Genomic DNA, 144,179 nt, shown 5'->3' with positions numbered 1-144,179 from the left:
TCAGTTTAAGAAGAACATTATCTTTAATGTGGAATAGAAAATTTAAATTATTTTTCTTGTACTGTATGTATTTGGTCCTTGGATGTATATTCTATCCTAGTAATTTGGTTTCTTTTCCTAATATCACAATCCATTTAATTAGCATTATTGTAAAGGCATTAAAACACCGTGCCTCAGAGCATGAACTCAGGAACAAGAATGCTAGAGTTTGAAACTTGCCTTTGTCACTTAGAGCTATGAACTTCAATGTGACAATTTTTGTCATTTGTAAGACAAAAATAATAATAGAACATATTATATAGGATTGTTATAAGAATTAACTTAGATGGTATCAGTAAAGTACTTGAAACAGCACTTAACACATAGTAACTCCAATCTATGTGTCAGCTGCTTATGCAGTTAAGGAGTTGAGAGGCAAATATCCTGGTTTGATATTCGAACACTAGAAGAGCCTGGACCCTTAAATCAGGACAGAGTTTCCCTGCATTTGACTCAAGTGTTCTTATCCTTGAGATTCTTTTTTTAAAATTGAGCAAAAATTTAAATATGCACAGTTAAAGAAAGAACTGTCACTTTTACATTAAAAATTATTTTCTTTTTAATTTATTTTTTATTAGCAACTAATAATTATACCTATTTATGGGGTATTATGTGATGTTTGGATACATGTATACATTGTGGGATGATTAAATCAGGGTTCTTTAATAAATCTACCCTTTTTAATCTAAGGAGTCTATAGCCTTTGAATTCTCTTTTATGATTCTACGACGCTTGTTCTGTATGTTTCTGGAATTGTGAAGGGACCCAAGTGTAAAACCTGGGTCACAAGGTTATGACGTATCTGTCTATGAAACAAAATAGATTGATGATCACTAGGGATAGGGGTGGAGCAGGAAGACTTAGGTTAAGTCTTCTCTCTATTGAAGAAAGGAGAGGAAATAATGTGAACACACCTTGAATCTCTTGCAAATAAAATAGCCAGAAAGTGCTAAATGGAAAGAGAAGAGACTATCTCAGGAACTTCCCATTATTTTATAGTCTAGGTTATTCCTCCTCCCAGAGCCCTAATCATTTTTACTTTCAGAATCAGCTTCAGAGATTCAGGAGAAACCAGATGTAATATTTGCACAACTCAACATTTCCCAACTTGTTGGCTGCTTTAATGGTTATAAGATGTTAGGAGTTCTTTGACATGACACACTTGGGTTTGTTCATCGTTCATCATCTCTGTTGTGGTTCATTTGCTTAGGTAGTTCCACACACCTGCTACAACAGCTTTTTCCTTTGTTTCAGACCTTGCAGAAAATAAGATGCTTTCATGTAAGCTACTTCATTTTGACTCTAACATCCTGGTAGATAGCAAAAGTGTCTGTCTCTATCTCACAGGTAAGGCGAGTGTACTAAGTGCCCTCTCCTGGGCAGAGTAACCCGTGAACATCCTCGTCCTTGCATTTAACATGTTGCATTGAACATACCTTTTTATATATTTGGCACTCTTTATAGATTATAAGCTTCTCACATGCAGGAATAACTTTTTTAAATTAAAAAACGAGTCCCTAGAATATAACATAGTTTGTGATTTATCATGTGCTCAAAGATTTTGACTTGATTAAAATGTCAAAAATTAAATAATATGCTCAAGTGGTAGATCCAGTATCAGAATTCAAGTCTTCTAACTTCAAATCCATTTTCTACTTACGACATTTTATGGCACCCATTCTTCACCTTGTGAGAAGATGATCTGCTCATATACTTTTTCCAAGGGACTAAAGCATAGTTCCACACTGCTTGTTCAAGTAAAACTTATTTGAACATTTCTGACTTTTCTGGAATAATCCAATTTTAATTATCCAAGTTTTTGATTTATCAAATTTTACAATATGAGCTTTATTCTCTTTAATCCTAATATTAGGGAGATAAGAAAAAAAGGAAAAAGGGGTAGGAAAGTAGGCAAATCAACGATATGATTGATGAAAACCCTCAAAGGCAAGGAAGGTCAAGAGGATGTTGCTTAATTTCAATCACTGTTTTATGAACCAAACAAATTTCAATGTCTCCCTAAATCATTAGCTTCTTTTTCTGTGACTTACATGAGAATTTGGTTATATAAAAAATATCCTCTAATCTTGTCCACAACACTAGTACTGTTTTTACATCTTTTTTCAGGTTGCTTCATATACTTGTTTTGCCCATTGTTTTTCATATTCAAATCTCTGTCATGTCCCATGTTCTCCAATAAACCTTCCCTGCCTACTAGAGTCCATACAGATGCTCATTCTCTTCATAGCCCTTAGGGACTTTAAAATCATGCATGTGTGGGAACAGGTTAGGTAATATCTTGTATTACTTTATAACCAATTTGCCTATGTGGATGCCTCATAACCCTACTTACATTCTTTCTTTGAGGCAGAGGGCATAGCAATGTATTCTAAACAATCCACAGCAGCTGCAAACAATACTGGGCACATAACAGACACTAATTAAATACTTAATAAGTTATGGCATGGTTTATTTAATTCTTTTGTTTATGACTTTTTTCATATGCTATTTTTTTCTGGAATATATTCTCTATTCTACTATAATCCTTATTATTTTTAAATTTTTATTTTTTTCAAAATCATTTTTTACTTTAAAAGGAGAAATCTACACTGCTGAGTTTTCCTGCATTTCTAGTTACTTCTGTTGCTTGGCATCTCAGCATTTAAATTTGATATATTAAGACGGGGTGGGTGTATATGTATGTGTGTGTGTGTATGTGTCTGTATCTGTGTGTGTGCACTCTATCAGAGTGGAAGCTTTTTCATTTCAAGAAAAGAGCAAATAAAGTTTTACTTTGGCTCAGAATCCTTTTTATAACAATAAAAACTGCAAATGAATTCACATCTGAATTTTTGGTAGAAAATATTTCTTTCTTTAGATAGTAACTGACAAAGAAAATAGACTTACCTACTTATGTTCAAAAGATCAAGGAAGCTGCCATGTGACTTTGTTGACTTATACTCTGGTAGGTCTTTTAAATATTGAAAGAGGCAGCAGAAAGTCAGTTGTAAAATCAATGACATCTGTCCCAGAAGATTAAATAATTGGAAGAAAATGCACTGAAGCATTTCATAAAGGGCTTATGTGGAGACTTAGTTGTCCAAACGTTTATAAATCTTAAATAAGAGCTGAAAATAGTCTGGTTTATATTAATATGTCAATTCAGATTCTATATAATTGTATTTGAGAGTATTTATAGCCTTCTGGGATTCTAAGGAGTAAGGCCTTCTGAGACTTAGTAAGAGCTAAAACAAGAGAGAAAATAAATGACTAACCTTGAACAAGGACATGTTATTTAATACCAGAAGAAAAAAATTCAAATGGCAATAAAACATTCCATCTCTGCAAAGAAGTACAAATGTAGATAAGTATTCTAGTGATTTTCTGACATGAAGACTACAAAATGTTGAAATGCCAGGAGAAATCAAATTCCCCAACCAGGAGATATACAATAAAACTGCCTTGATAAGGCCTAAGAGATGAAGGCAGAGGTTGGTGAATGCAGGTTGCTTGGCACTTTTGGGAATTACCTAAGTAGTCTCTGTTCTCCTAAATCAAAACCTGGAAAAAATTAAAATAACTGAATTTCTTAATTATCTCCTAGGAATTATTGTAAGGAAATGACTTTCTTCCAGCAACCATTCATTGAGTACCATGATTTAGAGAGCAGTATATGAGACATTATAGTGATACAAAGATAAAATATATGAATCGATCTGCTCTAGTAGAGAAGACAGATGTAAGCAGAGCCATGTGTAATAAGAGGTAAAATGATGCTCAGTGTTATTGTGACATTAACAACAGGGGAGCTACAAGGATGAGCACCCCCAGCAGGGATTGCCTTGACCACAGCCAGGGCTGAGATTCAGCAAATGACTTTATGAATAAAAACATTCTGGAATAATAAGCCAAGTAGAAATATAAGAATTAGGAATAAAAAGTCAATACTGAATGTTTTGTGCCTAGGACACTCAAAGGAAAAAGGAGTGAGGAGGAAGACTGAGAACTATTTCTTGTAGTGGCTTGGCTGGTCACATGAGAAAACTTTCTGAAAACAAAATTGCTGGGAAAAATTTTAAAAAATTTTAGAAACCTATTGACAAGTTGAAGGTATAGTAGGAATTTTTAGGCCAAAATCTGAAGAAAATAAAATCCACAGAGGAACACTGGAAATTGCTTCTGTTCTGAGGACATTTATCTGCATGAGATTGCAAACTCAAGCAGTTGATTTGAGAGAATAACAGGATGAGGCTGACAGAAATTAAAGACCAGAATTTAACAAACGGGGGAGTCAAAAATTAGATATTAAAGATGTTTTCTAGTTTCCATATTTGATGCTTTGACATCTGGGCCTTCCTGACCAGGAAAAAAGCAGCCCTCCTAGGGTTAGCAGATTCATAGAGATAGCAAATGAGTTTAATTTCATGTGCAATCGAACATATCCAGAAGTCATACCCACAATTGCCTATTTTTGCATGTTCTTGGACTGAGGGACACTATTTCCTTTTCCTAATCCCCCCAGGGCCAGCTGTCAGACAACTAAGGATAGTCCTGGAACCCAGTGAAACTGTTTAAACTAGCCAATTCTAAACCTGCTCAAAACCACTTACCCTGCTTTGCCTCAAAACCACTATGAAGGCTCTCCAAAACTTCCCTTTGCTTTCTGCCTACAACTGAACTGTGTGCTCTGGTGTTCTGTCCATGGTGCTTCATGTGTGGCGTGATATGCCACCTTCCCACTCAGGCACTCAGGAACTCTAAGTAATCAACTATCTTTCAATGGCAGTCATCTCTTGATCTGCTGGTCTTACCCTATCTGAATAAAAGTAAAATCAACATTTTAAAACATATTGAAGGAGAGGAACAAAGTTGAAGAACTGACGCTATCTGACCTCAAGTCTTACTGCAAAGCTACAGTAATCAAGACAGTGTGGTATTGGTGAAAGAACAGATAAATAGAAAAATAAATGGGCTATCAAGCCATGAAAAGTCATTGAGGAACCTTAAGTGTGTATTGCTAAGTGGAAAAAAAGCTGTCTGAAAAGGCTATATACTATGTGATCTCAACTACATGACATTCTGGAAAAAGCAACATTATTGAAGTAATAAAATGACCACTGGTGGTTTCCAGGAATTCAGAGAAGGAGGGGAGGGAAAAGTAAGTGGGGCCCAAGGCATTTTTAGGACAGTGAAACTATTCTGTATAATACTATAATTGTGACATATTACACTATGCAGTTCTGAAAATATGTAGCATGAACCCAAATGTAAAATATATGGACTTAGGTTAATAATAATGTGTCAACATTGGTTTAACAAATAAAAAATGTATGGCAATAATTCAGAATGTTAATAATAAGAAAAACTGTGCAGGAGAGGGAGGCCACAAGGGAATTTGATATTTTCTGTGCATTTTTTCTTTGAACCTAAATATGCTCTAAAAATAAAGTCTACTGAAGAAAAAAAGAAAATAAGATTCTCATAGACATGATATGTAGAGATACAGGCCAAGCACAGTATGATTCCATTTATATAATGATCAAGGAAAGGTCACAATAATGGTGGTGGAAGTCAGGATAGAAGTTATATTTACAAATGCAATACCTGAGAGGCAGTACAATGGAGCCCTACAGTGTTCTCGTTATATTTAATTTATTTATTAGATATATTCAATTTGTAACACTTTCATCAAGGTAAACCCTTATGATTTATGTCCCATTTAGTGTATATATTATGTTTTAAGATATTTACTTTAGTTAAAATATACAAATTAGAGTTTCTCTTTGGGGTATAGTGAGCTAGAAATTTTTAGTAAGCCCACAGACTAGTAATAACTAGAACAACTACAAAAATTTTGGAAAAAAATCAGATCGAAGGCATTAGACTTTAACAAAGAATTAGTATTCAGGAAAAGCAAGTAACCTGTGATGTTGTCCTGGTATTTGGGAGTAATTACCTCCCAAGGAGAATCTGACAATTCTGGACGATATTACCAAAAAGTCAGGAAGTTGAGACACATAGAGGTAAAGGGCAAATATATAGATCATGAACCACTGAAGAGTGATGGGGCTGGTGAACTTCCCAAGCTTTGAATTGACATTTAAAAGGGAATATAATAGGAACAAGATTAAACAAGAAAAAAATCAACTTTCACAGGAGCCAAACTCAGTTTCAAACAGCCTTAAACCCTGGTAAACTTGAGCAAAGACTCCATTTAATACTCTATCTCCATAAGTCCCTACTCTGAAAAGTAGATCATAGCAGCATTTTGGGTCTCTTGGGATCTGAATAGGTTAATAGACAGTGTATCTTATGATCCCTAGAAGGCCTAGGTATTTTTCTTTATCCAGTACACAGATACCTTAGTAGATGGCAAAGCTCTCTAGGGAAATATTGGAACAAGATTCTCAGGATATAATTGTGGCCATGCTGTTGTGTCTTTCCTCAAAATTCCCCATCTACCCTCACAATCAAGGGGTTTTGGGTTTGGGAATTGGTGTTGAATTGGCAATTGGGTGGGAAGACGTGAATTAAAACACTACTAACTTACTTTTGTCTGTTTGTCAGACATGAAATAAATGTCAAACATCACTTTAGTTGTCTGCTCATCTGCTTCATTGCTAGAAATCCCTTAACCATTAGCCATACAGATCTCTGCAGGACAAAACTCCTCTCATTACTCTGAACTTCGGGTTTATATTGATTATTTTCCATATCTTCTCCCTGACAGCTTCATGTAACCTCCTGCCTTCCATCCTCTGGAATACTATTATTCTTATTGATAGCAGTGAGCTCAATTTCTCTGTAGCATCATCACCGTCATCTCCAGTTTACTAATGACAATTTCTTTAGAACACTTCAAAGATGTTTATATTCTCATCACCAATGCATTTATTGATGCATTTATTAATGCATTAGTGGGTGATTATTTCCCAGGTCCCCTGTATAACAGTGGTTAGGGATTAGCCAAGGAGGCAGTCCAAATAATTCATTCCAACACATCCATTTCTCTGAACCTTTGAATTAATTCCTTTACAATGAGTTAAAAGATGTGATATTTCCAACTTATTAACCATAGATCAATGTTTAGTTTAGGTTTTGTTTAGTCTATTAGCTAGCAAAATATTAACTCCACTTTTGGATGCATGAGCCAATATATTAAATTCTGAAGCCCAAGGGAATACTCCCATAGCAATGAGTTTGACTGAATTCCAATTTACGTTTCTTCTCCCTTGGCTAAAATCTTTACAATTCTTTCCTAAATATACTCTCCTAACTCCCACAGATACAAATTGGAAGGCATTTTATTATTATTATTATTTATTATTATTTTTGCAGTTTATCTGTTCTCAGAGCCAACCTTGTACCTCTTTATCTGATTATACTGTGATCTAGTTCCTGTTGTAGGTCTAGAAACAAAGTTAAGTGATGGGGCAATTATTTCAGGTGCAACCCCTGAGTCTTTTATGTAGAGGACGGTTGATTACCTTAGATGTGGTGTGTGTGCCTGTGTGTGTGGTGGGGGGGAGGGGGCGGTAAGGGTAATTTAAAGGAAATGGGTCATCAAGATCTCAGCCTCACATGGATCTGCTGAAAAATGTCCACTTCATGTATCAAAGTCTTACTTCTTATTGAGTAGAAGAGGGCTGGTCAGGCTGATATTTGAAAGCTAAATGTATAATCAGTTTGTGTGCTTCATCCTTAGCCATGGCTGCCCTAAACCCCCGGATGATCCTTCAAATCTGTCATAAAAACATTTTGATTTTTTCATACATCTTTTAAAATGCTTATTACTTATAATTTCCCTTTCATCTGTGCTTACCCTCTATGATAGTAAAGAAAAGCCAGAAGCTTAATAAATCTCTGAAATCTCTGTTATTGCCAACAACCACATGATCACCCAATGTCTTGCCCTCCCTCTGTAATTCATCCTATGCTATTACTGGTGCTTATTTGTCAATTAAAATGGTATTAGGTCAGGAGATTGAGACCAGCCTGGCCAACATGACGAAACCTCATCTCTACTAAAAATACAAAAAAATTAGCCGGGTGTGGTGCTGTGTGCTTGTAGTCCGAGCTACTCGGGAGGCTGAGGCAGGAGAATTGCTTGAACCTGGGAAATGGAAGTTGCAGTGAGGGGAGATCGTGCCACTGCACTCCAGCCTGGGTGACAGAGCGAGACTCCGCCTCAAAAAAAAAGAAAAAAAGGTATTAAATGCTGGGATGAACTCATCAGTTTTTACCCCAACAAGGAAGTTGTCTGTGTACTCATTAGATATGCAAGCAACCCAATCCAAGAATCTCATTTTCAGGAATTTTTTTCTTAAATTACTCTTGCTCCTAATCACTGTTTCAGCCAAGGTCCACTAGAAAATAAATAGCACATCAAAATAAAGGAAATTCAAGAGATAGGAAAATACCATAGACAATGGAATAATCTGGGATTAGCAGCATCCCAGTTTTTGTATCTTCTGTATTTATACCCTGTTACTGTGACCCATATAGATCAGACTTCTGAGGAAGAAAGCTGGGTGAAGAATGGTAGAGAGTAGATCTGGAGTGAATATGTACATACTGAACATCAGCATAATATTGACTAAAAATTCTGACAAAAGTAGTACAATAAAAGAAAATTTCAAGCCAATCTCTTGACCATGGGTGCTGTGAAAATTAAGCAGAAGCTTTAAGAACCATGGCACAGCTCTACCATCCCGTTTTTTCTCCCTTAATGAGAACAGCATGCTATTCTCTTAAGGGCTGTTTCTTCAGTCTTAATCACAGAATAAAAAAAAGAAGAACTGTTTGAAGGTTGATACCCACACACAGCTTGTTTAAGAAACAGAGCTTTGTGGTTCTAAGCCATTTAGGGTTTAGCATTATTTTCTATTGGAGAATAACCTAACAAAGGCTAATAGAGATGTAAAAATTAAATAACTAAAGGCTTACAAAACCCAAAGGAATGTAATATAGATGTATTAAAATATGATATACTAGGTTTTATAACAAAATTACCAATGATAGAGGGGTTCGGTTTATAATGCATGAATTTTAATTCATTAGGAAGCCACCAGTATATATATATATACACACACACACTGACACACACTCAGAACTAAAGAAAGAAATGCAAAAATCTAGAATCATTTGGGAGGTTTAACAAATCTTTTAAAATAATACCATTATCTATACATACATAATACATTTATGGCTGTATATTTCCTTCTAAGTACTATTTTAGTTAAATATCACAAGTTTTCATGTACAGTATTTAAAAATATTTTCGTGAAAATATTTCTTTTTAAACTATTATTTACAAGTGTGCTTTCTAAGTTTTAAACATATGGGGATTTTCTTTTTTTTCTTTTCTTTTTTGATTATACTTTAAGTTCTGGGGTACATGTGCAGAACGTGCAGCTTTGTTACATAGCTATACATGTGCCATGGTGGTTTGCTGCACCCATCAACCCGTCACCTACATTAGGTATTTCTCCTAATGCTATCCCTCTCCTAGCCCCCCACCCCCCGACAGGCCCCAGTGTGTGATGTTCCCCTCTCTGTGTTCATGTGTTCTCATTGTGCAACTCCTGCTTATGAGTGAGAACATGCAGTGTTTGGTTTTCTGTTCTTGTGTTAGTTTGCTGAGCATGATGGTTTCCAGCTTCATCCATGTCCCTGCAAAGGACATAAACTCATCTTTTCTTATGGCTGCATAGTATTCCATGGTTTATACAAACATATGGGGATTTTCTAGTAATATATTCTACTTATTTTGTATGCAATAAATATTTATTGCCTGTTATGTACCATGCACCCTTCCAGCTCTAGGCATGCATCAGTGAGCAAAATGAATAAATATCCTCATAAATATATTTATGGCTACATATTTCTAAGTACTTCCTTTTCAACATAGAAAGGAAGAAAGACCAAAAGCTGCATGTAGAGGCTTAAAGTTATATAGGACTTGAATAGTTAAAATAGAAAACAAACTTACCATACAGATACCGACAAAACCAAAAATTTGTTCTTTTTAAAAAACTGATAAAATTGACAAATCTCTAGTGAGACTGATTAGTGAAAGAAAAGCCCAATATACATTATCAGAAATGATAAAAGAGCTGTAACTACCGATGCTGCAGAGAATAACAAGGTAATAAGGACACATTGTAAAGGATATTATATATAGCTATGTATAATTTAGATGAAAATAAATGAATTGTTAATAAAATAAACCATAGCATGATTTATTCTGGAAGAAATTGGGGACTTATACAAACATTTAACAACTGAATTATTTGTAAACTTTTCAGTAAAGAAATATCCAGTCCCCAATGGCTTCAACAAAGATAATAAAATTTCAGTGATTCAGAAATTCTTCAGAGAATATAAAAGAAAAATCCCAAGCCATTTTATGAGGCCAGAAAAACCTTGATTTAAAACCTTAATGAGAATTGTTAAGAGAGATGAAAATTTCATACCAATATTCATTCGTAAGTATATACAACATACACACACACACACACAAATGTGGCATATCTAAATTGTCTCAGTCTGAGTAAGTGTGGGTGTGTGTGAGTGCACCTTGTGATGGAATGGTGTTCTGCTCAGGCTTGGCTCCTGCTTTGTGCTTCGGCCTTCCAGAACCCTGAACTGAAATAAATGAGTTGGAAAATGAATGAAAAATACAAATTATTTCAAGATAAAAATTTGTAAATTATACAATAATGATACAAATGCATGACAATAAACGATGTGATCTTAAAGTGTTCAGCAAGCCTGCCATATTTGTGATTGTTTTGAACTGCCTGGTGGTAGGAGGTGCTGCTTACAATGTTCTCTTTGCAAGCATTTATTCCTTAATTTAACCTCCACTACTATGATCACCATTACTTACGGATTCGCCGAAAATTGGGTAAATAATTATCATGGTTTTATTAATCTTTTGCAAATGTATGGATAGCTCAAATTTATTACAATATTTATTGTAATATTATTATTATGGTAAGTGAGGACTTACTGCACAAAGGTGATTTGGGAGGGTTCATTAATTTCACCATTATGGTGTTCTGTCTTTTTTACTCCCTCTTCCACTTTAGCTATCTTTCTTTTGTTCTTAAGTAGCAAGCCCCCCTTGGACACTCTAGGGTTGGGGAGGCATTGTGAATAACACTGGCCATCACTTGTTGACCTAATATGTGTAAGGAAATTACTTAAAACTTTACACAAATTGTCTTATTCAATCTTCATGATCAGAAAATAAAAGAAAAATATTATGTCAATTGTGAGGTAATAAATGGTATGTGTGAAAGTCAGGATAGAAGTCCTGGGTTCCCCCTTACAGTGTCAATGGGAGCAATGGAATTCTTGATCTAGACAGCCCTCACATCAGGACCTATAAGACTTCCCGCTGGGCAAGGTTTGCAATACTTGCCCAGATCATGGGTTGAATGAGATATCAGGGAAGTTTATAAGTTTTGTCTGGGCATAGAACCAAGTGGCCTAAGTACTAATCTTGTCTGCCACCAAGCAGCTGTGTGGGACATTGGACAAGCTATATTACTGCTCTAGCCTTGGTTTTCTTCTCTGTGAAATAGAGATTACATAAAGACATTTGATATCTTTGAGATTCTAAAACATTCCTGGATAAGATATCTGACTAGATAGTCTATGCTTGGGGAGAAATAGAAGAAAAGGTTGAATCCAAGGAACGGCTACAGGGAAAGGCCAAGTGGATTTACCTAGGTAGGGAGTTGAGAGATGATATAAAATTATCCTGCCTCCTGCATACTTTGTCTGGATCTGGGCGCTAGCATACGACCAATTTCTATCCGACAGACCCTGAGACCTTCTGGGCTGTAAAAAGCCTTATAACCATCTGATGCTACTTTTGCTAGCCTTTAGAGGTTTGTCCATCAGAATCTGCCAATTTCTGCACAGGAGAACACAGGGAAAATAGAAATAGAGTGGCTAACTTGTTATGCAGAACTAGTGTCCTATATTTGATCAGCACTAATATTATTGGCTTTTTAATTTCTTTATTTTATATGTGGGCATATTCTTAACTTTTGGGAATATCCAAGATAGTGAAGATTGCTGAGAAAGTAACGTTTTTGATTTTTCTCTTTCAGTTCCTTCAAGTTCAATGCACCATAGCAATTAGGAAGTATTAGCATTGGTTTCTAGTAAGGGTTAAGATACATTACTGCAGGTTAGAGATGTTCTGTAAGCAAAACACACTGAGCCAATAGGGAGAAAGAATTAACCCAAGGTCAGCACGAAACAGGGACAGAGAAAGGTTTAACAATCTGGACCAAGGTCCAAACAAGTAAATAAAAAATGCAGTAAATCTTGACACAGGTATCAAAACAAAGAAACAGCCAAGCCAGAGGCAAATGCATCATTTTGTTATGCAGAATGAAGTGAAATGCATGAGTAAGAATATAGCTTTAACATTTGTATTATACTTAATGTAAGAACCAAAGAAATGAGACCAGAAAAAGTCCTTTGCTGTAGGAAAAGGGCATTGGCATTCATTCACTGCAGATTTAGCTTCAGAAACTATAAAATGGGAGACAGAAGATCAAACACCCACGTAGGAGGAGGAGTCAGTGCCCAGTCAGTGCCAAGTGAAGTGTGCCTGGGAACAACATGGCCATAAACAGCACCACGCAGTTTAAACTGTGTTATCAAGAAAAGCATCAGGTTTCCCAGCTGGTGACAGACTCTGAAATCCATTTACTTTACTCTTAGGGTGCATAATGCAGTCCCCATTAATGACTACAAAAATAAAACACTTAAAATAAATAAATAAATATAATATATTCAGACGACAATAAACTTTATCTGTACTCTTACCACCCAGATATCAATCACTTCTATTAACATGTTCACATATGTTTCTGACCTTTCTATGTGCACACTGTGGAGAAAAGAGTTTTATGGCAGGCCTGAACTGCTATCCTTAGGAAAGCCTGCTTGCAAGATTGGCCTTTGGCTAGCATCTGAAAACTCGGCTGGCAAACAGTTCCTTACACAAAACTTTCCCTAATTGATAAGGTGGCTCACTGTCCCTCTCTGTTTGTACAAAGAATGCAGAATTTTGGTACCTGCTAGGCAGAGGTTGCCAATGTGGCCAATTCTGAATGAAGTCCTCGGACGCTGCATTTCTAGTGGGTTTTCCTGGGTAGAAACATAACCTAGATGTTGCTGCATTTTTGTTGCTGGGGAAGGATGCACTATGACTCTTACGGGGAGAGGTAGCATGAGAAGTCTGCACATAGATTCCTGCAGACACTGCCTGTGTCTTATGATTTGACTGTGTGGTGAATCCTCATTAAACTCCTGTAATCAATATTAGCTGTGAAGACAACCCTATTGTGAGTCTTGAGTCCTGGTAGTAAAGCTTTGAATGTGCGGTTGCTCTTGGGAACTCCCCAACAAAACAAACACATGTAATATTTTTAAAAGAAGAGATTGTATTATCTGCACCCTTTTCTACCTTTTTATGTAGAATACATAGAAAATATCTTTCTACATCAATAAATATAGACCTATAATAATATCATAAATTATTGCATAGCATTATAGTTAGCCTTGGACTTTTAAGTTTTGCACATTTTACCACACTGTGACTTAAAAAAACACCTTGAGATATAGCAACACTTAATCCTCATTCATTATTACTTATGAGGAAATTTAAAAAATAGTGATTCTGGGTGTACGTACATTTTTATGATTTTTGATACATATTGTAAACTGGCCTTTAGAAAGCATGTGCCAGTGTCCACGTAAAGGTAATGTGTAATCAAGTCCCATTTCCCATTTCCAGAACAATAAAATCATTAATTTAAAAAAATTTGATTGATGCAGCAGAGTGATAATTCTTTGTTTTAAATTGCATTACTTCAATTGTTTACACAATTGGACATTTTTCAAAATTCTTCTAAAAATTGACTATGATTTCTTCTTCTAGAAATGCTTATTTATTTATATTTTTCATTTAAAAATTATTTGGCTTTACTTTTATGATATTTACATTTCTTTCTATAACTAAAGAAGTAATTATCTTTCATAAGTGTTTAAAATATTTTTTACCCATTTTTAAGTTTTATTTAATAGCCACTTCATACTGTTATATAAATAATTTACACATTCAAATCTTTTCTTTCATGCTTACAACTTCTATTTTCATGTTTGTAGAGCTCGTCTATGTTTAGAGAACTCTCCAACATTAGATGCATTTACCTAAATTTGCTTTTTAACTCACTATAATTTTGAAAATATAGTAATATCTGATCTATTTTATTTTAGATTATATTGTGAACATAATCTAATTGGCATCCTTTAGTATTAAACAATGTGCATACTTCTATTTCTTTAAAAAATAACCTTTCCTTACTAATTGAATATTACTTTTGAATATTCCATTCTGTGCTTTGATTTGTGTGTCTAGTTTGTTCTAATATCACACTGGTTGAGCAGTTATTTTATAGTACATTTTACTTTCTGACAGAGCAAATCTTATCACTATTCTTTAGAAGCTCTTTGAATATTAATTCATGACCAATCTTGTACTTGAAATTCAAGGATATTTATCATATTATCAAAAATAGGTATTTGATTGGAATTCATTTAAACTTTGAAGTGAAATAAGGATTAATTGGCATCTCTAAAATTGAGAAATCCTATCCTTGTATAATGCGTGCCTGTATTCATTCATTTTTCATTCTGTATTCCTATGAAAACTTTTTAATGGCTTCACTTTAATAGGCCTTCACTAGAAATTGTTAAATGTGTTTCTGGAAGTTTTGTGAGCTGACTAATTTAAATTTCCTATTTTTCAACCACTTTTCATCTACCTCACACAGGTGTGTTGAGCTCCCTAAAGGATCTCATATATCTCACACCTTACACTGTCCTCTTGCTTTCCTCATTTGTAGGCTGTTCAGGGATTTGCTCCTAAACTATCAGAGTTCTGTGGTCTCTAGCACATTCCCCTACTTTGTTGAATCACTGCTCTGTGGAGTTTGTCTCTTCTACAGGGTCCTTCTGAGCTGTTTCCCCACTAATGACCAGTGATGTCCCTTTTGGTCTCTTGCCAACCACAGATACAACATCTGCTTTGTAGCGGTGCTATCATATCCTTTGGGAATGATTACTGCATTATGTTTTAACACCAGTTCTTTCTACCTTGCTAATAAAGATTAATCAAGGGAAATGAACAGCTTTCCTAAGACATGAAAGTGAAGAAGCAAAAAAAGTGAGCTCGATTTTTTCTTTGAGTATATCTACCCAATCAACCTAATTAACACTTGATCTTTGTGACCGTTAAGACTGTTATATATTAATGCATAGGAAAATAAACTGTATTTTTAAATAACTTCTCACTAACTTGTGTGGAAGATATATCCTTGATATAGAAGACTCTTTATTGCTAAACACAAACCTACTCATCTTCCTCGGTATAAATGCCTCTATGACAGTTATTTACCTGTTGCCCCTCAGCAATACCCCATTCTTCTATATTTTGCAAATTGCCTTTTCTTTAACTCTCTTGTCTTCTGGCTTTTGATACTTGTTAAGCGCTGAAAAAAAGGATGTAAGAGAAGGTGCTTCCTTTCTGCTTCCATCTCCTGTTGGCATTTCCTAACAGCAGTAGATAGCTGTGGATCCAGCCTCCAGTTTCCTTTAACACTCTTAGTGTCAATCTTGCTGTGTTCCCTCAGAGGTACCAGCCACATCCATGCCAGTCCTCTGTGAAATCATGATACCACTGCATGCTCCCACATCCACTGGGTATACCCAATAGATCACTTAATCAACTGTCTGGCCACTCCCACTCCTGGAAGGTTCTAGCATTGGACCTCCAAGGTTTCTTCTCTGAACTCCTGGTTTCTATTAACACCACATTTTCTCCATCCATTGCAGGTCTAAGCAGAGTAGCCATTTGCCTTAATTATACAAATATGTTCCCCTAGCATCCCTTTTTGCTTTTACAAATTTTCACACTTATGTAAGCAATTCCCTATATTAAACCAGTTCTGTTTGAAATAATTGCCATTACTTTTGCTTTATTGGCTTCCCCTTGAGAGTTAGATCCTCGGACATACAAGAATATAACATTGAATATTGAGTGTGGGTAAGCACTTTAGACTTCCATGATATGTGGGAGAAACAGAATGCTCAGCATAAGATGGAGTGAGTAACGGAAGTGGTACTCTGGTAGAGATTCAGGATTGGCACATGTTCTCACAAGTGGGAGCTAAACAGTGGGTACACATGGACATAAAGATGGAAATGACAGACACTGAGGACCCCAAATGAGGGAGGATGAGAGGGAGGTTAGTGTTGAAAAATTATCTATTGGGTACAATGTTCACTGTTTGGGTGATGAGTACACTAGAAGCCCAAACCTCAGCATCACAAAATGTATCTATATAACAAACCTGCACATGTACCTGTTGAATCTATTTTAAAAAAAGCTTTTGGTGCGAAGAAGAGAAAGTAGGATCAATTGAAGGAGTAGGAGGCTGGCAGTCTAGGGGAGAGATTTGGGAAGAGATATCTAAAGGTGATAGTTGGAGTGGAATGTGATTCTTCGCTAAATGTTTTTTTGAAAATAAAAATTTATCTGAGGGGTTGGATATTGGTTTACATGGGGCACTGAAAACAGCTATTATGTGGGTTGCCTTCTGTTAGTGTAAATGTGTACTTGTCCTGGCACTTGGTGAGAGCTGTCTTATGACTTCGATTGTCATCGATCTGTTCAATGTTAAAGGATGTCTTAGAAAATCAGTCCAAAGCCAGCCTCATAGTCTACAAATCTAGTTTTAGTGCTATTATAATTTTTTGTGGCCAAGGTAACAGAAATTCCATAATCCTAACTTGGTATAACTTTTTCTCTTCCCTATAATGTATTCAAAAACATTTATACATAATAGACTATGATGAATGGGAATTCAAAACATCAATTTATTATTATTGGTTGAGTTTATGCTTAAAACTCAAGTGCAGATTTCTCTGTAAACTAAACAGGCATATGTGGCCTAGTTAGAAGGCCTAAGGGACTTTACTCTGTTGCTAAAGCCAACTAAAAATCTAAACATCTTACCCCTCTCCTGCAAATTACATATGACTGGACAATAGAGATATGTGTGTATGTGCATGTGTGAAAAGAGGAACAGAGAGAGCAAGATGTTCAGTTTTAACACATGGGAGTGCAGGCCCAATGTCAACTTAATTTTTCATTCACATGGAAAAAATAAGAGGAAGGATGAAGTGCCAGGAGAGTCATTTTTTATATTCATGACCTTTTAACACAAAGTGATCCTGCCCACTTGTCAGTGTTGTGGTGTCAGACCCCAAAATAATAGTATCCACAGCTCTTGGAAAGAAACAAGGTTTAAAAGACTATTTATTTAACATCAAGAGTATATCTTCCCACAGATGACCCATGACTTAATCTTCTATTGTTAAAGGTGAATACTTATACATTCTACTCCATTAATTAAAAAAATCACAGTCTTTTCAAGAGGTCATGTGAGAGCATTATAAAAGCATTAATAAAGAAAATAGATCATGTGGACTCAGTATTAATTCTTTTATTCATTAGTATGCAAGTCATTTTATTTGTCTGAGTGTCATTTTTCTCATCTACAAAATGTCGATTATAATATATACTTCCCAGGGGTGCTCCAAAGTTTAGATGAAGTAACATTGTTAAACTGTAGCACACAATGCAGCTATAAATAATTAACACATTAAACTTAGCTCATTTACTTTTCATGAATCAACTTGATATGCTGGAGGCCTGGGGTGGGCAATATGGCCAAGGAAAAGACAACTTGGGGGCCACTGAAATTAATTTTGCATCAATCTGTGATTTTCAACCCCCATCAGCAGCAAGTTTCAAGCTTCAAAGAAATGGAAGAAATGCAATTGACTTACATTCTTGGCAGACGTCCTGAAATAAACAGGGCCTGTGAACAAAACATTCCACTTCCTTCCCTCCTGCTTCAACCCCTAAAAGGTATATGTCATTGATGAAGAGACTGGTGGAAGACAAGGAAAAAACTTAGAAACAAAATAAATCAATCAGGAGACTTTTATTGACAGGTGGATCTTGAAAAGAGTTATAATGTGAGAAAACATCACTATTGTGAAACTTCCTTTTTGCTATCACTCCTGCAGAAAGGATAGAGAATGAAAATATCAAATTGAAGTTCTGGTCTCAAATGTACATGCAAACTCTTGAGTTGCATGGAGAACAGATTGATTGTTCCATATGCAAAGCTTTCCACTTGGTGAATATTTAGTGAAATTGACTTAAGCTTTAACTTGCCTTGCCTGGTCATTTTGGGTGATTTTAGGTCTTGTCATTAATCCAGTCCCCTGTGAATATCTTCAGGGTACGCTGACGAAATTTAGATGTATGCCACTGCATACAAAATTAGAAATGATCATATTTCATTAATACACTAGAAGCATGGAAATGGATAACTTTTCATAATTTTCTAACTTGAACATTATTTGGATATATCTTATGCATCAAACATTGCAATGGCGCTTAACAAGTATCTCATTTAACAATTGTGATCTGATGATTTTGGAAGACTGAGATTCAGAAAACATCTAGAAAAATCCTAGAGATAGAAGCTTCCTGAGTCCCTAGAACAGAGAGTTAGGGTTGTGCCACATTTTGCAGGGTTAGTTTTCAGCCTGGCTGAGATTGGGTGACAGTATTTACTAGAGCCTAAAATTCTGAATATACATATGCTTTCCTATAATAGCCATCTGTTATTTTTCACTCAATTGAAAAAAAAACCTTCAGTAGGCAATAATTCATGTGAGTATGGCAAGCAGTTGTGTTTTTCTAAATTTTATATTTGGAGATGAAGGGAGATGATCTCTGTTCCTGAACATAATTCTCAATTGCTTGATCATTTGTGTTCTGGGAATTTTTTCCTGTATAACTTGTGGTTTACGGTTTGGAAAGAGTAGAATCAAGATTTTTTTCTTTTTTTTTTTTTTGAGAGAGTCTTACTCTGTCGCCCAGGCTGGAGTGCAGTGACACAATCTCACTGCAACCTTCTGCCTCCTGGGTTCAAGTGATTCTCCTGTCTCAGGCTCCTGAGTAGCTGAGATTACAGGAGCCCACCACGGCATCTGGTTAATTTGTGTATTTTTTGGTAGAGACAGGATTTCACTACATTGGCCAGGCTGGTCTTGAAGTCCTGACCTCAGGTGATCCACCTGTCTCAGCCTTCCAAAATGCTGGGATTATAGTCATGAGAAACTGCGCCTGGCCAGAATCAAGATTAATTTTATGACAGGAAAATTGTTCTTCTCACAATTTTACAAAGAGCTGATTTGAACTCTTTATTTCTCAAGCTATAAATCATTGGGTTGAACAATGGAGTTATAATAGTGTAAGATACTGATATTAGAGCATCCTGGCTTGAGGAGTAGTTGGACTGAGGCCTTAAGTAGACAAAGGAGGCACAGCCATAGTGGACAGTGACAATAATGAGGTGAGATACACAGGTGGAAAAAGCTTTGCACCTACCCAGTGTGGAAGGAAACTGAAGTATGGCAGAGAGGATGTGAACATAGGACACCAAGATCAACAATAAGGGGATAGCCAGGACCAATGTACAGAGCATGAAGATGACAATCTGACTAAAGTGGTTATGGTGAGATGCCAGCTTGAGGACAGGAGCAATGTCACAGAAGAAGTGATGTAGTTGATTGGAGGAATAAAACGGCAGGTGAAATACCAAGGATGTGATGATCTGTGCAACAGTGAAGCCACAGGCACAGGCAGCAGCCACTAGTCCCATACACGCCCCATGTCCCATGAGCACTGAGTAGCGCAGTGGGTTACAGATGGCTATGTAACGATCATAACCCATGACTGCCAGCAGGAAGGAGTGAGAGCAGCCAAGGAAGAGGAAGGAAAACATTTGGATGGCACAGCCCAGGAAAGAAATGGTCTTCTTCTGGGACAGCAGGTCAATCAGCATCTTGGGTACAGTGACGAAGGTGTAGCAAATCTCAGAGCAGGAGAGGATGGCAAGGAAGAAGTACATGGGGATATGAAGGGCTCTGTCCAGGACAATGGTGGAAATGATGATTGCATTGGTGCCCAGAGTGAACAGGTAGAGGAGCAGGAAGATAACAAAGAGCAGCTGCTGCAGCCTGGCCAGGGATGAGAAGCCGAGGAAGATGAACTCTCTCACCACAGTCTCATTGACCCGCTCCATGGAGCATACATCATCAGGAGACAATTAGGGAGAGAAGAGGAGTCAGCACAAAAAGAAATCCCTGAAAATAAATAGATTCACAGAAAATTGATCATCAGCACGTGTTCTCAGATTTTGAGTTCTGAACTCATCTTTTCTCCTCCCTCTTGTTTTTCCAAGACATGATGTTGCTAAAATCAGGCAAGCGTTCATCAAACTTTGAGTCTCCATAGTAGTTCTAACACCATAGCCAAAAAGTTCTTGATATTTTTCAGATTCAAACAACCCTTCACCTCCATTCCCATGATGAGGCTGTTACACAGATTCTTAGCCTTTCACTCTTAGATTATCTTGCAGAGCTTGTCTTTTTGGCTTTCTTGTATCCATATTCTCTCTCAAAAAAAATCTTTCCTACAGTTGCAAAGTAAACCATCGGAATATACCATAGTTATCTATAACTCAATGGTTCTTAATTGTCATTCTCGTTACACCTAAATCCCCACTCTTAGTTTTAATCTCTCCATAACTTAGATGCAAATTCTCTTCAACACTGTTTTCCTTACCTCCTGGCAGGAATTGTCAGTTATACTTTTATTATGCTGGCTCTTGTTTCTGTAGCTTTATCCTGGTCCCAAAGTGGAAAAAAATTCTCTTCTTCTTTCTATTCATTAATTTCAAGATGTAATATGTCTATACCTTCTCCAATACCTATATCAGAGTCTTTCCTCTGGCAGGGAGGACCACAGTCTTTCTTCAGGATTCTGCCCATTTTCATCACTTCCCCTTAACTCCTTCTGAAGTCACATTATGGCTCCTTTCCCATGGCCACTCTTATATCTCTGCAACCCATCTTTCTCCTGATGACAGCCTAATCTTTTAAAATATAAATTGTATTATGTTGCTTCACTCTTCAAAAATTTTACTTATGGCTATAGTATAGAGTTCAAACTCTCCATTGTTTCCAAAAGTCTTTCCTTTGGGGAAATAAACTATGTTTCTATGCTCATTTTCAGACCTTTATGGGATATACCACTATTGCCCAAATATGTTCTGTACTTCCTTGCCTCTATTCCTTGCTCGTATTAGTTTGTTATTCACTTTTATTTACAGATATTTTACAGTCCTTCTGAAGCCTCCATTAAAATCTACCTTTTTGAAAGCTTCTTCCTACCTCCTGGTGAAAGGAGTTGTTTCTTCCTCAGAACTCGCATAAGACATTGATTGCCAAAATTATGTGATATTTACTTAATTTTGAAATATTCTAATGAATTGTTCTTATATCTATTTTCTCTACCAGATTGTGTACCTTTGAGGAAAAGATGTGAATTGTATGTATCTTTGCCTGAGCTCTCCTCAGCATCTAGAACCATATTAAGTACCTAACACCTTCTCAATAAATAATTGTTATATAAATAAGAGAGTTAATTTGCCACATTATCTATTTTATGCATGGGCAGCACAGACTTCTTAGAACTCACAGAGTAAGAGAATTCTCAGTGTTATTTCATTCTAGGCACAAGAATTGCTCAGTGTCAAGAATGCTAAGAATGTCTGCACCACATAAAACTAAGTCTGGCCCATTTAATCTGAAAGAGAAATCTCTGTTTACAATAGAAAACTGTCACTGAAGAGAGCATCTGGTCATCAGAATTCGGTGTACCTAAGATGATTCCCAGTTCCTAGTATATTTGCTACTCTTTAGAGCATATTAGAATTCAAATAAGTGAGAGAAAAATCATAACGATAACCTTACAATTATCCCATTAAAAAGTATATTATTAAAATCACCTTTACTAATATTAATAACAAAATTAATAACAATGCATTTTTATGTTACCTAAGAACCACCGAATCAAGAATATCAGATAGTACACATGTATTAAGCAGTGTGATTATAACAATGTGTCAGCTACTAGGCCTGCAATGAAGATACACATTTAAATAAGACCCAGTCCCGAGCCTCTAGTTCATGTTTCAAGGGTGAGACACATTCAGAAGAAGATAGTATTAAAAATGTGGTGATTGAGATAATAGATATGCATTTGAAATTATAGGAGCACTCAGGAGACAAATCTTGTATACATCCTTGAAAAATGGTATGTATTTTTTGTTTATTTCTGGGTTTCTTTATATATGTTATGAAAAGCCTGAACTAAGTGTACTTGGAGAAATATCACAACACAGGCACTATTTAGTTTCTGAAACTTTTAATCTAAATATATAAATAGGGCAAGTAAGTACATTTGCTTCTCCTTGCTCCTGGAAGAGTTGCAAGGATGTTTTCTGCTTGCATATTCTACTTTATATCACTCTCTTCCTCAACCCTATGAAAGGGACAAATAGTCTCCTCCTCCTCTATCTTATTCCTCTGGTTCTTCGCCCAGTATCTAGCACAAGGTTTTTTTTTTTTTTTTATTGCCTAGGTCATTGGCATATTTATTACTAATATACTATTAACTTTCAAATTCTATAATCTATAGTTTTTATTACTACTAATAAATTTCTACATATAGAATCTGAAATTTTACTTTCACAAGTACATGCAAAGTTGAGAAATGTAGGAATGAAATAGGCTTTAAATTTAGACAGATGTAGGCTTTAATCCTGACTCTGGCAAGTTCTAGTGGCAAAACCTTAATAAATTCTCTAAGGCCTATTTTCTCATTTGTACAGTAAGAATAATTCCTGCCTCTTGGGCTATCATGAGAATTAATTCAGGTAATATATATGAAAGAGATTTGTCCCATAAATAAGGAGTGCTTAGTAAGTCCTTCTGTTTTATTACTTCATTGTTGTTCTATAGGTATTGGTATCAGAAATGTTTTCATCAGTGAGGTAATAAGCATTTAACTCATGGCAAGTTATTGAAACTGATTTTTCTGTATTTTCCCAGGAAGAGAAAATTTAAGAGAAATTATTCTTCCCTTGAGGCTCTCCGAACCTGACTGAAAGTAACTTGGTTTTCCATGGAGTTCTGTTTTGCTCTTGGAGGGAGGCCATACATATTTAGGCATCAATCTCAACAATGCTCCTAAAGACTGGAGCAGATTGTCTAACAATTCTCATGTTTTATGATTTCATGATTTCTGTTACTGTCTAAGCACTATAGATACAATTATGAATAAAATCATTGCCCTTTTCTCAGAGAAGAAAGAATCAAACACCTATTCATATTATAAAACAGCCTATAAACATTATAAAATAAGTATAAACAAAATGTCCTGAAAATCTGGAGGAAAAACCCAATAATTTTAGGGAAGGCTTTGAAGAACAAGTAGTATTTGAATTTCACCTGTAAGAATTTTAATAAAAGTACTGGCTGAGTCTAAATGACATTACTTTTCTAGATATTTTGATTGAACTAACTAATCTTTTCTTTAATGTTGATTGGCCTTTCAGAATTAAAATGTAAGTTTACAAAGGCCCATGAAACAAGAGACACTAATTGTTTTCTCTTTTCTCTTCTTCTGTTTCCTTACAATAAACTTCATGTTTCATGTTGAGGTCACACACTCAAAAAACTAGCAAACAAGTAGACAAAAACAAAGAAGAAAAAAACTCAGTTATGTTTTTTGGGGAGCATTATTCCATTGTATCAGTCTCTCAATATTGCTTTTGATGTTTCCAGGAAGAAAAAATAGAACACAATTTTGGTATCAGTTTATTAATCAAAATTTAGAATCATCTTGTAATAATATGAGGCAAGTTGACATTTATTACATGCTCTGTTTGTTCTAGATTTGGTGAAAATACTGTTACATATATTCTCTCATTTGGTCCTCACAACAACCTTATGAAGTATTTATTACTTTTAATATCTTTATTATAAAGATAAGAAATTTGAGAATCAGAGTTTGGGGACTCCTCTTAAGTTCACACAGCTGGTGGAACCAACACTAGACTACAGTACAATCCGTGTGTGTGTGTGTGTGTGTGTGTGTGTGTGTGGTGAGAAAGGGAAAGCAGTATTCAACACTTTCCTTCCAAATAAAGCCATTTCAAGGAAAAGACTTCTGCTACAATTTTGTTATGGGCTCAGTTTTCAACTTTGCTATGTATTAGCTACAGGACTTTGATGTGTCTGAATCAATTTTCTCATCTTTGTAATGGGGTTCATTCATTCTGATGTCAGCTAACCTAACTTTAAGATTTCTTTAAAATGGATGAGACAATGCGTTTGTAACAGTTGAGTGGTTTCACAGATATTATTTATGTAAGTATAACTTGGAATTGAAAACAGGCAGAGAGTGCTGCTAGTTTTGAGAAGAACATACCTTTCACACTGCTTCCCGTACCTTTGTTGGTTTTGGGAGGGATTTAATAAAATAAAGATCATTTCACTTTTCAGGACGGGGAAAGGTATGTTGCAGTAGTTCTTGTCTCTTACTCAAGAGGTCTCCAGAAAGACAGAGTCACAGTTACAGTTGCATATGGTCTTAAAGATCTAGGTTAGTAGTTTCATCGGACAGATGAAGAAATTGAGCTTCAGAGAGTGCTATGAAGTTTCTAAGACTAGAAAACAACTGAGTGGATGTGTTAGCAACGGAACAGAGGTCTTTTTCAGAAGAATGTGATTTCCACAGTATTAGCCTGCCTTCTGAAGATATTTATTTCACCGATAATTACTTTCTCTTTTTTGGCAGCAGTTACTTATGGTGTTCTTTTCCTAAGTCTATGTCCTTGTGCTAGTGTTTTTGCCTGTTTCTGTTTTTTGGTTCCCAGAGGGCAGGGTTTCTTAGTCTTTATATCTGTCAATTATAACTATTTTCAGAGCATTTATTAAGTTCTCAGCCATGTATTAGGTATTATATCTTTGTGTAGGTCCTATCCGATACAGTCCTTTCTACAAAAACGTCATTATTTAAAATTTTTAATTAAAATATTGTTGAGTGCCCTGTCAAATTAAATCAGAACCAAGAGAGTGCATATATAAATTTAGAAAGAAAAATGAATCAGTTTATTTAAAAAAATATAAAATTTATATGCACAATTTTGCAGAAAAACACTTTAAAACTTAAATAATCCTGATTAACATTATTTGATGTACTTTTAATTGTGAGTCTCTCTTTCTGTTACTGGTAGTACATTTGCATGGGCTCATCACCCTTCTTCTCTTACCTCAAATGTGAAAACATAAGTCCTGCCGGAAGATAGATGTTTACGTTCATTTCCTGTCCATTGCCCAGTTTCTCAATGTTGTAAATGCTTAGTCCAAGCAAGATGGATGTCTGTTATTCATAGAGTGCTTCCATTTTCCTCTGCCTTTCCCTAAGAGAAGCCAAGGACACAGAGGCTACAAGAGACAGAATTCAAGTTGACGTGTAGAATGGAAAAAGGTCAAAATGGGTCACAGGCTACTGAGCTTTACTCAGAGGTAGAGATGTGATGATGGTCTAGGGTCTTAGACCCAGACCAAAGTCAAATGTAACCAGTCTCCTGCCATTTTATGTCAATTGACCAAAGATCACAAGCCACAGCTGACAGTGACCATAAAGCAGTAGGAATTTTCATTATATTTGTTGGCAGCAGGTGGTTCTTCTGTGGGTCTCCTGATGCCAAAGCCATTGCCATGGAGACATTGCACTGGGTTTAATTAACTACTGAGTTGATTGTGGGAAATAGAGGCAAGTCACTAAATGCCCAATTGCTCAAAACGGGGCCCAGACATTAGGGCTTAGGGAGCAGAAGTCTCTAAGCCATCCTCAGATGCAGCAATTTTAGAAAATGTGACTAATTTTAAGCTTATTTCTCATTTTGTTATGTTATTGAACAGATAAAAGAATTTTTATGCAGACATTTTATAATAATAGATGCATTGTAAAACATGTTGGTTTAACTGAAAATCTGATTTTGTACTCATAATTGAAAGATAGTTCTTTGTTAGGCTGAGAAGGTAAACTGGGCAATGGCTTTTTAGAGTGAAGATTGTGCTCAGAATAAGCTGACGGAAGATTCATTTCACTGTCTTAACCCCTGAGTTGATTTTTTCCATCTTTCTACTCCATCATCCATAAATGAATATAGTGTGCTGTTATATGTATGAGACACTAAATAAACATGTGCTGAATGTTGAGTGAATAAATGGTCGTATTCAACAATACCCGAACTACATAAATACCTCAGCTAAATAAAAATACCATCATTCATTTTCTAATCTCCAATATTTCTGGTTTCCACTTTCCTCATGGTTCAACTGGCAATTAATATAATTTCTTTTTTTATTATACTTTGAGTTCCGGGATACTTGTGCAGAACGTGCAGGTTTGATATATAGGTATACGTGTGCCATGGTGGTTTGCTTTACCCATCAACCCATCATCTATATTAGGTATTTCTCATAATGCTATCCCTCCCCTAGCCCCCAACCCCTGACAGGCCCCAATGTGTGATGTTCCCCTCCCTGTGTACATGTGTTCTCATTGTTCAACTACCACTTACGAGTGAGAACATGCAGTTTTTGGTTTTCTGTTCCTGTGTTAGTTTACTGAGAATGGTGGTTTCCAGTTTCATCCATGTCCCTACAAAGGACATAAACTCATCTTTTTTATGGCTGCATAGTATTCCATGGTGTATATGTGCCACATTTTCTTTATCCAGTCTATCATTGATTAGCATTTGGGTTGGTTCCAAGTCTTTGCTATTGTGAATAGTGCTGCAATAAACATACATGTGCATGAGTCTTTATAGTAGAATGATTCTTAATCCTTTGGACATATACCCAGCAATAGGATTGCTGGGTTAAATGGTATTTCTGGTTCTAGATCCCTGAGGAATCGCCATACCGTCTTCCACAATGGTTGAACTAATTTACACTCCTACCAGCAATGTAAATGTGTTCCTATTTCTCCACATCATCTCCAGCATATGTTGTTTCCTGACTTTTTAATGATTGGCATTCTAACTGGCATGAGATGGTATCTCATTGTGGTTTTGATTTGCATTTCTCTAATGACCAGCGATGATGGGCTCTTTTCCATATGTTTGTTGGCCGCATAAATGTCTTCGTTTGAGAAGTGTCTGTTTATAACCTTTGGCCACTTTTTGACGGGATTGTTTGTTTTTTTTTCTTGTAAATCTGTTTAAGTTCTTTGTAGATTCTGGATATTAGCCCTTTGTCAGATGGATAGATTGCAAAAATTTTCTCACATTCTGTAGGTTGCCTGTTCACTCTGATGATAGTTTCATTTGCTGTGCAGAAGCTCTTTAGTTTAATTAGATCCCATTTGTCAAATTTGGCTCTTGTTTCCATTGCATTTGGTGTTTTAGTCATGAAGTCTTTGCATATGTCTATGTCCTGAATGGTATTGCCTAGGTTTTCTTCTAGGTTTTAATGGTTTTAGGTCTTACATTTAAGTCTTTAATCCACCTTGAGTTAATTTTTGTATAAGGTGTAAGGAAGGGGTCCAGTTTCAGTTTTCTGCATATGGCTAGCCAGTTTTCCCAACACCATTTATTAAATAGGGAATGCTTTCCCCATTGTGTGTTCTTGTCAGTTTTGTTAAAGATCAGATGGTTGTAGATGTGTGGCGTTATTTCTGAGGCCACTGTTCTGTTCCATTGGTCTATATATCTGTTTTGGTACCAGTACCATGCTGTTTTGGTTACTGTAGCCTTGTAATATAGTTTGAAGTCAGATAGTGTGATTCCTCTAGCTTTGTTCTTTTTGCTTAGGATTGTCTTGGCTATACGGGCTCTTTTTCAGTTCCATATGAAAGATCAAGTAGTTTTTTTCTAATTCTGTAAGAAAGTCAATGGTAGCTTGATGGGGATAGCATTGAATCTATAAATTTTGGGCAGTATGGCCATATTCACAATATTGATTCTTCCTATTCATGAACATGGAATGCTTTTTCATTTTTTTGTGTCCTCTCTTATTTCCTTGAGCAGTGGTTTGTAGTTCTCCTTGAAGAGGTCCTTCACATCCCTTGTAAGTTGTATTCCTAGGTATTTTATTCTCTTTGCAGCAATTGTGAATGGGAGCTCATTTATGATTTGACTCTCTGTCTATTATTGGTGTATAGGAATGCTTGTGGTTTTTGCACACTGATTTTGTATCCTGAGACTTTGCTGAAGTTTCTCATCAGTTTAACGAGATTTTGGGCTGAGACAATTGGGTTTTCTAAATATAAAGTCATGTCACCTGTAAACAGAGACAATTTGACTCCCTCTCTTTCTATTTGAATATCCTTTATTTCTTTCTCTTGCCTGATTGCCGTGGCCAGAACTTCCAATACTATGTTGAATAGCAGTGGTGAGAGAGGGAATCCTTGTCTTGTGCTGGTTTTCAAAGGGAATGATTCCAGTTTTGCCTATTCAGTATGATATTGTCTGTGGGTTTGTCATAAATAGCTCTTATTATTTTGAGATACGTTCCATCAATACCTAGTTTATTGAGAGTTTTTAGCATGAAGCAGTGTTGAATTTTATCAAAGTCCTTTTCTGCATCTATTGAGATAATCATATGGTTTTTGTCATTGGTTGTGTTTATGTGATGAATTACGTTTGCATTTGTTGAACCAGCCTTGTATACCAGGGATGAAGCCGACTTGATTGTGGTGGATAAGCTTTTCTATGTGCTGCTGGATTTGGTTTTCCAATATTTTATTGAGGATTTTTGCATCGATGTTCATCAGGGATATTGGCCTGAAATTTTCTTTTTTTGTTGTGTCTCTGCCAGGTTTTGGTAACAGAATGATGTTGGCCTTATAAAATGAGTTAGGGAGAGTCCCTCTTTTTTCTGTTGTTTGGAATAGTGTCAGAAGGAATGGTACCAGTTCCTCTTTGTACCTCTGGTAGAATTTTGCTATGAGTCTGTCTGGTCCTGGGCTTTTTTTTGGTTGGTGGGCTATTAATGACTGCCTCAATTTCAGAACTTGTTATTGGTCTATTCAGGGATTCGACTTCTTCCTGGTTTAGTCTTGGGAGGGTGTATGTTTCCAGGAATTTATCCATTTTTTCTAGATTTTTTATTTTATTTGCATAGAAGTGTTTATAGTATTCTCTGATGGTAGTTTGAATTTCTGTGGGATTAGTGGTGATACTCCCTTCATCATTTGTATTGCGTCTATTTGATTCTTCTTTCTTTTCTTCTTTAATAGTCTTGCTAGCGGTCTATCAATTTTGTTGATCTTTTCAAAAATCCACCTCCTTGATTCATTGATTTTTTGAAGGATTTTTCATGTATCTATCTCCTTCAGTTCTGCTTTGATCTTAGTTATTTCTTGCCTTCTGCTAGCTTTTGAATTTGTTTGCTCTTGCTTCTCTAGTTCTTTTAATTGTGATGTTAGGTGTTGATTTTAGATCTTTCCTGCTTTCTCCTGTAGACATTTAGTGCTATAAATTTTCCTTTAAACACTGCTTTAGCTGTGTCCCAGAGATTCTGGTACACTGTGTCTTTGTTCTCATTGGTTACAAATAACGTATTTATTTCTGCCTTAATTTTGTTATTTACCCAGTAGTCATTCAGGAACAGGTTGTTTAGTTTCCTTGTAGTTGTGTGGTTTTGTGTGAGTTTCTTAATCCTGAGTTCTCTTTTGATTGCCCTGTGGTCTGAGAGACCATTTGTTATGAAATCTGTTCTCTTGCACTTGCTGAGGAATATTTTACTTCCAATTATGTGGTCAATTTTAGAATAAGGGCGACATGGTGCTGAGAAGAATGTATATTCTGTTGATTTGGGGTGGAGAGTTCTGTGGATGTCTATTAGTTCTGCTTGGTCTAGAGCTGAGTTCAAGTCCTGAATATCCTTGTTTATTTTCTGTCTCGTTGATCTGTCTAATATTGACCATGGGGTGTTAAAGTCTCCCAGTATTATTGTGTTGGAGTCTAAGTCTTTTTGTAGGTCTCTAAGAACTTGCTTTATGAATCTGGGTGCTCCTGTATTTTGGATGCATATATATTTAGGATAGTTAGCTCTTGCTGTTGCATTGATTCCTTTACCATTATGTAATGCCCTTCTTTGTCTTTTTTGTTCTTTCTTGGTTTAAAGTCTGTTTTATCAGAGACTACAATTGTAATCTCTGCTTTTTTGCTTTCCATTTGCTTGGTAAATATTCTTCAATCCTTTTATTTTGAGCCTATGTGTGTCTTTACACATGAGATGGGTCTTCTGAATACAGTACACCAATGATTCTTGACTCTTTATCCAATTTGCCAGTCTGTGTCTTTTAAGTGAGGGTACTTAGCCCATTTACATTTAAGGTAAATATTGTTTTATGTGAATTTGATTCTGTCATTATGATGCTAGCTGTTTTTTTTCTTTCTTTCTTTCTTTTTTTTTTTTTGCTCCTTAATTGATGCAGTTTCTTCATAGTGCCGATGGACTTTACAATTTGGTATGTTTTTGCAGTGGCTGTTACCAGTTTTTCCTTTGCATATATATTGCTTCCTTCAGGTGCTCTTGTAAGGCAGACTGGGTGGTGACAATATCTCTCAGCATTTGTTTGTCTGTAAAGGCTTTTACTTCTCCTTTGCTTATGAAGCTTAGTTTGGTTGGATATAAAATTCTGGGTTGAAAATTCTTTTCTTTAAGAATGTTGAATATTGGCCCCCACTCTCTTCTGGCTTGTAGGGTTTCTGCTGAGATGTCTGCTCCTTGTCTGATGGGACTCCCTTTGTGGGTAACCCGACTTTTCTCTCTGGCTGCCCTTTACATTTTTTCCTTCATTTCAACCTTAGTGAATCTGATAATTATGTGTCTTGGGGTTGCTCTTCTCGAGGAGTATCTTTGTGGTGTTCTCTGTATTTCCTGAATTTGAATGTTGGCCTGTCTTGCTAGGTTGGGGAAGTTCTCCTGGATAATATCCTCAAGAATGTTTTCCAACTTGGTTCCCTTCGCCCTGTCACTTTCAGGTACACCAGTCAAATGTAGATTTGGTCTTTTCACATAGTCCCAGATTTTTTGGAGACTTTGTTCGTTACTTTTCATTCTTTTTTCTCTAATCTTGTCTTCACGCTTTATTTCATTAAGTTGATCTTCAATCTCTGATATCCTTTCTTCCAGTTGATCAATTCATCTATTGATATTTGTGTATGCTTCACAAAGTTCTCCTGCTGTGTTTTTCAGCTCCATCAGGTCATTTATGTTCTTCTCAAAACTGGTTATTCTAGTTAGCAATTACTCTAACCTTCTTTCAAGCTTCTTAGCTTCCTTGCATTGGGTTAGAACATGCTCCTTTAGCTCGGAGGAGTTTGTTGTTACCCACCTTCTAAAGCCTACTTCTGTCAATTTGTCAAAGTCATTCTCTGTCCGGTTTTTTTCCCTTGCTGGCAGGGAGTTGTGATCCTTTAGAGGAGAAGAAGCATTTGGGTTTCTGGAATTTTCAGCCTTTTTGCACTGGTTTTTCCACATCTTCGCAGGTTTAGCTACCTTTGGTCTTTGATGTTGGTGTCCTTTGGATGGGGTTTCTGTGTGGATGTCATTTTTGTTGATGTTGATGCTATTCCTTTCTGTTTGTTAGTTTTCCTTCTAACAGTCAGGCCCCTCTGTTGCAGGTCTGCTGGAGTTTGCTGGAGGTTCATTCCAGACCCTGTTTGCCTGGGTATCACCAGCAGAGTCTGCAAAACAGCAAAGATTGTTGCTTGTTCCTTCCTCTGGAAGCTTCATCCCAGAGGGGCACCAGATACCAGCCAGGGCTGTCCTGTATGACGTGTCTGTCAACCCCTGCTGTGAGATGTCTTCTAGTCAGGAGCTATGGGGGACAGGGACCCACTTGAGGAGGCAGTCTGACCCTTAGCAGAGCTCAAGAGCTCTGCTGGGAGATCTGCTGCTCTCTTCAGAGCTGGCAGGCAGGAAAGTTTCCGTCTGCTGAAGCTGCACCCACAGCTGCCCCTTCTCCCAGGTGCTCTGTCCCAGGGAGATAGGAGTTTTGTCTATAACCCTTGAATGGGGCTGCTGACTTTCTTTCAGAGATGCCCTGCCCAGAGATGAGGAATCTAGAGAGGCAACCTGGCTACAGTGGCTTTGCCGAGCTGTAGTGGGCTCCACCCAGTTAGAACTTGCCAGTGGCTTTGCTTACACTGTGAGGGGAAAACCACCTACTCAAACCTCAGTAATGGTGGACAACCCTCCCCCCACCAAGCTCGAGTGTCCCAGGTCGACTTCAGACTGCTGTGCGGGCAGTGAGAATTTCAAGCCAGTGGATCTTAGCTTGCTGGACTCTGTGGAGGTGGGATCCGCTGAGCTAGACCACTTGGCTCGCTGGCTTCAGCTCTCTTTCCACGGAGGGAACAGTTATGTCTCACTGGTGTTCCCGGCACCACTGGGGTATGGAAAAAAAAAAAAAAAAACTCCTGCAGCTAGCTAGGTGTCTGCCCAAACAGCTGCCCAGTTTTGTGCTTGAAACCCAGGGCCCTGGTGGTGTAGGCACCTGAGGGAATCTCCTGGTCTGTGGGTTGTGAAGACTGTGGGAAAAGCATAGTATCTGGGTGGGAATGCACCATCCCACATGACACGGCCCCTCAGGGCTTCCCTTGCCTAGGGGAGGGAGCTCCCCAACCCCTTGCCCTTCCCAGGTGAGGCAATGCCCCACCCTGCTTTGGCTCACCCTCTGTGGGCTTCACTCACTGTCTAACCCATCCCATTGAGATGAGCCAGGTACCTCAGTTGGAAATGCAGAAATCACCCACCTTCTGTGCTGATCTCGCTGGGAGCTGTAGATTGGAGCTGTTCCTATTCAGCCATCTTGCCAGCCACCTAATTAATGTAATTTCAACATCACTTTCCATCCCTATGTCAGTGGGTGTTAAAGACCCCTAACAATACTTCGGTGCATAGTGAGAGCTCACCAATAATCTGGTTGATGAAGAAATAATGATACCAAAAACAAAAATGTTACAGAGAGTAACAAATGATGCCCATAGAAGTAAGAAGCAAGAAGAGTGGGATTTAATATACCAAAATGCTGGACATTTGGTTTTTGTTATTTATTCTCAAGGTTCACTCCCACTACTTATCATAATAGTGGCCCAAATTTATTTTGGTTTGTTTTGTCTCCAGTCTCATCTGATTGCTTCATCCTAAAGTTTCAGACAGCAATAGGTGCCATGCACTAACTCAGGTGGTCAGGACATTGGAGTTTCTTTGCTAAAATATCAGGTTCAGGATAGGCATATGCTCCAACTCTGGACAATCAGGAACAAAAAAATTCCATCTCATGATGCTTGTTTTAACATCTGATGAAACAAATTCTCTCTTCTTCTTGACTAGATTTTATAAGCTGAAAGTGTCGAGACTACTGTGTTTAGCCTAAAAATAGAACCAAGTCACAAGAAGCAGAGCTATGAGATGCATCCAGATAATAGTATGAACTTTGAATCAAGCTGTACCTGAAACCATTATACCACTAGATTTCTTAGCTTATGTGGGACAATAGATTTATTGCTCGCTAGTGCCAGTTTGAATTGGATTATCTGTTATTTACAACCCAAAAATTCCTAAATAATAAGAACATATCTCATTTCAGAAAGGATTTGAGATGATTTAAAATAGGTACTATTAAGGCAAGAATAAATATATTACAAAGATATGTTAACAAATTAGGGCAAAGGTAAAGTAATGATGTACTAATAAGGTGAATTTTGGAGGAATCATGACATAGAAATATATTCCATGAGGCCCAATTTATTTATTAATTTTTAGACCAAAAATTAAACAGCAAATTTCACACTAGCTAATTCAATAGACAATATAAATATGTAAAAGTCATGTTGTTCACAGGTATAAAACATGCGAGGAATGTGATTTCTAATAGGGAAGTATTGGCCATATTAATGAAACCCTAAGTAATTATTGGATATCTGAGTGGAACAGAAGAAGTACTATGAAACAATGTGGATGTACCACACCTCAAATATCAGATTTATAGCCTAAGTGAAAAGCATAGGTTTATTTATCTTGCCTCAGCCCACCCAGTTCTCTGGTTTATGTGAATCATTACTCTGGATGAAGATTGTCCAGACCTTCCCCAGTACAATTCCTACTCTCCAACCTCTTCAGGGCCTCAGGAGTTCGAGATGACAAATGACAAGACATGAGGACTTACTGTGACTTATTTCCAAACATCCCAGCCCATTAACCCATATTTCCTCTCCCTTCCATAAAACAGACACAAGAGTGTGGTTCTGCAGCCCTTGAACTGAATAACCTCAACTTCTGTTATTTCGCTCCAAAGAGCATTTCAAAATAACCTGACATTTCCATACCACCCACCTTATTTTTCTCTTCTCTTCTCAATAGTTCCTTCTTTTAAAATTATGCCTGGCATTCCTTCACATCTTTGCTTGTTCTTCTTTCTTGTGGTCTGAATTCCAGAGACCTATCTCACTTCCTTGCTCTACAGGCATCTCTCCAAGAAGAACTAAAAGGATGAAAGCCAAATATCCCTCTTTTGCTCAGTTTTTCTCCTTCCACATCCTCTATATTCGTCCTCCTGCACAGTCAGGATAATAGGTCTCAGCCTGAAATAAGAATAGTTGAAAAGGAGAGGAGGGGAGGAAATAAGTGATTCATTCTAAGTGTCAGATCTCTGAAGTTCAATTTTGTCTCTGGGCTGTGGACCAGATGGCTCACAGCCAGGCCCCCAGTGTGTTTTTAGGTTGAGGGTAGGTTGTGAAAAATAACAGAGAGAAATGCATAATGCCAGCATACAAATGGATATTGGTATAAGTTCATTTTTCAAAATAAGAAGTAACTGACACATGATCATCGATTATAAAAATAATCAAAATCATTGTAGAAATGTATTTATTCATTTATTTGTTAGATACTTTTGCTATAAACAGAAGGTTAAAAATTTTATTAAATATGTATTTACTGAATAACTACTCTATGACTTAGACAATTCTGATAGTTCTGGGGATGTAAAGATAAATGAGATACAGTTCTTGTCCTCATGGAGTTTTAATATATTTATGGAGTATGAAACAATTAGAAAACAATAGTATTCTGTATATTAAACTAACAATTTATATCCATAAACTAGAAATTGTCCATTATTCCTTTGCCCTTGTATTTTCAACTTAGCCTTTCAATCTGATTCTTTCCTAAATTTTAAGAAACTTTTATTATAGTGTAACATACACAAAAGTACACAAATCAAAGTCTATACCTGGATTCACAAAGTGACACACACCAATCCATAATGAAATTTAGAAGTAGAACATTACCCACTTTCTTGCCTGAGAAACCATTATTCTGAACTTCTATGATCATATGTTGGTTTTTCCAGTTTTTGAAATTTATCATGGTGGAATTACAGAGTATATAAGATTTTTGTTTAGTTTTCTTTCACTTAAATAATGTTTGTGAGATTTACCCATGTTAGTAAATATAATAGTAAAATTTCACTGTTGTACAAAAATAAATTATATGAGTGTACTTCAATTTATTTGTTCTACCATTGATGGATATTTAGGTTATTTCCAGGTTTGGGCTATAGTGGAAAGCAGTGCTGGGAACATACTTGTATGCTTTAAGTAACATATGACTCAATTTATTTGGTATCCACTAACAGGGAAACCACTGAGTCATAGCATATTGCTGTAGATTAAATTTTTAGCCACAATTCTTTATTCCTTTCTATGTCGTTTGCTATATGACTTTGCAGTTTCTCTTATGAGAGGCAGAGTGTAACTTTCTACCGCTAAACTTTGGGCTTTTATGGGATTTATATTAACCAATGAAATGTGGGCAGAAGTCATAGCCAGTTTCAAACCTTGGACAAAAGAAACATTGCAAGTTTTCTGCCATCACCATGAAAAGAGCTTTTTTCCCAAGTAGCTTCTGTTCTTTTAACCTGAGCTCTAGGATTAATATATCTGATGCAAATCTAACCCCAATCTACCAAAAGGAGTCAAACCCAAGAGACATGCAGCTTGAAGGAGAGCCACTATTCTAAGCCCAGCTTAGATCTCTAAATTGACTTGCAGACACAAAAGCAAATAAAAAAATTTAAAAATGTGGTTAAAAACCAAATAATGTAAAATTTACCAACTCAGCCATTTTAAATGTAAAGTTCAGTAGTGTCAAGTATATTCCTATTACTGTAAAATAGATCTCCAGAACTTGTTCATCTTGCAAATCAGAAACTCTGCACCTATTAAACAACTTCTCTTTTCCTAAGTGAAATAGAACAGCCACAAAAAGACAAGCAAGGACTTTAACTTGTTGTGTTTGGAAGTGGTTTGTTACACAGCAAAAGGTAAATAAAAGTATATACGTGTTCTAGTATACTATTCTCTGCCAAATTGTTTTTCAAAGTGGCTGTATAAATTTACACTCATGCCAGCATTGTATGGAAATTCCAGTTGCTTCTCATCTGTAACATTTGCTATTGTAACTCATTTTTATTTGAGAAATTCTGATGAGTATGTGTAATTAGACTTTTCTTTTCATGATATTAATGACATTGAGCACATTTTCATGTTTACCAGCCACCTGAATTTCCTCTTTCTTGAAAGTCTTGTTTGATATTTTGTGCACTATAGGGATATTCATTTTTATTATTGATTCAAAATATTTTATATAATATCAATACTTTATTGATTACATGTACTTCAAATGTTTTATGTGACTTTGCAAATTTCATTTTCACTCTATTGAAGATGTCTTTTGATGAACATGTTTACCTATTGTTTAGCTGTCACTTATAAGTAAGAACACGTGGTATTTGACTTAGACTTTTGTTCTCTGACTTTTTAAACAAAAGATTACTTCTGTACTCTTTGACTTCTTGTGTTTTCATATTTCATATTCCTAGGCATAGTAATTCTTTCTGCTGACATACAGAAATGAATTTATTTTTGTATTACCAACTTTGTATAAGGCAATCATGTAAATACATTTCATTTTTAATTCTTATATTTATCTGTGTATTCTCATGTAATTTTGTTTTTGTATCTCTGTATTGTTTATGTATTTATTAAGGTATAATTGACAGAAATTATATATATATATATATTTCATATCCAATGTGAAGTTTTGGTATACAAATACATTGTTCAATAATTGGTACAATCAAACTAATTAATATACCTGTCACCTCACATAGTTACCTTTTTTTCATGTGTGTGTGGTAAGAATACTTACTCTGTCAACAACTTTTCAAGTTTAAAATACATTATTGACCATAGTCAACATTCTATACATTAAAGTATCTAAAGCTTATTTATCTTATAACTGAAAGTTTGTAACTTTTGACCAAAATGTTCTCATTTCCCCCACCTCCTTGCCTCTAGCAACCACCCTTCTACTCTGTTCTTATAAGTTTGAATATTTTAGATTCCACATAAGTTAGATCATGCAGTATTTATCTTTCTGTGCCTGATTTATTGTATTTAGCAAAATGTCCTCTAGGTTCATCCATGTTGTTGTAAATGGCAGAATTTCCTTCTTTTTAAAGGCTGAATGGTATTCCATTGTATAAAAGTATATACCACATTTACTTTAGCCCTTTGTCTGTTGAAAGACATTTCATTATTTCGTATCTTAACTATTGTAAATAATGTTGCAATGAACATGGGAATTCAGATCTCTCTTTGAGACAGTGATTTTATTTTCATTGGATATATACTCAGAAGGGGGACTGCTACATCATATGGTGATTTTATTTTTAATTTTTTGAGGACATTCTATATGATTTTCTTTAATGGCTATACCAATTTACTTTGCCACTAACAATGTACAGGGGTTCCCTTTTTTTTGCATTCTTTCCAACACTTGTTTTCTTTTGATTTTTTGACAATAGCCATTCTAGCAGGCGTGAGGTAACATATCATTGTGGTCATCTGCATTTCCCTGATTAGTCATGTTGAACACCATTCATATATCTTTTGGCCATTTGTTTGTCTTCTTTGGAAAAATATGTCTACTCAGATCCTTTAGCCATTTTAAAATGATGTTGTTTATTTATATTTCTATAGGGCAATATGAGTTCCTTATGTATTTTGGATATTAACCCTTTATCAGATGTATGGACTACAAATATTTTTTCTCCTTCTGTAGGTTGCCTTTTCATCTTGTTGAGCATTTCTTTTTCTGTGTCCTTAACAAATTAAGGATAGAAGAAATGTACCTTAGTACAATATAGGTCATATATGGCAAGCTCACAGCTAACATTACACTCCATAATAAAAAGCTTTTCTTCTAAGATCTGGAACAAGGCAAGGATGTCCACTCTCATCAGTTCTACTCAACATAGTGCTGAAAGTCTTAGCCAGAGCAATTAGGGAAGGAAAAGAAATAAAAGTCATCCAAATCAAAAATAAAGAAGTAAAATTATTTCTGTTTGAAAATTACATGGTATTATATCTAGAAAATAAAAACTTCACCAGAAAACTATTAACATCAAAAAATGAATTCAGTAAAGTTGCAAGGTACAAAATGGACATATATAAGTCATTCTACCAAAAAGACACATGAACTTGTATGTTCATTGCCATGCTATTCACAATAGCAAAGACATGGACTAAACCTAGATGTCTATCAGTGTTGAAATGGATAAAGAAAATGTGGTACATATACACCAAAGAATGCTATGCAGCCACAAATAGAAGGAAATAATATCCTTTGCATGATAGATGTCCTTTGCAACAACATAGATGCAGCTAGAGGTCATAATCCTAAGCAAATTAATTTAGGAACAGAAAACCAAATACTGCATGTTCTCACTTATAAGTGGGAGCTAAAATATTGAACACACATGGACATAACATGGAGCAATATTCACTGAAAACTACATATCCAAACATGGGAACAATATTCACTGTAAACTACTAGAGGAGGAAGTGAAAAAGGGGGTCATGAGCTTAAAAACTTCCTGTTGATTACTATGCTCACTAGCTGGGTGATGGGATCTGTACTCCAAAGCTCAGCATCACATAGTATGCTCGTATAACAAACCTGCACATGTACTACCTTTGTCTAAAATTAAGAAAAAAGAAATGTTAAAAATCAGTTGCATTTCTATATATTAACAGCAAACTATCTGAGAAAAAAATTAAAAATGCCATAAGAAGAATACAATATTTAAAAATAAATTTAAGGAGATTAAAAATCTATAAACTGAAATCTATAAAACACTGATGGAAAAAATTGAGGAAGAAAAAACAAATGGAAAGACATCCTATGCTCATGGACTGGAAGAATTAATATTGTCAAAATGTCCATATTACCTAAAGTGATCCACAGATTCAGTGAAACTGTTATCAAAATTCCAATGGCATTTTTCACAGAAATAGAAAAAGAATTCTAAAATTTATATGGAACCAGAAAAAGATTCTAAATAGCTAAAGAAACATTGAGCAAAAAGAACAAAGCTGGAAGAATCACTCTTCCTGATTTCCATTTATATTATAAAGCTATAGTAGTCAAAACTGTGTGGTACTGTCATAAAAGCAGACGCATTTATCACTGAAACACAATAGAAAGCCCAGAAATAAATCCAGGCATCTGTGGTTAATTGATCTTTGTCAAGGGTGTGAAGAATACACAATGGGGAAAGGGCAGTCTCTTCAACAAATGGTGCTAGGAATATGAGATCTCCACATGCAAAATAATGAAAACTGACTTTTATACTATACATAAAACATCAACTCAAAATTGATTAAAGGCTTAAATGTCAGACTTCATTAAGGGCATAAACTGTAAAACTTCTAGAAGAAAAGATAGGGAAATGTTCCATGACATTGGCTATGGCAGTGGTATTTTGGATACGATACCAAAAGTAAAGACAATGAAAGCAAAAATAAGAAACTGGGACTACATCAAACTAAATGGTTTCTGAACAGCAAAGAAAACAATCAGCGGTGGGGTGTGGTGGCTCACACCGGTAATCCCAGCACTTTGGGAGGCCGAGGTGGGTGGATCACCTGAGGTCAGGATTTCGAGACCATCCAGGCCAACATGGTGAAACCTGGTCTCTACTAAAAATAAAAAAAATTAGCTTAGTGTGGTGTCAGGCACCTGTAATCCCAGTTACTTGGGAGGCTGAGGCAGGAGAATCACTTGAACCTAGGAGGGGGAAGTTGCTGTGAACTGAGATTGTGCCATTGCACTCCAGTCTGGGCATCAAGAGTGAAACTCCGTCTTCAAACAAAAAAAAAAAAAAGAAGAAGAAGAAAACAATCAGAATATTATTAGGTAATTTCTATGTTACAAACAAACTACTACTCTTTTGTGTGTTTTCATTATATTAAGAAATAACTCTAATAAAATATTGAATAGAAGCAGAGATAATGGGCACTATTGTCTCATTGCTGATATTAATGGAAAAATTTTCCTCTATTTCATCAAGTTTATTTATTATAGATTTTCAAAGATACTCTCAAATGAAGACAGTTTCTACTATTTTCAGTTTTATGTTTTCTCAATTATATTTGCATGATTAAATTAGAGATTTTTTTCTGCATCTATTGATACAATAATATTCTATATATTTACATATAGAATTTATAATCTGTACCTATCCACTGTATGGCCTATCATCCATCTATCTATTCATGCATCTAGCAGTCATCAAAAAGTCTATCAATCTATTTTTCTTTTTTTTGTTTTATATATATGGTAACTTTAACGTGTAAAATATATTAAGCCAAGCCACAGTTGGATAAAACCTACTTTTTCATGTCAATGAATTCAATCTGACCTGTTTTGTTTTGTTTTGTTTTTGAGACAGTGTCTCTATCACGCAGTCTGGAATGCAGTGGTGCCTTCTCAGCTCACTGCCATCTCCACCTCCTGGAACCACGTGATCCTTCCTCCTCATTGCCCCCCAGTAGCTGGGATTACATGCATGTGCCACCACATTCTTTCTACAGACAGGGTTTCACCATGTTGCCCAACCTGGTCTCAAACTCCTGGGCTCAAGGGATCCACCCACCTCCGCCTTCCAACATGCTGAGATTTCAGGCGTGAGCCATGGCACCTGGCCCAATCTGACCTCTTTAACTTAACCTACAAAAGCCCTTCCCAATAGGTTTACATTTTCTGCCTTAACTTTATTAACTTCTGTCATTCCAGAGGTCTATTTTCAGGCGCATAAGACACTTAAATTTACTCATCTAGGGGATGAGCTCTTTCTTTGCATCTGTGTACACAATGCAAAGTGCCTGAAACACTCTTTAACTTCTTAGTTTTTACTTGTTTTTCAAGTTTAAATTTAAGTGTCACTTATTCTGAGAAGTCTTTCTCGATTCTCCACAATTCAGTTAGGTCCTTATACTATATTCAGCCTCTGCATCACAGTTAATTATTTATTACACTGCACTGTAATTGTCTCTTTATTTGTCTGCAATATTTTTCCTTTCTTTGTCTTATTTACTCTCACCGTGCCTAGTGAGTGATACATGCCAAGTAGGTAATTGTTAGATAAATAAATGAAGAAGAATATAGACTATATTAGAACATAGAATAAGTATTTTCTGTCTTTCTTTTTTAGAGATGGATCGTACTGTGTTGCCCAGGCTGGCCTTGAACTTCTGGGCTCAAGCAACCTTTCCTGTTTGAGCCTCTGGAGTAACTGGGAGAACAGGCAAAGGACAACCTACCTGCTTTAGAATAAGTCTTCAATCACTATTAAATTAAATAAATATTAAAAGAACCATTAAAGATGCAGAAAAAAAGTCCATTCAGTTTTGTGATAATTTTTATCTACAGATAGGGAACCTTGGATTACCCAACATTTATTTTCATTAATTAATTTAAAAATGATTTTGAAAGCCTAATATATGCCAGGTGTAGCTCTTCATTAATATCACCATCACCATCATGGTCATCCTCAAATGCCAATTCAGTACCAGTTGTGTTATTCTCTGAAAAAAATGGCAAGCCATCTAAGGATTGAGTGTTTAAAACGAACTTATGAACACTCTCACATCTGTAGCAAAGAAGTATATATATCATGTGCAAATTAGAGGGAAGTACATTTTACAGATGTGTGTTTGTTTGGGTGTGTGTTGAGTAGGTGGAGTTGAGGAAAAGTGGTGTTCTGGGAATTCTGAGGTCACAGGGAATGAAGCTGAAAGTTGCCTCTCAGCTTAATCTTTCCTATAGTAGAAGCAATCACAGAAACCCCAAACTACTCTCACCAATGGGTAGTGTCAACTTTATCTCAACAAACAAAGCTCAAATCCTTGAATAAAAAATATGTAAAATAAATGATCATGTTCTAATTTAGCTGTCTTAATCAAAGAAATGTCCTAAGGAGGTTTTAATAATCATATTCCGATAAACTAGGAATACATTAGCAACTCAGTTTTATCCTTGGGACACTCATTGCCAAACTGTTGGGTGTGGCACGTAAAAAATGCTACAGGTAGCATTTTTTTCCAGGTAGTAAAAAAAAAATCATGTTAGCATTTAGTAAATTCAACTAAGGCTTCTATCACTCTTTTATTTATTTGTTTTCTTTTTCTCCCTTCTTTCAATCCTAGCTTTTTTTCTTCTTCTTCCTTCTCCTTATATTCTGCATTCTAATGTCTTTCCTTATCTCTCAACATTACATATAACATACAAATAATAATTAAAATATATCAAATACATATGTTTCAAACCATGTGCTAAATACTCTAAGGAATTTCCCCATTTAATTCTTACAGCAACCCTATTTTGATCATTTTCAATGTATAGTGTTTAAATTATTGTTTCATACTTATGAGTATGTGAAGAAACCTCCTTCTAAATCCACATAATCTATTTCCCAAGCAAGAGTTATTAAACTGCATGTTGCTCAAGTGAAAAGCTAAGAAATGAAATTGTTTGATATTAACATAATTCCATTGTTTTATTGAAACACACCTTTAGCAAAAGCCACAGTAAACTCATTCAAATGTATATGGTGCACCTATATTGGGTGACTAAAATTTGACCCTTTCTTTCAGTGAGGCATGAGGAAGAGAAGGGACTGTGCTTTACTCTTCATTGTACTTGCTACAGTGCTTGCTTCAATGCCTTGCATATGGTAGCAGATGCATAAACAGTGCAGGGCTCTTGAATGGTCAACTTACTTTTACACTTTATCTGACATAGAGCCTAACCCTAGATTATAGAATAAAGAAAGGAAAATGAAACAGAAGTAAAAATAGAAGTAATTTTTCAATACCTTCTATCAGGCAAGCATGGAATTGTTTTACATCTACTAATTTAACTAGATTTTGCAATGGCCCACTGAGGAGGTATTAAAGGTCCTTTGTTACATAATAAATAACTAACAATAAAAGAAGTTAAACCTGGCACAAGGCGCTTAGCTGAAAAATAATCCAAATAAAGATTAAAATCCAGGTCTTTGTGACTCCAAAGTCTGTGTTTTCTATTCTATCATCGACCTCTTAGAACTTTAATCACCACCCCCCTCATTATTCCAGAAGCAAATTTATGCTTATTATTTAGAAATAATTTACTGCATATATTTCTTTTTAAACATATATATAATATATGTGTGTATATATATATATACATATGTAGATCAGGGGATAGAGAAGAATCAGGAGACATGAATAGTGACATACCCCAATTTAAAGATATCTGAAGTAATTTATCTTTATTTTTGCAAGTTATTTCTATTCTTTGTATTACTATGTTCATAGAAGGTTTGTACAGAAAAGTCAAACTATGATGTGAGCACATCTCATTGAATATTGTCATTTTATGGAAGAAGAAAATGAGGCTCAAAAAGATTAAACCATTTGCTTTAACCCATTTCCTGTTTGCCCCGAGAATTCCACAATGGCACAGAACTGCACTTTTTTTTTTTTCCTAAATGGGAAATGGGTTAAACTTTATATAAATATACACACACATGTATATATATATATACATTCATATATACATACACACACATATGTAGGTATGTGTATGTATATATAAGTTTAATAAAGAATAACTGCAGTAAATTATTTCTAGAAAATATTGTTTTTTTCACGGTAAAAGGATTATCAGCAATCCAGGAATTCTCAAAAAGATAATGCAGCATTTGTAGTTTTTATCTGACAAAGCAAACACTTGTTTTGCATAAAAACAACGTAGCTTGTGTTATTGAAAGTTTCAATGTTCAAATAATTTTCTGGAGACAAATTGGTATAACTTTTGCACTGGATACAGGCTAACATGAAAAAAATTTTTTGATATAAACAATCAAGGTCACCTAAAGTCCTTAGTTCTTTTCTTTTCTCTCTCTCTCTCTTTTTTTTGTCAAGGAGTCTTAAGAAAAGTACAAATCTGTTTATAGATCTGAAGTGCTATCTAGGAAACTTTCATGAATGTAATTTACTGCTGTATCGGCCCACTCATACAGTTTTGGAATATGAGCATCTACTCAGAACCTTTCTCAGAGCCATCTTTACTTCTTTATTTCTCAGTGTATAGACAAGGGGGTTGAGTAGTGGGGTAATCACAGTATAAGTCACTGCCACAAGCCGGTCCTTATCTGAAAAGTACAGGGATTTGGGTCTCAAGTAGACAAAGGAAGCACAGCCATAGTGGATGATGACCACTGTGAGGTGGGAAGCACAGGTGGTGAAGGCTTTGCACTGTCCTTCCACCGAGGAGATCTTGAGGATGGTGGAAACTATGAAGACGTAGGAGATGAATATCAACACAAGGGGAACCAGCAATACCAGAATGCTGAGGAAAAAGATGACCATCTGCTTCAGGTTGGTGTCCGTGCAGCCCAGTTTTATGACAGGGGAAATATCACAGAAAAAGTGGTTGATCCGATTGGAGGCACAGAAGGGCACACTGAACACCAGGATATTGACAATCACAGAGATCAGGAAGCCACAAAAGCTGGAGGCTAGAACCAGCTGCATGAAGGTGGCTCGGCTGACAATGAGTGTGTAGTTAAGAGGGTTGCAGATGGCAACACAGCGATCATAGCCCATCACAGCAATGAGAAAACAGTTGGTACAAGCCAAGCCCACAAATAAATAGAGCTGGATCACACACCCAGAGAAAGAAATAGTTGGAATTGTAGATAGCAGGTTGGTAAGCATTTTGGGTACAATGACTAAGGTGTAGCAGGTTTCACAACATGAAAGGACAAAGAGGAAGAAGTACATAGGAGTGTGCAAAGCCCTGTCCAGGCGAATGACCATCATGATGGTGGCGTTGGCCATCAGAGTAGTCAGGTAGACTAACAGGAAGATAAAGAAGAGAAGGATCTGCAGATCCCCCAGATTTGAGAAGCCTATAAGGATGAACTCAGTGATCACGCTCTGGTTCTGTCTTTTCATTGGTCAGTGTAACTAGACTTAAGTAACCTGAAATTGAGAAGAGAGAGAATTTGATAAAAGCAAAATTACCCTAGAGATACTCAGTTCACATTTCTGTAAAAAGCTGATAATACTGGTCTGAAAAAATACATAACACACATCAAGTACATAGATCAGAGTATAGGGAAGGATCAAGGGACATGAATAGTGACATACCCCAATTCAAAGATATCTGAAATTATTTATTTTTATTTTTGTAAGTTATTTCCATTCTCTGTATTCCTATGTGCCTAGAAAGTTCATACTGTAAAATCAAAATGTGATTTAGACCTCATCTCATTAAATACTCTCATTTTATGGAAGAAGAAAATGAGGCTCAATAAGATTAAACCATTTGCTTACCCACATGACAGTAACAGTCCTTAAAAATCACCTATCTTTGCTAACACCTGATAAAAATCTGATTCAGAAAAACAAACAAAACAAGTAAAAAGTAATGTACCCAGTCTCTCATACACATAACTCAAATAATGCTTGTTCAGATGTAGGGAACTATTTTAGTGTACTTAAAAGTATTCAGATTCTATTTACCCATGATCAATTGTGAAGACTTTGGGATGGCTCACATATTGGGGTTTCCCTTGTCATCAGTGCATGGGAATCTGAGATTAAGAACTTAATTAAAGCTCAATTAACCTCAGAGCATTACGAGGCTTGTGCTGAGATCTCCACTCTTCTGGCCTATGCCTCAATCTCCATTGCCTCCATAATGTTCTAAGAACTTTCATCATTATCTGTGAGAAGATCTGTGGTTTCACTGGGAGATCAAATAAATGCTAAAACCTTCATATCAGACTTAGACAATCAGATTATTTTTATTTTGGAAAAAAGATCAGAAATCTTCTAACTCAACCTGCGTACAATTCTGTGAACCTCTTTATAGCAATGTAGGAAGTATTGTCCAACCTCCATAGTCAAGCACAAATTTTAAGAAGTCACTCACTTCCAAAACAGGCTGTTGTTCCCTTGCTAGATAGTTTATTTGGCTACTTCTGAGCTGAACTATGCCTCCTTGAAATAGTCACCCATTGTTCTTGATTTATCCTCTGCAGATACTCACAATAATGTTAAATTATTTCTATGAATGACGGCTAGCCTTTAGTTATTGAAATAAAATGATCATATATCTTTATGGGTCTTATTTTCCTTCTAGCTAATTATTTAATACATAGCTTATGGCAATGTTTCTGGAATTTTCTCTGTCCTCATCACCATCTTAGGTGTGTTTGTCCTCAGCATTAGGTCATGCATCTGCCCCTCAGCTGTAGACAAGCTGGTTGGCTGCAGCCATCAAACATAACTAACTTTGTCTTTCTGCTTCTACACATAACATTACATTTTCTTTCCTATTTTTGTTATCTTTCAGAATTAATATTTATCTTTCCTACAAAACCTCAACTCATTATTCATCTCCTGAGAGGCTTCCCTATGTAGCTCTCAATGACTGATTCCTGTTTGAATTCATTTCCCTGTCAGTTTGCTCTGAGATCATTGGTTAGAATGGCAACATAGTGAGGCTGGATGGACACAGGCTCTGGAGTCAGACTGCCTAGGTTGAGACCATGGCTCTGCCAATGTACAATGTTGGGGAAATCACTTTGGGTCTCATGATTTAATCTCTAAAATGGCAACAATAATAGCATAAGCCAAAAAGTTTGTGTGAGCACCAAATGCCCACAATGAATTTCCTGATGCATAAGTGGTCAATACAGGCAGGCTGTTAAATATCTAGTCAAGCCCCCTCATGTTACAAATGGAGAAACAGAGGCCCAGAGAAGTAAAATATCAAGATGTAGGTTGCATAAGCTATGAGGCAGGAACTGTATCCCAAATACCTTAAGTCTCCCATCTAAGGTTTTGTCTTTTGAATTATCTGGGTTCTAGTTTTAATATTTCCTTTGCAGTGCGTGCTTATACACCAGTGACTTAGGAAATAGATCAATGTCTTCTTTACTCTGTATGATCCCCACAAGGCTTTCTGTTCCACTCTTCCATTCACTCCTATCTCTTATTCTTCCGCCTTAACCCATCATATATTTTTCCTTATGCTAAGGTACATATTAGGCAGTTTCTCCCTATTTCCTAGTTTAGGTCTATTTTAGGAATATTTTGCTGTTTACACTCTTAGTTATTCTCTTCATTTACTATATCTCCCATGCTCACATGGTCAGGGTTTGTTCAGCTGCATCTTTACCCTCTCCATATGGTCTCTGTCCTGTCTCTCACTCTAGATTCTGATGCTATGGCCCACACTTCACCAGTGCATGGTTTCCATGAGTTCTTCTGCCTCTGAATCTTTCTTTGGTATTCAAAGTATTTTTAGAGAAAATTGACAGATATTACTCATAAGAAAGAGTGGTCCTACAACTCTAGTACAAAGGAGACACTTACATCCACAGGCAGTTTTAGCACAATCCCATGTTCCTTTTTTTCTCATATCCCATCAAAGTCTAAAAAGGAGAGAGAAATAAACAAACATTAAAAAAATATAATGTAGCATATTTCTCCCAGATCTTACTGGGGAAAGTCCAGGGGCCACTCGCTTTTAAAGATGAAAGACAGCTCTGCCTGGTGTCTGAGCTAAAAGTAACTGTACAGCCCCAATCTTAGCAGCTTTGTGGCCTTGACAGCACATACTCCAGCAAAATCCCTGGGTCTTATACATTTGGGGTGCCTCAGGGGATTGAGGCTTTGGAGGGAGGTTCTTCCTTGGACTCTAGGCATTAAAAATGTAATATTCAACCTTAAAGAAAGAAAAAAAATGGTAGATAAATTATGTGGTTTACTTGATCTGTGTAAAAGATGAATAGCTTTAAATACTATAATTTTTTACATTGATCATTCATTTTGGAGAAAGGTTACATTTGCTGAATAAAGTGATGACTGTTCCTTTCTTAGTCATTAGCTTTTTGGATGCTAAACATAGATGGACTGTTTTAAGGGATAAAATAAATGACTTTCTTGACAAATTTTTTCTTCCTTCTTAAAGTTGCTAATTGAATTACGAGATTATTTTTTTCTATAACTCTCTTGATTTATGAATAAGTTATACTGGCATCATAAGAGGGCACACAGTCTAACCTTTTCTACATTCCTCTACCTGCTCGATTTATCTCTTCAAATATATTAATCAATGTAGAATTTGTCAGGGCATTCATTAGTTCATTAATTTAATCAATATGCATTGAGTACTCCAAGCACTCTGGTGAGTATTTTAGTGGGGAAGGTGGCACAATGGTGGCTTAGTCTGTGCCAGTGGTGACGTATGGACCCATATACACTTGAGCTTCCTGAGGTGCATGTGAAGATGCATATTTTGGGGCTTTACCCTAGGATCTCCTAAATAAGAAATATTTTAGGTGCAGCTTGCAATAGTTTGCAATCAGTTTATGTAATTTATTTGATTTTCAGAAAGTTTAGAGCTACTGACTTCTTTCTGATAAAAGCTTGATGTTTAGAAGATGAGATAAAGAAATAAGTGAATAAGTACAACAAGCATAGAGGGTTAAGCTAGGGACAAGCGCAGGGCACGACAGCATTACTGAGAGGAAGTACAGTTCTCACATTTAGTACCAAAATGAGTGGGTCTCAAACTCCTCTTATACCTTTTCAATCCAACAATATTTCTTTTATAAGTTTATAAGTAGAATACATGACAAAACTAGGACAAAACTCAGTGGGGAGAAATGAAAGCATACTATAAGAAAATCACAACATAAATAAAGTGCTACAATATTATTTGAAGGTTGACTGTGATGAGTTAAAAATGCATATTTTATATCTCACAAAACACAAAAATTAAACAAATGTATTGCTAATAAAACAATAGAGGAGATACAACAGAATATTAATAATTACTCGATTAATCCAATGGAAGTCAAGAAAATAGAAAAACAGTAACAAGAAATAAATGAAACAAAGAGACATCACATAGAACAATAGTAGACTTAAACACACTCAAAATGAAACTTACATTGACTGTAAATTATTTACACTTCAATAAAAAGAGATTGCCCGATTTGTATAAACAAAGCAATTATATATTTTCTGCAAAAGACTCACTATAAATCTTAAGTCTCAGATAACAGTAATGTTCTAGAAAAAAAGCACAAAACTCTAACTATTAGAAAGGCAGAAAGAATATGTTAACATGAGACAAGTGGACTTCAGCACAATAAATATTAACAGAACAAAAGATGGACATTTGCTAATAATAAAAAATTTAATACAAAATTCTAATTGTCAAATATAAATATGCATTTCATAAAAAGTCAAAAAAACAGGAAGCCCAAAGTGACAAGACAGAAAAGGAAGAAACCAAATCCAAACTATAAATATTTCTACATATTTTCTTATGTAATTGATAAAATAAGTAGAAAAAAAATCATAAGAATGATAAGATGCAAACAATAACAGGCTTGACATAATTACTATTTATAAAAAGATGCACATAAAAAAAGCAGAAAATTATTTTTTATCAAGTGCACATAGGCTGTTTATAAAGTTATAGCACTTCCTGGGTAATCAAATATATAGGTTAAGTAATTTCTATACCCAGAGCAAAACAAGAACATCTGGTTTCATTACTTCAATTCAATGCTGTATGAGAATTCCTAGCCAATGTAATAAGCAAAAAAAGAAAGAATAATTTATATTAAAAAGATGCAAATTTGTATTTATTCACAGAAAATGTGAATGTTTACATACAAAATCATAAATAAACAAAGAAAAATATTATAAAGACTAGTAAATGAATTTAGCAGGTCCAGCAATATAAAAATAATACAAGTAGTAGTAGACCTAAGAAAACAGTTTGACAGAAATACAATTATAATGAGGGACTTCAACATTTTACTGACAATATCAGACAGATCATTGAGGCAGAATATCAATAAAGAAACTCTGGATTTAAACTTGACTCTAGACCATACGGACCTAACAGATATTTACAGAACATTCTATCCAACAACTGCAGAATATACATTTTTCTCATGTGTGCATGGATCATTCTCCAAAATTGACCATATGCTTGACCATAAAGAAAGTTTTAATAAATTCAAAAATATCAAAATAATATCACATATATTCTTGGACCTCAGTGGAATAAAATTAAATGTCAATGCCAAAAGGAACTCTCAAAAGTACAGAAGTACATGGAAACTAAACAATTTGCTCCTGAATGACTTTTTGGTAAATAATTAAATTAAGGCAGAAGTCAAAAAAATTTCAAGGAATAAAAATAGGGACCCAACAAAACAAAAGCTCTGAGAGGCAGCAAAAACAGTGCTGAGACAAATTTAAAGCATTAAACACCTACATAAAAATACAGAAATATCTCAAATTGGCAACCCGATGTTGCACATCAAGGAAGTAGAAAAATGAGAACACATCAAGCCCAAAGCTAGCAGAAGAAAAGAAATAACAAAGATCAGAGGAGAACCAAATGAGATTTAGATGAAAAGGACAACAGCAACAACAAAACAAAAATAATACTTAGTATTGACAACATGAAAAGTTGATTTTTTTGAAAGAATAAATAAAATTGATAGGCCAATAGCTAGATTAACCAGGAAAAAAGAAGATTAAAATGAACACAATAAAAATGGTATTGGTGACATTACATCTGATATTACAGAAATAAAAAAGATCATCAGAGACTACTTTGACTATCTCTTTGTGCACAAACTAGAATTCCTGAAAACATACAAACTCCCAAGATTGAACCAAGAAGAAACAGAAATCCTGAACAGACTAATAACGAGCAATGAAATAGATCAGTAATAAAAAAAATCTTCCAACAGAAAAAAGCCCAGGACCAGATGGATTAACAGTCAAATTGTACCAGATATACAAAAAAGAGCTGGTGCCAATTTTACTGAAACTATTCCAAAAAATCAAGGAGAAGGTATTCCTTCCTAATTCATTCTATGAAAACAATATTACCTTGATGCCAAAATCAGTCAAGGACAGAAAAACAAAGAAGATAACTACAAGCAAATATCCCTGATGAATATAGATGCAAAAATTCTTAACAAAATACTAGCAAACAAAATCCAACATCACAAGAAATGATAATTCATCACAAGGAATTGAGTTTTATTCCAGGAATGCAAGGATGGCTGAACATACGCAAATCAATAAATGTAATTCACCACTTAAGCAGAATTAAGAAAAAAAATGATCATCTTAATAAATCCAGATAAAGCATTTGATAAAATCTGACATTCCTTTATGATAAAAACTCTCAACAAACTAGGCATTGAAGTAACATATCTCAAAATAGTAAGAGCCATATATGACAAACCCACTGCTGAAGTCCTACTGAATAGGAAAAAAATAAAGCTAGTGAAGTTGAAATATTGTAACCTGGAAAACCCTAAAGACACCTAGATTTGTTAAATGACTTCAGTAAAGTTTCAGGATACAAAATCAATGTACAAAAATCAGTGGCATTTCTGATTTTTGCATGCAAGCTGATAAGCAAATCAACAACTCAAATTCATTATAAAAGCTACAAAAATAAAATAGCTGGTAATACATTTTAAAAAGGAGGTAAAAAATCTACAAGAAGTATGAAACACTGATAAAAGTAATTATAGATGATACAAACTAATTAAAAAAATCCCAAGGTTATAGATTAAAATAATCAATATTGTTAAAATGATCATCATGCTAAAAGCAGTCTATAGATTCAAGCAATTCCTGTTAAATTACCAAAGTCTTCTTTCCAAGAATTAGAAAAACATTCTGAAGTTCAAGTGAAACCATAAAGAGCCTGAACAGCCAAAGCAATCCTACAAAAAGAACAAATAATGTGATGCCTCTGTATTTGCTCCGTTTTTAGAAATTTTTTAAAAAAGAACAAATCCAGAGGCATCACATTATCTGACTTCAAATTACCCTACTAGGCCATAGTAAATAAAATGACATGATACTGGTACAAAAATAGACACGTCAAGCAATGGAACAGAATAGAGAACCCAGAAATAAAGCCAAATACATACAACCAACTGATGTCCAACAAAGTCAACAAACATAAACATAAACAACAAACATAGAAAGTACATTCTATTCAATAAATGGTGCTGGAAGATTAGCCAGTCATATGCAGAATAATGAAAGTAGATTCCTAGCTTTCACCATATAAAAAAATTAAACGAAGATAAATTAAAGACTTAAATGTAAAACATGAAACTATAAAAATCCTAGAAGAAAACCCAGAAAAACTCTTCTAGACATTGGCCTAGGGAAATAATTTATGACTATGCTGGAGAGGGTGGCTCATGCCTATAATCTGGGCACTTTGAGAGGTGGAGACAGGCAGATCGCTTGAGTCCAGGAGTTCAAGACCAGCCCAGGCAACATGGTGAATCTCTTCTCTACCTAAAAACAAACAAACAACAACAAAAACAAAAACACAGAAAAACCCCCAAACCAAAAATTTATGACTAAGATCCCAAAAGCAAATATGACAAAACCAAAAATAGACATATAGGACTTAATTTAACTAAAAAGCTTCTGCACAACAAAATAAATAATCAACAGAGTAAACAAAAAACCTACAGAATGAAATGAAATATTTTTAAAAGACTAATATGCAGAATCTATAAGAAACTCAAACAATTCAACAATGAAACAAAAAACAACCCCAATAAAAACTGGGCAAAAGACACGAACTGACATCTCCCAAGAGAAGACATGCAAATATACGACAAACATAAAAAAAAAATCAACAGTACTAATCATCAGAGGAATACAAATTAAAACCTCAATGAGATATCATCTTGCACCAGTCAAAATGATTATTATTAAAAAGTCAGAAAACAACAGATATTGGCATGAATGCAAAAAGGAAATGCTTATACACTACTGGTGGGAATGTAAATTAGTTCAACCTGTGTGGTAAAGAGTATGGAGATTTCTCAAAGAACTAAAAATAGAACCATCCTTTAACCCAGCAATCCCGCTTCCAGGAATCTACCTAAGAGGGAAAAAAAAAGCTATTTTATAAAAAAGAAAAGACACCTCCATTTGAATGTTTATCACAACACTATTCACAATAGGAAAGTCATGGAATTAACCAAAGTGTCCATCACTGGTGGATTGAACTAAGAAAATGTGAGCACCCTGGTGGAGCGAGCCTGTGGTTGGCGACCGGCTGGGCCGGAGCCTTCATGGCGGAGCTGCGGGTCCTTCATGATGAGAGATTTGGAGACACTTCTCTCTCCTCTGTGTAGTTGATAGTTTGCTGGTGAAGAGATGGCTGACAGTGTCAAAACCTTTCTTCAGGACCTTGCCAGAGGAATCAAAGACTCCATCTGGGGTATTTGTACCATCTCAAAGCTAGATGCTCAAATCCAGGAAAAGAGAGAGGAGCAGCCTTGAAGAAGGGCAAGTAGTGTCTTGGCCCAAAGAAGAGCCCAGCGTATAGAGTGGAGGCAAGAGAATGAGCCATGTGTTGTTAGTAGAATTTTCCAGTGTTGTGCTTGGAATGGTGGAGTGTTCTTGTTCAGTCTCCTTTTGTATTATCAAATATTTATTCCTGTGCTTCAGTCAGTAACAGCCCAAATTATAGGTGATCCATCACTACACGGAGATGTTTGGTAGTGGCTGGAATTCTTCCTCAGGTCAATTTTCAATGCTCTTTGGGTGCTCCCCTTGTTTGTGCTTAGCAAAGTAGTGAATGCCATTTGGTTTCAGGATATAGCTGACCTGACAATTGAGGTATCAGGGAGGAAGCTTCACCCATTCCCTAGTGTCAGCAAAATAATTGCTGACATGCTCTTCAACCTTTTGCTGCAGGAATGTTTGTGATTCTCTTTCTCATCCATCTTGTCTGTCAGCTGGTTAGTCTCCTGCATATGTCCCTTCTCTACTCACTGTACTGCTTTGAATATTGTTGGCTCAATAAAGGAATTGAAATACACCAGCAGTTGTCTAACATAGAGAGCAACTGGCCTTACTACTTTGGGTTTGGTTTGCCCTTGGCTTTTCTCATAGCAATGCAGTCCTCATATACTATCAGCGGCTGCCTTTTCTCTATCCTCTTTCGTTTATTCATTATCAGCGCCAATGAAGCAAAGACCCCTGGAAAAGTGTATCTCTTCCAGTTGTGCCTCTCCTCCTTGGTGGTCTTCTTAAGCAACAGACTCTTCCACAAGACAGTCTACCTGCAGTCTGCCCTGAGCAGCTCCACTTCTGCAGAGAAGTTCCCTTCACCTCATCCATCTCTTGCCAAACTGAAGGCTGCTGCAGGCCACTGAGTTGCCTGCCATCCAAAGGGAATGGGCGGGATTGGAAGGAGGCTGTCGCAGCTCTTTTTCCTGTTCACCTCTCCCTGCCAAGGAAGACAGGACCCACTCTGCCAAGGGCCCTCTGCGTGTTCCCTTCTCTCTGAGGAATTGGAATTTTTGTCTCTGGTGCACGTGAGGCATAATGTTCCCTGACACTAGTGTGTGGATTTTTAACGTCACCATGAGTCTAAAAGGACCACAGGTTTCACTGCAGCTATTTTCTAGCATTTGCCAGTCCCTGTGCCTGGACTGATTTGAATACTTTGTTTTTCTCTCTGTGCCATCTACCCTCCCACCTTTCCATCCTGCCTTCTACCACCCTTAGATAAATGGATTTTGTAATTCCAACTGTTGTATTTTGTGGATTTGTTATTTTTGTTGGTTTTCTGCTAAGCATATACATTGGGTATGGGAGGTAAAGGAGTGTCGCAGTTGCTTCTGGTCACTCCCTTTATAGCCATTACTGTCTTGTTTCTTGTAACTCAGGTTAGGTTTTGGTCTGTCCTGCTCCACTGCAAAAAAAAAAAAAAAAAAAAAAAAATGCCTGACGAGATGAGATAGGAGGAAAGATCTCACAGCCAGATCTGCTGGGTTTTGAGGAGTGATATTTTTTCTTCCCCTTGAAGGGGGAAAAGCTATTTCTACTTGTACATTTAAAGTCCTCCAACTATGGAGAGGTACCAATTCTGGACAAGTGCCACTGCTACAACACTAAACCTGAACTTTTCAACTCCGTTGGGGGTGGGAGGCGGTGAGCAGAAATAGGCTGTTGGCCACTGCCAGGTCTGTTTCATATTTCAAAGGAATATTGGATGGTGAAAATAGGAACTGAAGGGGTAAATGTATTAAACATGTGATTGATTAATGTTTTCCTGTCATTTTAAGAGACTAAATGTGGGGGGCAGTTGTCAAAATACTTGTACAATTTTTAAATGCCACAATTAAACGTGAGCTGGTTTTCCACACACACACACACACACAATGTATATATACACTGTGGAATACTATGCAGCCATAACAAGAATAAAATTGTGTCCTATTTAGCAGCATGAAGGGAGCTGGAGGCCACTATCCTAAGTAAAATAACTCAGAAACAGAAAACCAAATCTCACATATCTTCACTTATAAGTGAGAGCTAAACATTGGGTACACATGGACATAAAGATGGAAATGATAGACATCAGAGACTCCAACAAAAGGGAGGGTGGAAAGGACATGAAGTTTGAAAAGTTATCTATTGGGTACAATGTTCACTATTTGGGTGATGGTTACATTGGAAGTCCAAATCACATCAGTACACAATCTATCCATGCAACAATCCTGCATATGTACACCTTGAAACTGCAATAAAATGAAATAAATACAAGAATAAAAGGTCATAAGTTTATAACAGTACAAAACTCAATTGTATTTGTTTAGAATAGCACCAAAAAGTAAAAATCAAAATTAGAAAAGCTCTATAAAATGCTCTCAAAACCATGAAATAGTTAAGTGAACTGAAAACCAAAATAAAAGTTGTTGAGAAAAATTAAAGGAGACCTGAATAAATGTAAAGGTATACAATTTTCATAGATTGAAAAACCCAAAATAGTCAGGATGGCAATTACCTCCAAGTTTGATCTATAGTTAAACACAATTACAATATAAATCCTGGTGTGAGTTTCTCTAGAAATTGACACATTGATTACAAAATGTATATGAAAATGCAAAGAATGTAAAATAATCAAAGCAATTTAGAAATATAGAAAAACATTTAAAATATATTAGCAAACGATTTCAAGACATACTATATAATGACATCGACTAAGTGATATTATCATAAAAATAGACATACAAATCAATGGAACAGAATGTATATTATAGAAATAGTCTTATGCATATATGCTTAATTGATTTTCAATAAAGTTGTCAAGGTAGTTTGATAAGGAGAGAATAGTTTTTCAACATACTGTTCTGGAAATATTGGATACCTATCCAAAAAAAAATTAAACTTGATCCTTACACCACCACATACATAATTACACCTCATACAGACATTGCAACTTAAAAATGTCAAAACTGTACACATTTTAAAGAAAGCACAGGGGAAAATTTATTCAACTTGGAGTAGACAAAGACTTATTAGACAGGAGACAGAAAACATGAATCATAAAAAGAAAAAAATGAGAAATTGAACTATGCCAAAATTAAAAACTTCTGCATTTAAAAAGTTAGGCAATTTGATGGGTGTAGAACTCTGTGAAAATACTAAAAATCACTGAACTACATAAATAAAAAGTATAGCTTTTATGATATAAAATTATAGCTCAAAAATTTATATAAAAACGAATGATTAATGAAATGGAAAGGTAATTCACATGCTAGGCTAACATATTTACGAAATACATACCTAATAAAGAGCTTGTATCCAGAATAAATATATATCTCTTATATAAAAAAGGAAGACACATAATTAAAAGATGGTCAAAGGTTTGAACACACACTTCAAAAAACAAGATATACAAATAGCCACAGAGCACATACAAATGCTCAATATAATTATTCTTCAAAAGAATGCCTAATAAAACTAAAAGGATAGATAACTATACATGTCATAAATTAAAAAACTGACAATGCCTAGAGGTGAATAAGATAAGAAACCATTGGGATTTTTACAATATTGTTGGTAAGATTGAATTATGATACAACTTCTTTGAAAAACAGCTTGGAGGCTTATAAATAGCTAAATTTATATCTATGATGTGGCAGAGTCACTCCACTCCTAGGTATGTACCAAAGATAAATGAACATATATGTCTATACAATGACTGGGAAACTTATGTTCATAACAGTTTTATTCCTATTAGCCTCCAACTAGAAACAATCCAAATATCTTTCAACAGTTCAATTTATCCTTCACTGAATAAATTGCAGTGTATTCATAAAATGGAATACTGTTAAGCAATAAAAAGAATGAACTGACAAATGACACAACATGAGTGAATCTCAGAAATATGCTAAGTGAAAGAAACTAGATACAAAAATTATTATACTGTATGATTCAATTTACATGAAATTCTGGAAAAGGCCAAACCATATTAACAGAAAACAGATTACTGTTTTTCTGGGACGAAGACTGAGTAGAATTGACCACAAGTGGGGAGGGGGAGAGTTCTGGCATTGTAGAAATGCTCTGTAATTTGATTGGAGTGTTTCTGAGACCAAGGCTGGGTAGAACTGACCACAGGGTTGGAGGGGGAGATTTCTGGCATTGTAGAAATGCTTCGTAATTTGATTGGAGTGTTGTTGCTTAGTATTGCTTAAATGTACCAAACTGTACATTTAAGTTGGGGACATTTTATGTGATGTAAGTTAATCCTCAATAAGGTTAATTGTTAGTATTAAAAGTTTTCTAATAAAAATAAAAGACTTTTTAATGATTGCCATTCTAACTGGTGTGAGATGGTATCTCATTGTGGTTTTGATTTGCATTTCTCTGATGGCCAGTGATGGTGAACATTTTTTCATGTGTTTTTTGGCTGCATAAATGTCTTCTTTTGAGAAGTGTCTGTTCATGTCCTTCGCCCACTTTTTGATGGGGTTGTTTGTTTTTTTCTTGTAAATTTGTTGGAGTTCATTGTAGATTCTGGATATCAGCCCTTTGTCAGATGAGTAGGTTGCAAAAATTTTCTCCCATTTTGTAGGTTGCCTGTTCACTCTGATGGTAGTTTCCTTTGCTGTGCAGAAGCTCTTTAGTTTAATTAGATCCCATTTGTCAATTTTGGCTTTTGTTGCCATTGCTTTTGGTGTTTTAGACATGAAGTCCTTGCCCATGCCTATGTCCTGAATGGTATTGCCTAGGTTTTCTTCTAGGGTTTTTATGGTTTTAGGTCTAACATTTAAGTCTTTAATCCATCTTGAATTGATTTTTGTATAAGGTGTAAGGAAGGGATCCAGTTTCAGCTTTCTACATATGGCTAGCCAGTTTTCCCAGCACCATTTATTAAATAGGGAATCCTTTCCCCATTTCTTGTTTTTCTCAGGTTTGTCAAAGATCAGATAGTTGTAGATATGTGGCATTACTTCTGACGGCTCTGTTCTGTTCCATTGATCTATATCTCTGTTTTGGTACCAGTACCATGCTGTTTTGTTTACTGTAGCCTTGTAGTATAGTTTGAAGTCAGGTAGTGTGATGCCTCCAGCTTTGTTCTTTTGGCTTAGGATTGACTTGGCGATTCGGGCTCTTTTTTGGTTCCATATGAACTTTAAAGTAGTTTTTTCCAGTTCTGTGAAGAAAGTCATTGGTAAGTTGATGGGGATGGCATTGAATCTGTAAATTACCTTGGGAATCTAGAACTAGAAATTCCATTTGACCCAGCCATCCCATTACTGGGTATATACCCAAAGGACTATAAATCACGCTGCTATAAAGACACATGCACACGTATGTTTATTGCGGCATTATTCACAATAGCAAAGACTTGGAACCAACCCAAATGTCCAACAATGATAGACTGGATTAAGAAAATGTGGCACATATACACCATGGAATACTATGCAGCCATAAAAAATGATGAGTTCATGTCCTTTGTAGGGACATGGATGAAATTGGAAATCATCATTCTCAGTAAACTATCGCAAGAACAAAAAACCAAACACCGCATATTCTCACTCATAGGTGGGAATTGAACAATGAGAACACATGGACACAGGAAGGGGAACATCACACTTCGGGGACTGTTGTGGGGTGGGGGGAGGGGGGAGGGATAGCATTGGGAGATATACCTAATGCTAAAAAAAAAAACAACAACAACAACAAAAAACTAATGGAATAAATAATAGAACAGCTTGTAAAAAAAAAAAAAAAAAAAGAATATGGAATGCTTTGTTGTCAATGTCCTACTGTGACAAAGGTTCATAAATTGAAAATAATATGGCTCAAAAAAAAAAAATAAAAGACAAGGTGGAACACTTTTAATTCAAAGATCAAACACAATTATTGAACCAAGTAGTCTCTCAAATCTATAAAGAAAAAATGTAATAGGAAAATAAAATAAATAGATAATTTTCAAAAGTTGGATAACAGTGTCTGATAATTTTTTAAAAAGTGCTTACCTCTGCTGTTAATCAAAGAAATGTAAATGGAAGCACGGTATGATTTTTATATTTCGTCTTGGCTAGAATTTAAAAGATTTAAAGTAACATCATATACATTATGGAGAAATTGGCATCTTCACATATTGTTAATGAAAGTATAAGTTTTATAATCTTTGTGGAGATTATGTGCCAACACAATGCATATTAAAATTTGAAATAAGAATAGATTTTCACTCAGCAATTTCATTTTGTGGGTAATGCGCAATTTTTCAAAAAACTATTTCATTTACCCAAACTCTGAGAAATTTATAAAAATTAATAAAATGGCATTTATAAAGTTATTCCAACTATAGACAAGAAAAATCACAACTCTAGCATCTATTGCAAAGATTGAGGTAGGTTTACATGTTGTTACTTTTTGAGAGTCTACGAATTTAAAATAATAGGTTTGATAGAGAAAATAGAGGCTTATGTATGTATTGGAAGATTAGGAGAATAAATGTCAGGAAAGCTGCTCTTGATTTTCCGAATTGCAAGGATCACAGGAAGCCCTCACAGATGATCTTGGCTGCTTCAGTATTGATGGATGATTCTCAGGAAATCAGAACGTGAAGGGCTAAAGTCCACATCTATCATCTGATAAGTGCTGGCATATCACGCTGCCCCAAACAACTGGCTTCCCTCTTCTGCATCCACATATTTCATGAATGCTTTTTCGTAAAACCCTTTTGGCAAGGTGATATGGAAAACACACATCAGGATTTCCAGAATTTTATTCCTACATTGTGGTACAGAGAACTTAGAAGTGTAAGTATGATACTAAATATCAGTAAAATATAGTCAGCACAGGTTTCCCTTTTAGATATTCACCATCCATACACATCCTTCTGTTGATGTTTAAATTTCCAAACAGTAATAATGAATATAATGAAAATACATCTCACATAAAGAGGTACCCACATTTATCTCTAAGAATGAAACAATAAATTATTATTTGATAGCCTTTTCTTTGTAGATGGAATTATAATGTTTTGTACCATCAACACACCTTATATATACTGGTAGGTTAAGACAAGATGGGAAAATGATCGACATACACATATATACATAATAAAGCAAGCAGTAAAATAAAACAGCTACTGCCATCCTTGTTTCTGTAAGTAAACATGACTATCACTGATGCTTATGATTTTTTAAAATTTCATCTGTTTATATTCTTTTGAACTCACCTAATACCCCAACATTTCTGAAGGGATTGAACTATTAGTGACTGCCTATATTAGGTTGTTTTAGTCTTCTATTAAATTTTGCCTTTATATATGAAGTAATAAAAAATGCCCTAGAACATCTAGATTCTAGACATGCTATTTTCTGCCTTGGTAATGTAGTGGCAACACCCTATTTTTCATTAAAAAACAGGATTCATTTCTGTCTGTAGATTACTGGTACAGAAGGACAAAGTAGACTGAAGTGGCCAAGGGGCCATCTCAATCTCCATTTTTGTGTTTTCTGGTGGAAGTAACACTCCTTTGTGAAATAACACTTCTAATCCACAAAGCTCAAACTTATGCATATAAGTCATTAGGAGTAATAACAGAAGGATTCATTTCATCTCCCCTTACGTCAGTTCTCAGACTTATACATTCTTGTTATTAGAGAATGGACACAATCCTTTGGCTGTTGGTTCACAGTATATTCTGCTTTGGGCAGACACATGGGGCTGTACTAGGTGTTGGCACAGAGCCAGTGCAGTAACTGAGCCTCAGGTAAACCGTTTCATATTCTACCAGGTCACCTCCTTCTGAGTGGTGGAATACACAGAAGCTTCCCAGTATTATTTAGTACATAATTATAATTCTCTCACTGACTTGTGAGGTCACTTCTGCCAAAGACCAAGGTCTCAAATACACGTACATTAATTTCTGAGCTTTCCTTTCTGTCTCTATACTACTTACTTCTTCCTGCACCAACAATATGCTCTTTTTTATTACTAAAGCATAGTTTTTTTTTTTTTTTAACTAGGAAGAGTGAGGGCCTATATTACTTGCCCTTTACAAAATTGTTTTATAATTTCATGAAAATTTTGGAAATCTGATTGTCAGGGTGACTTCAAAATTTATGCAGGGATTTGGGTTGGAATTATATTGGCTTTATAGATTAGCTTGAACAAAATTCACAACTCTATATTATTTTGTCATTCTGGTAAAATGCATTCATAAGATAACACACTGTTTGATGATAGAGCTCCACTAGATTTGGTATACTTACTAAAATTTTAGGCTTTTGCAAAACATCTTAATGTTCTTAATTAGAGTTTCTAGGGGCAGTGCCCTGGAAAATATAATTCAACCCTGTTTTGATTCTTAGAAACACTGAAGTTGAGTGTCATTGGACAAATACATCAGTCTTCTGATTAAAATTCAGTAAAAATTTTCCACTTGGTCTGTTGCATTACAGTCTTAATTGTGGTGGGCTCTCCTTCAGAATCCATCACAACTTTCAAATGGACTCAACTTTCAAAGCATACATGGGCTAATTATTCTCATGACTTCAACTCCCCAGGCTCCTCAACTGAGGCCACCTTTGAGAAACTGGTGACATTATTTTTTCCAAAATGAACTTGACTCCTAATTAACCCCAAGACAACAGCTCCAGGGCAGTAGCTCTAACCTCAGGAGTCCAGTGATTACAGTACATGCTTCTAATAACCACAGCCCATGTTGGTCATCAGAACTTCTGAAGATGGTGACTTATCTGGAGAAGCTGGGAGTCCTGATAGATGGAGGAGGCTAGCTCTGTTGATTCAGATGAGAGTTTCTATCTCAAGGCAGCTTCCCTCTCATTTGCTGTTATTTCCTCAGGCTCTGATTTGTGGCTGTGGTGCTACTTGTCAGGAGACTTCCAAATACTGAATAGCTGCTTCTTTCTAAATTAGAAGGGAGAGAGCAATGTAAGTACTTATTGAGCAGTGGGAACATTGACCTAGCTTGGGGATTTGTGGGGACTGGACTTGAATGATGAGTAGTGTTTGAGAAAGCCTCTTTCTGTGCCCCCCATGGAGATCAGTGATGGCATTTCTGGTAAGTAGCAGAGTTAAAAAGGAGAATCAGAGGCTACCTTTCACTGAAGGTACTAACAGTGACTGGGAATGGACTTTATAATTCTCTGAATTTGGCTGGGTGTAGTGGCTCACCCCTGTAATCCCAACACTTTGGGAGGCCTAGGAGGGTGAATCACCTGAGGTCAGGAGTTTGAGACCAGCCTGGCCAACATGATGAAACCCCGTCTCTACTAAAAATAAAAAAAATTAGCTAGGCATGGTGGCATGCACCTGTAATCCCAGCTACTCGAGAGGCTGAGGCAGGAGAATTGCTTGAACCTGGGAGGCAGAGGTTGCAGTGAGCTGAGACCATGCCATTGCACTCCAGCCTGGGCGACAGAGTGAGACTCCATCTGAAAAAAAAAATTATCTGAATTATTCTTGAAGATCATATTGGGTCATTCTTACTCATAGCTAGATTTTATTTTCTTTTTTATTTTCCTTCCTTCCTTCCTTTCTTCCTTATTTCCTTCCTTCCTTTCTTCCTTATTTCCTTCCTTTCTTCCTTATTTCCTTCCTCCCTTCCTTCTTTCCTTCCTTCCTTCCTCCTCTACTTCTCTTTTTTGTTCCTTGGTGGACTCATGGATTAAATGAAACAGATACTCCGCTTGTCTCTCATCTCTCACTCTTCTACTTCTCTTTCTGCTGTGTACTGCTGGATGTATATTTTTAGGTATAATTGAAATCTAGTACTTAAACTCCATTTTAATATGGCAATATGGAGAAATTAAAGATTTTTATTCATATCTAAGAAGTTAAAAATTCCACTCCTTTATTATCTGAAGCTGCCTACATAATTTCTCTCAGTTAACTGATTAATGTTTTCCTTAAAATAAATATTTGTATTTCTTAAAAGTTTTACATGTGAAACCTCTGTAGATTGCCTTCTTTTGGGGGAACCCAGCACCCTCAAGTACTTTGTTTCTATTTAAATCCAGATTACATAAAATCCCAGTGGAGCATCTGAGGAATTAGAAAAATAAAACACTGAAGTAGCATCTCCAAGGATCATAGCCTGAATTCTATTCATAGGTTCTAAAATATCACAATTAAGGGGATTTTGAGATCATCTAACTAGAGAGTCTTTGATTCTCTGAGCAAGAAAGGCTCCTAGGGGTCATTACTCGGATACTATCTTAGTCAAAATTCCTCTGTAAAATATTCAGGGATCCTCTGCTTCAGTGCCTTCCACATATCCCAACAGTTTATTCCATTAATTATGGAATATGCTATCCCTTTAATTAAAAAAAAAACTAAATATTGAAGGTAGGTACCTCATCTAAAGTCACACAAGGCTAGACCTGAAACCTAAATCTTTTCACGTCACCCTAAAGATCTTTCATCTTCATTTTACAGCTTGAAGGTATTTGGTAGGATGAGAATTTTTATTTTCCTGGTCTTATGTCTTTCTAACAGTACAGATGACAACACACTATGGTGGTCCCTAATGGCATCTTGAGCAGATGGGGGCTGCCTTCTCAGATGCACAGTGGAGCTGAATCCATAGATCATAAAAGGGCAATTATATCGATCACACAATTCATCTAGGCTATGGATTTATATTAATACAGTGTAAAAATCCACTGGACTAGAATCAGCTGTCTTCATGTGCCTGAACAAAAAATAATCCAAACAATTTTCTTTGGTATCAGTTAGATACAGGTACTCCTTCAGAATCAGAGAATTCCAGCTTCCGTGGTTTACATTATTCATCATATCCAGTCAAGTGAGGGCCTAGTGGTGGTTAGAGGTTGATTAGTTGAAAGAAGGTTCAAATGAAAGTCTTTTGGGAAAGCAATGAGGCAAGGCTAAGCAATGACCGTAAGTTTAGATTTCTTCACTGTTTTGAATAGACAGGAATTCATTTGTCCAGGAGGAGGTATTATGTAGGGAAACTTTTACCTTTCTGTGTATAAAAACATATAACTAATACACACACACTCATATACACAAATATAAATGGAGGTATACATTGTGTTTACTTTCTCTATGTTTATGTATACTAGTAATATCTTTATAGTTATACTAATGTTATTAAAATAAATAATTGTATTAACTAAGTTTAGGACCAGTTTCTAGTAAGTAAGAAAGAAAAAAAATCATCTCCAAATTATATGAATAGATATAATGAATTTCAGGAATGCCTGATGAATTCACTTAGGGTTCAGAAAACAAAAAAAAAGTTGCTATTGAACAGAAAAATGGAAAAGTGACAGCAACAAAATTCTGGTAGCAGACACCAAAAATTTCCCAAAACAAAATGATGTAGTAACTTCGGAGGTATATATATGAAGACTGGATACCAGCAAGACATACTGGATGATTTTCTATCCAGATAGTGCTTTTTTTACTTATTAGTTTGGGTTACTGAAAAATGTTCCTGCGAAAAAAATTAGGCCTAAGATGACTTTAGAAATAATTTGTTATAGCAGTTTGCAAAATATTCTTAGTGGAAGAATGTTCAAGAGAAATCTTATTTACATAACAATATACAAAAGATACAAAGCCTATGGTTTAGAGCAGGAGAGGAGAAACTGCAAAATTCCCAAGTGTGCCATTCTCTCTCACACTCTGTAGCAAGCTCTGTCATTTCTGCAAAACTCTTATTTCTCTGAGTTTCTCCAAGTTATCTCAGCATGGACAAGTGAAGTGTGTTACAAAATGCCACAAAATCAATCATCTCTCTTTACCATCCTGGTGACTGTTCTCTTCCTGAAAAAAGAATTTTTTTTCTTTATACTAATGCACTAATGTTATTTATTTTTATTTTACTTTATTTATTTATTTTTGAGACAGATTCTCACTGTGTCACCCAGTCTGGAGTGCAGAGGCACAATCTTAGCTTACTGCAACCTCCGCCTCCTGGGCTCAAGTGAATCTCATGCCTCAGCCTCCTGAGTAGCTGGGATTACAGGCATGTGCTGCCACACCTGGCTAACTTTTGTACTTTTAGTGAAGAAGAGGTTTCCCCATGTTGCCCAGGCTGGTCTTGAACCCCTGGCCTCAAGCAATCCACCTACCTTGGCTTCTCAAAGTGCTGGGATTACGGGTGTGAGCCACCGCATCCGGCTAATGTTATTTTTTGTTTCACTGTTGACTCAATGTTTCAACTTGTGGAACGTCCAGTAGTATTTCTTATTGTTCTCTTGGAGATATAAAAAGTTCCCAATAAATAGATGTGTGCTCACATCTTTACTTAGAGATCTGGAATACTTTATCTCCTTTCTCATTTCATGGTTGGATAAACTGAATTCCACATGATTATGTCTGAACATTATTCATTCTCTCATTCTATATTCTGATCAGCTTCAGGTAGCTGAAGCTAACGTTTTTCACTTTGGAGAGTGAGTTGCCTTGGCTTTTTAGTAAGTGACAAAAATGACAATCTATATGTTACATAAGAAAGAAAACTATTAGCAAGTTTCCTAATTCTTGGACAGAGAGATAACCTGTTCTTCACATTAGAGAAGGCCTCCAAACTGGCTATCAGTTATTCTTTTGCATATTTTGCCTAATTCTTCTTTTAGCAGGCATTTTAATGGGGGAATGAAGAATTCCATCAAATATCTGGAAATGCCTGCCACCTGCAAACTTTGTGTGAAATTTCCTGTACATTTCCACTCTCCTTTCTGGATCTTGATTTCTACTTCTGTCCCTGACTCTTCTGTGTAGAAGTGCTCTCCATGGAGTGGGTCAATGAGACTGTGGTGAGAGAGTTCGTCTTCCTCGGCTTCTCATCCCTGGCCAGGCTGCAGCAGCTGCTCTTTGTTATCTTCCTGCTCCTCTACCTGTTCACACTGGGCACAAATGCAATCATCAATTCCACCATTGTGCTGGACAGAGCCCTTCATACTCCTATGTACTTCTTCCTTGCCATCCTCTCTTGCTCTGAGACTTGCTACACCTTTGTCATTGTACCCAAGATGCTGGTTGACCTGCTGTCCCAGAAGAAGACCGTTTCTTTCCTGGGCTGTGCCATCCAAATGTTTTCCTTCCTCTTCCTTGGCTGCTCTCACTCCTTCCTGCTGGCAGCCATGGGCTATGATCGCTACATGGCCATCTGTAACCCACTGCGCTACTCACTGCTCATGGGACATGGGGTGTGTATGGAACTAGTGGCTGCTGCCTGTGCCTGTGGCTTCACTGTCTCCCTGGTCACCACCTCCCTAGTATTTCATCTGCCTTTCCACTCCTCCAACCATCTCCATCACTTCTTCTGTGACATCTCCCCTGTCCTTAAACTGGCATCTCAGCACTCCGGCTTCAGTCAGCTGGTCATATTCATGCTTGGTGTATTTGCCTTGGTCATTCCTCTGCTACTTATCCTAGTCTCCTACATCCGCATCATCTCAGCCACTCTAAAAATCCCTTCCTCCATTGGAAGATACAAGACCTTCTCCATCTGTGCCTCCCATCTCATTGTGGTAACTGTTCACTACGGTTGTGCCTCTTTCATCTACTTAAGGCCCAAGACCATTTACACTTCAAGCCAAGACACCCTAATATCTGTGTCATATACCATCCTTACCCCATTGTTAAATCCAATGATTTATAGTCTGAGAAATAAGGAATTCAAATCAGCCCTACAAAGATCAGCCAAACATTGTATCCTCTTAATTAAAGAGCCATTTTTTAAACTGCTAATGCCTAGTACTTGCCAGGCAAAATGTGTGTTTTATACATTTTTTTTCATTTAATTGTCCAGCTCCACTGTAACATAAGAACATTTTACATACGAAAAGAATGAGACTTACAGAAGTTAAGACAGTCTGGCTTTCTACTGTCCACGATACTTTAACGAGACTAATCAGATATGTGAACAGAGCACACAGTTTGATAACAAATTTAATTATATTTTACTGCTTTAAATATTGCTAATTTAAAAACCAATATGAGAGCAAAGATGCATCTAAACTGATGAGAGCTGTGTCTTGAAGTAGACAGCTTGGATACATCAGGAAAGAAAAGATGTATCCAAAAAAAAAAAAAAAGAAAGAAAAAGAAAAGAAAGGAAAAAAAGCAGGAAATCCATCTATCTGTACTTTTCTTTTCCTAAAGACAACAGAAAACTTTGGTCCCACACATTCTGCTACAAATCTTGGTGGTCGTTTTTGTCCCCAATTCATTTCCTTAACCTACATATTGAAATATCTTTGCCTTTACTTGGGGTTGTTTTTTTCTTCCTTTGTTTGAGGTGGAGCCACTTTATGGTTCTCTTCCTGATGCACATGTATGTCCTTCACATACTCGTGTGTCTTAGCCCCCACATTTGTTCCTGAAACACCATACTAATTTGCTCTCTTCAAGGAAGCTACTAGCATTGCCTACTTGCTGAAATATCTCAAGTAATTCCAAGCAAACGGCTTGAGTTAATATTAATAGAAGGCTAGATTCCTAGAATGACCAGAAAACTCATGGAAAACCCTCCAGTGACTCCCTTTGCCCTACAAGATAATGCCAAGAGTCCTTCATTGTCATGAATCTATCATCTAGTTTCCACCTACCTCTTCAGTATTATCAGTTCTAATTTTGTTATTCTCCATTTTCTATATGCCTTCTTGTACACTCTGAAGCTAACCAACTATTTGCTTGTTTTAAAACAAATAAATGTGATGAACAAAGTAAATGTGGTCTCTGCCCTCATAGACCTTATTGTCTGGTTCAAGATAGTCCCAGTAAACATAAAAATGAGGGAAAATACTTTACCAGTTTAAGTTGATTCTCTGAAGAAAAAGTGCATGCAGGGGATAGAGGAGAGAATACTAAGATAAACCTAATTTAGATCGAATAACATAGGGTTGGTTCCCCAGAGAAACTGAGAGTTAATCTGCATGTAACCTGAAGGGTAAGTAAAAGTCTTCAGGTAAAGGGGATATCCTTTAGGACAGAAGAAACAATGTGTACAAAACCCCTGAAGCAAGAACTGGATGAGTTGGAGACAAGCAAAGAAGGCATGTATAAATGCTGTTTTAAAAATGCTTTTTAATTGACAAAATTATATATATTTATGGTGTAAAACATGATATTTTGATATACATATGTATTGTAGAATGGCTAAAGTTAATTAACATATACCTTTAGCTCATGTACTTATTTTTTTGTGGTGAGAACACTTACAATCTACTGTTAGCAATTTTCAAGTATATAATACATTGTTTTTAACTATAGTCACAAAGATATGCAATAGAGCTTTTAAAATTATTTCTCCTATCTAACTGAAATTTTGTATCCTTTGATAAACATCTTCAAAACTCTCCCTTCAACTGCTCACCCAATTTCAGCCTCTGGTAACCAACATTCTACTCTCTGCTTTTATGAGTTTGACTTTTTTAGATTCCACATATGTGTGAGATCACACAGTGTTTGTCTTTCTGTGCCTGGCTTATTTCGCTTAGCATAATATCATCCAGGTTCATCCATCTTATTGCAAACAGGACTTCTTTCTTTATATGGCTGAATAATATTTTATTGTGTATGTATACCACATTTTCTTATATTAGGTTGGTGCAAAAGTAATTGTGGTTTTTTTTGCCATTACTTTCAATGGCAAAAACTGCAATAACTTTTGCACCAACCTAATACATTGGTCCATTAATAGACACTTAGGTTGATTCCACACCTTGACTATTGTGAATAATGCTACATAAACATGGGAGTGCAGCTATCTCTTTGACATTCTGACTTTATATCACTATACATCAAGTAGTGGAATTACAAGATCATATGGTAGTTATATTTTCAGTTTTTTGGGAAACCCCTTACTGAGTTCCATAATGGCTGTACTAATTTACAACTGTCAACAGTGTGTAGGGGTTCCCTTTTCTCCAAATCCTCCCTAACACTTTACATCTTTTGTCTTTTTGATAATAGCCATTCTAACAGGTGTGAGGTGGTATCCCATTGTGGTTTTAATATGCATTTTCTGATGAATGGTGGGGTTGAGCATTTTTTCATCTACCTACTGTCCATTTATATGTCTTGGGAAATGTCTATTCAGATTCTTTGCCCATTTCTAATTGGGTTATTTGTTATTTTACTATTGAGTTTTTAAAGTTCTTTAGATATTGTGAATGTTAACCCATTATCAGATATATGGTTTGCAAATATTTTCTCTCATTACATACGCTGTCTCTTTATTCTTTTGATTGTTACTTTTTCTGTGCAGAAGGTTTTTGGTTTGATGTAATCACATTTGTCTATTTTGGCTTCAATTACCTGAGCTTTTGGGGTATGAATTCTTTTTCTGCTTTCTCTCTGGAATGAATTTGAATTTACTGACAGCATGGGTTTATGTATCAGACACAACTTTGTTGACCCAGTTCCTGGTATGGTGCCTGGCATAACAGAAATATCTGTTTTATGAATGGCCATGACCATCCTGCAATTTTATGCCCCCCCAATCTTGCTCCGCCACCTTCATGCCTTATCTTGGTGAATATTAATTCCATCCATCCTAGCAACCAAGCCAAGCACATGGAAGTCATCTTCACCACTTTGTTTTTTAATCCTCATACCACCCATTGTGTCTTATGGATTCCACTGGCTAAAAGTTCCTCAATCACATTCCTTTTCTATTTTTACAAGATCATCCTGTCTTCTCTGGATTACTGTAAAAACTTTAAGTCCTGTTGTCCCCAGTCCATTCTTCACACTGCTGCCAGGGAAGTCTTAGGGTTGTTGTGATGGTTAAATTAGAAAATATGTGTTAAACACTTAACAACAGTTGTCTGGCATATACCGAGCACTATTTTAATGTTGATTTTTATTATCATGGTCGTCATCATCTTTCTAAAATAAAAATCTAATTAAATAATGTCCCAGGTTATAAAACTTTCAATAGTTCCTAGCAGATCTGAAGGTACATTTTAACTCTGTTAAAAATTCTACAAAGTACTTGTTGTTCCAATAAAATGCATTGTTTCATGCCTCTTTACCTTTACGTGTATTTTCCCAAAATTTATGATTTCTTATTATTTTCTACCCACTACTCAGATTTCAAAACTTCACTCAAGCATAACCACCTCTAAGTAGTTATTGACCTCCATAATCCAATTTGTATTTATTTTCCATATTTGTTTATAGTGACATATGCATAGCTCTCATAATCCCCCATCGAAATGTGCAGCAGTCACTGCTTTCTATGTTTCCTCCTCTGGGAGTTAATGTTTTCTTTTTTTTTCTTTTGAGATGGACTCACTCTGTCACCCAGGCTGGAGTGCAATGGTGCAGTCTCGGCTCACTGCAACCTCCACCTCCCGGGTTCAAGTGATTCTCCTGCCTCAGCCTCCCAGGTAGCTGGGATTACAGCTACCTGTGCCTGCCACCACGACCGGCTAATTTTTGTATTTTTAGTAGAGACGGGGTTTCACCATGTTGGCCTGGCTGGTCTCGAACTCCTGATCTCAGGTGATCTGCCTGCCTCGGCCTCTCAAAGTGCTGGGATTAGAGGCATGAGCTACTGTGCCTGGCTGGAGGGTTAATTTCTTAAGGTAAAAACTACCAATTATTTGAGCTTAGATCGCCTAAACATAACACAGTTCATGACTGAAACTAAACGTTGTAATAAATAAATACATCAATTCTGTCTCTGGGCACTATAACTGAGTTCTCCCACACTCTGCCTCATCTCCCATATTTGCTCCTTGCTGCTGTCACTGCTAGATCTACAAGCACCTGTCAGTCCATTGCTCTGCCATTTCTCAAAATATATTCCTTCCCTTGAAATAGACGCTTGACTTAAGGAGTGAACATTCTTGTCTCCAGCAAAAGGGCAAAAATCAGAAACTATAGGAGGAAGCCCATGGGAGGTTTTTCTGCTGATTGTGTTTCCAGTAGCTTCTCAATTTTTAATGAGTCACTTCACGAAAGAATCTAAAATAGGAAACCAACTAATTTCCTGAGTCTATTACGTAGTTTATCTATTTGGCAAAAAAGCCTTGAGGAGCGTTTTCCCTTTGGATCGTAGTTGCTAATTGAGGGAGGACAGAATGTGTCAGAAGCAATGTGGTCATGGCTCCCTAGGGTGCTAGATAGTAAAATTACCAAGCAGGCATTGATGCTAATGTGAACCAGAAAAAAAAGCTCATTAATTATACTCATTAGGGCTATAGCTGATCCAGCCCATATAGAAGAGGCACAATGACCACTGTTCTGGGGAGCGAAGTAGTAAGTCATTTGTTGCTGTCTTGAAAAATTTTAAGAGACTAGCAGGAAGATATGTAATATATTGGGAACATGCTAGTTTTGGTGAATTACTTAGACTTTTCCTTAAACGGCCTGGGCCATGATTAAGATATAGGGCAACTGCATTCCTCTGTACCCCCAGAATTCGTATTTTAAAGAATGTGAAACTCTTTCAAATTGGAGATTTGGTCTTTATTCCATAGATGGCTTGCAGAAATTAAATTATCTACCATCTTAGGACATATTTATGTCATTTCAAAGATGTTAGCTAGTTATGCCTTTTATCTTATGTTTAATTCAGAAATTGTTGAGATTTTCTTCAAATTGCAATCTACAAATACATGACAGCAAAGGATTGGAAGGTGGTAATAGGAAAAGTAGCTGGATGGGGAGACAAAATAATGCTCAGGTTGAGGTCTTAAGGTCAAGAAAAAAGAACATTAGAGATATTACAGAATGGTCAAAAAGGCTATCCCTGGCACCAGCCTTAAGAAGGAATGATGGAAGAAAGGAAGGAAATATTTAATTAGGGCCTCTTACAATTCTGGGCTACGTTTTTTACTTATGTTGTCCATTCATCTTTATAATATCCCATATTACAGAAGAGAAAACTAAGATTCAGGAGGATTAATTTATTTGCTCAAAGAAAATGCTGAAATAAGAATGTGAACTCCATCTTGAATGCTTTCTTCATAACATAAATTTTTATCTAGCTTCCTTGATCACTTGCTGGAAGTATCTTTACCAACTACATGAAAAATACCTACAAATTAGTTGCAATGATTTATTTAGGTATTAATTTGTTTAATTATAATTTTGTCAGATTTTGAATATTTGTTCTTGCTAGAAACTCTGATGCTGATGTGGTTAGAGAGATGTATATAAATGTTTGGTGCATGGTATAGAAACTTTTGTCAAATGAACAACATAGTCTTTGATTCTAAGAGCTTAAATTGTACCAGGTAAGAATGATCATTGTATAGAATGATCTAAAATGTAAGAAGTTCATGTATGTTTCACAAGGGTAAAGATCTTTGGTTTGTTCACTGTTGTATCTCAAACACCAAATAAGGTGTCTCAGATTTAGTAATGTATACAATAAATAGTTTTTAAATTGAAACATTGCTTGGAAACCTGACTTACAGGGAAGTGATTTGAAAGATTAGAGGATCTGCCCTAACACAGGAAAAGGCATTGTTGTTATAAGACATGGCTCTTTGCATGTTCAATGAACTAAGAAGTTCCATATGATTAAAACATTGGGATAAAATCTGGGAACTGGAATAAATGTTTTCAGTGTTGTGAGAGATCTAACAGCCTTTTTCCTTGTCTTTCCTTCCCTTTTTCTTCCTTTTCTTTCCTTCCCTTTCCCTCCCTTTCTTTTTCCATCCTTCTTTCCTTTCTTCCTCCCTCCCTCCCTCCTTCCTTCCTTCCTCCCTCCTTCTCTCTTTCCCTCTCTGCTTCCTTCCTCCCTCCTTCTCTCTTTCCCTCTCTGCTTCCTTCCTTCCCTCCCTCCCTCCCCCCTTTCTTTCTTTCTTTCTTTGTTCCATCCTTCCTTCCTTCCTTTCTCTCTCTTTCTTTTTCTTTTCTTTCTTTCTTTCTTTCTTTCTTTCTTTCTTTCTTTCTTTGTTCCATCCTTCCTTCCTTCCTTTCTCTCTCTTTCTTTTTCTTTCTTTCTTTGTTCCATCCTTCCTTCCTTCCTTTCTCTTTCTTTCTTTCTTTCTTTGTTCCATCCTTCCTTCCTTCCTTTCTCTCTCTTTCTTTTTCTTTCTTTCTTTCTTTGTTCCATCCTTCCTTCCTTTCTCTTTCTTTCTTTCTTTCTTTCTTTTTTTCTCTTTCTTCGTTTCTCCCTTTCTTCCTTTCTTCCTTTCTTTCTTCTTTCTTTCTTTCTAAGAAAATTGGAATTTTACAACGTTTGCAGGGATTATTATAGGGTTCTGAGTAAGAAGGTACTTGGTTAAATGTAAATTTAAATGTCTCTGTGATTGCTGCTTCTTCTGAGTTGAACTGTTTCAACACCCACCTTACCATTTATTCTCCTATCCTCTCCCATCTTCTCCCAGCTGTTCTCTGTGTTCGCAATGCCATGCCTCCTATTCTCAGGCCGCTATATCTCTGCTGCCCCAATCACTCTGGAAAATAATCTCCTCCAATTGCCTTTCCCAAGTCAACAGGAGTGGAGGTAAAAATGAAAAACAGAATGAAACAAACAAAACCCTGTAGCTTCCTACTTTGAATAAATTTGTTTCTTCTAATTTCTCCCTTCAGGCTGGATACAAGAGAGGAAAGGCAAACAAAAATAAAGAGTGTCATAAGATATTTATTCTTTTTAAAGAAATACAGATTCTCTTCAGATTCCATAGTTCTGGCTCTAGAGAGGAATCAGTCATGTAGAAAACACCAGATATGGGTTACGGGGGGCCTGGAGAGAAAAAGAAAGTTCATTCTCCAATAAAGATGTTATGAATCAGTTGGTCAGCCCATTGAGTGTGTATTCTGTTTTCATAGTTCTGTCTGCAAGAAAAAGTACAAATGTATTTTAATTGACACCTAGTATGCATGCACACATACACAAATTGAAATAAAATATTCGCTTTAAATAAGGGCTATTCAGACCGGATATGCTTCATTCTAATCTTCTCTTCTTATATCTGCTCTCCATTTAAATTTAAAAACTGCTGGGGTTGAACCCTAATTTGATTCTATAACCTCAGTGATGTAATAAACATAAAGTTTCAAAATCACTGTCTTAAAACATATTTGTCTACAAGACAAAGAGACCAGCCATAAAAAATTAATAATAGTTAAGAAAATAATACCACTAGATAGAGCACTTATTATGTAGCAGGTGCTGTTCTCAGCACTTTATATAAATTAATACATTTAATATTAATCACAGCCTGTTTCATAGATGAGACAACTACAATATAGCGAGGTTAAATAAATTGTCTAAGGTTACAGTCACCCAATGGAAGAACTGGGACCCAAAGCCAAGTTACCTTCCTCTAGATTCCATACTGTCATTCACTACACAATAATCCTGCCTTTCTTAAAACAAGTACTATTAGTTTGTGTTATGATTTTCAATTTTTCCTTATTAAAAATACATTTTTATATATAAATTTCTATAGGCAACTTTTAAGAAATAGAATATTGGAATAAATTAGATAAATATATTTAAGGATGTTGATATATTTTGCTAAATTTCTTGGCATAAACAAAACCAAATTATAATCTTATTAGTAAATTTTTTGTTACTAGTCATATAACACCACCACAGCTAATTTGATGAGTGTAAATAACATCTCTACTTTACTTTATTTGAAATACACTTCAAGTTAAAATATATTTTTAACATAAATTTTTATATGTTTGATGCATTCTACTTCTATTTTATAAACTGTATGCTTTTATCTGTTTTCTTCTTCAAAGTTTGTTATTTTCTCCATCGGCTTGTAATACATTTTTTATTAATATTAACATCTGAAGAATATTTTTGGTAGTTTTCCATTTGTTGTTTGCTTCCTATTATTTCTAATTGTGCCTTTCTGTAAATAAATATTTTATTTTATACAAATTGTTGCTTAATACTCTTTGATAATATCTCATTATTGTTTAAGTTTGGCTTTTCAAATTTTCTGTCCAGTAATACAATGTTTTCTAATCCTTTACATTTTTTTTGTATTTTATTAACATATAAAATAAATTTTGAATGTATGCATTGAAAATTTAAACTGATATTTAAAATGTATTAAAGATGTATTTATTAAGTTACTATTATATGTCAGAAACAGTTTAGATGGCATTGAGATGTTTTATATTTTAAAAATAATTAAATTTTTGTTTAGGTAAAGAATTAAGGTATAAACTTTCTTCTGATAACTGCTTTAAATTTAGCCATATAGTCTAATATATATAGCTGACATTATTTTCTAGAACTTATTTTATTTTACATTATATTTTCCCTTTGACCCAACACTTGTTTAATAGTATTTTCAAATTATCATAGGGAAGAGCTTTCAAAAATATAATTTTCATATGATTTTATTTTTATTGTTACTGATCAATGGTTTTGCTCAAATGTACAGATAAGTTTTCTATATTTTTAAAAAAATTAAAATTAAAAAATTTTAAGTAGGCCGGTCGCGGTGGTTCATGCCTGTAACCCCAGCACTTTGGGAGTCTGAGGTGGGCAGATCATGAGGTCAGGAGATCGAGACCATCCTGGCTAACACAGTGAAAGCCCGTCTCTACTAAAAGTACAAAAAAACTAGCTGAGCGTGGTGGCAGGTGACTGTAGTCCCAGCTACTCAGGAGGCTGAGGCAGGAGAATTGCTTGAACCTGGGAGGCAGAGTTTGCAGTGAGCCGAGATCATGCCACTGCACTCCAGCCTGGGTGACAGAGTGAGACTACATCTCAAAAAAAAAAAAAAAAAAGGAAAAAAATTTAAATAATTAAACTTAAAAAATTAATGTTTTAATTAATGCTTCTTTAAATATATAGGATAAATGTGTAAGATACATTTTAGTCTTTACAGTTTTTGATCAATGTTTGTGAGCACTTGGGTAGTCATGAATATGAATAAGATGAAAGGGTGATGGATCATTTCAATGTATAGATACAAGTCTTTTATTTCATAGCATTCTGACTGGTGTGAAATGGTATCTCATTGTGGTTTTGATTTGCATTTCTCTGATGATTGTTGATGATGAGCATTTTTCACAAGTTTCATGGCTGCTTGTGTGTCTTATTTTGAGAGGTGTCTGTTCATATCCTTTGCACATTTTAAAATGGGGTTGATTGTTTTTTGCTTGATTTGTTTAAGTTTCTTAAAGATTCTGAATATTAGGCCTTTGTCTGATGCACAGTTTGAATATTTTCTCCCATTCTGTAGGTTGTCTGGTTCAATATATGAAAATCAGTAAATGTAATTCATGACATAAACAATTAGAAATGAAATTCATATGATCATCTCAATAGATGAAGAAAATTTTCAGTAAAATCTAACATCCGTTCATGATAAAAACCCTCAACAGACTAGGCTTTAAGGAACAGATCTCAAAATAATAAGAGCCATCTGTGACAAATCCACAGCCAACATCATATTCAACAAGCAAAAGCTGGAACTATTCTTGAGAACTGAAACAACACAAGGATACCCATTCTTACCACTCCTATTCAAGGCAAGAGAAAGAAATTAAAGGCATCCAAATAGGAAGAAAATGTCAAACTATTTGTCTCCATTGTTGATATTATTCCATATCTAGAAGACTAATTTAAAGACTCTGCCAAAAGGCTCCTAGAACTGATAAATGACTTTAGTAAAATTTTAGGATACAAAATAAATCTTAAAAAATTGATAGTATTTCTATACATCAGTAATGTCCAGACTGAGGGTCAAATCAAGAACACAATTATATTTCAATAACCACAAAGAAAATAAAATATCTAGAAATGTACCTAATAAAAGAGGAGAAAGGTCTCTACAAGGAGAACTAAAAAACACTGCTCAAAGAAATCAGAGATAACACAAATAAATGGAAAAACATTCCATGCTCATGAACTGGAATAATCAATATTGTTAAAATGGCCACATTGTTCAAAGCAATTTACAGATTCAATGCTATTCCTATCAAACTACCAATGTAATTTTATCAGAATTAGCAAAACTATTATAAAATTCATATGAAACCAAAAAAGCACTCAAATAGCCCAAGTAACCCTAAAGAAAAAGAACAAAGCCAGAGAGAAGCATCATACTAGCCAACTTCAAACTATACTATAATGTTACAGTAACCCAAACAGCATGGTTCTGGTGCAGAAACAGACACATAGACCAAAGGAACATAATGAAAAACGTAGAAAGCAAGCTGCATACCTACAACCATCTGATCTTCAACAAGGCTGACAAAAGCAAACAATGGAACAAGGACTCCCTATTCAATAAATGGTGCGGGAATAGCTGGCTAGCCATCTGCAGAAGAGGGAAACTGGACCCTCACATTTCACCATATACAAAGATTAACTCAAAGTGGATTAAAAATTTAAATGTAAAACCTCAAACTCTAAAAATCCTAGACGAAAACCTGGGGAATACTATTCTCAATATCAGCCTTGGCAAAGAATTTTTGGTTAAGTTCCCAAAAGCAATTGCAGCAAAAACAAAAATTCATAAGTGGGAGCTAATTAAACTAGAGCTTCTGCACAGCAAAAGAAACTATTGACAGAGAGAAGAGATTCCTATTTCTACTTGTTAGAACCTGAAGGGAGGTTTACGTGCAGTAATTAGAATAAATTTCATATAAGCTAATTTTATTTAATGGGATTCTACCTGACTAAAAAGTATTCTTGTCTTCTCTTATACTAAGATTTAATTAACTGTTACTAGAAAATCAAAGGTATACTACATTGCTTTGACTATTTACTGCAGAAAAAAACTATTGTAAGTTTTAAACCCCAATTTTCATTTTTTCATAAACCATACACAAAGTTTTTCCTAAAAGCAGTTTATGTATCAGAATTCAATGACTCTACAATGGACCATGTTTTATTTAAGGCATGCTGGACTCCATGTGTGTCTATAGATAAAGATGATGGGTAAGGAAAGAAGGAAGGTGATAAGGATAATTCTAGTCACTTCAGAAAATACTTATTCTGCATATAAATACAGATAATTAGTCACAATCTGTTTGCTTATTTTTCTTAAATGTCTACGTTATTGTTGTTCAAAGTGGGGAATAAGTGATATTAACCTAATTCAATCCATCAATATTGAGCTCAACAGAACCTATCTCCCAACCCTCTGTTCAGGTATATAATATCTTCTTTTGTAAAATGTGTTTATGGTTATTTTAATTATTATTACAAACATAACTGGGCATTACTAGAGTGGTAAACTTTATCAGCCTGAGCATGCAAATAATCAGCTTACAATTATTTCTATCAACAATCTTCAAAGAGCTGTGATGTGTTCCAGAAACACTTAAAGATCCTAGAGTAGGACTAAAATGGTGACAATTAAATGGATCACAATGCTCCAAAGGCCTCTATTTAGTGATTAAACTAGACACATTTGGGCAATTCTGATTTCTTTTCATATAAATTTTATAATCATCTTATCAATCTTTAGAAGAAAAGCCTGCTGGGATTTGTTAAGAATTATGTTGACTATGTAGACCAATTTGGTCAGAATTGCTCTTTATTTTATTACGTCTTTAAACTCATGAACATGTGTGTTCTTCACTTAGTCATATATTTTATAATTTAACCCAGCAATGTTTGAGAGATTTCTCTGTATATGTCTCACACTTTTTTGTTAAATCTGACACTAAGCTTTTTTATGATATTGTGAATTGAATTGTTTTCTTAATATCATTTTTAGATTGTTTGTTGCTTGTTGTAGTAGGCCAAATAATGAGCTCCCAAAGATGTCTATGTTTTAATCATGGAACCTGAGAATATGTTAGATTATACAAGCAAGAGGAATTAAGGCTGCAGAAGGAAAAGTCAACTGACAATAAAATAGAGATATTATCCTGTGTTATTCTGGTGGGCCCAAAGTAATCATAAGGGTTCTTAAAATTGGGAGAGAGAATCAGAAAGTCAGAGAAAGAGATGTAACTTTGTTGACTTTGAAGATGGAAGAAGGGGACCATGAAACAATGAACATGAGAGGTAGTTAGGAACCGGAAAAGGCAAATAAAAGGCAAGATTCTTCTTTGTCACCACCTGAAAGGAACAAAGGAGTGCATGCCCCAAATTCTTATATTCACATACCTGAATATGTTTTACTTCTTTCCCCCTTTGCAGATCTTGGCAGAAAACCTCACCATGGTCACTGAATTCCTGTTGCTAGGTTTTTCCAGCCTTGGTGAGATTCAACTGGCCCTCTTTGTAGTTTTTCTTTTTCTGTATCTAGTCATTCTTAGTGGCAATGTCACCATTATCAGTGTCATCCACCTGGATAAAAGCCTCCACACACCAATGTACCTCTTCCTTGGCATTCTCTCAACATCTGAGATCTTCTACACCTTTGTCATTCTACCCAAGATGCTCATCAATCTACTTTCTGTGGCCAGGACAATCTCCTTCACCTGTTGTGCTCCTCAAATGTTCTTCCTTGGTTTTGCCATTACCAACTGCCTGCTATTGGGTGTGATGGGTTATGATCGCTATGCTGCCATTTGTCACCCTCTGCATTACCCCATTCTTATGAGCTGGCAGGTGTGTGGAAAACTGGTAGCTGCCTGTGCAATTGGTGGCTTCTTGGCCTCTCTTACAGTAGTAAACTTAGTTTTCCGCCTCCCTTTTTGTAGCGCCAACAAGGTCAACCATTACTTCTGTGACATCTCACCAGTCATTTGTCTGGCTTGTACCAACACAGATGTTAACGAATTTGTGATATTCATTTGTGGGGTTCTTGTACTTGTGGTTCCCTTTCTGTTTATCTGTGTTTCTTATCTCTGCATTCTGAGGACTATCCTGAAGATTCCCTCAGCTGAAGGCAGACGGAAAGCGTTTTCCACCTGCGCCTCTCACCTCACTGTTGTTATTGTTCATTATGGCTGTGCATCCTTCATCTACCTGAGGCCTACAGCAAACTATGTGTCCAACAAAGACAGGCTGGTGACGGTGACATACACGATTGTCACTCCATTATTAAACTCCATGGTTTATAGCCTCAGAAACAAGGATGTCCAACTTGCTATCAGAAAAGTGTTGGGCAAGAAAGGTTCTCTAAAACTATATAACTGAAATATTATTACATTTTAGATTTCTCAATAAATAATGCCTTTTTATCACATGCATATTGTAACTGTAACAAATTCATTGAAATAATAGGAGTCCTTAAGATGCATGTCATAAAATATGTTTTTCTCCTTAGAGTCTCTTTAAATTTAATCCACAGGCTAATGTTTTTCATTTTCTCATATGGAATCTCAGGGAACTCCTCAAATTTAAATGCCTAGTCCACTGTGATAACTGAAAATTTAAACTTAATTTAAAGCTAAAATTTCTGCCTTTTCTGGGTGTTGAATTTTGAATTGGGAAGCCTTCATTGGTACCAGTGAAGGTTGACTTATGTATTAGCTCTTTCGGCAAACACTTTTCTCTCTACTTATTTCAGTGACTGTCCCTTCAAGCATTATACTGGGGAGGGAGGGATAGGTGGAGGGAACGTCTTGCTTCATTGCCATAGTCATGCTCTGGCAATAGTGCTTTCAGATGTTGCACACTGAGTCTTTCTTATGCAGGGAGCTTTCATGGCTGCTGAAACAATTCCTTACTCAGAACTTCTACCACATTTCCTGTGATATGGTTGAATCTGCCTCTAGCTGACAGCTTGTAAATTTTCCTCTTAATTCTGAGGTTTCAACATTTATCTGGGTCCCATGTTTTTTAAAGGTCTTATTGGACAAAATGTTATTTTTAAGTGATTCCACAATGACAATTTCTCCTAAATGGTCAATATGTGATCCAAAAGAAAATTTTGACAATCCTTGCTACCCATAGTCAGTTGAAGTGCTGACATCTTTCTCTGTGTACTGGTATTTCAGGCCATAACTGCAGATTTCTACATTCAGATTTCTCAGGTGAGCTCAGATACCAATCCACTGTGTTCCTTTACCTCCAGCAGATATATATCAATATCTTGAAGCAGTTTTCTACTCTTGGGGAGAGATAAAACATTAAGAAAGTCAAGAGCTTCCTCCAAAGATTATATTTTTCTCCTCTTTTTTCTCAAAATTTTTATTTTTTAAGAGTAGTTCACATATTTTATTCTCTCAGCTTTTGTGCCTCAACTGAAACTAAGAAAAACTGCCTTTTATGACATTGCTGCATGTTTTTCCTATAGTTTAAGGTGTTATGATGGTGTTGATTGGTAAATATTTAGTTCATAAAGTTACTATATGTATACAGAGTCAAGTAGTTGGCCTGACCAGTGGTATAGCCATAAATAATCACCTTAATCACTCTAGATCACATTTTGCAGCACATGGTTTTTTGAGAATCTGTTGAAAGCTGTGTATCTAATACATGAAACTCTCCTCATGCACAGATACAGGAAAAAAAAACTTGCTTACAATCTAAGGAGTTTACATAGTATACAAAGTCCATCCCTAAATCCAATTCATGGGAGTACTTGTTCATGGCCAAAGTCATATAATCCATTTAAATTTGCTTTCATCATTTTATCTTTTCTTTTTTACTTTTAACAATTTGTTGTAACTTTTTTTACCTGATTGAAAGATTATTTATATCATCATGTCACAGAGTTTACATGTTTTATAATTTTATTATAACAGCAGAATAGACTAATAGACATCCCTGCTGCTATCTTCTAGATCCCTTTAATGGATTTAATTTCCTTTTTAATATCAAATTGCAGAAAAATTTACCACAAGGTAAGCAGAGAAACTATCCTGGTCAAGATAGCATATTCAATTAACTAGAGTATTGCTATTTTATGTCACATTCATTAAAAATTTAGGAGAAGGTACTGTGTGGTCTAACATTTGAGGTTTTTAAATACAGAATATGTATACGTTAGGAAAACTAAACTCTATACCGTGAAAAGAAATTAAAAGTAAGCAGGAAGTTTCAGAAATAAACTACACTTAACATCTTGATCAACTTTCATAAAAAGTAGCTGATTTTTGTGTCCAACACTAATGTATAGAATATTTTCTGCAGCATGCCGACATGAATGTGATTCAAAACATTTTTTTCTATCTTACTATATGGCTCTAGCTTCCTACCATCCTGGCATATAGGTCTCCTGAATTCCTTTTTTTATTATTAGAAACAAGAAAGAGTTAAAATTACGTTTAAAAGGTAGTATAAACAGTAGAATAATACTTCTACAGGAAAATAATTTGCAATGACAAAATGGCCTTGTTTGCCATCATCATACTATAGCCATCATTAATTAAAAAGGCAGTAGAAGATAAACCTACATTTGCCATTCTGTGCACCACATTCCTTTACTTACAGCTTATAAAGTGGGATCCTATGGAGAATGGTCCTGTACTGGACTAAGAATAAAAAAATATCTTATATGAAAAGATTATCTCCTTCTTTGTCCGATGTCTACCATCAAATTTTTTTTTATTTTAACCTATCTCATGAAGTATTACCTGATTTCCATTCTTCAAAACACCATAGCAATGTAAGCTTTACTTATACTTCTTACTGAGTTCTGACATATTGAGCTGATTATGTACGTATCTTATTTTCTCTAATGACAATCAACAATGTGAAAGGAAGTAATTTATTATACCGATACATTAACTCCTCCTAAATGTCTTCTATATCCCTGACATTCAGTAGATAACTAATACATGTCTCTTAACTTTAATTGAATAAATGACTGCTTGGTCTAGCTAAAACATCTGAAACTACACATGAAAGTGTAGCAATATTTATGTCCCCCATAACAGTAATTAAAAATAACAATGACAATGATAATTTATTTTGCTCATTAATCTCTTAAATGGGAGAGGGCTTATAAGATTGGCTTGTCTCAACTCCATACAATGTCAACTGAGCTGCTCAACTAGAATTGAGGGACCCACTTCCATTTGGCTCATTTACACGGCTGGCAAAATGATGCTGATTTGTGGTGGAGCTGAGTCATGGCTATAGGTTGTGAGAGTCAGTTTCTCTCCATGTGGCCCTTTCCATGGGGTTCTATACACTTTCTCACAACATCATGACTGGTTTCAAACACTAAATATTCCAAGAAACAGAAAGAGGAAGCTGCTAGTCTTTTAAGGCATAATACCCGCAGGTTGTCTGCTCCTGACACTCAAAAAGACGATGATGTGATGGGCATAGAAATAGCAATGGACATTCCCTTGTGAAAAAGGAGGAAATTAGACACATCGCAGTCATTGGTCCATAGAAATTCTGAAATTCATCTGGAGACATGTTGCCAGTCCTATTTTCTGGGAATGAATTTCACGACTCTTAGATCTAACCTATGATGCCATTTCCCCACTTTCTGATCATCCTTTTTTATCTGCAAGACATAGCTACAATTTGCAGACATGTCGTTCCTCAGTCTGATACCTCCATGGAAGAAGTTGAGGGTCTAAAGGTCTATTCATTTCTGTTTGCTCTGTGGCCTTTAGCGCATGTTGACAGAATGCCTTTTTAAAACTTGGTGGGTTTCTCATGTTTCAGTTTATAAATTAATTCCATTAGATAAAAGTCACATCCATATTCATTTCTTTATTATGGGTCACTTGTGAGGTAGCAGTATTAATAATTGCTGTATGGCAATTCCCTTAAGATTCTTAAAAAGACTTATTGCTTAACTTTAAGGATTCAGGCCCTTAAGACATTTATAAATCTTGTTGGGTATAGCCTAAAATATTTCTGAGTTCTAACAAAAAGTATTACAGCTACATTCTTAAGAGGTTTACCCTGAGGCATTGGTTTCCTGATAGCACCTTGGATTTGATTTCTTCCTTGAAGCCATTTTGTACCTTGAGAGTCTTTGTTGAGAGAGACTGTGCATGAGAAACATCTTTATTTGCAAACCCAACAAGTTTTTTTTTTATTATTATTATACTTTAAGTTTTAGGGTACATGTGCACAATGTGCAGGTTAGTTACATATGTATACATGTGCCATGCTGGTGTGCTGTACCCATTAACTCGCTCTTTCTGTTTCTTCTAAATTCTCAGAAACTTAAGAAATTTTAAAAAAATTATGTACTTTTTAATTGACAAATAGTAATTGTGCATATTCCTTAGGTGCATAGTAATATTTTGATATAAATAATGTTATAGGGATCAGATCAAGGTAATTAGTATATCATCATCTCAAACATTTATCATTTCTTCGTGTTGGGAATGTTCAACACCCTCCTTCTGGCAATTTGAATCTATATATTATTGTTAACTATAGTCATCCTACAGTGGTATAGAACACTGTAACTTATTCCTTTATCTAGCTGTAATTTTGTATCCTTTAGCAAATCTCCACCTATCCTTCCCTTTTCTTTACTCTTCCCTTCCTCTAGTATCCTGCTTTCTACTCTCTTTTCATATTTTATCATTGGTTGGAATTTTCTATAATCTTACTAGAAATTTACCCAGGAAGATAATGAGATTACTAAATAGTCTATTTTCCAGGCTGTAGCATGTGGCCCTGCTGCCAAACTTTCCAGCAGTGGATAATAAGTATCCATGTTTTACCTAACTATGATAGCAGTTTCCTCTCTGTCCTTCAAATATTTTTCTCTCTGTGCTTCAAAGCCTTACCAAGAGTTGCCTCATGATCCTTTCACCTTTTGGTAAGAGACTCCTTAAGCCCTTATGGATTATTTATACCACTAATTGCAAAATTAATGCCAAATGTTTTAAATGTTGATTATAACAGCACCCTGCCTTTAGATACCAAATTCTGTTCTCATTATTTACTGCTGCATAATCAACTATCTACAACTTTAGTTGCTTAAATGAGCTGTAATTATTTTGCACACAAGTCTGCAATTTTGGCAGGGCTCAGTGGGGACAGTTGGAATCTGTTCTTTGTGCCATCAGGTTGGATGATTTAACTGGGGCTGAAGGATTTACTTTCAAGACTGCTCACGTATGTGCCTGTTTTATTCATGTTAGCTATTGGCTGTTTGCTCAGCTGGGGCTATTGGCCAGGAGCCTTGGTTTTTTACCATATAGATTCTCCAAGGGCTGCTTGGGCTTCCTCAAAACATGGTTACTAGGGTACAAAAGTGGATGATTCAACACTCTATAAGTAGCAGCTACAAGACTTTAGAGACTAGGGTTAATAAACGGATACAGTCTTACATTTATTATAATTTATTGGTCAAAGTAGTCACTCTTCCTATCTGGATTCAGGGGAAGGAGGAAGCCACCAAAAGTGCCTGTCTGGGTTAATTACTTGGGCTTTTCTCTTGTTTTCTCATCCCTGCAGCATCTTTTTTTTAAAAAAAAATTTAATTTAATTTAAAGTTCTGGGATCCATGTGCAGGATGTGCAGGTTTGTTACATAGGTAAACATGTGCCATGGTGGTGTGCTGCACCCATCAACTCATCACCTAGGTATTAAGCCCAGCTGCATTAGCTATTTATCCTGATGCTCTCCCTTCCCCTGCCCCCCAACCACAGGCCCCAGTATGTGTTATTCCCCTCCCTGTGTCCATGCATTCTCATTGTTCAGCTCTGACTTATAAGTGAGAACATGCGGGACCTGACTTATACAAGAGCAGTTCACGTGAGCACCTCAGAAAGACGTCCATGCGTGTCTAGCATTTGACCTATTTCCAGCCCAAGTGGATGGACTCACTGTCAGAAAGAATCGATATGTGAGCTGAAACGGGGAGAAAGCTGATGCGCTTTGTGAAAACCTACATGAAGGCACTGTCACACTTTTCTCTATAACCCAAACTGTATTCATATACTGAGGGAATATTTACCAAATTCACATTATATTCCAGAAGCAAACCTGTTTCTAATGTATCTGAAAGATTCTGCCATTCTAATATTCTATCCTCTATTCTTTATATCTTCCTCTCTTTTAGCTTTCAGAAATAGGAATGTGTAGCAGCATAAAAAATAATACTTTTCTTCAACTTCAGAAGGAAACTCTAGAGACACTATGTATAGAAATTCAAAGGAGATAGTTTCATTGATGTATATTTTAACAAATGATGCCTGGAGAATCTCCACATCTCTGACCCCCTAGAGAATTTCTAAGAGGAAGTCAACTAATCTCCATGAATAATAGGGCTTTTTCTTTGGCCAATGAATTCTCATAGTGTATTATCATGGTTCCACATGCTAATTAGAAAAATTATGGACAAGTATTGGGCACAATGTGGTAATTAGCTCCCTGTAGAGATGGCGAGCTCACTTACCAACCAAGGCATTGAGACCACGGCTAATGTAAAAAGGAAAGGCCATTGATGACACTCATTGAGGCACTACCTAAAGTACCCATGGAGACAGGGCACAGATAACATTATTCTGTGGAATAATGCTATTTTCTTATTTTGGTCTTAGGAGTTCCTGAAAGATGAAGAAGAACCCTGAGGCATCATGACAGGGAAGGCAATTTTGGCAAATTTCACTTAGAAACCCTTTACAGAAGTTTCTAGGAAGTGCCTGAGAATGAATTAACTGGCAGGTTACAAGGCACTAGAACTCTGATTTGAAGAAATGTAAAATTTTAATTTTTATTTAGAGACCTTGATTTTTTAATTAAGAAGACCAGTGACAGTCATTTATTTGTATGTCAAATTTAAAAATTGTTGAGTTTTTCCATGAGCTAGTGATCTGTTTATCCCTAGTTATTAGTAATGAAAAATAGAAATTGTGACCAAATGACAGAAAGCAAAGCTGAATAGTGAAAAAAATAAGGATAAAAATTGAGACCAAGGCCAAGACAAAGGCAGAGACCCAGGCTAAGTCTTGATTATTTCATAGGGTGGGAGTAGTATTAGTCTTAGAAAGGAAGAATAAAAAATTTACAGTAAACATAGAATGTATGAGGAAGACAGAGGTGTTTCTCACTTAAGAGGCACATGGTAGTGCCTCTTAAGGAAACCAAGTTACTACAAAATAAACTAATTGGAATTATTATTAATTCATTAATAGACATTTATTTATTCATCAAGTATCCATATCTCATTTATTTAAATATTGGATAAAGCTGAGGATACAAAGGGAGTAAGATGAGGCATTTATCCTTGAGGCTTTTAAATCTATTGGAGAGACCAATAGGAAAAAAAATTAGATATAACATGTTGCGTATTTTGATGAAGACATATTAGACAAGCTTTAGATTACTAAGAAGGGAACAGCACACCCTCCCTAGACATACTGGAGAAAGTTCAATAATTGATGACTCTAAAAATGTGAGGAATGAGTGGGCCATACATGAAGTGGAAATGATATTGGAGGCTGAGATCTCTCTCTCTCTCTGTCTCTCTGTCTCTCTCTCTCTCTCTCTCTCTTTCTCTCTCTTCCAGTGGAATCTTGAGACACAACGGCATATAAAGGAAACCGTATTTCAGTACAATTCCTGTGTGATGAAAACTTGGAGGATTAGATTGTAAATGTATGTGAGACAGAGAGTCAAATGTCCTATGATTCAGCTTAAGGAATTCTGACTTTACCTGTAGATGATGAAGAGTTACTAAGCAGTATAATGTGAAAATATCAATTCACAATTTCTACTTGTTAAGAAGGTGATCTAGTTACTCTATTTTTCTTTTCTTTTTTCTCTCTTTCTCATTTTTCTAAGATTTTCTTTCAACCTGTAATGCCTTGCCTTCCAAACTCATGTCACTGTCTCCTATTTACCAGTTACTTTAAGCAGTATCCTAGACTGAGTTAAGTAAAGTCAAAGATTTCCATAGTAAATTTTATTTTTCACTGTTAGTTCCACATAGGTTCCAAGGATGAGTTTGAAAGAACAGATGGTTGATGGGGTAGGAGTTATAGAGTAAACATTGAGTAATGTGACCTTACTTTTCATTCAGGTGCACCAACTTTATTTGCTTACTTTGTCACTATTAATACTGGCGATGAGCCTGTAAGTGAGAAAACACTCCAAGAAAGGATATATGGAAAGTGGAAAGGCATAGATGATGTCTCAGGAAGAATGTTAGTGAGGACTCTGTTTTGGTCAAATGCATGGTGTATATTCTTTATTTATAAAGCTTAGAGATAAGGCCATTCAAAGATATATAAAGATAGAAAATAAAACTCTTGGTTCTAGTCCCATTCAAAATTTTATTAAACATTTGCCTAAGCAAAACAGCAAATATTGATAACAATTTAGTTATTTGTAAAGGACTTCAAGTTCCCAAATCAAGTGTTTCTAAAATTAAAATAAAAAGTTTATTTTTATTAGCTTTTTCCATTAGCTAGTGAGATAATGGAGGAAACTATTTGATCATCAGAAATGACAAATAAGATAGCAACATTTTTTATGGGATTTTTTGCTCTGCATTCAGAGAATAATGTCAGATTTTTCATCCCAAAATGTTGAAGCAGAGTGTAATATTACAGCCTAGGTTGATATAAAGGTAACAAGTTTTGAAAATCCCTGTAATAAAATATCATCTACTTGAGAGTTTTGAAATGATTTAGAGAATAAAGTGTATCATTGGCCATTTATTTTTTTAACAGGTTTTGAAGCGCTTAGTATGTGTTGGGCATCATTGTATGTGTTTGAGATGCAGTTTCTGTTATCTGGTAAGTTATAATTTGTAGAGTCAAAGACAGTCTTATAATAATAGTTTGTGGCAAAGCAAGTAAGATTCTAGTGATTACTCAGGAAATCCAGAAAAAATGGTGCAGCATGATTAGGAAGCTGTTGGAAGGATTCTATGAGTAAAGTCACTTTAAATGAAAAGTAAAAGGAGACCACAAAATTAGAAGCAGAAAAACAATAAGTATAAAGCAGAGACTATTTCCAGATATAGAAAGCAGTATGAAAAATGACTTGGTTGTGTAAAAATTCTCACTGCTAAAGTACATATGAAGGAATCTATAATGGCAGTTATGAGTGAAAAGGTGAAACTGGGAAAAGTGTGAAAGACCTAGAATATTTTATAGATAACAGAGTCAGTTGTTGTGGTAATATGATAGGATTTGTTCTATAGAAAGACAATTCTGCTGCTATTATGAAGGATTACTCAGAGTGGAAGAGAGAATCTGGGCAGTTCATTTATAATACTATAGTCCAGGGAAGGGATAATTGCTTGCAAAAAATAAGAACGAATCCTAAAAGTGAACAAAAATAGATTGAATGTGGAGGATTAGAAAAATGGTGAGTTTAAACATGTCTTAGAAATTTACAGCTTAGATGGCTTAAGAGTATTTTGAAGCTATTTATTGAGATACAGAATCTAGATAAAAGAACACATTTAGGCAAGAGGTAGCACAGAAAAAGAATGTTTTGATTAAAATATATATAATTCAGTACCAGCAATGATAAATATGTTGGAGGCCTTAGGGAAGATATCTGAGCCCACTTATTCAGAAATTTAGAGACAGCTCCTTGGAATGACAGCCTTTTGGGCCTCCAAGTCAGGTACATCAAAGATAGGACATAAAACAATGGGCAACAAGTGAATGCTGAAGCAAAACTAAAGATTCTAGCTATGTCTTTTCTGTAAGGAGAAATCAGGCCTATAATTTTGTAAGAGTTTGTAGAATAATCATAAAGCTAGTCCTAAAACAATAGCAATATACAAAACCAATTTATTTGTAACAAATGAATGCATAAAAATTGGTTATGTAATTAGTTGTAAAAGGGAACTGTGCTCTTTAAGTAACACAAAGATCAATGGATGTTTCTCTAGATGGGGAAGGTATTAAAAACAGGTGTAGAAATGTGAATTGTCAGACATTGGTGCTATTGCTTATTCATGCTATCACTTATTGATATATGTATCAGTAATCAGGATAAAAGTGTGACCATTGAAAATAATAATTAATATAGATAAAGGATTTTATAGCATTAGATCAAAAGAATCCCCTGCAGGGAATATATTCCAAGACTCCAGTGGATGTCTGAAACTGAATAGTACTGAACCCTAAATATGCTATGATTTTTTTTCTATAATACATGCCCATGATAAAGCTTAATTTATAAATTAGGCATAGTAGGATATTAACAACAATAATAATAAAATAGATCAACAATAACATTATATCAGCATCACTACTCTTGAGCTTTGGAGCCATTATTAAGGAAAATAAAGGTTACTTGAGCACAAGTTTGGTGATACCATGACAGTTGATCTAATAACTGGACGGCTTCTGAATGACTAATGGATAATAGCATATATAGTCTGGATACACTGCACAAAGGGATGATTCTTGTCCTGGGCAGGAAGGAGCAAGAAAGTCTCCAAGTAGGGGACCTAATAGATAGGCTTTATTTGAGCAAATGACTGTACACTTCATGTGTACATTTGTCCCCAGATTTACTGCTAAAATGAACAGCAGAAAAATAGCAGTTTGAATGCGTATCAATTTAGAAGAACTTCTGGTTAAATTTATAATTCTTTCTTCTCTCCCATGCTTGTTGTTTCTCATTCAAACAAGACTGGCATAGCTACTTTTTGAGGGTAAGTCTCCCTGAATTTTAAGTTCCAAAGATCTCTGGAACTGATCATATTGACTTTATTCCGTGGGATCAACTCTTCATGGCCAATTCTTCCTCTGTCACTGAGTTCTTACTGCTGGGCTTCTCCAGCCTTGGGGAATTGCAGCTTGTCCTCTTTGCCTCTATTTGATTATCTTGAGTGGAAACATCATCATCATCTCAGTCATTCATTTGGATCACAGCCTCATGTACTTCTTTCTAGGTACTCTTTCTATCTCTGAAATCTTCTACACAATTGTTATTCTGCCCAAGATGCTTATCAACTTATTCTCTGTATTCAGGACACTCTCTTTTGTGAGTTGTGCCACCCAGATGTTCTTCTTCCTTGGTTTTACTGTCACTAACTGTCTGCTTCTGGGAGTGATGGGTTATGATTGTTATGCTGCCGTCTGTCAGCCTTTGCAATATGCTGTTCTCATGAGCTGGAGAGTATGTGGACAACAGGCAGCAACTTGTATTATTAGTGGCTTCCTAATATCTCTGGTGGGAACAACTTTGGTCCTTAGCCTCCCTTTCTGTGGCTCCAACAAGGTCAACCACTACTTTTGTGATATTTCACCAGTTATCCGTCTCGCCTGTGCTGACAGCTACATCAGTGAACTGGTCATCTTCATCTTTGGGGTCTTGGTGCTTGTTGTGCCCTTGATATTTATCTGCATTTCCTATGGCTTCATTGTCCACACCATCCTGAAGATCCTATCAGCTGAAGGCAAACAAAAAGCCTTCTCCACCTGTGCTTCCCATCTCATTGTAGTCATTGTCCATTATGGTTGCTTCCTTTGTCTACTTGCGACCCTCAGCCAAATATACATCGGACAAAGATAGGCTGGTGACAGTGACCTATACCATCATCATCCCACTCTTGAACCCCATGGTATACAGCCTCAGGAACAATGATGTGCAGATGGCTATTCGGAAGCTGATTGGAAAGTCTGGGTTTTCTCTTAAGACTATAATCAGAATACTTTCTAACAGTATGGACACCATTAGGCCAATTGTGTCACGATTATTTAAATCATGAGATTATCTAGTCTATTTATCTAACTAACTGTGAGGCCTTGGATTAATTGTTTGACATTTGGGGCCTACATATTCTATGTAAAGCAGAGATAGCAATATTTTCTTCCTGGAGTCATTGTAATTAAGATAGATTACAAAATATCTGGCAATAAAACATAACTCTCTTCCTCTTTCTCTTCTTCCTCTGGATTTAAAGTCCTCAAAAAGGTCTTAGTAACCATCATTTTTTGCCCTGTATTTGTCTTGCTTGACCAAAATCTCTGATTGCACTCTGTTTAAGGTTATGTCCAGCTTAAAATGAGGTGTCCAGGCCTGAAGGTGGCTTAGATCTAGTGGTATGACATGGCAGGGAAAACTGTACCATACAGGTAATTAGATGATTTAAAACTGGACACTGGTTAGGTCATGACTGAAGCTTTGACTCTTCTCTGAATCTAAATTCTAATATATGGAAGGTATGGATAATGTAATTTACCTGTTCTACTTCATGGGGGTTTTATTTGTATCTCATAAACAGTATAAAAGAAAGTGTAAAAGCAGTGCAAAATGTGAAACCATATACAATGTAGAGCTCATATAAAACAAGCTTTGCATAACTGAGGATTTTATTTCTTTCAAGTTCTTCAAGACAGGTATTTTGGAATGGCTTTTCTGACTGCTCCTTTGAACCACTTCTTATGTAATGTAGAAGTTATGCTATGTAACACAGAAGTTATGCTTCATAATGGAATGGAAAACAATATTCAACCATTCTGTCCCATCTTGGGCTAAAGGTATCTACGTGGCTTTCCACACTGTATTTATTAGGAAGAGGAAGCTACCCAGTTTCAAATTTATCATGGCAATATATAAGATTTGAGAGAGAATTACTTTGGTGATCATCTGGTCCAATCTCTCACCTGTACAGAAATTTCTTCATCAGTATCTCTAAGGGAAACCCTTCTCCACTGATTTGATATCAACGACCTCACAAAATGTATATTCCCATTGCACTCAGCTCATACTATTATTCCCTCTCATTTCAGCTAACGTTTGCCTCTGCTTTTCATGCATTCTATCTCTTGTGTCATACAGTAAGTTGAGTCCTGATTCACAGATGTTTGAGACAGTTATGATGACAGTCTGAACATTTTCCATAATTTATGTGACCTGAATTTCCGATACCTCACTATCCTGTGTGCAGTTCTCTAGCTATGCTGATTATCAGTATTCTTTTAAAATAATAATAAACAAAACTGGTTTATATTTCATATGCAGCCTCTTTTTTCGAGGTATAACTGTATTGTTTCCTGTTAACCTTATTTAGATTTTCAAATTAAAATGTGTCAAATCACAAATAATGTTTTCTTATATCTAAAAATTATAACCTCTGTTCCAATTTTTATCTCCCTTTTCCAGTTTTTGGCCTAGGTATTTTTATTTATTTTCATTTTACTTCATTTCATTTTCATGGTTAAATAATTAAGGCATTTCAAGTACAACATTGGTTATTGCCATTGTTTTCTTCTGTTCTTTTTTTTTCTAATGGGTTTATACTTCTCATTTATTGGCCAAATGTTATTTAGGAACAGAGTGTTTATGTATTATAGATATATTCTTGCTGATATTTAAATAACTTCTGTTATTTATTTCAGCTTTTCATTTTAGTTTTGTTTGTGGGAGAATGTGATTGACAGTTCTATTTTTACAAATTATTATGTTTTATTAATGGTTTCTTATGAATTATGCCCAGTGAAACACATTCATTTAGATTAAAATTTTGGTATGTGTAGATGTTATATTTATTTTATGAATTAAATTTAATTAAACTATTTTAGTACACTATATTGTTATTGGTGTGTATATAACCTGTCATGGTTTCATAGTGCTGAATTAAAATGCTTCACTGCATTTTAGAGCTTATTAGAGTTTTATACACTTCTAACAACATTGATGTTGAATTTTGTTGTGAAATCTTTTATTACATACTAAATAAACCTCTTAGGATTTAACATGTATTTCTACCTATAAATGCACTAAAATAAGAGTAGGTGTATTAAAAAATACATATAAGCCCTCATCAAGAAGGTAAACAGGAGAGAACAACACAGGGGAGACATCAAAACAATTATAGAAGTGAAAATAAAAAGGATGATTGACATGGTTGTAAGAGAAAGAGAGAAAGTTGAAAACACACCTGCAAAACGGGGAAGCCAAACAGTTCACAACACCAAACTGTATCTGGACATTCTTGTCACAATTGGGTCACCCAGATGACATTGGAAAGAATAAGATTGGCTTAATATCTGAATAAGGAACTCAACTTCTCCATCAGTGCTTCTCAAATCATCTGCAGTAAAGAACCAGTTTCTTTTTACATTTCATAGAAGGCCAATACTTCAGTAAAATATGATAAAAATCAACTACTAGAAAAAAGAAATGAAAAGCACCTGAGCTATTCTATATTCTGCTCCAAAAATGTGTCTGATTGTGTGCTTGTATGTCTCAGTAATACCAAATTTTATAATAGTTGCTTACCACTGGTAAGTAACAAAAATATAATTTAGTTTCTATACCTGTCTCATTACAAGCCAATAACAAAAAGCTCATAGATCAGCACTAGACTGCCAACTCCCACTGGTGTAGCATTCCTTTGTATCTGTTGCATGCCAGATTAAGATTGGAGGTTAAGTTTTACAGCAGTTAAACTAAAGACTTCTGACTTCAAACACTCGGTAGAACAGAGGCAAATGTAAGGGGCTATACTTCAAGCAGAGGATTAAATGTGAGTGCTTTCATACTGTGAGGCACCACCAGCCTCTTTCCCAACACTCAGACCCCAGATTGATAGCCAGTCTTACACCTTTCACTTAGGTAGTAGGAGTGTTTCTTTCTGGAGAAGGTAATGAGAAGTTAGGAGTAATTTCAACAAAATGAATAGCATTGCTTTGCCTGACTTCTGCGTTGGAACCCACCAGTTCACAAGGTCTACCCATGTGCAGAGAGCTTCAAACAGGCTTTTTAGTGCTGTGGTCTGGAATATATTTGAACATCCAAGAGTTATCAGACATTTGAAGGCTTTAACATGAAACACAGACACCTAAAGATAAGAGAGAATCCCCAGGGGGATATACAGAAAATGCACAGAATAAAAAATAAAATAATTGATATCTTCGTATAAAATATATTGGAACCATGAAAGAACAGTATACCATGTACACTTTTTGATCAAAACACAAACACACAGAAAAGTGTACAAATTATGACTACATCAATTAATTATCACAAAGTGAATATGTGTAGGCCAAAAAATATAATATTCCAAATACTTCATTACCTACTACCTATTCTCCAACAGAAACAATATTCATGGCTTCTAATATCAAGCATCTGTATTTTCATGTCTTTACACTTTATAACAATATAATTACAGAGTTATATTCTCTAGTATAATTATTTTCTTTTACTCTAGTTTCTCTTTTTGTATCTTTTGCTGTTATAGCCTTATCCATTATGTTTATTGTCTTATGTTCCTCCAAGTTTAACCTTCATTTATGAAATAATTTTTCTTTCATTTCCAACTGCTTCCTAATCTATCCCCTCTTTTCAAAACTTCTCCTCTATTCAGTCATGACTGAGTTTATGATTCTGATCTTTGCTGTTATTTTGTATTTTCTATCACTTCTTTAACTTCTTTGACCTCATTTTGAAATATTTAGTTAGAGTTTTCATCGATTTTGAAGTCATATCTTCCTGGCTATTGCAGGTTGTGCTCCCTGGGAAGCATATTCTGAGATCACTTGGCATATAGAATATTTGTTAATAAATGCATGGGATTAACACCTATGGAATGTGGGGGGAAGTATCAGGTACAGAGAGAAGTCAAGCCGAATGCACTCCCAGTGACAGCCTCAGCTGACCCAACAGTGAGTTCTGTAGCTAGAATGATCATTCAGAGGCGTCCTGAGCTGAGCCATGTTGGCCAGGGCTTTATTAATCTGCATAATTTTGTTTGTGTGTGGTTTGCTCCACGAAGCCTGTTACTTTGGACAAGGTGTTTGTGTTGCTGACACAATGACTAAGTTGACAGCTAAAGTCTGCCTACTGACAGAGCTACCATCAGTTGGGGGGCAACAAGTCCTTTACTTGAAGGAGAACCTGGGCAGGATATCTTGGTTTTCACTCGGTAGGTGCACAGTTATTCTCTATAGTAATGTTGTACTGCTGATGATTTTTTTTCTCTTAATAACTTCATATGAGATATAGGCATGATCTTTTCCTGAATTCATGTTTAGTGAGATTTGTTTTCATGTACTCTTGTAAGGGGAGGATAGTATTCCTAGTTTTGCAGCTGTTGAGCTCCCTCTTGTCATCAGAAAGTATTCAACTGTTAATTGGAGCCTCTAAACATTCCTTGTTTTGGCTAATATCAAATCAGCCAACTGACTTTTTAAGTTATTACCATTGGCAGTTGTTTTTTGTTGTTCTTCCGATATTAGTACTTCCAGAAGTTGTTCTTTTGCTCTTCTTTATCACCATTTCTAATACTATACTTAAAGTTCCTTGTGTGTATTTTGTTAGATTTTTAAAAAACATGGTCATGAGGGTTTTAAATTTCCCTTTTACATTCCCTTTTTTCCTTATTTTTAAATTAACGAATAGTTTACATTTAAAAATTGAAGTATTTTAAGTATCAGTTATTTGAGGTTTTACAAATACATTCACCCATTTAACCACCCCCACCAGTCAAGAAATACGATATTTTCATCACATCCAAAAGTTATCTCATGCGAATTTCCAGGTGACTCCCTACCCAGAGACAACACAGAATTGATTTTTATCAATATAGTTCAGTTTGCACTTCTTGAATTTGAGATATATGTAATATTATAGTAGGTACTCTTGTGTGTCTAACTTATTTCAGAAAACAATGCTTATGAGATTCATCTATCTTACTGCATGTAAAATAGTTTGTCTTTTTATTGATGTATTCACCTGAATGGATATGCAAAAACATATTTATTCATTTATCTGTTGATAGACATTTGGTTCATTCTAATTATTGGCTGTTATAAATAAACCTGCCATGAACATATTTTGAACAAATCTTCTGGGGACATTTGCCCTGTCTCTTACATGTTTAGGAGTAGCACTTCTGGGGTCATAAGGTAGGTACCTCATGACTTCTGGGGTCATAAGGTAGGTACACATTTAACTTCATAACATAAGGTAGGTACACATTTAACTTCAAAACATTCCCAAATGTTTTCCAGTATGGGTACACCACATAACTTTCCTACCAGCTGCTTCACATTCTTTCCAACTTTTGGCACTGCCTGTTTTATGTTCTTGTATTTTTAATATATTAATAATTCTAGTGAGGGTAAGTAGTACCTCATTTAGTTTTATTTTGTATTAGCCTGATATCTAATTATGTTGAACATTATTTTATCATTTGCCTATTGACTATTCAATCCTTTTTAGTGAATTACCCTAGTCTTCTGCTCATAAGATTATTTTAACATTATTGAATCCTATTATTTATATATTCTGAATTAAGTTTGTTTGGAACACATATGTATTATGAATATTGTCCCCAAGTTTGTGGTTTGCATTTCTATTATTTAAGTAGTGTCTTTTAATGAGGGAAAGCTTTATAGAATTTTGATTAATTAAATTTACAATTGTTTTCTTTTATATTTAGTACTTCTTGTGTCTTGTCTAATAAATGTTTTCCTAAACTGAGATCGAAGAAACCTTCCCTTATATTTGTGCCTAGAACTTTATAGTATTAGCTCGTATGTGTGGTGCAGGTTCATTTATGTTTTATGCCTTAATCAAATATATTGAGACATAATTTATATACAATAAAAGACACCAATTTTAAGTGTATAGTTTGATGTTTTGACATATATGTAGAAACATGTAACCACCACCATGATCAAGATATAGAACATTTCTTTGCATGTAAGACAGAAACAAAGGGTTATCAGTGACAGTTTCTACCTTACATCAGGCTCAGCCGCCAATGTGTTTCTGCATTATATTTATATTGTACTTTATTACTTATTCATACAGATAAGTAATTTCAAGTTAAAAAAGAATTTTTTTTATATTATCCCTTCTTGCAATGCTTTTCAATTAAAATCAGATATAGGCAAATCTTTAACCCCAGACTTACCCGAAGCAACTTTTCTGCTGGTTTCAAATGTGTTAAAAGTTGTACAACAGAATATCCAGTCTGTATTTGTTTTAAAATACTTAAAAAAAATCAAGAAATGTTTATTAAGCTAAACTTTAAAAGACAGTTTATATTAGTATAAAGATGAACAAATAGATTAGTGGAACAAAACAGAACATTCAGAAATAGAAACACATATGTATAGTTAATTTTCTACAAGGCTCTCAAGGCAATTTATTATAAAAATGATATTGAAAATGAAAAAAGATATAGAACATTTCCATTATCCCTAAATTTTCTCACATGCCCCATCCCATTGTGTCCCCTATACCACCATCAGCCCCAGGAAACCAATGATTTGCTTTCTATTGCCAGAATTTAGTTTGACAAGGAAGAATCTTATCAAAATAAAATAACAATTTGCTTCCTAACTTCTTATCACTAAGCATACTTTTGAGGTTTATCTGTGTTGTATGTGACTTCGCAGTTCATTCTTTTTGTACCATTGTGTATATATACACAATGGTTTTATTTTCTTACACTCCCAACAGAAACATATGAGAGTTATCAGTTTCTTAACATTCTCAACAAAATGTGTTAGTCTTAATTTCATACATTAAGTAGATGCATAATAGTATCCAATTGTGGTTAGAATTAAAAATTTTTTTCATGACTAAACACACTGAATATATTTTTTTGTGTGTGTATATTGGTCATCTACATATTTTTTAGTTGAGCACCTTTTCAGATGTTTTGTCCATTCCTCAGTTAGAGGCATATTTTCTTCTTTCCAATATTTGAATTGGTTCCTTTGTCTTCATAATTGAAATGTAAGAGTTCTTTACGTTTTCCAGGTATATATATTTTTGTTACTTGTATATTACACAAATATTTTCACTATATTGTAACTTGCTTTTAATTGTCTATCATGTCTTTTGAAGAGCAGAAGTTTCCTTTAGTTTTGATAAAGTCCAACTTATTGATTTTGACTTTGACTTTTATAGTTTGCTTTCTGTCATACTTAATAAGTTTCTGAAAAATTCAAGCTCACTAAGGTTCTATCTAATGTTCTTTTTAATAATATCAGCTCTTACAAGCAGGATGTGATTCATCTCTAGTTAATTTTTGTAAGTGGTGTGAAAAAATGTCAAGATTGTTTTCTATCCAAATGCATTATTATTGGAAAGAGTATTCTTCTACGATTAAATTGCCTTGAGGCCTTGTAGAAAATTAACTATACATATGTGTTTCTATTTCTGAGTGTTCTGTTTTGTTCCATTAATCTATTTGTTCATCTTTATACTAATACTAAACTGTCTTTTAAAGTATAGCTTAATAAACATTTCTTGAAATCAATGTAATGCCCTCTGGACTCTGCCCTCTTAGTCCTCATGGGAAGCCATCCATAAGGAAGAGCTATACTTTAGAACTTGCTGGAAAACCACTCTCTGAAGTACTCTGCGGGTGGGGGGCATCTATGGGAAGATGCTTCTGTTTGCAACCTTCTGGCAAAATACCTTTGATGATGGTACCACCTGGGAAGTAGTACTACTGGGCGTCCTACTTGTTACTAGACTTCACACACACAGCATGTCCAGGCAGATGAAAGCAGCCAGAAATGGGAAGAGAACTCTGTTTTAACTTCAATGTCCCTTCACGCCTTCTACAGAAGAGCTTAACATCATGTCTGCTGGTAAAGGAGAAACATTCCAGTAACACAATCAGGACAAATAAAGGTAGATTTGGCGCTAAAAGGCAATTACATTCTTAATTTTCTTTCTTTTTAAAATTTTGACAGAATTTAGTTTTTATTCGTCTCTATGAGTCCTAGAATTATGTTAATGTCAAGAGATGTTTATAAAGTATACTCCATTAAAATTTTTCTGAAAATTCTAACAAGGACATTTGAAACAAGGGTTACAGAGGTCAATTACAATTTCACTCACAAAAAACAATAGCACTCTTGATTTATTCAGTAGTTGTTTTTTAATATAGCATGGGTCACAGATACGCTAGTTTTTCAACTAGGTCAACACTGACTTTTTTTCTGTGTGGTAAGAACATTTAACATGAATCCACCGCCTGATCAAAAGGTATTGGTAACTGTAATCATATATTACACCATTCTTGCATTGCTATAAAAAAATACCTGAGATTGGGTAATTTATAAAGAAAAGTGGTTTAGTTGGCTCATGATTCTGCAGAATTTACAGGAAGCATGGTGCTGGCAACCACTTGACTTCTGGTGAAGCCTCAGGGAGCTTTCAATCATGGTGGAAGGTGAAGCAGGAAAGGGCACATCACATGACCAGAACAGGAGAGAGAGAGTTGGGGAAAGGTGCCACAAATTTTGAAATGGCAAGATCTTGTGAGAACTTACTCACTATCATAGAAATAGACCAAGCCGTGCAAAGTTCACCCCCATGACCCAAACACCTCCCACCTTCAGCACTGGTGATTACAATTCAATGTGAGATTTGTGTGGTGACAAATATCCAAACTATACAATATTTCTCTGGCTCCTCCCAAATCTATGTCCTTCTCACATTGCAAAATATATTTATGCCTCCCTAACAGTCCTCCAAAGTTTTAACTTGTTCCAGTGTTAACTCAAAAGTCCAAAGTCCAGAGTCTCATCTTTGACAAGGAAAGTCCCTTTCATTCATGAACCTATAAAATCAAAACCAAGTTATTTACTTCCAAGATACAATAGGGATACAGGTACTGGGTAAACATTGCTATCCTAAAAGAAAGAAATCGGCCAAAAAAATAGGGGCTACAGGCCCCATGCAAGTCCTAAAACCAGGAGGGCAGTCATTAAATCTTAAAACTCCAAAATAATATCCTTTGACTCCATATTCTACATCCAGGCCACACTGCTGCAAGCTCCTCAGGGAGGTGTCAATCATGGCTCTCAAGGCTTAGGGCAGCTGTATCCCTATGGCTTTGCAGGGTTGAGTCCCCATGGCTGTTTCCACGGGTTGGTGTTGAGTGTTCTTGGCTTTTCCAGGTGCAGAGGGCAAGCTGACAGTGGATCTTCCTTTCTGGGGTCTGGAGGATGGCGGTCCCCTTCTCACAGCTCCACTAGGCAGTGCCCCAGTGGGAACTCTGGGTGGGAGGGCAAACCCACATTTCCCCTCTGCATTTCCATAGTAGAGGTTCTCTGTGGGGTTCCCTACCCCTGCAGCAGGCCTCTGTCTGGGCACTCAGGCTTTTCCATATGTCCTCTGAAATCTAGGCAGATGGTGCCAATTCTTATTCACTCTGAACTCTGTGTGCCTACAGGCTTAAAACCATGTGCAAATTGCCAAGGCTTACAGTGGCTTGAATTCTCCAAAGTGGCATGTTGAGCAGTACCTGGGCCCCTTTGAGCCCCAGTTGAAGCTGGAGCAGCAGGATGCAGGGAGCAGTGTCATGAAGCTGTGTGTGGCAGTAGGGATTCTGGGCCTTTAATGGAAGGGGCTGCCACAGAGGTCTCTGAGATGCCTTCAAGGCTTTTCCCCCATTGTCTTGACTATCAGCACTTGGCTCTTTTATAAGTATGCAAATTTCTTTTCTTTTCTTTTTTTTTTTTTTTGAGACAGAGTCTTTCTCTGTCACCCAGGCTGGAGTGCAGTGGCGTGATCTCGGCTCACTGCAAGCTACGCCTCCTGGGTTCACGCCATTCTCTCCCCTCAGCCAGAGTAGCTGGGACTACAGGCATCCGCCACTGCGCCCAGTTAATTTTTTTTTTTTTGTATTTTTAGCAGAAACGGGGTTTCACCATGTTAGCCAGGATGGTCTCAATCTCCTGACCTTGTGATCCGCCCGCCTCAGCCTCCCAAGTGCCGGGATTACAGGCGTGAGCCACCATGCCCGGCCCACTTAGGTGTGCAAATTTCTTTAGTAAAGTGGTTGTTCCACAACCTGCTTGAATTCTTCTCCCCTCAAGAGCTTTTTCTTCCTTTGCCACATTGCCAAGCTGCAGATTTCTCAAACTTTTATTCTCTACTTTCCTCTTAAATATGTTTCAGCTTTAAGGTATTCCTTTGTGCTCACATCTGAGTTAGGTTGTTAGAAGCAGCCAGGCCACATCTTGAATGCTTGGCTGCTTAGAAATTTCCTTAATCAGATACCCTAAATTATAATTTCAAACATTAACTTCTGCAGATCCCTAGGGCATGAACAGAAGGCAGTCAAGTTCTTTGCTAAGGCATATCAAAAGTGACCTTTGCTTCAGTTCCCAGTATGTTCCTCATTTCCATCTGAGACCTCCTCAGTCTGGACTTCACTGTCTATATCACACATCAGCATTTGGGTTACAACCATTTTACCAGTCTCTAAGAAGTTCTAAACTAAACCTCAACTTCCATCTTCTTTTGAGCCCTCCAAACTCTTCCATTCTATGCCCATTACCCAGTTCCAAAGTTGCTTCTACACTTTCAAGTATCTTTATAGTAATACCCGACTCCTCTGTACCAATTTCTTGTGTTATCCCATTCTTGCCTTGCTATAAAGAAATACCCGAGACTGGGTAATTTATAAAGAAAAGAGGTTTAATTGGCCCATGGTTCTGCAAACTTTACAGAAAGCATGGTGTTGGCAACTGCTTAGCTTCTGGTAAAGCCTCAAGGAGCTTTCAATCATGGCAGAAGGTAGTGGGAGCAGGCACATCACTTGGCCAGAGCAGGAGCAAGAGAGAGACAGAGTGGAAGGGAAAGTACAGCACTTTAAACTGACCATATCTTGTGAGAACTCACTCACTATCACAAAGAAAGTAACATGAGGGACTCATCCCCATGATCCAAACACCTCCCACCAGGTCCCACCTCCAGCATTGGGGATTTATAATTCAACGTGAGATTTAGGTGGAAACAAATGTTCAGACTATATCAAATCACAATGTTGTATAGTTGGTTTCTAGGATGTTTATCTTATATAACTGAAACTTATATTCAACAAAATGGAATTCACATTTTCTCCTCCCCTGCAGACTGGCAACCACTGTTCTGCTCTCTGTTTCTATGAGTTTGACTAATACTGTATCCATTTCTCTTCTGGGCATATATTCAAAATAATTAAAATTGGGATTTTAAAGTGACATTAACAATCTCATGTTTATTATAACATTATTCACAATAGCCAAGAAAAAAAATAACCTAAATGTCCATGAACAGACTAATGGATTAAGAAAATGTAGTATATACATACAATAGAATATTATTGAATGTGATTAGTAATCTTGTAAAAGACAAGAAAGAACTTGTTGCTCTTTCTCTGTCCTTCACCATGTGAGGATATAATTAGACCCCAACTATCTGAAATCCTGAAGCAAGCCCCCTTATTAGATGCTGAATCTGCGAGTAGTTGAGCTTGGACTTCCCTCCCTGCAGAACTGTGAGAAATAAATGTTTGTTGTTTAAGCCACCCAGTCTATGGTAATTTGTTATAGCAGCTGGAACTGATTAAGACAGATGGTTTTCATTTCTGTGTCATCAATAGTAATGGCTTCTCATTTGTTTCTGATTTAATTTATTTGAGACTTTTTTTTAGCCTACATAACTTTTTATCATTTCTTTTATCTTTTAAAAAAACTAACTCTTGGTTTTAAATTTTTTTCAATTGTTTAAATATTCCCTATTTCATTTATTTCTGCTTAAATCTTTATAATTACTTTAGGTATAAAGTTAGATGTTTTATTTGAGATCACTCTTTTTTAATGAGGGTGTTTCTTGCTATAAACTTCTCTCTTACTACTCTTTTTGCTGCATTCCATAAGATTTTTTTTATTTGTCCTGAGATACTTTCTAATTTCCCTTTGATTTCTGCTATGACTCAATGGTTATTCAAGATTATGTTGTTTAATTTCCACATATTTGTAAAATTTTTCATTTTTTCCTGCTATTGGTTCCTAGCTTCATTCTATTGTGGTTGAAAAGATATTTTTATGTGTATCAGTCCATTCTCACATTGCTACAAAGGAATACCTGAGACTGAGTAATTTATAAAGACAAGAGGTTTAATTGGCTCATGGTTCTGCAGGCTGTACAGGAAGCATGATGCTGGCATCTGTTTGGCTTCTGAGAAGACCTCAGAAAACTTACAATTATGGTGGAAGGTGAAGGGTGAGTAGGCATATCACACAGCCATAGCAGGAGCAAGAGACAGAGTGAGGACAGAGGTGATATACACTTTTAGACAACCAGATTTTATGAGAACTCACTCACTCCCTATCACAAGAACAGCACAAAGGGGATGGTGGTAAACCATTTATGAGAAATCCATGCCCATGGTCCAATGACCTCCCATCAGTTTTCACCTTCAATACTGGGAATTACAATTTTACATGAAATTTGGGCAGGGAGACAGATCCAAACCATATTCATATGATATCAATCTTTTTTATTTGTTGAGACGTAGCATTTGATCTTTCCTGAGGAATGTTCTGTGTATGTTTGAGAAGAATGTGTATTCTGCTGCTGTTGGCTGCAATATTCTGCATATGTCTATTAGGATCATTTGATCTATTACATTGTTCCTGTCCACTGTTTCTTTATTGATATCCTGTCTGAATGTCCTATCCTTATTGCTATCACTGTGTATTTCTTTCTTCAGAGCTGTCAATATTTGTTTTATGTTTCTGTGCTTAGATGCTGGATGCACACACACTTATATATAGATTTATAATTAGTATATCTTCTTATGAATTGACCCTTTTCTTCCTTCCTTTCTTCTGTTGTGTAAAAGTAATCTTCTCTGATAGTAAGTATTAATTTCTTACTTTTTATTTTTTGTGTATTTCTTGTAGATTTTTGATTTGCTGTTACTATGAGCTGGTAAATGACATCTTATAACCAAATATTTTAAATTGATGTCTACTTAACTGGTTATTAAAAAAGAAAAACAAATAAAGAGAAAACAAAAAAACTACACTTTGACACTATTCCCCCTGCTTTTTGAGTTTTTGTTGTTTCTATTTATAAATTTTTCTATTATCTATCTCTTAAAAAGTTGTTGTAGTCATTATTTTTGATGTTCATATTTTATTCTCCCTATTCAAGATATGAGTGGTTTACACACCACAGTTACAGTGCTAGAGTATTCTGTATTTGCTTGTTTATTTACTATTACTAGTGAGTTTTAGACCTTCAGGTGATTTTTTGTGGTTCATTAATGTCCTTTTTTCAGATTGAACAACTCTCTTTAGCATTTTTTTTTGTAGGCTCAATCTGGTAGTGATGAAATCTCTCAACTTTTGTCTGTCTGGGAAAGTCTTTATTTCTCCTTCATGTTTGAAGGATATTTTTGCTGGATATAATACTCTAGGATAATAGTCTTTTTCTTTAGCCCCTTAAATATATCATCTCACTATCTCTTGGCCTGTAAGACTTCCACTGACAGGTCTTCTGCCAGACATGTTCAAGCTCCTTTATATGTTATTTGTTCCTTTTCTCTTAGTGCTTTTAGGATTTGCTTTTTATCCTTGATCATTCAGTTTTGATTAATAAATGGCTTGAGATAGTTTTATTTGAGTTGAGTCTTCTTAGTGTTCTATGACTCTGTATCTGGATATTGATATCTTTCTCTAGATTTGAAAAGTTCTCTGTTATTATTTCTTTGAATAAACTTTCTACTCCAATCTCTCTACCTCTTTTTTAAGGCCAATAAGTCTTAGATTTGCCCTTTTGAGACTATTTTCTCACTCTTGTAGATGTGCTTTATTTTTTTCCTCCTTTATCCCCTGACTGTGTATGTTTATATATCCGGACTTCAAGCTCACTAATTCTTTTACTTTATCAATTTTTCTGTAGAAAGACTCATGCATTTTCACCTTCTCGATTGAATTTTTTAGCGCCAAAATTTTTGCTTTTTTATTATTTCAATTTCTTCGTTAAGTTGCTCTGATAGAATTCTGAATTCCTTCTCTATGTTATCTTGAGGTTCATTGAGCTTCCTCAAGACAGCTATTTTGAATTCTCTGTCTGAAAGGTCACATATCTCCATCACTCTAGGATTGATCACTGGAGACTTATTTAGTTTGTTTGGAGGGGTCATGTTTTCTTGGATGTTCTTGAGGCCTGTGAATGTCCAGCAATGCCTGGGCATAGAGGAGTTAGGTATTTGTTTCAATATCACCAGTTGGGGCTTGTTTGCACCTGATCTTCTTGAAAAGGTTTTCCATGAATTCAAAGGGAATTGAGGGTTGGGTTGTAAGCCTACTGTCACCACAGCAATATCAGCACTAGGGAGCACCCCAATCCAGTAATGCTGTGACTCTTTGGACTCCTGGAGTCGCTGCCTTAGTGGGCTTGGGTAGAATCAAGGAGAATTATTTGGATTACCAGCCAAAGTCTCTCACTCTCTTCCTTCATTTTCCCTTCATCAAAAAGAGTGTCTCTCTGCACTGGGTTGCCTGGAGTTGGGGGAGGGTTGATGCAAGCACTCTTGTGGCTACACAACTGGCATTCTGCTGGGTGATACTTGAAGCCAGGAGAGTACTAAGTCTTGCCCATGGCCTGTGGAAACTACTGCCTATCTACTGATGTTATTTATTCAAAGCCCAAGGACCCTTTAGTCAGCAGATGATAAATCCATGAGGACTAGGTCCTTCCCTTCAGGGTAGCAGGTTCCCTTCTGGTCCAAGGTGGGTCTAGAAATGCTATCTAGGAGCTAAGGCCTGGATGGGGTCTTCAGGAATTTGCTTGATGCTTTGTTTTATTGTGGCTAAACTGGTACCCAATGTACAGGACAAAGTTTTTTGTACTCTTCCCTCTCCTTTCCCCAAGCAGAAAGAGTCTCTCCCCAAGCTGTGCAAGCACTCCCTTGGCCACCACACTTTGTGTCTTACTGGGTCTTGTGTGCCCCAATTGTATTGCCTCCAAGCACAATACAGCACTAGGGCTTGCCCAGAGACTGCAGTCCTTAGGGCCTAACTACCTCTGAAATCTATTTTGGGTCCCAGACCACATTAGTGAGCTGGTGGTAGACCCAGCCAGAACTTAGTTCCCTCCTGCCAGGGCTGATCTAATTGCTTCCTCCATGGGTGCTGGCAGAATTCTCTCCTTTGTTGAGCTCTGCTGTGACAGAGTAGTATTGAGTTTCAATGCATAGTCTCCTAATCACTTTCACTTCACTACCCCTTCCCCAAGCACACAGATTCTTTTCCATGTGGTGCTACCAGGGATTGGGGGAGAGGTGATGTAGGCAAAGGAAGATTATCTTTCCTAACCTGTTCAATGCCTCTTTCCTTGATATTGTTAACAACAGGTACTGTGATTGCTCACCTGATTGTTTGGTTCTTATGAAGGTGCTTTCTTGCATGGATTATTGTTCAATTTGGTGTTCCTATGAGGGGACAATTGCTGGATGGTTCTAATCAACTATCTTGTTCCCATGACTCGATACTTTTGTCATTATATAAAGAACCTCTCTTTCTCTTATGATAGTTCTTTACTTAAAGTTTTTTTCATTTAATATAAGTATAGCCACCCCTTCTGTCTTTTGGTTAACATTTACTTAATTATCTTTTTCCATCCTTGTACTTTCAGTTCACGTGGGTTCTTAAATCCAAAGTGAGTGTTTTGTAGATAGCATAAAGTTGGATCTTGTGTTTTTTTAATCAATTTAGCCTATGCCTTTTAGTTGAGGTGTTTAATCCATTTAAGTTTAATGTAATTATTGATCGGATTTATTGTTGCCATCTCGTTATCCATTTTCTGACTGTCTTATTTTCCTTTCGTTCCTCTTTTTCTCTTTGGCTCTTTTCCTTTATGATTTGTTAATTTTTTTGTAGTGATATGCTTTGATTTTTTTTTTTTTACTTTTCTTTTTTTTTTTTTTTTTCTTTTTTTTTATTATTATTATTATTTCTTTTGTGCATATTGTATAGTATTTTCTTTGTGGCTACCATAAAACTTGTATACGACTTTTCAAAGTTATGGGTGTTAATTTCAAGCTGATAACAATTTAACTTCAATTGCATACAAAACTCTAAACTTTTACTCTTCCCCCTTATACGTGTTACTGAAATCACAATTTACATGTTTTTATGTCGTGTTGTGGATAACTTGACAAATTATGTAGTTTTAGTTATTCTTAATAGTTTAATCTTTTAAATTTTATGTTAGAATTAAAAGTGATATTGCTACATCACCATTACCGTATTACAGTATTCTGTATCTGTCTATATACAGATGATTCCCTATGTACAATGTTTCAATTTAGGATTTTTTGACTTTATGATGGTGCAGAAGTGACACATATTAGTATACTCCTTGACATATGATGGGCTTATATCCAGATAAATCCATTATAAGTTGAAAATATTGGAAGTTAAAAATACTTTAACTTAACTTTTAACTTAAAATATTTTAACTTTTAACTTAAAAATATTGAAACAGTTATTTGTCTTGATCCTCTCCCTTATCTCACCCTCCACCCTCCAATAGACCCCCATGTGTGCTGTTCCTCTCTATGTGTCCATGTGGTCTCACAATTTAGCTGTCACTTGTAAGTTAGAACACACGGTATTTGGTTTTCTGCTCCTGTATTAGTTTGCTAAGGATAATAGCTCCAGCTTCATCCATGTCCCTGCAAAAGACATGATTACATCCCATATATAGGAGACATAAGACTGAGAATGTTTCAGCTTTTTGAATTGCTAAGAACATATATTTAAGGCTTTTACCTTCATTTTTTTCTGTAATTTGGATAAAGCCAGGCCAATGAAAAAGAAATATACCACATATAGTGAAACTTAATCAAGTAAAACAGAGAAAGAAAAAGTAGTTATTCATTCAACAAATATATGGTACCTTTTTACTATGTATCAGGCAATATCCTAAATGATGGAGCTAAACATTCAGCAAAACATTAAAAAATCACCCCACAAAACCAGAAATAGAGATATGTAAAGGAAAACATGTAATCATAATTACACAGAAATTTCTAATATATGTTAAGAATAAAAAGTAAATTATAAAGGGGATGTTTTTCAGAGTTGACCTCTGAATGAAGACTGAGCATAATGAAGTAATTCAAGTCCCTTTCTCTGAATGTGGAAATAAAAGATATTCTTTGTTTGCATATTTGAACTGTGTTGGTATATTTTTTAAAAAAGGAATGATTATCTTCAATTTCCTGGAAAACTATCCTCAGGTACATGAGAATGTGAGCAGAGGCAGCTACTGTTTTGGGGTCCTGCCTGAGTTCACCACAAATTGTGTCAAGAAGTAGTTCTGTAAGTGTGACTAACTATAGTATTTTTTCCAGGTCTATTTCTGTTCTAATACTTTAGAGGTTTTTTGACAGTTTTCTTTCTAGAGTTATGCAGTACCGAGGCTGGGGACTTGGCCAGCATCCTGTGGAGAAATGTTTATTTAGGAAGATGCACTGAGCAGACCAGAAGTCCAAAAAACCCCCAAAACTCAGCTGCAAATGGAAAAAAAAAACAAAAAAAACCTTTGTGAACATTTGAAAATTGCTGGAAGCAGCAGTAGCTGCCATGGGATCTCTGTGGGTAACCTGTGACAATGGTTAGTATAATTGGAAAGAAAAAGACTCTGAGACAGCAGTCTCTCATTTGGGAGTTTCTGCTGCTCTGAGAGCACCTGCTGGGAACAATGCCAGGAACGTCTGCTGGGAGCCACTGACAGAAACTGCAACAAATAGAGTCAGGCTGGGGAAGACCTCGATGCTAAATGCCTTCAATTCTCTCTGCCGTCCCCTTGCGCGTTACTCATAACAAGCTGAGGAAGAATAGAGAGGGCAGATTTTTCCTCTGTTGTCTCACAGAGGAGGAAGAATAACAATTTCCAGGAAACTTGAAGATCTAGATACTGTGTTACCTGAGTCCAGAAATAAAAAGTTCGACTTTTTTTTTTCTTTTTTTATTATTACTATTATTATACTTTAGGTTTTAGGGTACTTGTGCGCAATGTGCAGGTTAGTTACATATGTATACATGTGCCATGCTGGTGCGCTGCACCCACTAACTCGTCATCTAGCATTAGGTATATCTCCCAATGCTATCCCTCCCACCTCCCTCCACCCCACAACAGTCCCCAGAGTGTGATGTTCCCCTTCCTGTGTCCATGTGTTCTCATTGTTCAATTCCCACCTATGAGTGAGAATATGCGGTGTTTGGTTTTTTGTTCTTGCGATAGTTTACTGAGAATGATGATTTCCAATTTCATCCATGTCCCTACAAGGGACATGAACTCATCATTTTTTATGGCTGCATAGTATTCCATGGTGTATATGTGCCACATTTTCTTAATCCAGTCTATCATTGTTGGACATTTGGGTTGGTTCCAAGTCTTTGCTATTGTGAATAATGCCTCAATAAACATACGTGTGCATGTGTCTTTATAGCAGAATGATTTATAGTCCTTTGGGTATATACCCAGTAATGGAATGGCTGGGTCAAATGGAATTTCTAGTTCTAGATCCCTGAGGAATCGCCACACTGACTGCCACAATGGTTGAACTAGTTTACAGTCCCACCAACAGTGTAAAAGTTCGACTTTTAACCTAATTTCAAATTCAGGGTCGCACAACAGTGGCGCACAAATGTAGACAGGTACTTAATTGTTTTCTCTCCAATCCCAAGTCCCTCTCATCTATCTTGAGTCAGACTATTAGAGAGTTGCAGGAAAGAATGAGAATAACTGGGGGGACTACTCAAGCCCTCTAGGAAGTTACCTACAAAGCTTTACTCCCATTCACAAACGTTGAGGCGGACCCTTGATTGAAGTTACTTTCACCTCCAGAAAGCTAGAAAAAAGCAGAGTATCACTTCCGTGACCTGCACTTAAGCACTCCAGAATTTGTCTTCAGTCTCTAAATATATATTCTTTCCTGCTGTTCTTCAAGGTTTCAGCTCTGTCATCAAAACATTGCTCTTTTTCCCATCCCTCATGCTGTGCTCCTATGCTCCTCTCCTTGGTGCAGCAACTCAATTGTTAGGCTTCAGATGAACACTGACTCAAAGAGAGAACTTTGTTTCTTTTTTGACAATGATAAAGCAAGACTTTGTCCTGATGAAGTCTAAGGAAAAAAGAACTTCTCCTTCACTAAAAAAGGCCTCATAAAAGACAGGCCTGAATTATCTCCTATAATATGGTTTTTTCCATATTCACTTGTACTTCCTTAATTTACAATAGCTTTCAGCCTCTAAGAGACACCAGGGAACTTGGAAGAGATGATCAACTAATTATCAATGCCATTTTTTTCCTTTTTTTTGAGACAGAGTCTCATTTTATTACCCAGGCTGGAGTGCAGTGGCACAATTTTGGCTCACTGCAACCTCCGTCTCCTGAGTTCGAGTGATTCTCCTGTCTCAGCCTCCTGAGTAACTAGGATTACAGGCACCTTCCACCATGCCCGGGTAATTTTTGTATTTTTAGTAGAGATCGGGTTTCACCATGTTGGCCAGGTTGGTCTCAAACTCCTTACCTCAGATGATCCACCTGCCTCGGCCTCCCAGAGTGCTGGGATTACATGCGTGAGCCACCGTGCCCCACCTTCTGTTTTTTTATTTTATTATTTGTTTCTATTAGACCTGTGAGATTTTGGATCTGTCGTGTTTTCTGTATCCCCTTTGCTAAGTGAGAGAAGTACAGAACTGTGCCAAAAATAATATTGCAATAATGACTCCCTGGAGTTTTGGAAAGTATAAGTACCAAGCAACATTTTGGGGCCCTAGCTAATAAGAGACTAACGAAAAGTTTTCCAATGATGCTTTGGGGGTTGCTTCTCAGAATTATCAGAAGAGCAGGTAGGAATACACAGTTTGGGGCATTGAGAGGTTAATAGTAGAAAGGAATAGAATAGTGTTATTTCAATATAGAAATGGTTGTGATAATATTAATTTTTGAGTCTCATCTCATAAGATTTCATTGGATTACAATAGCTAAGTTCTAGGGAACATCAGAAAATAACCCTGTTTGGATTATTTTATGTGGGAAATTGAAAGAAGATAGTATGTGAATTTACTAACAGAAAAGTACCAGTCACCATGCTCATTTTAGAAATGCTCTTATTCTCCCGTGAGTTTTAGTTTGTTTATCTAGATACTCAGTGATAATGAGATAATATATGATAGCTTGAAAAAATGGAAGATAGTATAGGGCTTGGGGGAGATAAAATAGAGCCTCACCAAATGAGCTACGGTAAGCTATCGCTTCAAGCAAGTGCCATGAAATATGTTATATTGAGCCCATAGCACTGATTACTTCCCTATCAGTCATCTCAGAAAGACTGATTCCTTAAGCAGGCTTCTTTGGGTAACTGAAAAAGAAAAAAATAGATACCCATAACTCTCCATCAAGAATGAGCTTTCAGCAGTTCACTCACTTTTCATTCTCAAATGTCACATGAGAGTACTATCTGGTGACAAGGGTATGTTAGAAATGTCCAAGCGATGAGGAGGTAAAAAAATGAGTGTCTAATTAACTTGCCATTCTTTACAGACCTTCTGCTGTTTTTGAATCTCACCATCCTAACATTCTGTGGACAAAAAATCTACTGCATAAGCCTCAGAGATAGCAACTGGGGAGGTAAATAAATTGCACTCCTCAGGGAAGATCCTGGTGCTATTTGTTTCGTTAGTCACCAGTTAATACATAAAGTATTGTGAAGAGCTAGACTGAGAGACAAAAAAGTAAAAATAAAAATAAATGCCACAGTAGGGAAATTCATGAGAGCTAGATCCAGTTCATATTCCACAACTTCTGGGTCATGTGGAAGATCAAAATGTGGGCAGTACAATTATAAATCTGCAGTGTGATCTAGTAGGTTGCAAACTGGCTCTTTATTCCCATCAATTTCCTTTCCAGGCTTAAAATTCTACCACACCCTTAATGAGCTTAAATAATGCCTTTTACAGATGCCCTTTATATAATAAAATATTTAATAATCAACTAATTCAACAAATAGCTTTTAGATAGCAATTTGTTTGTAGATATTATGGGGAATACAAAATTACTCCAAGACCTTTATGCTCTGATATATGAAAAAGTACATTTAACAGAGATATAGACCAATGGAACAGAACAGAGCCCTCAGAAATAATACTGCATATCTACAACCATCTGATCTTTGACAAACCTGAGAAAAACAAGAAATGGGGAAAGGATTCCCTATTTAATAAATGGTACTGGGAAAACTGGCTAGCCATATGTAGAAAGCTGAAACTGGATCCCTTCCTTACAACTTATACAAAAATTAATTCAAGATGGATTAAAGACTTAAATGTTAGACCGAAAACCATAAAAACCCTAGAAGAAAACCTAGGCAATGCCATTCAGGACATAGGCATGGGCAAGGACTTCATGTCTAAAACACCAAAAGCAATGGCAACAAAAGCCAAAATTGACAAATGGGATCTAATTAAACTCAAGAGCTTCTGCACAGCAAAAGAAACCACCATCAGAGTCAACAGGCTACAGAATGGGAAAAAATTTTTGCAACCTACTCATCTAACAAAGAGCTAATATCGAGAATCTACAATGAACTCCAACAAATTTACAAGAAAAAAACGAACAACCCCATCAAAAAGTGGGCAAAAGATATGAACAGACACTTCTCAAAAGAAGATATTTATGCAGCCAAAAAACACATGAAAAAATGCTCACCATCACTGGCCATCAGAGAAATGCAAATCAAAACCACAATGAGATACCATCTCACACCAGTTAGAATGGTGATCATTAAAAAGTCAGGAAACAACAGGTGCTGGAGAGCATGTGGAGAAATAGGAACACTTTTACACTGTTGGTGGGAGTGTAAACTAGTTCAACCATTGTGGAAGTTGGTGTGGCGATTCCTCAGGGAAATACCATTTGACCCAGCCATCCCATTACTGGGTATATACCCAAAGGATTATAAATCACGCTGCTATAAAGACACATGCACATGTATGTTTATTGTGGCATTATTCACAATAGCAAAGACTTGGAACCAACCCAAATGTCCAACAATGATAGACTGGATTAAAAAAATGTGGCACATATACACCATGGAATACTATGCAGCCATAAAAAATGATGAGTTCATGTCCTTTGCAGGGACATGGATGAAGCTGGAAATCATCATTCTCAGCAAACGATCGCAAGGACAAAAAACCAAACACTGCATGTTCTCACTCATAGGTGGGAATTGAACAACGAGAACACATGGACACAGGAAGGGGAACATCACACTCTGGGGACTGTTGTGGGGTGGGGGGAGGAGGGAGGGATAGCATTAGGAGATATACCTAATGCTAAATGACGAGTTAATGGGTGCAGGACACCAACATGGCACATGTATACATATGTAACAAACCTGCACGTTGTGCACATGTACCCTAAAACTTAAAGTATAATAATATTTTAAAAAATTTAAAAAAGAAAAAAAAGAAAAAGTGCATTTCAAGATCATGCAATTGACTATTCAATCATTGTATATTAATAATTTCTGTGAATAGCACTGTGCTGGGCACTAAAGAAAAAAATTAAATTTATACAACTAATTTTATGAACTTAGGCACATTGTGGACTTAGAGTTCATATCTATCTTCTGTGATTCACTCTAGTATAGAATGGAAAGTTGCTAAATAATTTAAAAGAAAGGAAAGTTTATATCACCCTTATCTTCAGAGACCAGAGTTGCCAGAGGTTGTAGTTCTATTTGGGTCATCAAAAATGAATGCAAAGTGGATAAAGATTTTCCAGATAGAGGGAAAGAGATGAGGAAATCACAGAGGTGAGGTGCTGCAAGATGAGAAAACATAGTCTTAACATGAAAAAACTTCATTTTTTAATTGGAGCATTTAAGGAGAGTGGTTGGGGAGAGGGGAGAACACTTGGTGAAGAAAGTAAGATGCTTTAGCATCATTCCTGCTAAGAATTATACTTTGCTTATACAGCCTAACGAAATTGTGTAATATAGACAATAAGTATTTATTAAACGTGTGTTTATTTAATAAAGTAGTTAAATTCACATGTTAATTTCCTGTTTGGTATTTAAAGTAGGCAATGTGAAAAGATCACCTAGACTTAAACACTGTAAGAGATGTAAACATGTCACTGGAAACAAATGTAATCTGAGTATTTTGAAATAATACAATGAATAGATATGATCACTAGGGCATTTACTACTACAGGTTCTACCCCCTTCTCTGATTTATTGTTTTTCAATCCAGAGTGTAACTAACTCTCTGCATCTTTTAGGGTAAACTATCTGTTCTTTCATTTTTGTTCCCTGTAGGTCAATCTCTGGGACCAAGTCAATCAAGCTAACTTCTCTGTCAGAGTTCCTGCTTCTTGGGTTCTCCAGCCTTGAAGAAATCCAGCAGATCCTTTTTCTGTCTGCTTGTGGCTATATCTGATTATTCTGAGTGGAAATATAGCCACTGTCACTGTCATCCGCCTGGATCAAAGCCTCCACATACCTGTACACTTATTCCTAGGGATCCTTTCCATTTCTGGGACATACTATACCTTTGTCATTCTGCCCAAGATGCTCATAGATCTGTTGTCTTTGCTCAGAAAAATCTCATTTATTAACTGCACTCCAATGTTCTTCTTTCTGGGTTTTGCTGTCACTAATTTCATGTTCCTGGTCATGACAGTTTATGATACCTATGTGCCATCTACCATCCACTTCACTACCCTGTCCTTATGAGTTGGCAGATATGTAAACAATTGGCAGCAACGTGTGCTGTGATTGTTTTTTGTTGTTGTTGTTGTTCTCACTGATAGGCTCCTTCTTAGATTTTCAGCTGCTTTTCTGTGGCCCAAACAAGATCAACCACTACTTCTGTGACATCTCTCTGGTCATTCGGCTTGCCTGTACTGATACCTACATCAGGGAGCTAGTCATCTTCATTGGTGGAATTCTAGCACTTATGGTTCCTCTGATTTTATTTGCATCTCCTATGGCTTCATTGTTCACACCATCCTGAGGATCCCATATGTGAAAGCAAGCAAAAAACCATCTCTACTTATGCCTCCCATCTTATTATGGTCATTGTCTATTATGGCTGTGCCTCCTTTGTCTACCTGGGACCATCAGCCAAATAATCATCCAGCAAATAATCATCTAGCAAGAACAGGCTGGTGACAGTGACCTTACACAGTTGTGACTCCATTGTTGAATCCATGGTATATAGCTTCAAGAGTAAGAATGTTCAGATGACCATTTGGAAAGTGATTTGCCAAGGAGGATTTCCTCCTAAAGCTATAATAAGATTATTTCACATCTACAGAAACATTATTTCAGAGGACATAGTGATAATTATAATGTTAATAATACTCTTATTTTTCATTCACATAGCACTTTACTAGCCTCATAGTACATGCTTCCCATGATATTATTTTAATGAACTTTGTGGGGTGCCATGTCAAACTTGAGTTTATTAAAAATCAGGTTCAAGCCTCAAAGACTTTTCAAACTTGAACAAGTATTTTGATTTCTCAGTATACTTAAAGGATGGTTTTAGTTTCTTTAGTGACAGATAAGTAAAACATCATGGGTGGTAATTTAGTATAGAAGGTTCAACTATTACAACTTCTCTATCATCTAGAACAATCTTAGTAAGGCACCTTACAATGAGATTATAAAGAAAATGGAACCAATGTAATGGAATTTTTTGTTATATAATTATGAGCTACCAGTGTCAGAGAGAACGTAGGGCTACCATGTCCACTTCTCAGTCATTGTAGGATTCTCACCTGCAGCATTCTAGCCTCAATTAACTGCTCAATAGGGAGTCACTGTTAAATATTTCTAAATGTTACAAAGTTCCACTTCAGTTTTATGTATCATCCTCCTTTTGCTTCTATTGTCTCTAGAGATGTATAACTTGTATATAATATCTAACCTACACAGCAACAATTCAAATATTTGAAGAAGCATAATGTATGCCTCCATTAAACACTTAACATACCTGAAGATGCTTTTGAACTGCATGATATATCTGAGTTCAAAGGCTCCTCAAAATCTTGGTTATCTTTCTCTAGATTCTTTAGATACTTTCCATTTTGTTAATAGTGTTCTTAAAATGACTTACCAGGAAATGAGGTAACACTGCAGGTGAGTTAAGATAATCATTTTCCTTATTCTGGAAGTCAATTTTACGTCAATACAGCTTAAAGTTCACTACTTCTCTATCAGTTCTACCACACATGTGCTCTCCTCTGACCCTTAGGTTGCTTAGACTAAAGAGTTTAATGTTATATATCTACAACCCTATGATTATGAAACCTATTATGCTTAGTTTAGTATAATTTTATTCTTTAAAACAATATTATATTTGGAATTTGTTCTTTTAAATTACTGTTTTTGATTTTAGCATATAGTTTTAGAATACGAAGGTCTTTTCACATCCCATTTATAATACGCAATCTACTGGCTGCCTCTCTTATTGTTTCCTTGTATCTCTTCTAGACTTGAATAGTAAACAGTATTTGTATTGTATGAAAACACAATTAATAATGGTTGTGTGGATTCCAGTGCTCAATGGCAAAGAGAACTATGGTTGAATACTGATGCCTGGCAAGAGGTGAATGTGAATCATGGTAATATGGTTAGATGTTCATACCTTTGTCTTAGATACTCAATAAAATGAAATCACTTATCACTCAGTCTCCACAAGCTCCATTTTGGAGACCCTCATGCTTGATTTCCTCTCTATCACATAATGGGAATCATTGAAAATATGTTCTTCTTTAACATTTACAAGTTCTAAAATGTAAATAAATGTAAATGTAATAGGTAACCCTTTTAAAAAACATATTCTTGGGCCAGGCGCAGTGGCTCACGCCTGTAATCCCAGCACTTTGGGAGGCTGAGGCGGGCGGATCACGAGGTCAGGAGATCGAGACCATCCTGGCTAACACAGTGAGACCCCGTCTCTACTAAAAATACAAAAAATTAGCCAGGAGTGGAGGCATGTGCCTGTAGTCCCTGGTACTCAAGAGACTAAAGCAGGAGAATTGCTTGAACCTGGGAGGCGGAGGTTGTAGTCAGCCAAAATCGCGCCACTGCACTCCAGCTTGGGTGACAGAGTGAGAGTCTGTCTCAAAACAACAACAACAACAACAAAACCATAATCTTGGAAATAATATAAATCTCATGGGTGAATTACAACAGATTAATTCATGATGCCATAAGAATTACCTGGATTGCCAGATTACCTAGGCGACTTCGTAATAATCAGGATGGTAGAAGCAGGATCTGCGGGTGGATGGGACATGATCTTATGAAGTGAAAGTAAGAAATTACCCGAGGTACCTGGGAAAGTTTCTTCTATTGACACAGAGAAAAATGCCATGGCATTATTTTCTGTCAAGTCTCTCATGTCTCCCACCACGTATCTCTTATAACCTTCCTTTGTGGCAGTGATATTCTAAAACAATTATGCCATTTACAACTATTCTTAATGCTTATAATACATGTTTTGTAATATAAGAAAAAGATTTGCTTTTCTCTTCATTTTAACAAAAATACACTATGATAAAAAAATGAATAGGAAAAGATACAGATAATGATATTTCTCTGCTTTTTTTTCGTGTCTTGAAAAACAGGGATTAAGAATCTAACATTCTGTGAATAAACACAAAGAATGAATGTGTATAAATTGTTTTCAGGTTGGATACTTTCAGACTGGTTCTATCTACCCACACTTACCCTTCAGTAATAGATCTAACAGAAAGCTGCAGCAACTCAAAGGAAGCCAAGCAATTAGTCCTAGAGGAAGGCACTCTTACTACCTCTTGATTTGTCAAGCTTTTTGTTTTTTTTTTGAGAGGGAGTGTTGCTCTGTTGCCCCAGCTGGAGTGCAGTGGCACAATCTCGGCTCACTGCAAGCTCCGCCTCCTGGGTTCATGCCATTCTCCTGCCTCAGCCTCCCAAGTAACTGGGACTACAGGCGTTCGCCACCAGGACCGGCTAATTTTTTGTGTTTTTAGTAGAGACGGGGTTTCACCGTGTTAGCCAGGATGGTCTCAATCTCCTGACCTCGTGATTTGTCTGCCTCGACCTCCCTGTCAAGCTTTTATAGGTAGGAAAAGCAGCCTTAGTATACGTATTGGAAAATAAAGGAGAGACATTGACTGACTAATAGCAATTTAATAAATAAATAAAGCTGCCTTTAAGACTCTATCAATTATTTACTCTTTCATCAACTATATATTGAGTTTGATGATGGAAGTTACAACAATGAAAGATCCATTTTTTCTGCTTTCAAAATATTGAATCTACTACTTACTTCCCCCAAATCTTCACTCAGGTAAGGGTGTAGTTTTCTTTTTTCTTTTTTGTTGCATACCTTATTATTATTCCTACTGAACCAGTAGTAACACAATATATGAAGTACATTCTCTTGGGCATAAGGCCAGTATATAGGTGGGAATCCCATAGGGCTAAAAAGAAAAACAATCTAGGATTTCTGGATGTGCTCTGAAGTGGCACCTTCTAAGCTGCAGTATTTGTTCAACCATGTTTTTCCAACAAAAAAGAGGATGAGCTCACCTGAGAAGCATCCTGAAGCAAAACACCGTTGCACTAGGCAGGGATCAGGAGACCTAGAAATTATTCTAACACGATCTGCGACTGTGTGCTTGTTTCTTTTATTAAGTAAAAACTGTTGAAAATTCTATTTGTACACATTTTAAGTAATGCTTTTTTTCTTTTTCTGTGGCCTCCTTTTCTACTTATTTTACAATTAAAATATTCAAAAATATGTTATGTAAAAGGCATTAAGTTAATGAACATCAGTAAGGTAGAGAATCCTATCAAGATGGATTAATATAAATTGTACTTAACTTTCTACATTAAAAAACTAAAAGTTAGAAAAATATGTGACATAGCAGTTTGTAGACATTAGACAAGAGACAGAATAAGACTGTTATTCTTGAGAAAAGAGAAAAAATGATTTCCACATGTTATGACTTAAAAAGTATTTGAAGAGTACAAAGCAAAGAAATGTGGACCCTGTAACAGACTCTAGACAATCCTAATTTTAGTTCCAAAGAAAAACTGAAGATGGAAATGGGAGTTAAGAGAGTGAAAGAGAAAAAACAGCCCATGATTAACTTCAGCTGGAATTATTCCAACACTTATGTCTCAGTATTATCCAGTTGAACAAAAGTAATTCCATAGAACTATAGTACTAGACACTGTGTGACCATGATGGAGTGAGACAAAATATGGTAAAGTATTTTAAATAAATATAAGAAATTTATACCCTTCTTATATTTAAAAATATAACAACACCAAGATAATACTGGCTAATACTGAGACATAACTGATGGAATAATACAAGCTCTATATGTGTATATACGTGTGTGTATATTTATGTGTTTATATATAGAAATAGAGAGAAAAAGAGAGAGAGAGAGGCAGCAGAGGACACCAAAATATATCAAGTAGTCTTACTGAATGAAGGATTAGATTAGATAAAGATTATAGAGAAGACTAGATTACATAGAGTATTAAAGAGACTAGATTAGATAAAGATTAGAGTATAGAGAAGACAAAGGGGCCATTTCAAGACAGATGACTAAAGAGAAGGGATTAGCACACACACAGGGAGGTCTATTAGCTGCAAAGGGATCTCCTCAAATCTTTGGAAGAGTGCTAATTCGTACATTTGTTAGAGTAAACTTCTTGTAGAAGATGAACAACTACTGGAAGCAATAGACTAAACAAGCCCTAGAGCTCACACAAAGAAGAGTTTATATTCTCAACAGCCATCAAGTATAATTTATAGAAATAAAAAATATTATTTGAATTTTAAAAATACACTAAGCAGGATTAGCTGCAGACACTGCCAAAGAAAAGGTCAATTAACTTAAACACGTAGCCAAGGAAACAACCTGTAATTATAGCAAAACTTCAAAAACCCCAAATAACAGCAACAACAACAAAACAAAAACAGAGGCTTGATGACCTATGGTAAAGTGCCAAGCTGTCAAATATTCATGTAATTGAGATCCCTTATAAACCCCCAAACCAAAAAATCTCAGAAATTTCAAGCAGAATAAAAACCAAAATTATGCTAGAACATATAAGAATTCAATTATTAAAAACTAATGATAAAAAGAAAATTTTAAAAATAGTGAGAGACAAAAGGAGAGAAAGATGGTGAAATAGAAAGTCCACTGCTTATATTCCTTGACAGCAGCAATAATTTCACAGCCATCAATGAGAAAATACCTCTTTGTGGGAGCCTTGAGATTTAGATAGGAGATTGTGAAATCCTAGTGAAGATCAAGATTTAGGAAAGCCATTTTGAGGGGGCAGACCTGCCAACAGTGGTCTCAGCTCTAGGCTTAGCAATGGCCTTGTTTTATTGTGGACTTGGATACAGCCTTATTTTGCCACCTGTCAAGGAGCCCAGGAGGAGTCACATATACTAGTGCTTCAGACAACAAGCTTGTTGACCTCGGTCCCAACTTGAACTTGAAATGGCTCTGAAACTCAACTCCAGGCATTAATAGCTGTGGTCTGAGAGTAGGCTTATCCAGTCAAGAACCAAGAGAAAGACGAGCCTGTCTATGACCCTCAGAGGCAGATCTGCTGCCATCAGTCTCACAGAGGATCCTGACAGAGCCTTGTAACTTGGATTCATCCCCTCTCAGGTGTGGTCTGAGGGCAGTTTTGCCTGACCAGGGACCAAACGGGGGATACATCAAATGACCTCAGAGGCAGGCCTGCCAATCTTTGTCTTTACTGCAGTCCTGTGACTTATATTCATCTCTTCTCAACTGTAGGCCAGGACAGTACTGCCTGCAAAGGGACCTACCCAGTCACTTAATGGGAGCTCTCCCAAAGACCTGGAGGAAACCATACCCATCCACAAACCTAGTAACAGGCCTACCATCTGTGGGCTCTGAAATGGATCCTTATTCTAGCACGAACCCTACTGCCCAATGTACCGGAGGTAATTCAGTCCACCTGGGGGGACCAGACAGAATCCATACCCACTGGAGGCCCTGGTAACAGGTCTATTAAGCACAGATCCCATTGTAGATGAAGAGGCAGCCGCTTGAAACCCACTTTACTAGGATCCTGGGGGCAATCTCACCAGCATAGAGGCTCAACAGGAGAAAGCTTTTGTCTGCCAAAAGCAGTGTTTAAATGCCAGAAAAGATGTTTATTCAGAAGTCAATGCAATCTATACAGATAATGAAGAATTAGGCAAACGTGACACCACCAAAAGAAACTAGTAAAGCTTCAGTAGTAAGTCACAAAGAAATGGAGATCTAGGAATTGCCTGAGAAAGAATTCAAAATAACCATCTTAAAGATCTTGAAGAAATGCAAGAAAACGCACATAGAAAATGAATTGAAATTAGAAAAACAATAATAAACCACGGTGTCTCAGAAGGAAAAAAAAGCAAATAAAGAGACATAAAGCTTATTTAAAGAAATACTGGCTGAAAACTTCCAAAATCATGGGAGAGACATAGACTCAATACAGTTTGATGAAAATCAAAATGACCAAACAATATCAACCCCAACAGTAACACTCTGAGGCACATTATAATCAACTTATTATAAGTCAAACACAAAAAGAGAGTTTTGAAAGCAGAAGTGAAAAGAAACTTGTCACATAAAAGGGAACCCCTTTAAGGATATCAGCAGACTTGGCAAAAACAAAACAAAACAAAACCTAAAAAAAAATTTTTTGTATGCCTGGTTGGTGTGGGATGATATAGCCAAAGAGTAGAAAGAAAAAAATAAAAACTGCCCAAGAATACTATATGTAGAAAATCTCTCTCAGAAATGAAGCAGAAATAAAGACATACACAGACAAAGGTAACACAGGAATGGAAAACCAAACATTGCATGTTCTCACTCATAAGTAGGAGCTGAACAATGAGGACACATGGACACTGGGAGGGGAACAACACACACCAGGGCCAGTGTGGGGCTGGGGGGCAAGGGGAGGGAGGAAGAGCATTAGGACAAATAGCTAATGCATGCAGGGCTTAAAACCTAGATGACGGGTTGGTAGGTGCAGCAAACCACCATGGCACACATATACTTATGTAACAAACCTACACATTCTGCACTTGTATCCCGGAACTTAAAGTAAAATGTAAAAAAACAAAAAAAACAAAAAACTAGAGTTCTTCAAGTTGTAACAAAAAGATGTTAAAGCCAGGTGCCATGGCTCATTCCTGTAATCCCATCACTTCGGGAGGCCAAGGTGGGAGGATCATTTGAGCTCAGGAGTGCAAGACCAGCCTGGGTAACATAGCGACATCACATCTCTAAAATAAAGAAATAAATAACATGAAACATTTTTAAAAAGTTAATAGTTAAAAAAAGCCACTAGTAAAAGTAAATAGTCAAATCCAGAATAATCTAATACTGTAATGACACCATGTAAATCATTTTAAATTCTATTATAAAAGTTTAAAACACAGAAGTATTGAAAATAACTATATTCTAATTTGGCAATGAATACACAATCTAGAAGGATGTAAAGTGTGACATGAATAACATAAAATGTGGGCAGAGTGAAGTAAAAGTGTAGAGTTTTTGTAGGCAATTTCAGCTGTTAGCAGCTTAAATTAGAATGTTATAATTATGTTTTATATAAGCCCCATGATAACCAAGTAGAAAAACAACTCTAGTTGATACATAAAAAAACAAAGACATGAATCAAAGTGTACAACTATCAAAATTCAACAAATTATAAAGAAAGATAGGAAGATTGGAAAAAAGAAATAAAAGAACTACAAAACAGTCAGCAAAAATCAAAATGCCGGTGGTAAATCCTCTACCTATCAATAATTACTTTAAATGTAAATGAATTACATTTTCCAGTCAAAAGATACAGAGTGGCTGAATGGATTTTAAGAAAAATAAATAAATAAAAAATAAAAGCAGAGGTGCTTCAGCATCCTGGTACTGATGTGCTGTGGAGCCCTTGTGGTCCCTCAGCCAAGATGCCTGAGGAAACCCAGACCCAAGACCAATCAATGGAGGAGGAGGAGGTTGAGACATTCACCTTTCAGGCAGAAATTGCCCAGTTGATGTCACTGATCATGAATACTTTTTACTCGAAGAAAGAGATCTTTCTAAGAGAACTAATTTCAAATTCATCAGATGCATTGGACAAAATCTGATATGAAAGGGTGACGGATCCTAGTAAATTAGACTCTGCGAAAGGGCTGCATATTAACCTTGTACCAAACAAACAAGATCGAACTCTCACTATTGTGGACACTGGAATTGGAATGACCAAGACTGACTTGATCAATAACCTCGGTACTATCGCCAAGTCTGGGACCAAAGCGTTCATGGAAGTTTTGCAGGCTGATGTAGATATCTCTAGGATTGACCATTTCGGTGTTGGTTTTTATTCTGCTTATTTGGTTGCCAAGAAAGTAACTGTGATCATCAAACATAACAATGATGAGCAGTACACCTGGGAGTCCTCAGCAGGGGGATCATTCACAGTGAGGACAGACGAGTGAACCTATGGGTCATGGAACAAAGGTTATCCTACACCTGAAGGAAAACCAAATGAGTACTTGGAGGAATGAAGAATAAAAACATTTTTGAAGAAACATTCTCAGTTTATCGGATATCCCGTTACTCTTTTTGTGAAGAAGGAACATGATAAAGAAGTCAGCGATGATGAAGCTGAAGAAAAGGAAGATAAAGAAGAAGAAAATGAAAAATAAGAGAAAGAGTCTGAAGACAAACCTGAAATTGAAGATGTTGGTTCTGATGAGAAGAAGAAAAGAAGGATGGTGACAAAAAGAATAAGAAGATTAAGGAAAAGTACATCGATCAAGAAAAACTCAACAAAACAAAGCCCATCTGGACCAGAAATCCTGATGATGTTACTAATGAGGAGTAAGAATTCTACAAGAGCTTGACCAATGACTGGGAAGATCACTTGGCAGTGAAGCATTTTTCAGTTGAAGGACACTTAGAACTCAGAGCCCTTCTATTTGTCCCACAACATGCTCCTTTTGACTTGTTTGAAAAGAGAAAGAAAAAGAACAACATCAAATTGTGTGTACAGAGTTTTCATCATGGATAACTGTGAGGAGCTAATCCCTGCATATCTGAACTTCATTGGAAAGGTGGTGGACTCAAAGGATCTCTGTCTAAATATTTCCTGTGAGATGTTGCGACAAAGCAAAATTTTGAAAGTTATCAGGAAGAATTTGGTCAAAAAATGCTTAGAACTCTTTACCAAACTGGCAGAAGATAAAGAGAACTACAAGAAGTTCTATGAGCAGTTCTCTAAAAGCATAAAGCTTGAAATATAAAAAGACTCTCAACATTGGAAGAAGTTTTCAGAGCTATTAAGATACTACACATCTGCTTCTGGTTGATGAGATGGTTTCTCTGAAGGACTATTGCACCAGAATGAAGGAAAACTAGAAACATATCTATTACATCACAGGTGAGACCAAGGACCAGGTAGCTAAATTTGTGGAATGTCTTTGGAAACATGGCTTAGAAGTGATCTATATGATCAAGCCAATTGATGAGTACTGTGTCCAACACTGAAGGAATTTGAGGGGAAGACTTTAGTGTCAGTCACCAAAGAGGGCTTGGAACTTCCAGAGGATGAAGAAGAAAAAAAGAAACAGGAAGAGAAAAAAACAAAGTTTGAGAACATCTGTAAAATCATGAAAGACCTATTGGAGAAAAAAGTTGAAAAGGTGGTTGTGTCAAACTGATTGGTGGCGTCTCCATGCTGTATTGTCATGAGCATATATGGCTGGACAGCAAACGTGGAAAGAGTCATGAAAGCTCAAGCCCTAAGAGACAACTCAACAATGGGTTACATGGCAGCAAAGAAACACCTGGAGATAAACCCTGACCATTCCATTACTGAGACCTTAAGGCAAAAGGCAGAGGCATATAAGTACAAGTCTGTGTAGGATCTGGTCATCTTGCTTTATGAAACTGCTCTTTTGTCTTCCGGATTTGGTCTGGAAGATCCCCAGACACACGCTAACAGGATCTACAGGATGATCAAACTTGGTGTGGGTATTGATGAAAATGACCCTACTGCTGATGATACTACTGAAGAAATGTCACCCCTTGAAGGAGACAATGACACATCATGCATGGAAGAAACAGACTAAGCTCCAGCTGAGGGAAATATATTTTCAAGGATATTTTTCTTTATTTTTTGTTAACATTAAAAAGTCTGTATGGCATGACAACAACTACTTTAAGGGGAAGATAAGATTTCTTTCTACTTCTAAGTGATGCTATGATACCTTGAGCACTAAAGCAGAGCTAGTAATGTTTTTTTTCAGTTTCACATTGGCTTATTTTAACAGATCGAAGTAATGTGTGTTGTAGGATGTATGAAAAGTGACGTTTACTTTGTGGTCCAAAGCGTTTAGCTATCAATCCATATTCCTTAGTAGGCCAAATCTTGTTATCCAAGTGTTCCTGAGCTATACCTTGATGTTTAGAAGAAAAGTATTTGTTACATTTTGTAGCATCTACTTTTGAACTTTTCATCCCCTGTAGTTGCCAGTTCTGTATGAACTAGTCCTCTAGAAATAGGTTAAACTGAAACAACTTGATGGAAGGAAATCTCCAAGGAGAGTTCTTGTTTTCCAAAGAAAAGTATTGTTTGGAGGAGCAAAGTTATAAGTCTACCTAGTCCTATCACAAAGCTTTTCAAAAAATAACTCAGAGCCAGTCTTGTGGATGGAAATGTAGTGCCTGAGTCACATTCTGCTTAAACTTGTAACAAATACAGATGAGTTAAAAAAAAAAAAAAAAGCCAAGATCTAACAATATGCTGCCTACAAAAGACTCTTTTTAGCCTTAGGAACACATGTTAAAAGTGAAGGGATAGAGCAAGATATTTTATGCAAATGTAAACCAAAAAAAATCAGGGAAAGTTATACTTCCATCAGACAAAATAGACTTTCAATCAAAATCTGTCATTAAGAGAAAAAGAAAGTCACTGTACAATGAAAAATGGATGACATCATCTTGAGGATATAAGAACTGTAAAGATAGATGCATTCAACATGGGAACACCTAAACATATATAAAGCAAATAGTAACAGAACTGTAGGGAGAAATAAACAGCAATATAATAATGAGACTTCACTATCCTACTTTTAAAAATGGACAGATCATTGAGACAGTGAATCAATGTGGAAACAGAAGATTTCAGTAACACCATTGGCCAAATGGACCTAATAAACATATACAGAACATTTCGCCCAACAGAAGTTTAATACAAAATTTTCTCAAGTGCACATGGAACATTCTCCAGAATAGATCATGTTAGGTCACAAAACAAATCTTATCAAATTGAAGAAGACTAAAATCATCTCAAGTATCTTTTCTGGCTACAATGATATAAATATAGAAATCAATAACAGGAAGAAATTTAGAAAATTACAAATAGGTGGAAATTAAACAACACACTCATAAGCTACCAATAGGTCAGAGAAAAAATCAAAGGGAAAATAAAATGTACATGGAAATAAACAAAAATTGAAACACTACAGCTTTGCCCAGGTGTGTCTCCTCATCCCCATGGAACAGGAAGCTAGGGAACCTGGAACGCCCATGCAGGCCATCATCTGAAATAACAGAGAACACCTGAGAGTAAACAAAGATCGAATACATAGCCATCTGCTTATGCTACAGCTGGCTCTTACCCTTAAGCGCCATCTACTGCTCCACAAGTCAAATTGCACGGCCTAATATAAAAACTGCTAAAAGAAGTGAAAAGGGGTATAGAAACAAAGCCAAAAGACCCTACTCAACATACTCTACAGTCGCACCACTTAGAGAGAAGGGGAAAGGAAAAAAAAAAAAACTATAAGGAAGGAAAAAAAATCCTATCCACACAAAAATAATTACAAAAATTAGAAGTGCCATTCTCTCCAGATGAAAGGGACCAGTATAAGATTTCTGGCACCATAAAAAATCTGAATCTTGTGACATAACCAAAGAATTACACTAGCTCTCCAGCAAGGACTCATAACCAAAATGGGAGCTCAGAAATGACAGGCAAAGAATTCAAAGCATGAATTGCAAGAAGGCTCAATGAAGTCCGAGGCAATGTTGAAAATCAACACAAGGAAACTACTAAAGTAGTCCAAGAAATGAAAGAAGACATAAACATCTTAAAAAGAAATTAATCAGAGATCCTGGAATTAAAAACTCACTTAAGAAATTTCAAGATACAATTGAAAGTTTTATCAATAGATTAAACCAGGCAGAAAAAAAAAAAGAATTTCAACCTTTTAAACTAGCTCAGGCAGACCACACACAGAGAGAGACAGAAGAATAAAAGAAAAGAAAATCAACAAAGTCCTTGAAAAATACGCGATTATGTAAAGTGACCAAACAGTGACCAAACCTATGGGTTACCGGCATTCATGAGAGAGAAGCAGTAAAAGTGAAAAACTTGAAAAACATATTTGAGGGAATAATTCAAGAAAAATTTTTTAATCTTGCCAGAGAAGTAGACGTCCAGATACAAGAAATACAGAGAACACCTAAGAAAGACTTTACAAAATATATATTACCAAGGCATCAAGTTACCAGACTAAGCAAGGTCAACACTAAAGAAAAACATCTTAAAGGCAGTTAAAGAAGATGGTCAGATAACTTACAAAGGGATTCCCATCAGATTAACAACAGACTTATCAGCAGAAACCTTAAAAACCAAAAGAGATTGGGGACCTATTTTGAGTATTCTTAAAAAAATGAAATTCCAACCAATGTTTCATATCCTGACGAACTAAGCTTTATAAGTGAAGAAGAAATAAAATTTTTACCAGACAACCAATCTCTAAAGGAATTTCTTACCAGTAGACAAGCCTACGAGAGATCCTTAATGGAGTTATAAACATGGAAACAAAACAATGATACTGGCTACCATAAAAACACATGTAAGTTTATATCCCACAGACCTAATAAAGCAATTGTACACAATTAAGACTATAAAGCAGACAGCTGAAAACTTCATGACCATCAGGATCAAAACCTTGAATTTAAATGGTCTAAATATCCCACTTAAAAGGTACAGAGAGACAAGTTGGAGAAAACACAAAACCGATCTATCTGCTGTCTTCAAGAGACCCATCACTCATGTCATGGCACCCACAGGCTCATAGTAAAGTGTTGGGGAAAGACTTATCACACAGAGAAAACAGACAAACAAGAAAGAACAAGGGTCACTATTCTTACATCAGATAAAACAGACCTTAAACCAATCACAGTAAAAAAGGACAAAGAAGTATATTCCGTAATGATAAAGGATTCCATTAAACATGAAGACTTAACTATGCTAAAAACATATGCACCTAACACTGGAACACCCAGATTCATAAAGTAGGTACACCTAGAACTACAAAAATATCTAAACAGCCACACAAAAGTGGGGGACTTGACACCACTGACAGTATTAGACAGATCATCGAGACAGAAAACTATCAGGGAATTCTGGACATAAATTTGACACTTGGCCAATTGGACTTAAAAGACCTCTACAGGGCCGGGCACGGTGGCTCACGCCTGTAATCCCAGCACTTTGGGAGGCCGAGGCAGGAGGATCACAAGGTCAGGAGATTGAGACCATCCTGGCTAACACAGTGAAACCCCGTCTCTTCTAAAAATACAAAAAATTATCCTGGTGTGGTGGAGGGTGCCTGTGGTCCCAGCTACTCAGGAGGCTGAGGCAGGAGAATGGCATGAACCTGGGAGGCAGAGCTTTCAATGAGCTGAGATCGTGCCACTGCACTCCAGCCTGGGTGACAGAGCGAGACTCCTTCTCAAAAAAAAAAAAAAAAAAAAAAATCTCTACAGACTACTCATCAACCACAGAATATATGCTCTTCTCAACTGCACACAGAATATACTCTAAGAGTGACCACATGCTTGGCCATAAGGCAAGTCTCAATAAATTCAAAGAAATAGAAATCATACCAATCATACTCTTGGACCACAGGGGAATAAAAATTGAAATCAATGCCAGGAAGATCTCTCAAAACCACATAATTACATGGAAACTAAAAAACTTGCTTCTGAATGACTTTTGGATGGACAATGAAATTAAGGGTGAAATAAAACAATTCTTTAAAATAAAGGAAAACAGAGATGCAACATACCAATATCACTGGGATGCAGCATAAGCAATGTTAAGAGGAAAGTTTATGATGTTAAACTCCGACATCAAGGATTTAAAAACATCCCAAATTATCGATTTATCATTACACTAAGAGGAACTAGAAAAACAAGAACAAACTGACATAAAGCTAGCAGAAAAAAATAACCAAAATCAGAGAAGAACTGAACAAAATTGATATTCAAAAATCCATTAAAAGGATCAATAAATCCAAAAGCTGATTACTTGAAAGAATAAACAAGACCAGTAAACCACTAGCTAAATTGGCAAAGAGAGAAGATCCAAATAATCACACTCAGAAATGGCAAAGATGACATTACAACCAATCCCACAAAAATGCAAAAGATCCTCAGAGACTTTAATGAACACCTCTATATACACAAACTAGAAAATCTAGAGGGAATGGATAAATAACTGGAAGCACACCACCTCCCAAGATTGAATCACAAGGAATTTGAAACCCTGACCAAACCAATATCAAGTTCTGAAATTAAATTGCTCATGAAAAGCTAACCATCACCACCACCACCACCACCACCAACAACAAAAGCCCTAGACCAGATAGAATCACAGCGGAATTCTAATAGACATACAAAGAGAAGCTGGTACCAATGCTACTGAAAATATTCCAAAAAATTGAGGAGGAGGGACTTTATTCCAACTCATTCTATTAAGCAAGCAACATACTCATATCAAAGCCTGGCAAATACACAACAACAAAATAAGAAAACTGCAGACCAATATCCCTGATGAACACAAATGTAACAATCCTCAAGAAAATACCAGCAAAGCAAATTCAGCAGCACATCAAAATGTTAATTCACCATGATCAAGTAGGCTTTATTCCTGGAATGCAAGTTCAGTTCAACATATGCAAATTAATAAATGTTATTTACCACATAAGCAGGATTAAAGACAAAAACCATATGACAATCTCAATTGATGCAGAAAAAGCATACAAAATTATACCATGTCCCTTCATGATAAAAACCCTCAACGAGCTAGGCATCAAAGGAACATACCTTAAAATAATAAGAGCCATCTATGACAATCCCTCGGCCAACATAATACTGAATGGGCAAAAGCTGAAAGCATACTCCCTGAAAATCAGAACAAGACAAGGATACCCTCTCTCACCACTTATATTCAATACAGTACTGGAAGTCCTGGTCAGAGTAATTAGGCAAGGGAAAGAAATAAAAGGCATCCAAAAAAAAAAGAGAGTAAGTCAAACACCCTGCAGATAATATGATTCTATATCTAGAAAATTCTATAGCTTCTGCCTAAAGGCTCTAGAACTGATAAAAAATATCAATAAAGTTTCAGGATACAAAACCATTTACATTTCTCGGAGGATATACCCAATGATAGAACTGCTGGGTTGAACGGTAGTTGTAGGTTTATTAAGAAATCTCTACACTGGTTTCCACAATGGCTGAACTAATTGACACTCCCCCCAGCAGTGTATAAGCATTCCCATTTCTTCTCAATCTTGCTGGCATTCATTATTTTTTTAACTTTTTAATAATAGCCATTCCAACTGGTGTGAGATAGTATCTCATTGTGGTTTTGATTTGGCTTTTTCTGATGATTAGAGATATTGAGCATTTTTTCATATGCTTGTTGACCATGTATGTCTTCTTTTGAAAAGTGTCTGTTTATGTACTTTTTGACCTTTTAATGAGGTTGTTTTTTGCTTCTTTGATTGTTTAAGTTCCTTGTAGATTTTGGATATTAGACCTTTGTCTGATGCATAATTTGAAAATCTTTTCTACCATTCTGTAGGTTGCTTATTTACTCTGTTGATAATTTCTGTTGCTGTACAAAAGTTCTTCAATCAGTACCCAGTTTTCAATTTTTGTGTTTGTTGCAATTAATTTGGGAGACATAGTCATAAATTCTTTGCCATAGCTAATGTCCAGAATGGTATTTCCTAGGTTTTCTTCTAGGATTTTATAGTTTGAGGTCTCACATTTAAGTTTTTAACCCATCTTGAGTTAATATTTGTTTATTGCAATAAAGCAAGGTCCAGTTTTTTCTTCTTCATATGGCTATCCATTTGTCCCAGCACCATTTATTGAATAGGGAGTTCTTTCCCTATTGTTTGTTTTTGTCAACTTTGTCAAAAAAGAGATGGTTGTAGATATGTGGCTTTATTTCTGGGTTATCTGTTATGTTCTGTGAGGCTGTGTTTTTGTATCAGAATCATGCTGTTTTGGTTACTGTAGCCTTGTTGCATAAATCGAAGTCTGGTAATGTGAGGCTTCTGGCTTTGTTATTTTTGTTTAGGATTGTTTTGTCTATTCAGGTTTTTTTTTAGTTTCATACAAATATTAGAGTAGTTTTTTTAAAAAACAACTTTTAAGTTCTGGAGCACATGTGTAGGTGCAGGTTTGTAATATAAGTAAACTTGTGTCATGGCTGTTTGTTGTACAGATTATTTCATCACCCAGGTATAGTACCCACTAGTTATTTTTTCCTGATCCTCTCCCTCCTCTCCACCTGCACCCTTCAATAGGACCCAGTGTGTGTTGATCCCCTCTATGTGCCCATGTGTTCTCATCACTTAGCTGCCACTTGTAAATGAGAACATGTGGGATTTGGTTTTCTGTTCCTGCATTAGTTTGCTAAAGGTGATGGCCTCCAGCTCCATCAATGTTCCTGCAAATAATATGATCTCATTTTTTTATAGCTGCATAGAATTCCACAGTGTATATGTATCACATTTTCTTTATCCAGTTTACCACTGATGGACATTTAGGTTAATTTCATATGTTTGCTATTGTGAATAATGGTGCAATGAACATGGGCATGCATGTGTCTTTATAATAGAATGATTTATATTCCTTTGGGTATATATCCAGTAATGGGATTGCTGGGTCAAATGGTATTTCTGTTTTTAGGTCTTTGAGGAATCACTACACTGTCTTTTGTTACACTGGTTTTGTATCAAAAACTATCAATTTGGAGTTCTTTAGCCAGGAGAAATATCTTCAAAAATTAAGATGAAATAAACTCTTGTTCAGACTGTCCAAAGCTGTGAAAATGTATCATTAGCATACTTTTACCACCAGTAAATACTACATATAGCTTCAGGTATATAAAAATTTGCATCTACACAAAAATATGATGAGAAAATAACATGCTAGATAGAAGTGTAAATATAAAATTCATTTTCTTTTATTTAAAAAACCTCTTTGAAAGATAATTGATGGCTTAAAGCAAAAATAATAATAAAGAATTGTATGTTTAGAATAGTTGAAGTAAAATACATAGCAATAATAGCATAAATAATAGGTTATAAGGATTTTCATTATATATTAAATTATATAATATTACATAAATGGTGACAGTTACACATTATACATCATATCTAGAGCTATGTTAGCTAATGAAGTAATCTTTAGCTACATGTGAGTATTTAATTTTAAATTAATTATGATTCAATAAATGTAAAAATTCAGCACCCTGTTTATATTACCCACATTTTAATGCTTAATTAATAGCCACACGTTGTTGTGGACATTGTATTGGATTGAACAGACATGGAATATTTCCATTATCCCAGAAAGTTGCCTTAAACAAACATTAGTAAGCCAAAAGTGAGGTAAGTAGAATCATTAAAAGAATACTTAATTAATGATTTTAAGAAGGTGGTAAAAAGAAAAAAAAAGTTTAAGAGAGGATGTTGTCAGATTGGATTAAAAACTAAGACCAACTTATACATAACCTATAAGGATGGTATAAGTCTCTAGAAGAATCTTAGGAGAAAATTTTTGTGACCTTAGACAAAGATCTTTTAATCACAGATGTTAAAAGACGAATTTAATACATTATATTTCATGAAAATTTAAAACATTTGCTCTTCAAAAGGCCTTTTGAGGAAATGGATAAAGGCTACTAAGTCAAAAAAATTAGCAAAACATATAAGTGACAAATACTTGCATTGGAATGCAAGAATAATTCAAATACTTAAAAAGACATAAATCCAATTTAAAAATGGGCAAAATATTTGATTAGATCTCAACAAAGATATTTTACAAATTGAAAATAAATAAAAAGATGTTAAACCTCAATAGTCCTTAAGGAAATGCAAGTTAAAATCAACAAGATACCACTATATGCCCTCTAAAATTATCACATCAAAAGACTGACATTATTAATCATTTGTGAAGTTATAGATCAATGGAAATTCTCACAGATTTTGGAATGTAAAATCATTCACCACTTAAGAAAGTTTTCCAATTTTACAAAACTTAAGTATAAACTTTCATATTTTCCACTTATAATCTCCCCAACCAACCCTCATCTCCTAAAGAGAAATAAAAGTCTATGTTCACAAGAAAACTTGGACGTTCATAGCAGCTTTATTACTAATAGTCTAATGTTGGGAAAAAGGCTTATGGGGTGCCTTTATAAACTGGCCATAAAAATATGGGACAATAAGTTGTGGAAAGCCACAGGACGCCTCCGAAGAGGAAAGCCTCCTTATTGCTGTCACATTCCCATGACCAGAGTGTGTCCTGCTCTCTTATCTCTAAACACTGTGCTCAAGGAGAAAGACACTCCTTTGAAGCATTGGAATGTGGCCAGATATGCCAGCTCCTAGTTAAGCCCACTCCCCACAGCTGCTCTCTGGTAAGTTAAGGAATAAATCAGTAGTTAAGTTTATGCTACGTCAGCACAAAAAAAATTTACCTAAACCACCACTGCTATAGATTAGGTGTATGACACACCGGCCCCTTTCACCATTTCACCCCTAAACATCTGCTTCTTAGATCTAAGTGATTGTACTCAATAAATAGTGTGGAGACCACAGCTTGGCGCCTTTGCAGCCTCCAAAAGTGCATTGGCCCCCTGGCACCCCACCCTTTTTGTATTCTTAACCTGTCTCTTTTAATTCTTTTGTCATCACCAAACTTCGAGTGCCCTACGGGTGGTGTTGAGGCTGGTCCCCAACAGTCCAAACTAAAAATCACCCAGATTTCTATTAACTGATGAATAGAAAAACAATTGTGTTATATCCATATGATGGAATATTACTCAGTAATTCCATGTAACTGATGCATGAAAAAAAATGGAAGAATTTCAAAGACATTATGGTAAAGGAGAGTAGCCTGACACATAAGACTATATATTGGATGATTCCGTTTATGTGAATTTCTATACAAGGCAAAGCTAAAGGAGCAGGAAGAATATCAATTGCTGGTGACTAAAGGTAGGGGGATGGGTAGGAGATTTGATGTAAAGGGGCATGAAGACACTTTATAGGTTGATGAAAATGTCCTATAGAACAAAAACATTCATATTAATTGTTTTTGCTTAACAATATACACATTTTCAAAATTCATTGAACAGTACCCTTAAAAAGGTGGATTTTATTGAATGGAATTATCCTAAAAACATATTTTTAAAAAGGTATTGTAATATCAATGAGAAAGAAGTGAAAAGTAATTTCTAATAAAAAGCTCTGATGAGGAAATATAGAAAAGCTTCTCTTTTAATGCTTAAAATCTTGAAAATATAATGATGTACTTTCTTAATTTTTATTGGTGTTTCCTGAAGCTTGGGCCATTCATTGACTTTGAACTTTCTCATCTACAAATGAGTCAATTATGATTAGATGGTGAGTTTACTTTAATGAACAAATCTCAGTGTCTTTACAGAAAAATTGAAAGGGTCGGAGAAAGTGGAGGGAGAGAGTATGGAAATAAAAAAATCTGTAACTGAAAAGATAGAACAAAAACATAAACAACTAGAAGAGATGAAAAACTAATAGATGACAAAGTCAGAACAAAAACATTCATAAAGGAGCAATTGGAAGCAGCAAATAGTCAAAATGTATTCAAAATTCCCATTTTTCATTTCTATGTCTGAACATATATTTATTCAATTATTCTTTTGACAAATTTATTGAGCACCTAATGTGTGCCATAGTTGAATGTACACATGAAATATTAGTAAACTAAACAGACAAAAATTCCTCCTGGAATCTGTACTTTAGTGGGAGAAAATTATAAACATGAACAAATACATGCAAGGGCAAAACAGTATTCTGAAAACAAAAATAAACCAATGAGAAAATTGATAGCAGAGACAGGGTGGTTCAGGAAGCCTTCTTTAATGAGCGATTTTAATTAAGTTAGGAAATCATCCTTGTGTATTCTAGGTCAACGAAGCAAGAGAAAAGAAACTAAGGCAGGAAGGGGCTTTGACAGTTTTAGGTACAGAAGAAGGCAATTTATTACATAATTCTTATTCTGTTTTAGATCTTTCCACTGCAGCGGCGTTAGCCTCTCCAAAGAATGCTTGACTTATAACCTCCTTCCCCCCAAAAATTCAGGTGTGTGGAAATTTCATGAGATACCACAACAGGGAGACAATAGTCAATAATAAATTAATTGTACTTTTTAAAATAAAGAGTGTAACTGGATTGTTTCTAACACAAAAGATCAATGTTTGAGGAGATGGATACTCCATTCTCCATGATGCACTTACTTCACATTGCATGTCTATATCAAAACATCTCATGCATCCAATAAATTATACACCTACTATGTACTCACAAAAATTAAAAATAAAAACAAAAAAGAAAATTATGAGAAAATTTCAGCTCTGAGAAACTGGCTTGATCAGCGATATTATTAAAAGGGTATCTGGTCCTGGCCTATTTGTCTTGCTCCAATGTCCTTGACACCCTGGCTAGTCTCTTCCCATTCTTAACTTGACAATGCATTTGGGAAAAAGGTCAAATATCCTGAAAGAGATATGCAGCCACCAAAACTTCTTCCAACTTGAGACCTGTTGGAGTGAGAGAACCTGACCAGGGAAAGAGAATTTGAATTGAAATTTAGTTTGGTTATTTGTTGACTTGACAACAAATAATGCTTGAGAAGTTAGATTCCCTTTGTGGTACTATCGCAAAAGAACAGAGGTGGGGTCTAGGATTCTAATTTATAAGAGTAAGCAGTTACTGTATTTGGGTCTAGAAATGTGTGACCTCAATCCCTGAGAGCAAAAACTGTCTTTATGTGGAAGAGAGAACCACACAAAAGAATGCTGGTTCAATATCCTCTATGTCTTCCCTTCTTGGGAATTTGAATGAAGCAGTATTTTCTTTTTCTCAGGCATAGACAAATTGGCATTTTGAGGATTTCTGAAGGTAAAGATTCAACATGGTTTTCAAGAGCGCACAGGTATAGATTCTATGTCAGCATTCTGAAATGGTTTCCAGGGTTATGAAAAAAATCTCTGCCTTGATCATTTAGGGCCTAGAATTTTAGTGATAGAGTTGGACTATTTGTGAGGACATGGAACAACACAGTATCAGGGTTGAGTAGAATTTAGTTTAAGCTTTCAATCTAAGATAAAATGACAGGTCTAGAGAAGTGTGGGGTGGTTAGTTGTCAGGCTCTGAATGTAGGCATTATCTTAGGTCACAAATTTTGTCTCTCTGCCTTTCTCTCTCTCTCATCTCTCATCTGTCTAGTTTATTATTTTTAAGCATACAATTTCAGCAGTTTTCACTGTTTGCAAAGTTCTGCAACTGTCGTAATTATTTAATTCCAGAACATTTTTATCACTCTCTAAAGAAAACTCATACTGATTAGCAGCCACTCCCCATTGCCCTCTCTCCCTACACTCAGCCCTAGGCAATCACAAATTTACTTTCGGTATCCAAAGATTTGCTTATTCTGAGCATTTCATGTAAATCGAATCATACAATATTTGGTTTTCTGTGTTTTGCCATTTTTTCTTACTATAATGTTTCAAGGATTATTTATGTTGCATCATATGTCAGTGCTTATTTTATGGTTATATCATACTTTGTTCATCCGTTCATTGTTCATGGATACTTGGCTTGTTTTCATTTTTAGTTATTATAGATAATGCTGTTATAAACACTTGTGTATAAGATTTTTGTGTACTCGTGTTTTCAATTCCCTTGGGTAAAACCTAGCAGGAAAATTACAGAGTAAACTAATTTTTTGAAGAATTGCCATGCTGTTTTCCGAAGCAGCTGTACCATTTTATATTCTCATCAAAATTACAAGAGAGTTCCAATTTCCCCACATCCTCACTGACGCTTGTTACTATCTTTCTTTCTTTTTTCTTTAGTCTTAATATCCCTAGTGGATGTGCAGTGTATCTTATTGTGGTTTTGATTTCAATTTGTTCAAAATTAATTGAGTATACATTTAAAGGTTTATTTCTGAACTCTCAATTCAAGTGATTTATATGTCTATCCTGAAGCCAGTACCATGCTATCTTGATTATCGTAGCTTCACAGTAAATTGCTAAACTGAAAAATGTAATTTGTTCAACTTTATTCTTCTTTACCCTCAATTTTTGGCCATTTTCTGTCTCTTTCATTTCCATACACACTTTACGATCATTTTGTCAATTTCTGCAAAAAAGCCCGCTGATATTTTCGTAAAAAGTGTCTTGAATCTGTATATGAATTTGGGGAGTATTGCCATCTATTAACAGTTCTCCAATTCATGAATATAAAATATCTTTGAATTTAAGTTTTCTTTAATTTCTTTAACTGGTGTTTTATAGTTTTTAGTGTATAAGTTGTATTTATTTTGTTAAATTTATTCTTATGTATTTTATTCTTTTTGATGCTATTGTAAATGAAATTGTTTTCTTAATTTCATTTTGGTTTGTTCAGTGTTAGAGAAATACAACTGATTTTTGTGTGTTGACCTTACAACCTGCAGTATTGCTGAAATCACTTATTAGTTCTAACATTTGTGGGTGTGTGTGTGTGTGTGTGTGTGTGTATGTATGTATTGCTTAGGTTTATCTATACACAAGATCATGTCACTTGCAAATGCAGGTAGTTTTAATTCTTCCTGTGTAGAACTTCCTGTGTAGAATATTGAATGGAAGTAGTGAAAGCAGACATCTTTGTTCCTAACCTTAGGGGTAAAACATCTAGTTTTTTACCAGAAAGCATGATGTTAGCTGTGGATACTCCATAAATGCCCTTTGTCAGATTGAAGAAGTTCCCTTATTGTTCTAGTTTGAGTGTGTGTGTGTGTGTGTGTGTGTGTTTTAATTAGGAAGTGGTGTGGGATTTTGTCCAATACATTTTCTGCATCTACTGAGATTATCATGTGATTTTTCTCCTTTATCTTATTATCATATATTACATAGATTGATTTTTATATGTTGAAGCATTCTTGCATCCACTTGTCATGGTATATAAGCCTTCTTATTTGTTGCTAGATTTAGTTTATTAGTATTTTGTTGAAGATTTTTGTGTCTATATGCAAAAAAAAGGAAACAAATTGCCATATAGTTTTATTGTCTTGTGATGTTGTAATGTATTTTTCTGGTTTTATTATCAGGTGATATTGGTCTCATAGAATGAGGTGGAATGTATTCCCTCCTCTTCTCCTTTTTGAAAGTTTGTGGAAGTTTAAAATTAATAATTCTTTGAGTGCTGGTAAGATTTGCCATGAAGCCATCTGGTCCTAGTTTTTTTATAAATTATGAATTCAATAATTTTCTGGTTATATGTCTATTTGTATTTTCTATTTATTCCTGAGTTAGTTTCAGTAGTTTGTGTATTTCTAGAAATTTGTCTACTTCATCCAGGTTAGCTAGTTTGTTAATACAAATTGTTCATAATATCCCCTTATAATCCTTTTTATTTCTGTAGGCCAGTAGTGAGGTCTTCTTTTTTATTTCTGATTTTAGTAATTTGCATTTCTCTCTCTCCCTTTTTTTGGTCAGTCTAGCTAAAGATTTGTCAATTTTGTTGATGCTCTTAAAGAACCAAATTTGAGCTTGTCAATTTTCTCTATTGTTTTTTATTCCCAGTTTTCTTCTTTCTCTGGCTTTGGACTTAGTTTGTTCTTATTCTTTGTAATTTTATAAGGTAGAATGGCAAGTTATTAATTTGAGATATCTCTTATTTTAATATAGGTATTTTCATCTACAAATTCACTCCAGGCACTGTATTAGCTGCATGTCATATATTTTGTCATATATTTTGAGTTTCATTTTTATTAATCTTCAAGTATTTTTACATTTCCCATTTGCTTTCTTTTTTGATTCATTAGTTATTTGGGAGCATGTAGTTTAACTTCCACATATTTGTAAAATTTTCTATTTTTCTTCTGTTATTGATTTCTAGCTTTATTCTATTATGAGTTAGAGAACATATTTTATATGATTTCCATGCTTTTTAATTTATTGCATCTTGTTTTATGTCCTAGGTCTGTCTTCAAGTATGTCCTATGTACAGTTGAGAAAATTTATGTTTTGTTTTGTTGGAGTATTCTACAGATGTCTAAGTGTATTTAGTTTATAGTGTTTCCATACACCCTCCCAAGACTAAACCAGGAAGAAGTTGAATCTCTGAATAGACCAATAACAGGAGCTGAAATTGTGGCAATAATCAATAGCTTACCAACCAAAAAAAGTCCAGGACCAGATGGGTTCACAGCCGAATTCTACCAGAGGTACAAGGAGGAGCTGGTACCATTCCTTCTGAAACTATTCCAATCAATAGAAAAAGAGGGAATCCTCCCTAACTCATTTTATGAGGCCAGCATCATCCTGATACCAAAGCCTGGCAGAGACACAACAAAAAAAGAGAATTTTAGACCAATATCCTTGATGAACATTGATGCAAAAATCCTCAATAAGATACTGGCAAACAGAATCCAGCAGCACATCAAAAAGCTTATCCACCATGATCAAGCGGGCTTCATCCCTGGGATGCAAGGCTGGTTCAATATACGCAAATCAATAAATGTAATCCAGCATATAAACAGAACCAAAGACAAAAACCACATGATTATCTCAATAGATGCAGAAAAGGCCTTTGACAAAATTCAACAACCCTTCATGCTAAAAACTCTCAATAAATTAGGAATTGATGGGACGTATCTCAAAATAATAAGAGCTATTTATGACAAACCCACAGCCAATATCGTACTGAATGGGCAAAAACTGGAAGCATTCCCTTTGAAAACTGGCACAAGACAGGGATGCCCTCTCTCGCCACTTCTATTCAACATAGTGTTGGAAGTTCTGGCCAGGGCAATTAGGCAGGAGAAGGAAATCAAGGGTATTCAATTAGGAAAAGAGGAAGTCAAATTGTCCTTGTTTGCAGATGACATGATAGTATATCTAGAAAACCCCATTGTCTCAGCCCAAAATCTCCTTAAGCTGATAAGCAACTTCAGCAAAGTCTCAGGATACAAAATCAATGTGCAAAAATCACAAGCATTCTTATACATCAATAACAGACAAACAGAGAGCCAAATCATGAGTGAACTCCCATTCACAATTGCTTCAAAGAGAATAAAATACCTAGGAATCCAACTTACAAGGGATGTGAAAGACCTCTTCAAGGAGAACTACAAACCACTGCTCAAGGAAATAAAAGAGGATACAAACAAATGGAAGAACATTCCATGCTCATGTGTAGGAAGAATCAATATCATGAAAATGGCCATCCTTCCCAAGGTAATTTACAGATTCAATGCCATCCCCATCAAGCTACCAATGACTTTCTTCACAGAATTGGAAAAAACTACTTTAAAGTTCATATGGAACCAAAAAAGAGCCCGCATCGCCAAGTCAATCCTAAGCCAAAAGAACAAAGCTGGAGGCATCACACTACCTGACTTCAAACTATACTACAAGGCTACAGTAACCAAAACAGCATGGTACTGGTACCAAAACAGAGATATAGATCAATGGAACAGAACAGAGCCGTCAGAAATAACGCCACATATCTACAAGTATCTGATCTTTGACAAACCTGACAAAAACAAGCAATGGGGAAAGGATTCCCTATTTAATAAATGGTGCTGGGAAAACTGGCTAGCCATATGTAGAAAGCTGAAACTGGATCCCTTCCTTACACCTTATACAAAAATCAATTCAAGATGGATTAAAGACTTAAATGTTAGACCTAAAACCATAAAAACCCTAGAAGAAAACCTAGGCATTACCATTCAGGACATAGGCATGGGCAAGGACTTCATGTCTAAAACACCAAAAGCAATGGCAACAAAAGCCAAAATTGACAAATGGGATCTAATTAAACTAAAGAGCTTCTGCACAGCAAAGGAAACTACCATCAGAGTGAACAGGCAACCTACAAAATGGGAGAAAATTTTCGCAACCTACTCATCTGACAAAGGGCTAATATCCAGAATCTACAATGAACTCCAACAAATTTACAAGAAAAAAACAAACAACCCCATCAACAAGTGGGCGAAGGACATGAACAGACACTTCTCAAAAGAAGACATTTATGCAGCCAAAAAACACATGAAAAAATGCTCACCGTCACTGGCCATCAGAGAAATGCAAATCAAAACCACAATGAGATACCATCTCACACCAGTTAGAATGGCAATCATGAAAAAGTCAGGAAACAACAGGTGCTGGAGAGGATGTGGAGAAATAGGAACACTTTTACACTGTTGGTGGGACTGTAAACTAGTTCAACCCTTGTGGAAGTCAGTGTGGCGATTCCTCAGGGATCTAGAACTAGAAATTCCATTGGACCCAGCCATCCCATTACTGGGTATATACCCAAAGGTCTATAAATCATGCTGCTATAAAGACACATGCACACGTATGTTTATTGCCGCATTATTCACAATAGCAAAGACTTGGAACCAACCCAAATGTCCAACAATGATAGACTGGATTAAGAAAATGTGGCACATATACACCATGGAATACTATGCAGCCATAAAAAATGATGAGTTCACGTCCTTTGTAGGGACATGGATGAAACTGGAAATCATCATTCTCAGTAAACTATCGCAAGAACAAAAAACCAAACACCGCATATTCTCACTCATAGGTGGGAATTGAACAATGAGAACACATGGACACAGGAAGGGGAACATCACACTTTGGGGACTGTTGTGGGGTGGGGGGAGGGGGAAGGGATAGCATTGGGAGATATACCTAATGCTAGATGACAAGTTGGTGGGTGCAGCGCACCAGCATGGCACATGTATACATATGTAACTTACCTGCACATTGCGCACATGTACCATAAAACCTAAAGTATAATAATGATAATAATAATAATAATAATAAAAGAAAAAAAAAAAGTTACAAAAAAAAAAAAAAAAAAAAAAAAAAAAGAACAGAGGATAGTTTATAGTGTTTCACTTTTATATATCCTTGCTGTTTTATTGTTTGTTTGTTCTATCAGTTATTGAAGTGGGGTATTGAAACCTTTGTCTATTATTGTTGTATTGTCTTTTTCCCCTTCAATATTGCCAGTTTTCAATTCATATATTTTAAGACTCTGTTGTTTGATGAGTGTATGCTTACATTTGTTAAGTCTTCTTGATGGATTGAATCTTTTGTCATTATAAAATATCCTACTTTGTCTCTAAAAACAATTTTTGTCTTAAAATCTGTTTAGTTTGATATTAATATAATCACTACTGCTCTTTTTTGGTTACTGTTTCATGTGGTATAGCTTTTCCATGTTTTTACTTTTAACTAACTTTTGTCTGAGTCTGAAATATAGCTCTTGTGG

At 35.8% G+C, this 144,179-nt stretch overlaps 4 protein-coding genes and 3 pseudogenes across 4 annotated transcripts; 5 read left to right on the top strand and 2 right to left on the bottom strand.

The window, feature by feature from the left end:
* Nucleotides 1–17,640: 17,640 nt before the first annotated feature.
* Nucleotides 17,641–25,710, bottom strand: LOC100436460 (olfactory receptor 10K2). Its single transcript, XM_054527398.1, has 2 exons — nucleotides 25,395–25,710; nucleotides 17,641–20,358 (listed from the first exon to the last, which is right to left on the bottom strand). Exon 2 carries the CDS (start codon nucleotides 20,295–20,297, stop codon nucleotides 19,359–19,361), a length of 939 nt encoding a protein of 312 aa, XP_054383373.1. The 5' UTR covers nucleotides 20,298–20,358; nucleotides 25,395–25,710; the 3' UTR covers nucleotides 17,641–19,358.
* An 18,845-nt stretch (nucleotides 25,711–44,555) lies between these two features.
* LOC100436069 (olfactory receptor 10T2) lies at nucleotides 44,556–45,500 on the bottom strand. Its single transcript, XM_009242493.3, has one exon. The coding sequence runs from the start codon at nucleotides 45,498–45,500 to the stop codon at nucleotides 44,556–44,558; it is 945 nt and encodes a 314-aa protein (XP_009240768.3).
* An 8,253-nt stretch (nucleotides 45,501–53,753) lies between these two features.
* LOC103891051 (etoposide-induced protein 2.4 homolog) lies at nucleotides 53,754–54,802 on the top strand (annotated as a pseudogene).
* Nucleotides 54,803–62,917: 8,115 nt separating this feature from the next.
* On the top strand, nucleotides 62,918–68,585 carry LOC100435334 (olfactory receptor 10K1). Its single transcript, XM_009242481.3, has 2 exons — nucleotides 62,918–62,988; nucleotides 66,536–68,585. The coding sequence occupies exon 2, from the start codon at nucleotides 66,692–66,694 to the stop codon at nucleotides 67,703–67,705; it is 1,014 nt and encodes a 337-aa protein (XP_009240756.3). The 5' UTR covers nucleotides 62,918–62,988; nucleotides 66,536–66,691; the 3' UTR covers nucleotides 67,706–68,585.
* A 3,454-nt stretch (nucleotides 68,586–72,039) lies between these two features.
* Nucleotides 72,040–80,995, top strand: LOC100434963 (olfactory receptor 10R2). Its single transcript, XM_054527391.1, has 2 exons — nucleotides 72,040–72,173; nucleotides 80,002–80,995. Exons 1-2 carry the CDS (start codon nucleotides 72,147–72,149, stop codon nucleotides 80,944–80,946), a joined length of 972 nt encoding a protein of 323 aa, XP_054383366.1. The 5' UTR covers nucleotides 72,040–72,146; the 3' UTR covers nucleotides 80,947–80,995.
* A 10,389-nt stretch (nucleotides 80,996–91,384) lies between these two features.
* Nucleotides 91,385–92,365, top strand: LOC103891067 (olfactory receptor 10R2-like; annotated as a pseudogene).
* A 32,083-nt stretch (nucleotides 92,366–124,448) lies between these two features.
* On the top strand, nucleotides 124,449–126,614 carry LOC100443865 (heat shock protein HSP 90-alpha-like; annotated as a pseudogene).
* Nucleotides 126,615–144,179: the final 17,565 nt, after the last annotated feature.

The sequence above is a fragment of the Pongo abelii genome, chromosome 1, assembly GCF_028885655.2.
Source record: "Pongo abelii isolate AG06213 chromosome 1, NHGRI_mPonAbe1-v2.0_pri, whole genome shotgun sequence".
Classification (NCBI taxonomy): Eukaryota; Metazoa; Chordata; class Mammalia; order Primates; family Hominidae; genus Pongo; species Pongo abelii.
This window is presented reverse-complemented; position numbering and strand designations above follow the sequence as displayed.

Bases quoted from the DNA above. Each gene is read 5' to 3' on its own strand.
- LOC100436460 (XM_054527398.1), bottom strand. From the start codon at position 20,297: ATGGAGCGGGTCAATGAGACTGTGGTGAGAGAGTTCATCTTCCTCGGC.
- LOC100436069 (XM_009242493.3), bottom strand. From the start codon at position 45,500: ATGAAAAGACAGAACCAGAGCGTGATCACTGAGTTCATCCTTATAGGC.
- LOC100435334 (XM_009242481.3), top strand. From the start codon at position 66,692: ATGGAGTGGGTCAATGAGACTGTGGTGAGAGAGTTCGTCTTCCTCGGC.
- LOC100434963 (XM_054527391.1), top strand. From the start codon at position 72,147: ATGACCACTGTTCTGGGGAGCGAAGTA. The intron at 72,174-80,001 runs GTAAGTCATTTG...CCCCCTTTGCAG, and splicing joins CTGTTCTGGGGAGCGAAGTA to ATCTTGGCAGAAAACCTCAC.